Source organism: Emys orbicularis, chromosome 1 (genome assembly GCF_028017835.1).
Source record: "Emys orbicularis isolate rEmyOrb1 chromosome 1, rEmyOrb1.hap1, whole genome shotgun sequence".
Lineage (NCBI taxonomy): Eukaryota > Metazoa > Chordata > Testudines > Emydidae > Emys > Emys orbicularis.
In genome coordinates this window covers 98,226,824-98,368,865 of record NC_088683.1, presented here as the reverse complement: position 1 = coordinate 98,368,865, position 142,042 = coordinate 98,226,824, and the positions used below count along the sequence as shown (strand labels likewise).

At 47.0% G+C, this 142,042-nt stretch overlaps 6 protein-coding genes across 7 annotated transcripts in view; 3 read left to right on the top strand and 3 right to left on the bottom strand.

Moving 5' to 3' along the window:
• Positions 1–7,266: 7,266 nt before the first annotated feature.
• Positions 7,267–38,105, bottom strand: DMC1 (DNA meiotic recombinase 1). Its single transcript, XM_065418312.1, has 14 exons — positions 38,051–38,105; positions 37,771–37,861; positions 35,713–35,757; positions 34,246–34,392; positions 33,862–33,944; positions 31,971–32,023; positions 28,698–28,739; positions 26,889–26,961; positions 25,281–25,372; positions 18,085–18,158; positions 17,850–17,964; positions 16,918–16,978; positions 11,852–11,968; positions 7,267–7,336 (listed from the first exon to the last, which is right to left on the bottom strand). The coding sequence occupies exons 2-14, from the start codon at positions 37,825–37,827 to the stop codon at positions 7,267–7,269; spliced, it is 1,029 nt and encodes a 342-aa protein (XP_065274384.1). The 5' UTR covers positions 37,828–37,861; positions 38,051–38,105.
• Positions 38,106–43,905: 5,800 nt separating this feature from the next.
• On the bottom strand, positions 43,906–97,378 carry FAM227A (family with sequence similarity 227 member A). Its single transcript, XM_065405496.1, has 15 exons — positions 97,252–97,378; positions 94,883–94,968; positions 92,556–92,646; positions 88,640–88,743; positions 81,520–81,672; positions 81,115–81,216; positions 78,511–78,615; positions 76,570–76,693; positions 73,616–73,723; positions 72,674–72,753; positions 68,230–68,332; positions 67,721–67,845; positions 46,808–46,965; positions 44,591–44,743; positions 43,906–44,050 (listed from the first exon to the last, which is right to left on the bottom strand). The coding sequence occupies exons 1-15, from the start codon at positions 97,376–97,378 to the stop codon at positions 43,906–43,908; spliced, it is 1,764 nt and encodes a 587-aa protein (XP_065261568.1).
• A 3,314-nt stretch (positions 97,379–100,692) lies between these two features.
• On the top strand, positions 100,693–107,248 carry CBY1 (chibby 1, beta catenin antagonist). 2 transcript variants are annotated; one of them, XM_065417223.1, is made up of 5 exons: positions 100,693–100,800; positions 103,324–103,443; positions 104,068–104,173; positions 104,257–104,372; positions 106,189–107,248. In XM_065417223.1, exons 1-5 carry the CDS (start codon positions 100,693–100,695, stop codon positions 106,267–106,269), a joined length of 531 nt encoding a protein of 176 aa, XP_065273295.1. In that variant the 3' UTR covers positions 106,270–107,248. The 2 variants fall into 2 exon arrangements, with proteins under 2 accessions (XP_065273295.1, XP_065273300.1); XM_065417228.1 differs by having other exon boundaries at positions 100,772–100,805.
• An 880-nt stretch (positions 107,249–108,128) lies between these two features.
• Positions 108,129–112,155, top strand: TOMM22 (translocase of outer mitochondrial membrane 22). Its single transcript, XM_065412257.1, has 4 exons — positions 108,129–108,234; positions 108,394–108,512; positions 108,997–109,114; positions 111,429–112,155. The coding sequence occupies exons 1-4, from the start codon at positions 108,145–108,147 to the stop codon at positions 111,501–111,503; spliced, it is 402 nt and encodes a 133-aa protein (XP_065268329.1). The 5' UTR covers positions 108,129–108,144; the 3' UTR covers positions 111,504–112,155.
• An 806-nt stretch (positions 112,156–112,961) lies between these two features.
• Positions 112,962–121,517, bottom strand: JOSD1 (Josephin domain containing 1). Its single transcript, XM_065412245.1, has 4 exons — positions 121,259–121,517; positions 116,668–116,796; positions 116,353–116,547; positions 112,962–114,842 (listed from the first exon to the last, which is right to left on the bottom strand). The coding sequence occupies exons 1-4, from the start codon at positions 121,441–121,443 to the stop codon at positions 114,743–114,745; spliced, it is 609 nt and encodes a 202-aa protein (XP_065268317.1). The 5' UTR covers positions 121,444–121,517; the 3' UTR covers positions 112,962–114,742.
• A 13,387-nt stretch (positions 121,518–134,904) lies between these two features.
• Positions 134,905–142,042, top strand: part of GTPBP1 (GTP binding protein 1) — a 22,702-nt gene continuing 15,564 nt past the window's right edge. The window contains exons 1-5 of the mRNA XM_065401459.1: positions 134,905–135,102; positions 135,747–135,858; positions 137,856–138,036; positions 138,809–139,157; positions 140,304–140,427. Coding sequence (XP_065257531.1) covers positions 134,905–135,102; positions 135,747–135,858; positions 137,856–138,036; positions 138,809–139,157; positions 140,304–140,427 — 964 coding nt within the window. The remainder of the gene's footprint in view (positions 135,103–135,746; positions 135,859–137,855; positions 138,037–138,808; positions 139,158–140,303; positions 140,428–142,042) is intronic.

Genomic DNA, 142,042 nt, shown 5'->3' with positions numbered 1-142,042 from the left:
CGACCTGGGGAAATCCCCACCTCTGGAAGACGGAATAGATGATGTCCGGGCGAATTGACCACTCGTGCGTCTGGAAGGACCTGCTGAGACGGTCCGCCAGCGTATTCTGGACTCCAGGAAGGAACGATGCCGTGAGATGGATCGAGTGGGCGATGCAGAAGTCCCACAGGCAAATGGCTTCTTGGCATAGGAGCGATGAGTGGGCTCCACCTTGCTTGTTGATGTAAAACATGGCCGTGGTGTTGTCGGTGAGGACCAACACGCAATGGCCCTGTAGGAAATTGAGGAATGCCTGGCAGGCTAGGCGCACCGCCATCAGCTCTCGGACGTTGATGTGCAGGGCTAGTTCGGACGCGGACCACAGGCCCTGGGTATGGTGCTCCCCGAGGTGAGCGCCCCATCCTAGAGATGAAGCGTCCGTGACTAGGTGGAGGGAGGGTTGTGGGGCGTGAAAAGGCACTCCTGCACAGACCGCCGCGCGATCCAACCACCAGGTGAGGGAGGCCAAGACCGAGGACGGAACCGTGACCAGCATGTTCAGGTCGTCCCGGTGAGGACGGTACACCGATGACACCCAAGCCTGTAGTGGGCGAAGCCGTAGTCTGGCATGCCTGGTTACGTAGGTGCACGAGGCCATGTGACCCAACAGGGCAAGGCATGTTCTTATGATGGTAATCGGAAATGCCCGGAGTCCTTGAATGACGCTTGCGATGGTCTGAAATCGGCTGTCTGGCAGAATGGCTCGGGCACGTCTGGAGTCTAGGATTGCTCCAATGAACTTTAACTACTATACACAACTATCTACAGAAATGAGAACGAGAAGCTAGGGAGTGTGGAGACCAGCTATGCCGTGCTCCACAGTTCCAACGACCGTCAGGGGCGGTAAGAAGGAACTGAGGGGGCGCTGGGTCGGCTGGGGTATATATCCAGCGCCATGAGGGCGCCACTCCAGGGGGCTCCACAGCCGACCCACCGGGTGTTGCTAGGGTAAAAGTTTTCCGACGATCGTGCACGCAGCGCGCGCACACCTAACTGGAATGGATATGAGCAAGCACTCGAAGAAGAACCAGAGTTACTGTAAGTGACCGTTTCTTCTTCTTCAAGTTGATGCAGATGTGTATACATCTGCACAGTCACTTGATCATTACCTGTTAGTTCACTCTCTCTGGGGCACCTAGCATTGGCCACTGTCGGTAGACAGGATACTGGGCTGGATGGACCTTTGGTCTGACCCAGTATGACCAGTCTTATGTTCTTATGTATTCCACTTTGGTGACTTACAAGCTACCCCATTCAGAAGGGGAGGGGGGGCTCAAAGCCTACTGAAATAGAGATTGCAGGACCACCCTTCCGAGGCCTGCGTCCGCTCTGGAAGATGCGGTAATAGCATAATGGTCTGTAAATGTATGTATGGACCACATGGCCACCCTGCAAATGTCCAATATGGGAATGTCACTGAGGAATGCCATCGATATTGCTTGTGCTCTTGTCAATTGAGCTCATATCCACTGAGGAGGCATAGCCGAAGCTATCTCATATGCAGTCTTGATACAGGATATTATCCATCTAGAGATGGTATGTGCAGAGACCACTTGTCCCTTCATGCGATCTGCATAAGACATGAACAGACGAGGCAAAACATGAAACAGTTCAATCCTATCCAGATATAAGGCTAGATATTGCCTGACATCCAAAGTTTCGAGGTGCTGTTTCTCAGGGGATGAATGTGCTTAGGGAAAAACACAGTTAAATACACCACCTGGTTCAGATGAAATTGACAGACCACTCTGGATAAAAACTTTGTGTGTAGTTATAAAGTTATATACTTTGGAGGACTGTGTGTAAGGAGGCCCTGCCATGAGAGTCTGCAATTCAAACACCCTTCTTGCAGACATAATGGCTACCACGAACACTGTTTTCTGACACAAGAGGGGCAGTGGACATTACAGGGCACTAGGGGCTCGAATGGAGGGCCCATTAGGGCCAACGAAACCGTGTTTAGGTCCCATAAAAGTTCTTGGACCACAGAGTATAAATGGAGAAACCATTTTAGAAATCTCATTACCATAGCATTGGCAAAGACCGATTTCCCCCTACCCCCCCCCAAATAGGGGGATGATACTGCAGTCAGATGCACCCTCAGTGACCTGAGTGCAAGTCCAGATATATGAAGGTATCCTGAATTTAAGTCCGAGTTGGTTGGTTCCTACGGGCCAAGGACCACACTGAAAACCTTTTCCACTTCGCTAAGTAGGCCATCCTGGTAGAGGACTTCCTACTGTTGAGTAGGACTTGTTGGACAGCTGCTGAGCAATGCCCTTCTTCATTAAACTGTGCAGCAGCCACGCCATGAGGTGCAGGGAGTTGAGTGCGGCATGGCGAATGCGGTCGTGGTTCTGAGTAAGCAGGTTGAGATGGGGAGGAAATGGTATGGGAGGCTGAATCAATAGCACAAGAAGGTTGGAGAACCAGTACTGTCTCGGTCATGCCAGGGCTATGAAGATAAGTTTGGCCCAATCTGCTTTGAGCTTGAGGATGATCTATGTAACCTCATAACCTTGCAATTAGTATTAGTGTTAGTGGTTTAGTGTGTGTTAGTTCTAGTAGTTTCCCCCCCAGTGATGCCTTCAGTGGGGACGGGGTTCAAACATGGTCCTTCATGTGGGGGAGCGATTCCTAACAGCGATCCCTACACACACTCTCTGCTTTGGAGCTCAAACTCCAGCCACAGGTAGTAAGAAGGAACTGAGGAGAGTCAGGGCGACGCCACCTGATATAGCCAAGGGAGGGGCCACAGTCACTAGATGCAAGTACCACCCTTCTATGGGTACTGCTAGGGAAAAGTCTCTGGCTCCAGTGCACTGGGCACACACACCTAAGTGGAATACATATCTGCATCTACTTGAAGAAGAACTGCAGACACCAATTGTAAAGAGCACACTCAATGAGCTTAGAGATGAAAGGAAGGAGGTGTGACACTGTATGGAATATGGGAGACACTTTATGATATTATTGATACTAATATTATAATCTTACCAGATATACCATGTGTGACGGGTTGGATCACAGAAACCCCCTTGGGAGCTGCCACCCGCTGAGCTGAGAATACCACAGAGAACCCGCTTCTGCCAGAACAGGCACCCCTCCACTCCTGTCTTGCTACGTTAGCCACTCCAGTCAGCTTCAGCACAGATACAGAGGTTGGGCCACACCCAGCTGCAGTTCACTGAAACTGAGATGCACTCAGCTCAGGGGCTTCTTAGTTAACAGAGACTTTCCCAGAGCCCAGTGTTTAGTCTTTCTGGGCAATTTGCAACTTGTATAGTTCTAGCTTCTTCTGATCTTTAATCTTATTTATTTTGCTTCCTTTTCTGTCCCTACTTCCCTTACCCGAAATAAGCAAACAGAAAATAACAAACCAGTAACCACTTTGTCTGTTCTCCAGCCACCACACTTAAAACTCACTTAAAATCACTACCAGTATCTCAAAGCAATCTGTGCACAGATCCTGCCAACTACGCCACTGTGACAGGTTGGATCACAGAAACCCCCTTGAGAGCTGCCACCTGATGTGCCAAGACTACCTCTGTTCCTGCTTTCCCTGCCAGCTCAGGACTCCAGCACCCTGTCTTCAGCTGACTAAAGAGAGAGCCTCCCCACCCCCCAGGATACTTGGAAGAAACTGGAACAAAGGGGTGTGAGTGATTGCTGGACCCAGGCTAAAGGGAGATTAGTCTATAAAAGAGAGCATTCTGGAACTGCTGAGGATCTTATCTGTATTCAGTGTTTGATTAGACATAGATTTGCGCATTTTATTTTATTTTGCTTGGTGACTTACTTTGTTCTGTCTGTTACTACTTGGAACCACTTAAATCCTACTTTCTGTAATTAATAAAATCACTTTTTACTTAGTAATTAACTCAGAGTATGTATTAATACCTGGGGGAGCAAACAACTGTGCATATCTCTCTATCAGTGTTATAGAGGGCGAACAATTTATGAGTTTAACCTGCATAAGCTTTATACAGGATAAAACGGATTTATTTGGGTTTAGACCCCATTGGGAGTTGGGCATCTGAATGTTAAAGACAAGCACACTTCTGTGAGCTGTTTTCAGGTAAACCTGCAGCTTTGGGGCAAGTAATTCAGACCCTGGGTCTTTGTTGGAGCAGACGGGAGTGTCTGGCTCAGCAAGACAGGGTGCTGGAGTCCTGAGCTGTCAGGGAAATCAGGAACAGAGGTAGTCTTGGCACATCAAGTGGCAGCTCTCAAGGGGGTTTCTGTGATCCAATCCGTCACACCATGTAAGGTATCCGTGAAAATGTTATGATTTGCCAAGTATGATAATCTTTTGTATATGTTTGTATCATCTTTGTATTGTAAGTTATAAATATGTGTGGTATATTTGTATTTCAAACTTGTGCTGTGTATCTGGGTGACACCCCCAGACAGAAATGCATCAGCACTGCCTATCCTGTTCCATAGCCCATCAAGGGCAATCAGTGACAATGAATCCATTGAAGGAAGCCAGAGGCTTCACCTTATGAATCAGCAAGACTTGTGGGGCATGCCTGTGAACAGAGAACTCTAAGGCTTTTCCATGCCATGTGCTGTGAAGCTTGTGTTTGGGACAAAGGATGTACAAGCCACGTGGCAAAAGATATGAAAAGGCAGCTGCATCATTCTCCATTTTGTTTTCAATCCTGCTTCTTTCCTCTGGAGTAACTTCTCTACAAACTGAAGCTCTGAACAAAGGACAGAATGACCCATCCAAGCTTTGGATGTGTTCCAGAGGGACTTTCAAGCCAGCAAACTCACCAATACTGCTAAGAAATGGATATATGGATCTGGAGACATATGTGTATCTGATTGCTTTACCATTTAACAACTCTCTTCTTGTTCTTTCCTTTTCTTTTCTAACAAACCTTTAGTTTTAGATACTAAAAGATTGGCTGGCAGCGTGGTATTTTGGGTAAGATCCAAACTAATATTGACCTGGCAATGTGAACCCTGTGGGGTTCAAAAGAACATTTTGTATAGTGAGCAGAGTTTTTAAATAACTCCTCACCTTACTGGACCTATGTGCTAATTGGGAGCCAGAGAACTGGAATGCAGTAAAGGGGGCCGTGTGATTTCTTTTTTCAGCTTCTTGATAACCAGTATGGGGGATCAGGAGCACAATTTTTGACTGGTTGGTGGGTCTAACTTCAGTGTTAACCACCAGTTTTGGGAGAATCTGCTCTCTTTTTTGCAGCCTGCCCTGATCTTGGCATTTTCAGTGAGGGCTAGCCTAGGCACACTGGGTCACAGGAGGGAAGTGGGGCAGTAGTTGGAGAGGTAAGTTGGGTCAAGGGTGGGTTTGTTTAAGATGGAAGAGACTGAAGCGTGTTAGTATTGTGAGAGGAAAAAGCCAGAGGAGAGCAAGAAGTTAAGAGTAAGGGAGGAGATGAGTATGGGCATGAGGAAGATCAGAAAATGTGACTGGATGCAGTCACTAGGGCAACTGGAGAAGTTAGAGGAGGAAAGTGAACAAGAAACTTCTGCATCCCTCACAGGGAAGAAGCAGGAGAGAGTAGTAGGAGGGGAGGAAGGAAGAGAATGCAAGCCAAGGGGAGGGGGAAGGTCATATCATATTTTGTCTATTTCCTCTTAGAAGAATGTGTTGATGTGTGTTCTTTGTGGGCCATCCATGAGACTGTGAGAAAATATTATTTTCTCATGTACTGAAGCATCTTTCATTGCTTGTTTATGCACTATAAATGAATTGACTGTTTTGCATTTAAGTTTATACTTTAACAGATACATTTAATTAGGCTGATCACTAGAGTTTCATGTGGATATCAAGAGCTTATATTTTGCCAACCTTTGATCCAAACACAGGACCAAACCCTGTAATCTAGTGGCTCTCAAATTTTTTCCTGTTTTGGTCCACATTTTAAGAGAGAGATTGTCTAGAGTGGACTCTCTGCAGCTTTGTGCTCAAGGAGGTGTCCCATAGGCTCCATGAAGTCTTCTATCTTGTGTTTCATGAGATTTGTTATCACTAACTTGTCACCTGGTGCTGAGTCTCTTCTTTGTATTGTATTGAAAGGTGGTAAAAATATATACCTTCCTAATATTTTCTAAGAGAGCAATTGCTGTTATTGCCACAGGGATATTATGTGATTGTGAATGGGAAGAGAGGTGGTCCACAAGATAATCTTGCTTATTAAAATGTTCTTTACTCTGAAAAAGTTTGGAAACCACTGGCTTAGGGCAAGTGGAGAAGAAGGGAGCATACTGTGTTGCTTTTGTCTCATTGACCAATCTTAATAGCGTTGTCAGGCACCAGTTAGTCCCACCCCATCTGGCTCTCCTCAGTTGCAGGGAGGATCTCTGCAGCCTGGGATTCTCATAGATAACAGCTGAAGTAAGACGAAAAATTGAAGACTCTGCCCCTCCCCCAAGTGTTAAACATAGAGTGTTTCTTTATTTTTAAAAAATATTTGAAGTATTATAATGTTAGGCTATATCCCATTAGTTTACTCATGCAAATTTTCACAACAAAATCAGCGAGACTACTCACAGAACCAGGGTTTCACTCAAACCATGTGTTGGCTGTATTGCACACAAGCATAAAGAAGAGAGATGTTTTAATTTAGCATTTTTCATAGATATAAAAAATAGACAACAGCTTTAAATATTCCAAAACAGAAATACAGGCACTTTAAAAACAAATAAATAATCTAATCAAGATTTCTAAAAATCTTTTCAAGCAACTATCATTCCTCTACTGTCAATGAAACATTAGCAAGTTCACCTATTCTTATCTCTCTTTCACTGCACTTTTCCTCTGTCTACTAGTTACTCATTATTTTTTAAAAACTGTGTTTCAATGCTGTTCCATTCCATGCCATTATATTCTATTCCAAAGACATTCCTTTCCCAAGAAATTATAAAAAGTGCACATTAAGCCCATGTGACAAAACAGCTTTGCTTCTCCTGAACCACAAGGAAGGTATTCCTTGAATAAGTCACATTTCTGTGCTTTTTCAACTTCTGGCTGCTTGAAAGATCATTTTAAAAATAGCACTAAGATGAACCAGGAACTATTAAGATTATTGAAATATGATTCCTAAAAAGCTCTTCCCAGCATTCTTCTAATTCTAAACTTTCCAAACTGTGCATGAAAAACACTAAGTAACCAAGGAGTCAGACCTTGGATACCATGGCTTCATCTGAGGTGCATGGGCTGTTTTCAAATGGAGATTTGCATCAGTTTTCCATCTACTCTTTGGCATCCCCAATCCCTCCAGCAGTTATTGCAAACGTAGCTTCATTTTCAGGCATCTCAGGGCTGGGAAAAGAAAGAAGCAAGAAAATGGCTGTTCTCTGTGTAAAATGTAGTCATGATGCAGAATCCAAGATTTTATCAATTCAAACTAGGTAGAAGACCTCAAAACTCATATTCTTAGTTGTAAATTATAGAAATTGTCCATCAGGATTTATTACCAAAAAGTGTGAAATCCGCCCCTGTGCAGAGGATAAACAGCAAGTCCATTCACCACTTAATTTTCTTTTAAACATTTAAAAAATAAAGACCGGAGTGAATTGCACACACAAGTGCATATATTTTTGTTTAGATTTCCTGTTTGGAGTGGTTTCCAATTTTTTTTAAGTGATGTGGCAGACCCAAACAGTTTTGGCTCTGGAAGCTTTCCCTCCATTCCCTAGGTTTGCCACATCACCACCTTGAATCTTTACACAGCTCTGCCAATACAACTAAGGCCTGGTCTACACTACAAAGCTAGGTCAACGTAAGTCACCTTGCATCAACCTATTAGTGCTTGTGTTAACTTAAATTTATCTCCAGCTCACATAAGCTACTCGTTACGGCAATGCAGTAAAATCACCTCCCCAAATGGCACAGAGCCGTGGGTTGACCTACTGAGGTCAACACAGCGCTAATATAGACACTTCATGACCTATGTCAACCCTAACAGTCTAGAGCAGCTGTCCCGCAATGCCCCATTCCCTGCAACAGTGACTGCTTTAGTCACAACTGTAAGTTCCACTGTACAGGAAGAAGCAGCTCTGGAACCTGTATAGAAGTGGGGGGGCCACTGACACTGTGGCTCCGCCCCTGCTCCTCCTCTTCCCCTGAGATCCCGACCCCTGGCCAGCCAGATCCAGGCAGTGATAAGAGCTACCCAGCATGGGCGGCGCATGAACCACAGCTGGGGGAGGGTAGCCTACAGCCCCTGCCCTTTCCACCTGAGGCCCCACCCATTCCACCCCCGCCAGAGCCCAGAGCACCCCCCCACCGCCCGCAGCAACCAGCTCAGTCTTGCCCCGGGCTAGCCCCCCAGCCCCGGAGTGCCAGGAGGGCAGGCAGCGTGCAGCCGCAGTCCCCCCAACCCCGGAGCACAGGAGGGTGGGTGGCCCCAACCTCCCCAGATCCAGAGCGCGGGATGGCGCGGCCGCAGCCTTCCTAGCCCCAGCTGGAGCCCTGGGGGGCTGGAGCAGGACTGGAGCTGCGGCACGGCTGCATGCAGGGAGCAGAGCCTTGCCTGGCTGTTTAGGGAGGCACAGCCTTCGCCAGCCTATGCGACCCGCTGCCCAGAGAGCCCAGGATACTGTGGGAGCTCCAGACCCTCCACCTGCCCTGGGCAGGGAGCCAGGGTGCCTGAGAGCAGCCCCCAGATCATGTCCCCGACCCCAGGGCATGCTGCTTAGGGCAGGTGGAGGATCTGAGGCTGCCCACAGCAGCCTGGCTCCTTGGGTGACTCTTAGCACAGCCGGGTTCCAGCTTCCGGCCTGGCCAGGGCCTCAGGGGGAAGGGCTCCGTGGTGAGCGGGGGCTAAAGTTCACCTCAGCCCCCCCACTGGGAAGAGGCTGGCGCCACTGGCAGGGGCTGTGCTTTGCGGCAGGGGAGTTGATCAGCTTATAAGCTCCCCGCCGCAAAGCGCAGCCCCTGCTCTGCCTGCCTGAGGCTACTACACTCGTGTTAAAAGGTGAGCGGGTGTGGCCCCCTCTGGTCCCGGCACCACTGCCAGGGGGTCACAGAGACTGGAAACCAGCCCCCCTTTTAAAGCTCCCTGAGTATTTTTTTTTAAATACCATTTTCTGATTGCCCAGCTTGAACAGCAAATCTAGCAGCTCTCCCTTGTGTGCAACCGCCCAACCAACTACACCAGCTCCATGCACTAGACGTACTTCTGCCTGGAATAGACAGTAGGCACTGGATCTCCTGGGCCTGTGAGGAGAAGAGGCTGTGCAACATGGGCGGCGCATCCAATAGGCTGGGGAAGGCTGTGCCTCCCCAAACAGCCTTGCTTGGCCCCGCCCACACTCCTCCCCGAAGCCCCCTCCTGCTTGCTCTTTCCCCCTTGACCCCAGCCCAGGCAGGCTGCTCCTCTTCAGTGCTGCTGGGGCTAGGGCAGCTGGGACTTGGCTGCCTTATTTCTTCCTCCACAGTAGGCTGCTTTCCCATGCCACTCTGTGATGAGTTTGGCTGACACCATTGCAGTGAACAGGCTAGCAGCATATGGTCCTGGGTGGCTTTGGGACACCAGTAGCAGCTGTGTTCTCTATGTGCTTGTGACCCTCAGAAGTGAGAAATCACTACAGCCTGTGAAAAATAGTGCCAGTGTTCAGTACCATTACCCTATATTCGTACCCAACGAATAGGTACCGACATTTTATAGCTTTACACAACAGCAAATCCTTCCCTCTTTGTCTTTGGTGGACCTTACTTACCACAGGTGGGGCTGGAGAGCAGTGTTTTGCCCAGGCACTCCAAAGCTGAAGTGTCCATAAGCATTTCTTATTAAAAGTGTTTATCACAATAAGGGAAGGGAGTTTGGAAAATGTATCTTTCCCTGTCCCTTGTGACTGTAAATCCAATGGTACATTTGCCTGTTTTTATCGCAGCTTCTGGTGTGACAGCCTTGAGGGGTGCTCCCTCCACGCCCGGAGAATGCCTGACCCTGAGGAGGAGGAGGAAGAAGAGGACTAGGGAAGACACTTATGCAGGATCCTGCAAGCCAGTGTTGCAAGGGACTTGGAGGGCCAATATCACCAACACTATGGAGAGGACAGGGGAAAGGCCCAAGATTCCCCATAGAACAAGGAGCAGGAAATGCACCAGTACATAATGGGTCTTCTCAGGCAGCAAAGCGAAACACTGCCGACCCTAGTTGACATACAGGTTCAAAAATCCTGGATTCTCCACCCTTTGCAGGCTTGGAGAATTCCATGGTCACTGCTCCCTGGACCCTCGAACATATGACATGGCATCATGGGGCACGACATTAGCCTACCAGTTCACGCTGGGGGTCTGCAAGGAAAACCACAGCTTCACATACATTGACCTGTGAGAACCACGGCTGGTGTACATGTAGCCACAACAGACTACATTTGTTTACTCAAATGGACATAAATATTTACCTCCTTTCTCATTTTAAATTTTCACCCCATTAAGTTATGTAAAAAATGTGTATAACATTGCCTATGGTTTTATTTGCACATTGATTTTCTGCACTGTTTTTTCCCCACTCAGTAAGTTCTATTTTTGGAACTTTATTAGTTTACAACAAATATTGCAGAATTCATAACGGCAGTCAAAGCAAACAGTACTTGTTAAATGCACATTAAGCACCACAGAATTCATAGCTTCAGAAAAACACCCAAATTCAGGACCGCACAATTCTCCTGTATTTGAAGACCCTCTGGAAATACCGCAACAACTGGGGACATGAGGATTTCCTTTAGGACAGTTTGCTTAGGGATGTAGCCAAAGACAATTCAAGGTTGTTGGTGGCTGTAAATGGAGAAGCCGCAGATCGTGGAATGCTGCTTCTGGGCCTGAGAAATAAGCACTAACTGGATCCCATTGTAGTGCACGTTTGGGATAGTGAGCAGTGACTGCAGAACTTTTGGATGCAAAAGGGCACATTCCTGGATCTATGTGCCAAGCTTGCCCCACCCTCCAGCACAGGGACACCAGAATTGTGTGGTCTTGTATTTGCAATGTTCATGAGAATAGTGCAGAGCTCTGCAGGCGCTGTGCTTCTGTCAGAGATGACAGAGACTGAAAAGTCCCATGGGGGTCTGTAGGATTTCTAAAAAACAGCATGAAAATTATGAGATATGAATGGCATTATGGGATGGAGAAAGTTGCATGCTGGGAACTTGATCCTTAGCTCCCAGAGATCCCTGGGTGAGTCATTATTATCCACAAAACATTGCAAAAATATCCCAAAAGGAATTGCCCCAGATGGTGGCACAAGACACACAGCGATACCTACTGGTGGTGCACTGCACTTTACTTTGACACGAGCACTCCTGGTGAGTATGTTCAGCACAAGCAGCCAAGTATGCACACGCCTAACCAATATACAAACTTTGGTGACTGTTCACTGACAAAACTTGTGTCAAGCAAAATACATAGTGTAGACATGGCTTCAGTCCTGACCTGCCCCCTTCACAGGTGATCTGATTTAAATCCTGATCCACAGAACTCCTTATTGTTCCAGTCCTGGACCTCCTCTGGGCAGAGACTGCCAATTATACCTAATTGTTTAGTAGTTTTCTAATAGAGACAAATGTCTACTGGCAATTATGATGAGACCTCTCTAATTTCTTTTACTTGTGACTTAGGTAAAAGACAAATTCACAAGTAAAGAATTCCAACCTAGGTCTCCTACTTAATTTTCTTGTGCATTGTTTTCTCAAGATATCATTCAGAAGCAGGATTCATTTGGAACTCAGCAACCAGCTACGATGCTATCATGTTCCAGTAGTATGAGCTATGTCAGCCATTAACCATCCACCCAACATAGCTCCTGTCACACAAAAGAGAGGTGTTTACCTGTCATATATCTTGGCAATACGCAACTCCCCCCTTCCCTTCCGCAAACTAATTCTTGTGGTTGAAGCATGAGCAAGGATGTGGCCGCCAATGGGCTTCTTAGGGTCTGCCTGAAAACTAAATTAACAAAAAATAATTATTAAGTTTCTCTTGGTGAATTCCATAGGCTAACAATCATGATAAGTCGTCAGACAAGGCGTGATGATCTCAGATGAATGGATGTGTAACAAGAGGATGTAGCTAAGGGGTTGTCTATACTTAAAACAATGCAGTGGCGCAGCTTCCCCGCTGCAGTTGCTCCACTGTAGTGCTTCAGTGAAGACACTTCCTATGCCAACAGAGGAGGTTCTCCCGTTGGCATAGATACTCCAGCTCCGTGAGACAGGAGAATTCTCCCATCGATCTAGCACTGTCTACACCAAGGTTATGTCAATTTAACTGCATCGCTCAGGGATGTGAATTTTTCACAATCCTGGGGCAATGTAGTTATACCAACCTAATTTCCTAGTGTGGACCAGATCTAAGTTTTTACTACATGTATGCTCTTAGGTGTGGTTTTCAAAAGTGCTCAGTGTTGGCCGAACTCTGCTCACATGGACTCCAACAGGCGCAAAGTTAGGCCAACACTGAATGTTTTGAGAAATCCCACCCTTAACCTTTGCACCTAAACTGGTTCCACAACAATTTTGCTCAAAATTGTCAACATTTCTTGTGATATGTTTTCTAAGTTCAACCCATGGTGAAAGTGACCGTCATGACAGACAGGGCATGGACAATTTAAAGACTCAGAGAAACCCATGAGTGTAATTTGTGAATGATCTGTTGCCCCTTTTTGACCTGAGTGGCTAGTCAAAGTTCAGGGCCTGGGGTTGCCTCAGCTGGAAGTAGAAATTGGTGGCATCTGGTATTTTCTTTGATGCAATCTTGTTTATTTACAAGCAGTGGTGAGCTAGAGCCGGTTCGCACCGGTTCGCAGGAACCGGTTGTTAAATTTAGAAGCCCTTTTAGAACCGGTTGTCCCGGGGACAACTGGTTCTAAAAGGGCTTTTAAATTTAACAACTGGTAAAGCTCCAGCTCCCAGCCCCTGGCCCCAGCTCACCTCTGCTTCCTCGGCTCCTCCCCTGAACGCTCTGCCCCCCTTCTCCTCCCCCTCCCCTGCTTCCCGCGAATCAGATGTTCGCGCCGGAAGCCTGGGAGGGTTCAGAAACAAGTGGTGGCTTCGCAAGATAAGCTGGGGTGGGGGGGCACGAGGAGGGCTCCAGGGAGGCGCGGTGCAGCCCAGCCCAGTCCTGCTCCGGCCCGGGCCCGGCCGAGCGCCCCGGCTCCGGCCAAGAGACTTCGGCCCGGCCCCGGCCGAGTGGCTCCGGCCCAGTCCCGGCCGAGCACCCCGGCCCTGGCCGAGTGGCTTTGGCCCAGCCCCGGCCGAGTGCCCCGGCTCCGGCCGAGCGGCTTCGGCCCAGGCCCGGCCCAGCGCCCCCGGCCCGGCCTCCAGCGCGGTAAGGGGGCAGGGAGCAGGGAGGGGGTGTTGGAAGAGGGCAGGGGAGTTCGGGAGGGGGTGGATAGGGGTCGGGGCGGCCAGAGGGCAGGGAACAGGGGGATTGAATGGGGGCAAGGGTCCTGGGGGGGCAGTTAGGAAGGAGCAGGGGTTGGATGGGGCGGTGGGGGGAAGTCAGGGGCAGGGGTTCCAGGGGCAGTCAGGGGACAGAGAGAAGGGGTGGTTGGATGGGGCAGGGGTCCTGGGAGGCCATCAGGAATGTGAGGAGGGGTTGGATGGGGCGGCAGGGGGCAGTCAGGGGACAGGAAAGGGAGGTGGATGGGGCAGGGGTCCCGGGGGGGCGTCAAGGAAAGTGGGGGGTTGAATGGGGCAGGAGTCCTGGGGGGTGGAGGGGGGCCACGACCCCCTCCTGGGGTGAGGAGGAGGGAACCGGTTGTTAATTTTTGGCAGCTCATCACTGTTTACAAGTAACATACAAAATCCTGCTTCTTCAAATGCTGGACAAACAAAGAACAAATGGAGCACTTTCTTAGCTTACAGCCACAAGCCTCCTTAGCCAACACCAAACCTAAAAGCTCTCTCTCTAGCCAGGGCCGGTGCAAGGAAGTTTCGTGCCCTAGGCGAAATTTCCACCTTGCGCCCCCCCGCCAGCCCTGCGGCAGCCCTCCCCCCCCTACGGCAACTCCCCCCCCTGCCCTGAGGCACCCCCCCCCCTGCGGCAGCTCCCCCCCCCGGGGAGCCGTGCAGCAGCTCCCCACCCCAGCTCACTTCTGCTCTGCATCCTCCCCGAGCACGCCGCCCCTGCTCTAATTCTCCTCCCCTCCCAGGCTTGCGACGCTGAACAGCTGATTGGCGCTGCAAGCCTGGGAGGCGGGAGCAGTGGAGCGGTCGCTGCGCTGGGAGAGGGAGTCTGAGCCGCACGTGTCAGCGCGCCACCAGAAGCCCAGCCCAGGAATGCTGTAAAAAAAAAATTGGGGGCACCGCTTTTTGGCGCCCCCAAATCTTGGCACCCTAGGCAACCGCCTAGTTTGCCTTAATGGTAGCACCGGCACTGTCTCTAGCTTTTTCCAAGGTTCGTATAAAGTGCTTACAGGCTACTGCTCCAATTTCTTGCTTTTTGCCTCTGTCTCTCTCTCGGTTCTTCTTTGTTCTCAGTTGCTGAATGTTCTGCCTTCCCTCACATAGCTATCTGACTCAAATATTTACAAGACAATGGACAACCCTCAGATATCCACCCCCAAATACATCACCAAACTCTTACATTACATCCTCACCCAGAATAATTTTACACTTAACAACAAATTCTTTGTCCAAACCATGGTTACTAGGATGGCTCCCCAATATACCAACCTCTTCATAGGCCACGTTGAAGAAGAATTTCTGGACAAATGCACCACGAAACTAATGATATGCCTGACATACATTGATGATATTTTCATCCTCTGGACACACAATTTAAACTCCCTCACAGATTTCCACGACAACTTCAACAACCACCACCTGTCCATTAAACTCTCTCTGGAACACTCCCCCACTAGCATCAACTTGCTGGACCGCATGATCAGTTTCAACAATGGAACCCTACAGACAGCTATATACAAGAAAGCCATGGATCACCACACTTATCTTCATAGATCCTGTAACCACCCCAAACATACCAAGTAATCTGTTATCTACAGCCAGGCACTCAGATACCTCAGAATATGCTCTGAGGAGAAAGTCCGGGATATACACATTAACACACTCAAAACCACCTTCACCAAAACAAGGACACTCCACCAGAGAAGTAGATCGAATCATGGAACTGGCCACCCAAATACCCCAAGAAATCTGCTTCAATACATAAATAAAATCCCCTCCGACTGCACACTCCTAGTTGTCACCTACCATCCCACACTGGGAACCATACAGAGTATCATCAAACTACAACAACCATACTCGATGGGGACCCTATCCTGAAATAAATCTTTACTGGACCCCCTCTTCTGGCCTTCTAACAACACCTCCAACCTCTCCAAGCTCATCATCAGAAGCAAACTCCCCACAGACCAGGACACACCAACTCAAAGCAGCACCAGACCCTGCCAGAACAACAGATGCAAAACCTGCAGACATATATCCACTGCTATAATGACCCCCCACAACACACCTTTCAAGATCCATGGGTCCTACACATGCTTATCACAATTTATGGTGTATCTCATCCAGTGCACTAAATGCCCCAATAACAACTGTGTGTGTGAAACCAGACAATCACTACACTCTTGAATGAACTCACAGAGAAAAATGATAAAAGACAAAAATAGCCTATCGCCTGTGGGTGAACACTTTTCACAAAATGATCACTCTATGTCTGAACTATCAGTCTCCATCCTCAGAGGAAACCTGCACAACACCTTCAAAAGACGAGCCTGGGAGCTTCAATTCATAACTTTACTAGATGCTAAAAATCATGAATTGAATAGAGGCACTGGATTTATGGTATTTGTCTTTGTATTTAGTTGTGATACCCCAAGTACATTTCCCAGACCTGACAAAGAGCTCTTGTGTAAGCTCGAAAGTTTGTCTCTCTCACCAACAGAAGTTGGTCCAATAAAAGATATTACCTCACCCACCTTGTTTCCATCCCCCCTCCCCCCCCCCCCCCCCCCCCCACACACACACATACACTAAGCAATACTCAGTAAAACCCCTATGCTCACAATCAGTCTGCACTTCTGGGCATGTTCCACAGCCACCTTTTGTCTTAGGTGGGGAGCTTCTGATAACTAACCTAACAGTTATGTTAACTGAAGAGTGCATTCACACCCAAACTTAGGCTACATCTACACTACAGGGGGGGGTCGATTTAAGATACGCAAATTCAGCTACGCGAATAGCGTAGCTGAATTCGACGTATCGCAGCCGACTTACCCCGCTGTGAGGACGGCGGCAAAATCGACCTCCGCGGCTTCCCGTCGACGGCTCTTACTCCCACCTTCGCTGGTGGAGTAAGAGCGTCGATTCGGGGATCGATTGTCGCGTCCTGACGGGACGCGATAAATCGATCCCCGAGAGGTCGATTTCTACCCGCCGATTCAGGCGGGTAGTGTAGACCAGGCCTTAAAGTGTCTTGTGATCAATGCAGCCAGTACCTCTCAGGCCATGTTTACACTACCACTTATGTCAGTAAAATGTTATGTTGCTCAGAGGTGTGGAAAACACATCCCTGAGCGACATAAGTTTCACTGGCATAAGTGGTAGTGTGCACAGCGCCACGTCAGCGAAAGATCTTCTTAGTGAGGTGATTTTATTATGTTGACAGGAGAGCTCTCTCCCATCGGCATAGAGCGGCTACACAAGCAATCTTATAGCAGCGCAGCTGCATTGATACAACTGTGCTGCTGTAAGCTTGCTAGTGTAGACATGGCCTCAACAAATCACAGCCCGGTATTAAACCTGTTTAAAGATGTAGGGTGCATCTTCACACCTGTGCTTGCCCTTCCTGACAAAACTCCATTTCCCATATCTATTAAGTGTTTAATGCAAGAAGAGAAGTTTAAAAGAAAAAGAGAAGAGCAAGTGGCTTACGTCATAGTTGCTCCTGGATCAGCAGTCATCTGATTGGACACAAACACAGCCACATTATATTCTGCAATTAAGAACAATATAAAGACCTAAAGAATTCAAACTAGAATTCATGCATATTATCCCATGAGTGGCACAAGGGAGACAGTTTCTGACTGACGGGTCCAGCACCCATATCACAAACAACAGAACACTCCTGCCTATCTTTCTGATGGCCTGGACTAATTAGGGATGGAATTTTTAAAAGCGATCAGAGCTGGCTTAATTCTTCTTCCATTTGAACTCAGTGGGAGCAGAGTTAGACCAGCACTGAGCTCCTTTGGAAAACCCATCCTAGAAGCCTTTTCTTTTTAAAACGGTTAACTTTTTTAAATTTATTGTATGGAAAGAACCTCTGCCACTCCCTTCACCAGTTGTAGTGAAACATTCAAAAAATGGGGGGAAATGTAACTTCCTACTCAGCCAGTAATAAACCATCACAACATTCCAATATTGCTGGTAGACTGTGACAATGGGTAAGTCACTTTACCCCTTCTGCTTCTGTTTTTCCTTCCACCATTTGTCTTTCTTGTCTATTTAGACTGTAAATTCTTCAAGGCAGGAACTATCTCTTACTATGTTGAACAATGTCCCAATTCTCTGAACTGGGGCTTCTACATGCTACTGAAATATAAAGAAGAATAATTCTGAGACGCTTCAGAATGTTGAAGAATCTTGGAGGCCAATTGGTCAAACTGAAGTCACATGATTTCTAACTAAGTATCATATTTTTGTTAGTAGGTTGTGGTGGTTGTGTAAAGCAAGGAAAGATTCATTGGGTAATGTCTACCATTACATTCATTGGGGCTACCATGTGATAATGCGGGGCTACCAACAACTGCCTTTTCACAGTAGTTCCAATATATTTTTCACTTTTTCTGCAAGGTCCCCCCTACCTTCTGAGATTTTCTGGAGCCTTGATAGCATCTGAGCAAGTTTCTGTTGCCGTTCAGCCAGCTCCCCACGGCCACTGAAATCTACACGGAAGAGCGCCATTATGGAGTCAATGATCTGCATGGTAAAGATACAAAATAAATAAATGTAGTGAAAGAAAAGGAAGGAGGAAAAGAGAAAATTATCCTGAAAGCATTAAGCTGATGCAGAAGAGTAAAATGACCAAAAGGCTCATACCAATAGCTTGAAGATGCCAGCTTCCTCATGGAATTTGGCTGCTACATAGTCAAGCAACTCCATCTGATGTTCACCTGGTGGGAAGTACAGTTGGAGAATGAAATTAAGACCCAGAAGGAACCAAGGCATGAGGTAACACTAAGGCCAGGTTTACACTAGAAACTTTTGCAGATGTAGTAATGTCAGTTAGGGGTGTTGGGCTTTTTTTGGCAACATTTTTATGCCGGCAAAAACCCTAGTGTGGACACAGTTATACCAGCATTATTTCATTCACAGAACCAGTATCAGCTATACTGGCAAAAACATGTTTTGTCAGTGTAAGTGATGTCTGCACTAGGGCCAGGACTACATACAAACTTTTGCTGGCATAGCTGTGTCAGCCAGGAGTGTTACTTTGGCCAGTATAGCTTGTTTTGCTCAGGGGACCTGGAATAAGTTATCCCACCAAAAATTCAATTTTGCCAGTAAAAGCTGTGTCCACACTAGGAGCATCTTGCCATGACAGTATACCAGCATAGCGATACTGTCAAAGCGCTTCTAGTGTAGACCTGGCCTAACTCTTAAGGTGGAAGCAAAGGACAGTAAATAAGTGTTCATAAGCTATGCCCTATGTATCCCATGGCTCCAGAATTTTCTATAGAGCCCACCACATGCATGGAACTGTGCATCATATCAGTTTTCATTCTTGAAACATTAAGTTCTTAGTGTTTATGGTTAAAAAAAATACAAAACAATTTAAAAACGTAAATCTGTGCAGTTGAGAGGCGTGAATTGCATCATTCATATGAAATTAACTATGAAACCTAAGATGACAATTTAAATGTCAACATTGTTTAGTATTTCACTGCTAATAGTTTTAGTAGCAATTCCAACTAATGTGATTACCCCCCACAATCTACAACTGCCTCTCATGCCTCCGCAGGTTCCAAACGCTCCCTATCCAGCTACCAAAACCTTCAACTTCCCCAAGACAATTTCTACTATGCATCAGGACACGATTTTGCAGAACAGTGCAAATGGAGGGACAAAGTGACATGAATTGACTATGAAATTCATTAACACAAGGAATATTATACTAACTGCATTATTCATTTTCATATTTAACTCAATAAAAATTTCCATTTTAAAAATTTACCTGAAGCTGCCACAGAATTTTGAGTCTGTTGCACCGCAGTGCTGCAGGATATAGAGGCCTTGCCACATAGTGCATGGGATCATGCCTATAAGGTTCCATTCACAAAACGAGAGACTTTCTCAACGTTGTTTATACTGCCCACTTACATTCAAGCACTCACAATTAGTCTCCACCAATATACAGTTTCCATAGTGCTTCAAAGAAAGCAAATTCAGATACCATGGTGATACACAAATATTATAAGATATGGAGTTCACTAAGGCATTTCTACACAGAGGGTTTAAACCAGATTGATTTGGTGCACATTACTTAACACACAATATGCAAGCCACACTAATAGCACGCACACAGGATGGCTGGACCGTCTTTCAACTCTCATCATTGCATACACCTGGCGGCAGCTTGCTGCATACTAAGTGCATGGCATTCTCAGAGGGTACTTTGTTGAGCAGCGTGCATTCTGGGATTTTTCTCGCTGTGCACTGTAAGAGGCATGGGGGAAGCCAGGCAGGTTTAAATTTTAAAATAATTCCATCAGCAGGACAAGGAAGAAGAGGAAGACACCAAGCAACTGCTACTACAGCTGTTCCTGGAGCAGCTTCACAACATGCAGCATTGTTTCTGGGCTCGGAAAACCAGTGTCAATTGGTGGAAAAGGATTGTTTGGCAGACCTGAGAGAACCTGCAGTGGCAAGAGAATTTCAGGATGGGGAAGGCAACCTTTTTTGAAGTACGTGCTGAACTAGCCCTGGAGCTGCAACAGCAGTTTACCAACATGCAGCATCCCATATTCATGGAGAAGCAAGTCGCCACTGACACCTTGAAGCTGGTCACCCCCAAATGTTACCATCCATAGCCAACCAATTTGGTGTAGGGAGATCTACTGTTGGGGCCATTATCATGCAGGTATGTGATGCCCTGAATAAGGTACTGTTCCACCAGGTTATAAAGCTTGGTAATGCTCAAGAGATTATTGATGACTTTGCATATATGGGGTTCCCACACTGTATTGGGGCAACTGATGAGACCCATGTGCCTATTATTTGTGTATCCCCCCCACTCCAGGGCTCAGAATTTATAAATATAAAGAGATATTCCTTCATGGTGTTCCAAGGGCTGGTTGACCATGGAGGCAGGTTTACAAACATAAATGCAGTCTGGAAGGGTCCACAATGATAGGACCTTTTGGAATTCAGCTTTATTTACCTTCATGAATAAAGGACTGTTTGCCCCCAGGATCACTATGGACATGAACGGTGTGGAGACTACTCCAATTATCCTGTGAGACCTGGTTTATCCTCTGGTACCCTGGTTAATGAAGCTATTCACAGGCCACTTGTACAGAAGGAGGAAACTGTTTATCACATAGAGTCATAGACACATCAGTACATAGGCTCCAATTCCATGTGTGCTCCGGGGCTGGAGCACCCACAGAAAAAAATAGTGGGTGCTCAGCACCACTGACAGCACCGCCAATCAGCTGCTCCCCCTACCCCTCAGCGCCTCCCACCCACCGCGGATCAGCTGTTTAATGGCGTGCAGGAGCAAGAGTGCTCGGGGAGGGGGCGGAAAGAGGCGGGGTGGGGTGGGGGTTGGGGGAAGGGACAGAGTGGGGCCTGGGGCAGAGTGGGGGTCAAGCACCCCCTGGCCACTCATAAAGACAGTGCCTATGCCTCAGTAGTTGCAGAATGGCAGTGGAGTCTGCATTTGCCCATCTGAAAGGACAGTGGTATTGTTTGTGGAGTAGGTTGGAAGCTGCAGAAAGGTGATAGCTCCATGTTGTATTTGCACAATATCTGTGAGAGTAAGGGAGAAAGCCTTAATGATGGGTGGGAGGCTGAGGTGGAGAGACTTGCTCAGAAGTTTGAACAGCCAACAAGGAATCCAATAGAAAATGGAAACAGCCAGGGCAATACTGCCAGGGATGCCTACTGTTCTTACTTTGAGTCTGAGGCCTGAAAATGTACAGCTGTACATCCAGCTGTTAACCCGCGGACAGGGTTGGGTGAGATGAATAGTGGGCAATGCAGTCTTGTTTATGGGCAATGAAAGTGGACCACTGTGGCAATCCTTATTTTACCTTGTGTCTGTGACTCAATACTTTTGTAAAACCCTAGTATTTAAAATGTAGGGATTTTCTATTTAAAATGCATTGACAACTCTTTATGAATAGTTAACCATTTTTATTATTATACAATCTATTACATAGCAACCAGAAATAAACCTTTAATTAAAACAAAAATTAAACCAAAATTCAAAATTACACAGTACAGTGGAGGGCAGAACACAACACGGGCGGGGGGGGGGGGGGATTCAAGTCACAGGTGAGTATATGCCTCAATTCTGCATTTTCTTGTTCTTGGGCCATCTGGTGTTGAGAGGTTGGCAGGAGGAATCTGGGGGAGATTGGGATAGTAATCTTCTCTACATCCCCTTTAGGCTGTCCTGATTCTTTATGACTTGACACTGAGGTGGTGACTAAGGGTACGTCTATACCCAGCCGCTAGTTCGGCGGCTGGCAATCGAACTTCTGGGTTCGACTTATCGCGTCTTGTCTGGACGCGATAAGTCGAACCCGGAAGTGCTCGCCGTCAACTGCGGGACTCCTGCTCGGCGAGAGGAGTACCGCGGAGTCGACGGGGGAGCCTGCCTGCCACGTGTGGACCGAGGTAAGATCGAACTAAGGTACTTCGAACTTCAGCTACGTTATTCACGTAGCTGAAGTTGCGTACCTTAGTTCGATTTGGGGGGTTAGTGTAGACCAAGCCTAAGAGGCAGAGAATGGCCTTATTCAGAAAGGAAAAGGACAGACCCACCAGGTACACTGTGAAGTTATTCACCAAGGGGGTCTGCCCCAGAAGTGTTGCAGGAGTGGAAGGGCATTGCAAGCTATACTGGGGGAAATGACTGTGTAGCTATCCTTCATGTCTGGACTAAAACTGAGACACTTCTTAGTCTTAGATTCTGTTTTCTCTCTCCTGCAGACACGGTGAAAGTGCAGAGAAAAACAGATAGAGTTCTGCAATGATTGTGTGAAGCATTAATTATTGCCAGTCTTTCTCTATGTAAGCCTGTGAAAAGCCACTAAGAACTTTGCTGTCCCTAAGGCAAAGCTCGTTTCCTATAAAAATGTGTGCTACAGGACATTTATAAGTGAGTGGGAGCTGTAGTCTTGCCATGCAATGTCCACATCTACCTCATGTAAAGTGAGAATACTAACCAAACTTCTTTTTCTGCAACCAGTCTCTCAATAAACTGTTGAATTTCACACAATTGAATGTTTTCATTATTTGCATCCGCTGCATTAGGCAGTTTGGGTACAGGCTGAGGTTGCACCATACTGCCAGCAGACATGTTGAGCTGGTGAATAGAACTGGGGGGAGGGGGGGAAAGGGATTTCGCAAGGAAGGACAGATGCAGGGAAGTGAAAATAGGTTAATAGTCTTGTGTCCTCCATGGCGTGGGCTTCAAATTGGTTGATGGTTGGGATTTAGCATGAAACTGAGTCTGAATGTCCAGCTGGAGCAGCTGCCATTTTGAAGAAGTGTATGGGGGAGATCGGGGAGAACAGGCAGCTTCGGTTTAGGGAGGCAGGGGGCTGGATAAACATCTGTCAAAAATGACTGCGGCCATGGGGCACCTGGAACAGAAGCTAGCACAGCACTATAGCATAACAAAATAATAATAATAAAAATTTTTAGATATGAATACTTACATGCTCATGTTCCCTTGATTGGATCTACCTCCTCAGTACCATTTTGTATTTCTGGCTGGAAATTGGGCTCATTCCTGCATGGCAGGAATCAGCCTTGCTTTCTACCCAGCCATCGTCAGGGTCTTGAATCCCGAAAAGATCCTGGCTTTCTTGGGACAGTTCTTTACTGACCTCCTCGTGTTCATCCTCCAATGACTCTTGGTGCTTGTTCTAGGGGGAGGTGGAGCAGCAAACTTCTTGGTTTGTGCAGTGGTGTAATTGATCAAAATCCTGTCCAACTCCTCATAAAAAGGACAGGAGACTTTTCCATTGCTGGACCTTTTCCTAGCATCCTTAGTTTTAATGTACATTCTCCTGAGTTGTTTGCTCTTTATCCTGCACTATTAGCTGTGGCCCCTCATGGACATCTATTTAGCCATGTCTACAGAAAGATTTTTATTCTGGAGACTAGCCACAAGAGCTTCCTGCATTGATGTTTCTCCCCAGGGGGTGATGAGATAGGTCTCTGCATAGCTCCAAGAGGCTCCTCAAGGCATACTATAAGGCTTCTGGAGAAATATCACAACATGGCTGATATACTCAAATCCAGGAGTAAATGGGCAAATTCTGGCCCCAAGCCAATTTTTATATGGGGATGTGGATGTCTGATCAACTCAACAACAGAACAGTGGAGGGCTCTGTGATGCAGGAACCTCTTGGTGTCAACTGGTAGAGGGCACAGGGGGTGCATGGGGTTTTGCAGATCTCCCCGCTGTCAGATATATGCACAATACTACACCAAAGGGCAGCATGTGAAGTCGATACTAAGAGCCACCATAATCACTGGTCATCATCATTACAGCAAATTGTATGTATGGATAATATTTAAGAAATTATGTATCTATACTGAAAGTTACATTCTTAAGGTACTAGAGTTAAGGCCAGTCACCAAGATGTGACATGCTCAGATGTACTGCTTTGAGGCAAGAAGTAACAGTTGCTTATCTCGCGGTCTGGTCATATGTGTACTGTATATTGTCTGCATCACAATGGAGGTCTATTTGCATACTGAGCCAGGTGCCAATTGAAAGGGTGTGAAATCTACAAGAGACAAAATCTACAGGAAGAACCAAAACAGCAGGGGGTGTCCTGTACATGAATGAAGACAAAGGATGGAACTTGTATATCTTAGGAGGCAAAGGAACACAATGGGCCAACTAGGAGACAAGCATGTCTGTCTCATGAAAGGAAGCTCACAGCCAAGCCTGGCTGTAAAACGCTGCAAGGACTTTGGGTGAGCATTATGCTTAAGACATCAGAGTATCTAGTTAATTAAATCTAGGTTCTAGAATGCATATTAAGATTTCATTTTATATGTAACCATTTGCTTCCAGAACTCCTACATGCTATTACTTGAATCTCTATGCTTTGTTAAATAAATTTATACTTAAGAAAATAAGAACGGCCATACCGTTTTCACTATAAACATATCTTAGTGCTGTTTGTTAAGCAGAGAAATGATATGAGGTGGAATTGGTAAGCTGGGGTTTACTGATTTTTAGGAAGCAGGAGATCTGTGAATACTGCAAGTGTCCAGTGGACCAGGGACTGGACACTCCAGGGAGACACTCGGAAGAGTTGAGGGTTGGAGTTTGCCTATTGTTAACCAGTAGAGAGACAGCAGGGTCTACAAGGCCTAGAGGGGAGTGCTTGTGTTGCCCCTGGTTGGTGGAGTTGGGGAGCTGATTCCCTGCAGACACAGACAAGGTTTCCTATTGCTAAGGGCAGGTGGTAGTGAGATTCCTCACAACCCTGGGTATCCCCAGGAAGCATCACAGCCGCACAGGTAAACAGACAGGTCAGTAACAGTCGCCCACAAAGCAGTGTGGGATAGTAGCTGGAGGACTGCCAAAGTAGTGTGCAGCAGCATTGCGTGCAGACGAACAATAGACTGAACTAACTCAACTGCATCAAATTTAGTTCACTTTGAAAGAGGACTCCAGAGTCTGAGATAAACGCAGAGTTAATGTGCTATAATGAATTGCACTGTGTGTATGCAAGCATTCTGAAACTGGATTAACTCGATTTAGTCTGGTTTAAACCCCTGTGTAGACAAGCCCTTAGTATTTCTGGAATTTGCTAAATAGTTTACAGAATGCAACTAAGTAGGACCACTTATCCTGAGCAAATCTATGGTAGCAGAGGACCATAACAGAAAACTGAAGCAGGCTTGTGACTCCCCATGCCCAGAAAAATGTTAGTAATCCCCAGGAGAAGGTCTTAGCCAATAACTTGAGAACTGCTGAAACAGTAGTTTGGGGGGGGGGGGGGGGGAGGGTGTTGTGCCCATTCCGATGACGATCTTACTGGTATATGCTCGTGCATACAGCACATTGTCAAGCACTGCATCATGGTCTACATTGAAGCGATCAGCGATGTCACGAAGACGATCTGGACGGCTGGAATGTGTAAGATTTAAGGATTCTCTTTATATACATCATGCAAATTATGAAAATCCATAAAACTCAAATCAAAATCCAGAGCTCCCAGACAAGGCCTTGGCCTTTCTGTCGATATTGCCATCAAGAGGAGCAATTAGTCCTTATGGTGATGTGTTTTGTTTTGTTTTTGTGATACAAACTAAGGGCATGGCTACACTTGCAGATGTACAGCGCCGGGAGTTAAACCAGCCCTCGGAGACTGCAGCAGGGAAAACGCTGCAGTGTGTTCACACTGTCAGCTGCAAGCGCAGTGGCGTGGCCACATTAGCAGCTCTTGCAACACCACAGAGAGCAGTGCATTGTGGTACCTATCCCAGTGTGCAAGGGGCTGCCACATGCTTTTCAAATCTGGTGGAAGGGAGGGTGGGGTTGGAGTGTGATAGGGAGTCTGTTGTGTGTATGTGGGGGGAGACACTGTGTTTTGGGGGGCAAAGTGTGTCAGCATGCTGTCTGGTAAGTTCAGACAGCGGCAGAGGGAAGGGGGAAACCCCGAATTCAGCCCTCACCCCCGCCTCTCTCTCTCTCACACACATGCACAAACACCTGCCTCTGCAGCAGGAGCATTCCACAGTAATGGTTTGCCTTGTCCCAGAGCAGATAAGCATGCCGGCTGTCAGAAACGGAGCTTTGAAAGGGGATATCCGCATGCCTGCAGCCGAGTTCAAAACAATGAGAAGAGTGGCCACTTGACTTCAAGGGATTATGGGACGTTTCCGGAGGCCAATCACAGTGCAGTAATGCAACACGTCCTCCACACTGACATCCGGGTGTTTCAGCCGGGGCGCAGCAAGCTTTATGCTTCTTGTGGAGGTGGATTACCAGGAGCGCTCCAGCTGCAAAGTCCAGGCGCTCCACGTGCCTTGCCAGTGTGGACACCTCAGGAGTTAGGGCGCGCAGAGCTGATTTAATGCGCTCTAACTTGCAAGTGTAGCCAAGGCCTAACTAGACAGAAAGCAATCTCATTTTACATAGTCCATCAAAAAGCTGTGAGATAGTAACAAACAGTGGAATCACTTTTGAAGCAGTAAACTGGATATGAAAAGCTTCTATCACCAAGATATTAAAAAGATGAGCACATTAGAACTACACAAATAGAAATATAAAACAAGATCTGTATCTTAACCCCCCCCTCCTCTATTTGGGTTGGATTATAACAAATGACCTAGAGATAAAAAGCACCATGTCCAAACTCCAATACCTAAATCATTTTGGCTTCTTGCTTTAGTAATTTATACTGTAATAAGAATAAATTGTTGTGGACAACACTGACTTTGTTTTTCTTCATGATGCCATGGGCCAGATTTGAGAGACAGCTCCTTACTTTTATCCATGAATGGAGCCATTTAGAGCAGCTAAGATGCTTTCTGCAACAAAATGCACTCCATCAGAAGATTATGAGGATGCTGTACTCATTACAAGAGGCATCAACATCCCTTTCTATCATACCTGAAACTTGCTTAAGTAAAAAAGATACAAAGTGTTTTCAGTATCAATGAAGATAATTTTTCCTCCTGTGTAGCGATCTGCTCCTGGAAGCTGAGCTGTCACTAATGCATCATAAAGAGAGGATCAAAATGAGCAGAGGGGAAAAAGCCTCTTCCACCCCTCCAACTCTCTCTGCTACTACTTTTAACAAATGACAGATCCACCAGTTTGTACACAACACACAAATGATCCAGTACTAATAACCAGAGTTGCCTTTATAGCAAGGCTGACTTGCCTCCACAGCTAGCTTAAGAAGGAACCAGAGTAACTTTTCTCTGTGGGATGTCAGGTCAAACTTAATCAAACTTTATGTTACTGAGCACTAACACTTACTTTACATCTAAATTTGCATAATTTTTATTAAAAATAAATATTTAATTAAAACAACTAGTAATAATTAATGAAGAAAAACATCTTGGCCTTCTCGCTAAGATCAATGGTAATGATCTAATAGGGCCTTTCCATCTCTTCACTACTACACTTTTACCACACTTTATTTGGATATATATCTTTCTTGGTAGATGAATAGATGCCGACTGTTGTTTGAATTTATCAGCAATGAACAAATTCAGATGATCAGTTTTATCCTCATCCTATATGCAAAGAATTATTACTCTGCTGCCAAATGTGGCCCTCAGGCTGTAATTTGGACATCCTTGGACTACATGAAAACACCCCCATTTTTCAAGAAAGAGCCTCAATATCTGTCATAAAGGGAGATCAGACCGAGAAATTGTTGGTTCTTCATAATTTTTAGAAACTAAATTCCAATATTATTAACAACTACATTATTTATTATTATGTATTTGTATTGTGGTAGCATCAAGAGACCTGTTATGTTTTGCACTGTGCAAACATATCACAAAGAGATGGTCCTTGACCAAGATTTTACAATGTAAATTTAAGATAGGAGACAATAGGTGGATATGAGAGACAGACTCGGGAGAGCACAAGTTAACAGCAAAACAGTTAAAACAATATAATAAGCAGCAGTCTCAGCGGTTGCAGCACATCAGCTGCCTAACCATTTTGTAGGCATCGTGGCAAAGGTGGGTTTTAAGGAGAGATTAAAAGGAGGATAATGTAGTGGTCTCACCAATTATTACTGAGAGCTCTTTCCAAGCATAAGGGCAGGCATGAGAGAATGCATTATGGTGCTTATCCAAAAGTTGGACAAATGGGCAATCGCGGGTGGCACTGTTGGCAGAGTGAAGGTGAGAGTCTACATTTCTACAGAGTATAAAGATGAGAGCTAGGGCAGGGATAAGCCATGAAGAGTCTTATGCTCTTGTTCTTGATGCAGTGGAAAAGGGGGATCCAGTGCAGGGATGCAAAGAGGAGGAAAACTGGTCAAAGCAACACACTGTGAAGAATATTTTTGCCACAGCATTTTGAATGGATTCAAAGAGGATGTAAACACTATCAATAATGTTCTGAAATATAGAATAATGGCAAAGGAACAGAGGTAAACAAAGAAACTTACAATTCATATACATCTGAATTAACAGAAATAAGACTCACTGAAGGCTTTACTTCACAACATTTCTAGAGGTAACAGAACATGCCATATTTCCACTTCTCTAAGACAAGATATTTCCTTCCCATGTATCTAAGAAAGGAGCTCATCTTTAGGTATGTGTACCCAAGCTATATGCAGGCAGGTCTTAGCTCCTAAATGCTGTTTGCTAGGTTGGTAGAGTGTTTCTTTTAGAGATCAAAGACTGACATTGCGATAGAACTCCTTAATGAATGAGATTACAGAGGGATATAACTGATAATATTAAGACACTGTACCTACCACAAAGGGTGTGGGCAAGCTGGGTTTTGCCTGTTCGGAATTCTATTAAAAGAGAAAAAACAAGGGGAAAAGTTTTTGCAGTTTGTCAGATACGTGAGTTGTTTCAATAAGAATACACTCTCATTTATAAAACCTCAATCACCTGTATTGCTTTCTGTCTTTCAGTCCCCACTCATAAATCGTATGAAGAACAGTGCAAATTGTACTTCTGAACAGCAGGGCTTAGAAGTGCTGCACTGTGAGAGGTATCATGCTTGACAATGTTAAACAGAGCTAACTTCCACTTGTCCCGGGTAACTGCATCCAGGTGGAAGTTAAATGTATTGTTACCATTTTTTGACCTGAGTAGGTAGCCAAAGTTCAGGACTGCGTGGGTTGTTTCCACTAGGAGGCAAAGCAGAGGCCAGGAGTCAGGTGTTTCTTTGATGAAATCCTGTGTATTTTCAAAGGTTGTACAAAGTCCTGTATCCTTGAACACAGCAGGAACCAAACAATAAGAGACAGTGTCTTCATTCACAGTTCCAAGTCCCTTTTCCAGTTTTTTCTCAGGCCCATGTTCCCTGTACTTGTTCTGACTATGGGTATTTCTACATTGCAGTCAGAGGTATGAAGCTTCACAGGCTAGCCCCTGAAGTACATAGTCAAGGTCCCAGACCAGCTTGTACAGAATGTGCTGTTGCACTTCATTGTTATTTTTATTCAAGCTAGCTAGCTAGATCAAAGCTAGCTCATGTATGTCTACATTTGCTGTAGTCACACTTCTGATCGCAGGGCTGACATAACTTGTGTCATTGGCTTTTCTCTCCTGCTCTGCATCTGTTTCTGTGGATTCTCTCTCTCTGACACACACACACCTACTAAAACAAAGCCAGCAAAGCCCCTCCACCCACATAGGTCAAATTCCTGAGTGGCCTCACACATGCCTTTGTTTTTGGCAGATAAGTACCTGTATTTGATTAGAGGAGGCCCCTATTGTTTCAGCTACCTGCTTCCATAAAGGAACTTAATGTCTTCTTACAACTGTCTTAAATGAGCAATGGTTATACCCAACCCTCATAGTAATATCAACTCCAAGACACTGTTGGAAAAATGTTAGGTGTTGCTGAGGGTATTGGGTTAACTCCACTGACCAGGCTTAACTTTATTTTCAGTCAAATGGGTTCCAATATCAGAAGCCATGTGAGCAATTCCAGAACCCATTATAGCCATTGCTTTGCTCTCCAAAGCTGTTTGAGAATTGCACCATTGTAATTTACACCATATGATCACCATGGTGCAGTGTGTCTACACTAGGCATCTTGTTCTGGTTGTCCATGATATACATTGTCCACAAAGAACACTCACTGCAAGTATTGCGGGGCCTATGGATTGTTGCATCTATCCCACAGTCCCTGGCACAGCTCCCTGGAATAAGTGAATAATGTCCATAGAATTTTTTTTAAAAAGGAGAGAAAAACATGTTACATGTTTTATAAATTTGTATTTTATATTATCTTGTTGGTTGTTCACTGTTATTCTGAGGGCAGGGGTCTCAGGAAAGGTGCCTGGGATGAGCTGAAATCACCCAAATACTGCCTCATTTGCTTTTGACCAGTCCTGAAAGGAAGAGACGTGTGGGGGGCATTGTGGGTCCATGTAGAAGCATAAGTGCTGTTGTGCCATATGGAGCCATCTTGACAGGTGCCAAAGGCACTGCCATGAGCTGTCAAAGATATTAGTAAAGGGTATACTGGAGCATTCTGTGACTGTACTGAGAGACTAATTGCATTGGTGCAATGGCTACACCACACCAGTGCTTGCTGTTCCACTGGCATTGCACCAGTGAAAACTGACAACGCGGATGATAAATAGCCTTGCTCAGAGTTAATACAATAATACTAATAATCCAAATGGTGGTGTGATTGCCATTCCCACTTGTGTGTAGGGTCCAGCAAACCTAGCACACATCAAGACATCTTACTGGCAACAAGAATGATGAATGTGAAACTGTTTCTCAAAAAAACACAGATAAACACTGCAATAATTATTACAATCAACCTACAAAGAATTCCATTTACTACAGAGGTGTGTTGCACTCAAATGAAAATATTAGCATCGGTTTTCAATTAAAAAAACCAAACTTCTGTCAAAAATATTTTACTTACTATTTTTAACAAGTAATATCTAAGTTTGCTATAGCTAAAAGATTTACAAAAATATTTTTTCAGTTTGCTTACTTTCTACATTTGACAGCACTTTGTCTATAGTTATTTTCCCTATTTCCCTTATACATTCAGATAGTTACTTTCCACTATCAATTGTGTGGGTCTTCCACATAGCAGATGAGAACAGAAAATCAAATTTTAAAAATGTTATTTTAAATCCATAAAAATTGGTCAAGAGACTCAAGGGTGGGTGTAACACCTGAAACAAATTTTGTCTCATTTTTAATCTAGATTTCAAGTTGATGGTATTACTTTGAAGACCAGGAGATAATATTTTAAGACATGTCCAGAAAATCTTTCATCAAACTGTTCAAGCCTCAAGGACACTTTTTAAAAGGGGAAGTGTGCTGTATTTGATAAACTGTAGTTATTGCTGCTGAAGTCTTTTGATCTTGCTGATTGACTTTTGCTGTAATAATAGCTTACTATCTAAATCAGATATGAAGGGCATTGCATTATTTGCTTATATCTCATTGTTTGAATTCTGTACGGTGCTGCCAAAATTACATATGTCACATCTGTGGATCTGCATACTTTATATTGCTTTACACTGTGACTTTTGCCTGTAGTAGAGCTAATGAATGATAGAAGCTGGGTGCAAATATTTACACATCTCTTGAATTACAATAGTCTATTGTGGGCTGAACTTTAAGTTTTGATTCTTCGTGGAGAAGAGTATGTATCAGCAGGAAATCTCACATCAAGGTTTCATTACTGGGAAGAAATGGAGAAGCAAAATGGGGAAATGTTTCCTGAGCAACACTGTTCATAATGGTATACGATACTGAACCAGCATGCCCCCAAATGTGAGTGTTACCCAGCTCAACCCGCATCTGCAACAACTGAAGAGGAACAATGGCAAAAAACTGACAAAGATGGGATTATTTCTGCTTTCATCAACCCTGGAAAGGGACCATCCACTATAGCTGAGCCTGAACCTCCATCTTTTCAGATCCAGTGTGATGAGAATTTGATAGAAATAATGTAGTTTGCTTTAAAACCTAAACATCTGCTGCAGCTCTCTACTGATAATCCACTCAATAAAATCCATTTAATATGGTTCACTCACCTCCAAAGGCCTCTGTGATTGCCATGCTTTCAATCCCACCACCCAATAGTTTACTGGAGGGAGAGAAAGAGTTAAGCATATTGAAATGCCCACAGTCACAAGAGTAATGTCAAAAGGGGAATCTTTGCCACTGTAAGAAAATCTCTTCTCATCCAAAAGGCCCTGCACTTAACTCATGATGTGATAGGGTGCAGGGGCACCAAATGATCCCTGGTATACAGGGTGCTAATTCTGTCTCAGCTTCCCCTTCCCCTTCTACAGGTGCTTAGGAGAAAATGTACAAGAGTGGCCATTTCGGAGACAGAAGAGAGAAAATATTTTTGAGAAGATAAGGCTCCACCAACAAGTGGTCATGGGATTGATATAAACCCTAATCTATTAATTTACCACATTTTCTATTTATTTCCTGCTTATGGTTAGCCATTTTTACTTGCTTTTGCATGCACTACCCATCAAGAAAAAATTCCAGAATGTACCTTTAAGGCACAAGTCACTGTTAAGAACAGTGTGGAGCTGCATCAGCCCAGAAAGAACTCCTTTAGACCAGGGGTTCTCACAACGAATTTTTTTGGTGGCCTCAGTGTGCAGTCACCAACTCTTGCTGATGGCCACTCTGACAAACCTGTCTCTCTGTCCCTGCCTCCTGAGGCCCTGCAGCAAGAACCCGCCCCAGGAAAGGTGGGTCAGGAACTCACTAGTCACCTGCGGAGTCCCAGGCTCCCCGTGCCGTGTCCAGACGGGAGTGGGGGAGCTGCTCAGGGGAGCATCCCGGTGACCGAATGCCACAGCCACCTCCACCGACAAGAGCTGCCACTGCCTGGAACCTCCAAGAAGGCTCCGCAGTACAGGGCGCCGATCCCTGCTGGTGGCACCAACGCAAACACTAAGGCAGTGCATCTCGCTGCCCTTGGTAACAGCTATTCAGGAGCAACAGCTAGGCACTGCAGGAGGGGCCGCTTCTTTTCCCTCCGTCCCAATCTCTGCCCATGCTTTGGAGGTTGTCATGGCTGCAACAAAAATCGCTGGTGGCCACATTTGAGAAATGCTGTTTTAGACACAATGCTTCTTAAATCTCCCAGGCAGGCTGGGGAATGCACTTGTTACACTACCCCTTAGAAGGGTGTAAGGAGTGCTGCCTTGCACAGTCAGCTATTCTACTGTCTGGTATGAGACAGTGTGTAAAGACACCCACCTCCTCTTTGTCCCCTGTAGGATGGTTAACAAACTGGGGGTGCTTGAAGAAGCAGTCACGGCAGTTAAGACAGTATCCGGATTGTAATTGTGCCTGGCACCTCTGCAGAACACACAAAGGAGGGAAGCCTCCTTGTGCATGTGCATGCAAGAACCAAACAGTCTGCTCCTACATTTTGAGGAAGAGTCCTTTCTTATTCAGATGGGGGTTTTGCTGCTGAACCATTCCACCATATTGCACATATATTGTGTCCTTCTGGGAAAGCTGATGAACTCGGGGTATTTTGCATAAACCTCAAGCAAAATAAACAGGGTCAGCTAGTACTTTTATTATTTAAAATTAGATTTGAGGTGCATGTTATTGACATGAAACTATCGTGTGTGAGCTTGATTAGCATACAAAAAGGTTGAGTCTACTCAGGCAAATTTAGGTCCTACAATTCACTATCATTACAGTTCCACAGGTGGTAGCAACAGTGGAGACTGCAGCATAAGCAGGAATCAGGCTTTTTACCAGTGTCACCCAACCCTACTCTGAGCAGGGTTAAATGACTCACTTCCACTTGCTTTTTTGCAAGTGCACCCACTGTGTCCTAATTGAACATTTGTCTCTAATAGTTGTTTTGTGGCCAGTTGGAGAAAAATAATATGATTACTTTTTGGGCAAGGCTCAGGCGGGGTTAAGTAGAGATAAACTTACTCAAATTCCTGGCTCCCAGTGGTGATATGGAACACCATCTTCCTTTTCTCGCTGTACTCAAAGGCAGTCAAGAATCCTGGTTCCTAGGGGAACACCAAAGGAAATTATTCAGTTTGGCCTGATACTTAGGAAGAACTCCTCAGCCAAGATCCATTTCTCCTCATTGACCTCTCATCTGGCTGAACCTGTCAAGGGCCATCATACTTGTCAGTCTGGCTGCTATTGACTATAAAGTAGTATCTCTGACTTCAGACTAATAAGCACAATCACTTGTAAGCATGATTGTTCTAATGCTTGCAGTGGGAAATGCTGCAAAGTATCTTACCGGGGGTGGGGGTGGGAGGGTATTCTAAGTTGAAAATGCTAGGTATGTGATTTGCTTACAATTAGCTTGTTGGCTGCTTCTTTGATCTTGTCCACTTTGGCCTCTGAAAGCCCTTTCACATTGCACAATGCCCGCCTCGTTGTCATCTGGATCCCTTTGACGGTACAGATTCCCACGGACTTCAGCTTTTTAATATCAGCCACATTCTGTGAAGAAAGTTCACATTCTGTGATCACTAGCTCATGAAATGCTACAACTGGAAGGTAAAGAAAGTTTTTGTAGCCCATTATATTGTACGTTCACATGTATGTTTATTTTCACTATGAAAGAAATAGATTTAACTGCTTTGTTGTTTCTGAATGTTCTAAGTATGTCCAGGGAAGAATACACTTGCTCGTTGTCAAATGTTACAGATATTCCTGGGTGGGTGGAAATGTAATGGAACAGAGGCAATGCAGCAGGTTACTTAGACAAAATAGTAGCAGAAGGTTTAATGAACACTGCTTCAAACTGTCACCTCCAGACAAGTCCCTTCTTTGGGTAAAAACTATGAACTTGGATGTGTCCCCCATTTATGCACAGGAGCTGTGTGCAAATGACACTAGGGAGAATAAGGGATAACTTAATTGCTTCCACTGAGAAGCTTCTGTCTTCTCCTTGGGTTTATCTTGTACATATTATGATGACAAGGATGGGTGAAGAAAAGCCAGTCATGAAGAACAAAAGTCTTATACATAAAGGGGTATAATAAGTACTCACTTAATATAAATCATTGAGTTATTTTTTCCAGTTTGAGAGAAGTCTACTGGTGGAGTTTACTGAAGAATTTTTAACTAGTAAGAAAACTGCTCCCCAGCATTCTGAGAACAGCATAACAAAGCCACTCACAGTATAATGTAGGCGCTAGAGAAGATATTGGAGTCATTATAGATAGTTATTGGCTGGTGCAGAAACTAATCTATGGCTAGATTGTCAAAAAATGCTCACCATCCAACTGCTCTCACTTAGGTACTAAAATAAGTGGCCATATTTTCAAGAGCTGCTGGGTGGTAAACACTTTTCAAAATCTGGCCCTTAATATGTAAACTATCAGAGACAAAACTTGTCCAGCCCTCCCTGTATCTCTTAGGCCTGGTCTATACTCAAAAGTTAGGTTGACATAGCAAAATTCACACACCTGAGCATCATAGTTAAGCCGACCTAACTATGTAGATGCAGCTAGGTTGAAAGAAGAATTCTTCCATTGACGTAGCTACCACCACTCATGGAGATGGAATGGCTACATCAATGGAATAACCCCATCTTGTCACTGTAGGAAGCATCTACACGACAGGGGTACAGCAGCATAGCTGCAGCGTTGTAGCTGTGCTGCCATAGCGCCCATAGCGCAAACATGGCCTTACTTAGACGTTGTTATGGGGAGAAAGTTTGTTATGCACATCACTATGGAGAAGTGTTTTTTGGTAACATTCCTAAATAACATCCCATGCAAAACTGTCTAGATAATATCTATTACTTATACTTACAATTCCATGTTTCTGTAACAGGTCAATATCCTGAAACAAGGATTCCTAAAGGAGGCAGGGGGAAAGACAGAATCTTGGTCATTTTTTCCCCACCACCTGTATCTCCCTTTGTTACCTGTCTAATTTAACATGTGTCCATTTTAAATCCTTAGACCTGGATTGCTTTTCATAATAGTACATATCCTACTACCTACCAATATAGGCACAACAAAGCAAGAACCAAAAGGATTTCAGCATTTCCTGTTGTCCTCATACTGTGTAACCATCTGGAGAAACACAGCCACCAATCATGCTGTGAAACTCTACTAATGAAGTAATATTGTGATACTCTTCCTTCTAACCCTCTACTATAGTGTTTCTCAACCTTTTCAGATTGAAGATCCCTTATTCAAAGTCAATTTTTTGTGATCTCCTTACATTTACTCTAAGGCCTTGGCTACACTTGCAGATGTACAGCGCTGTGAGTTAAACCTGACTTCGTGCAGCTGAGTAGGGAAAGTGCTGCAGACTGTCCACACTGACAGCTGCCCAGCGCACTGTCGTGGCCACATTTGCAGCAATTGCAGCGCTATTGGGAGCGGCGCATTATGGGCAGCTATCCCACAGAGCACCTCTTCCCATTCTGGCGCCGTGGGTTGTGGGAAGAGGTGCTCACGGTGGCTCTCCCGATAAACCTGCGCAAGCGCATTGCACACATTCTGGATGAGACATTCGAGGAGATTACCGAGGCCGATTACCGCGATGTGATGAACCACATCAATGCACTATTCCGCATCTAGGCATGCATGCCTAACCCTCCTCTCCCAAAGAGCCCGCACCAAAAAAATTCCTTCCCCCCCAAAAAAATCGCTTACCGGGAACCTGCTCTTCTGTTTGTCCTCCACCAAGTACCGGCCGCTGCGACTGGCTACCTTCCTCCTGGCTCGAAAAGAGCTCCTGGCTGCATGGCTCCAGGGATTCCGGGGTGTCTCCATCCGGCCCACCACCCTCACTCCCGTTTTCCTCCTCCTTCCCCCCCCCCGGCTCTGAAGTGTCCATGGTGGTGCTCAGAGTGGAGGTGGGGTTAACCCCAAGTATCACATCCAGCTCTTTGTAGAATCGGCAGGTCGCGGGGGGAGCACCTGAGCGGCCGTTTGCGTCGCGGGCTTTGCGATAGGCACTCCGCAGCTCCTTCACTTTAATCCTGCACTGCAGGGCGTCCCGGTCATGGCCCCTTTCCATCATGTCCTTTGATACCTTCCCGAAGGTATCGTAATTCCTACGGCTGGAGCGCAGCTGGGACTGTACAGCTTCCTCCCCCCAAACACTGACGAGGTCCAGCAACTCGCCATTGCTCCATGCTGGGGCTTGCTTGGCGCGTGGAGGCATGGTCACCTGGAAAGATTCGCTGATAGCACTCCACGCCACGCCGGGCTGAGCAAACAGGAAGGGGATTTTTAAAATTCCCGGGGAATGTAAAGGGTGGGTCACATGGTTGGTTACCTGAGGCCAGGGCAGTAGAGTTTGAACTGATGACCAGAGTGGCTAGAACAGGCATTGTGGGATACTGCCGAATACTTCTGGAGGCCAGTCACAGCGCATTGGGCGGCCACACTGGCGCCGCAGCGCTGCAGCAGCAGCGCAATACTCGCTATTCCTCTCGGGGACGTGGAGTACATGCAGCGCTGCAACCACGGAGATACAGCGCTGCAAATGCCTTGCCAGTGTGGATGGGGAGTGAGTTACAGCGCTGGGGGCGGCTTTACAGCGCTGCAACTCGCAAGTGTAGCCAAGGCCTAAGAGTAAAACATGTACTGATAACAGTAAGCCTACACAATTTATTTGTGTGTGTGTGTTTCAAGAGGTTGACAAAGAACACTTGATCTTGAAGGATAAGAGTGTGCAGGGAGCAGGGGAGCAAGATTTTCTTTGCTTTAGATTGTAATCAAATTTACCACCCTGCAACCCTCTAATTTTCTTTCATGATCCTGCACCGAAGAAACACTGCTCTTCTACAAAAAATTCTGCGCGACGCCCTCGGACAGAACGTAGACATATTTTTTCACAATCCATAAATACCTCATCATCCTGGTATCCTAGTTCTTCTTGCACCACTTGATCCTCCATGGCTTTCATTGTGAAAGAGCAGGCAATAAGGCGTCAGTCAGTACTAAAAAAGGCAAACACACACACCATCAGGGTGGAAATACATAAAGTAATTATAAAATACTCTTAATAGGAGTTCAATGGCGTAGTGGCATCTCGATGCGCTATCACATAAGAATCCAAATTCAGATTCTAAGCTTGGTCCTTCACTGCATGTACCAGCAGGGGCTGGATGTGTTGCAGAGGTGCTTACCTCCCCAATAATGGAGAGAGAATCTTGTTTTTCTCTCAGAAGACCCACTCTGCCCAAATTGGCTTAGGCAAAGTTTCCCTTTCTGGAGGGAGGACTGATGTGACAAAGAGCCTTCCTGGCTAGAGGAAATGGAAATAAAGGAAGAAAAAATTGGTGTAATTTCAGAGGAGTTGTTTGGAAGTAAAAATAAAATGGAATGACTTATCTTACTTTCTAATGAAAAATATTCAAATAAGTTGTTTCTGAAACATCTCCATATGGCACCACAATGTATTTCTTTCCTCTAGACAAATGGATGGAATGGAATGGATGGAATCCCTGCCAGTTATGAAAATTTAGTCATCTGTATCCATTTTTCTTTAATATATTAATAACAAAAGGTAAAATATTTCCTGAAGTAACATTAACAAGCCCCCTGCCCCCAACTACTGGAGGGAAGGGATAGCTCAGTGGTTTGAGCATTGGCCTGCTAAACCCAGGGTTGTGAGTTCAATCCTTGAGGGGGCCACTTAGGGATCTGGGGCAAAATCAGTACTTAGTCCTGCTAGTGAAGGCAGGGGGCTGGACTCGATGACCTTTCAAGGTCCCTTCCAGTTCTAGGAGATGGGATATCTCCATTAATTTATTTTATTTTTTATTTTTATTTTAACAATTACTATAAAAGGTAAAGGGAATGTTACAATCCTCTCTTTGCACTTTTTAAAAATAAATCCTCCCTTCCCTGTCCTGAAATGCATATAATCATGCATTCCTTGCATTCAAAAGGGCAAGGGGACTGCTCCTCTTTGGGGAAATGGCAACTCAAAATTAGCAGCGTAGGCAAAGCCGCAGCTGTATCTTCCTATTGGTCAGCAAGGGATGTAGGGGGAACTTTAGGGTATGTCTTCACTACCTGCCCGATCAGCGGGTAGCGATCGATCTATCGGGGATCGATTTATTGCGTCTCATCTAGACGCGATAAATCGATCCCCAAACGCGCTCCCCGTCGACTCCAGAACTCCACCAGAGCGAGAGGCGGTAGCGGAGTCGACAGGGGAGCCGCGGCCATGGATCCTGCGCCGTGAGGACCCGAGGTAAATTTATCTAAGATACATCGACTTCAGCTACGCTATTCACGTAGCTGAAGTTGCGTATATTAGATCGACACCCCCCCCCAGTGTAGACCAGCCCTTACCGTACCCTATTAAGTAGTGTAGCAGTGTAGACACGCCCCTGTTCTCTGGGGAGCCTTCCAGTGCTCCTGCTGTGGTAATGTGGCTCTGCCCCACAGCCAACTTGGAGTTATACCCAAATCTTATCCAGACCAACTAAAAAAAATCAGGCACAAATGCACCCAGAGGATGAATTTATCTTGAAGTATGTTTTGTCTTCACCTGTGTGTGACATGCATTATTGTTTGTCTTGCGCAACGAGATAAGGAGGGTTCCAAGCACACGGGACATGGAACAGGGCGAGGAGATGGGAGATAAAGGGTTGAGACAGAACGTGGGGCTGCGTGTGGGGTTGGGGGAGCCTTGAGAAGGTAAAAGTATGAATCCTTCCATATTACTCCAACCCTAACCAGAGTTACTGCCCCGCTCTATTTAGTTCTACACCTCCCAAGATAGGTGTTAAAGAAATAAAGGGGCAAATCCTACTTGTCTTCTCACGGTAGGTTTACACATTACAGCAGCTGTGCCACTACAGTACTGAAATGTAGCAGCTTCCTACGCCAATGGAAGGGGTTTCTCCATTGCTGTACTTAATCCACCTCTGCCAGAGGCCGTAGCGGGGTCGATAGAAGAACAGCGGGGGTTAGGTCGACCTAACCACATCATGACTCTGGCTACACAGCGCCGAGCGCCCTAGCCAGGCCGAGCTAACGTTCAGTGAGCCCGGGACTCAGCCGAGCAGACGCCACAGCAGCGCTACTGGTCTGCGCGGGGCAAACAGGCGCTGGCCAGGCGCCGCGAGATAGGGCCGGAAGCGACGCCCACTGAACTGGCCTCTCTCAGCCCCGCAGCAGCAGGCGGGACTCATCCCCCGCTCACCCCAAGCGCAGCCCCCGCCGCCTCAGAGATCCCCCGCCCCGGCCGTTACTCGCTGTTCGTTGCAGGGACGAGCTCGAGTCGCCTCCCCTTTCCCGCCTCAAAACTCCCGCTAAAAGGGGCTGACACAGAACTGAGGAGGCGGCGGCGGTTACCCGAACGCGCGCGTAGCCACACTCGGAGCCGCCTTGCACAGGCGCACTGGTAGTTTTCCGACGCCCTCGATAGAAGAGGTTAGGACTCTACCACTGGGGAGAGGGGAAGGCCGGGAACCGGTAGAACATTATTCTGTATAAGGGCATACGTTAAAGTACATCCTCTCCCCAGGGCTCTACTCATTAATGGAACGATCCATATTCAGTGCCCCTGTGAGAGTTTCGAGATATGAACCCAGATGTCGGACCCCCCTTCCCCAGCCCGGAATGGTAGTGTCGGACTCGCGAACTGTCACGGGGGGGAGAGACTCTGAAGCTAGACTGTACCATGGAAAGGGAGAGGGGTGAGCGCGAGCAACGACATTCATTCTCTGCCTCACCGAGGCCCCGCCCGTGCGAAGCCGGGGGTGACGCTGCGCCCCCGAGCGGCGTCAGGAGGCGCTGGGAGCCCGGGCGGGGCTGGCGGCGGGGTTACAAATCCGTCCTGGGCTGAGGCTCTGCGCTGCAGCCGCTGGCAGCCCGGGGCGGGGGTGGCGCTTTAGGGGCCTTTGTAGCCTCCCAGCTCCGAGCTGCTCCAGGGGCTGAACTGGCAACGTGAGCAGCCCGAGGGCTCCGTTCAGTTCCGGCAGCCTGTCCGGGGCTGCCGATGGGCAGGGGAGGAGGCGCTACCCCAGAGCCCCCTGTCCCGTGGGGCCTGCGTGTACTACTGCTGCTGCCCGGTGCGGTGCCTGGGCCGGGTCACGTCTCCCCTGCAGGGGCACCCGCGTGTCACAGCCCCAGTCTGCCAAACAGCGGCGGGGGTGACACTTGTGACACAACCAACCCTGCTATGTCCTAGTCACTTCCCAAGAAGATGTGCTTTTGAGGAGCTGTGGTGGTGTAACCCTGTTGGTCCCAGGGTGTGTGAGAGACAAGGTGGGTGAGGTAATAGCTTGTATTGGATCATCTTCTGAGGGTAAAACATTCAGAGTCGCTCCTCTTGGGACCTTCAGCTCTGGTGGAGAATGAAAGCCCTTCTTCTCTTTCACCAACAGAAGTTGGTCCAGTAAAAGATATTATCTCACTCACCTTGTCCCTCTTTTAAGGAAACTCATTTCATCAGGGCAGAGGGCCACTTCTCCACCCTTTCCTCCTAACCAGCTGTTTTCCCAGATTCTCAAATGGGAATTATCTTGGTTGATATTGTCATACAGGAACTTTTGACAGGCCTCCTTGCTGCTCATTTGCTGGCAGAAGGCCCAGACATCTTGCATTGGCACATACATTTATATTTAAAATTGCATAAAGCCCTAATATTTATATGTAACATGCATAGTACATTTAAATTGCTTTTTGTCTTCAAAGCATTTTAATAAACATTATTTAATCTTCAGTACCCTTGTGAAGCAGGTAGGTATTATCTTCATTTTACAGATCAGCAAATAGAAGAAGAAGAAGAAAAGATAAAGCCAGCTTCTGGGTGCTTCAGTTTTTGGCTTCCAACTTGAGAAATCTTAGACCTATAGGCATAGTTTGACTTCTATATGGGGGGGGGGGGGCAACTCCAGTCAGGCCAATCAGGGAGCAAATTCCACAGTTGCCTGAGGCTTGCAGTTTGGGGGACAACACCCCCACCCCTGAAACCACACCCATGCTTAGACCTGGTTTTCAAAGGTGCTTTGCACATGCAGCTCCAAATAAGGGTCATAGTAGTTCCAAATTAGGCAGCCAAAAATTGACATGCAAAATTATAGACCACTTCTGACCATGTTGATGTAAGTAACTTGTATAAGGTCACAAAAGGCAGTGTCTGAGGTAGTCACATGTGTGATCCAGCAGCTCATCCTGCCTCTTCATACTGTCAAAGCAGTTATAAACATTGTACTCTTACCTGACTGGATAAATGAACAGAAATTACTTGTTCAAGTTTATAATTCCATAAAATATATCCCTACCACTACAGGTGTGATAAATGAAGGGGGGGGGGGGTTGCTCCCTTTTATGAACACCCAGCCAGCCAGTTAGTTACAAAATCCTTGTTAGTAGCTGTTCTCTACTTGCTTTACCTGTAAAGGGTTTAAAAAGCCCATAGGTAAAAGGAAGGGAATGGGCACGTGACCAAAAGAGCCAATGGGAGGGCTAGAACTTTTTTAAATTGGGAAAAAACTTTCCCTTTGTCTGTCTGTTGTTCTCCGGAGAGAGGGGACAGAGCTGAAACTATGCTGTAAAAAGCGTTAAGCCAGGTATGAAAAATCATCAGATCATACCTAGAAACTGCTTATTAAAAATCCCATATATGTAAGAAGATCAGGAAATGTCTAGGAAGATGCAATTAGGTTTATTTCTTTGTGGCTTGTGGACTCCTCTGTGCTATCCCCCAAATGCTTTTGTTTTGCTTGTAACCATTAACCTGGACCTCAAGAAAACCATTCTTGATGCTTAATTATTATATTATATTACAGTTCCAGATGAGTAGAAAGAGCACAAATCCCAATGACTTTCAAGGTACTTTTGAAAATACCACCATCAGTCCCTGAGGGTGTAGGAGTGCATGTAGGCATTTCTAATATTTGCCATGTGAGAAAATGAAACATGGAAAGGCAAATTGTGATCATCTTCCTCAGTGGGAGTGTGTGGGTGCTCAGCACTTTTGAAAATCAAGCCATGTATTTAGGTACCCGAATGTGGGTTTAGGAGCCTAAGGCTTTGGCTATACACAGAGCTTTTGTGGAATAAGCTATTCCCCATATGGACACTTCCAGAATAAAAGTGACTTTATTTTGAAATAACTATTTTGCTCACATAGCTCACTTTTATTCTGGAATAGTGTGTCCATGTGGGGGAATTACTGTATTTTGGAATAGCTAAATTATACCAGTAAAACTGGTATTTTTCTGTGTAGACAAGGCCTAGCTTTAGACTCCTATTTTAAAAAAACTTGGCCTGTTTTCCTGTTTATAGACAGGCTCTTCCAGGAGGCAGATGAGTGGACCAAGCTGGAAAGGCTACCACTCATCCCAAAGTGCTGCTAAAATGATAATGTTGATACACAGAACTTAAACTTTACATCTTCAAAGTGCTATACTATCCTTAACTAAGCTTCACACCACCCATGTGTGGTAGATAAAATATTCCTATTTTATACAGTGGAAAACTGAGACACAGGGCTGGATTCATTGCAGGTTTCACCAGCACAGAGAGCCTCCCGCAACTTTCCTCCTGTCTGGGAGGGTCTGCAGCTAGCCAGCGCAGTTCCACTACTACATATCGTTGGCAAGGGGATGCACTGAGTCTGAACTACACTGCCTTTCAGCTTGGGACCAAGCCAGTTCAGATAAAACACAGAACAACTCAAATCTTTGCCAAAGAACCAAACTATGAAACTATTTAAAAAAAATATTCAGGTGACTTTTCATTCTCATATATTACTTCCATTCTTGCAATGTTGTGAGATTTTTCCAGCCCAGTTTTACAGATCAATGAGTTTAGAAATCAGTCAAACTTTTAAACTCAGAGTACTTCTGTGAACTGAATCTTCACATTTTTTCAGGTTTGTCTGTTCCTAATTGGTGGAGAAAGCTTTGGGATAGGCTGACCAAAATATACCGTTAAGATGCATATGAAGATCTGAATGGACATTTATGTCAATTTATGTTGGGGGAATCATGAATTCTGGGTTGCTCAGGGTGCTGTTTTACTGTTTGGCTGTTTCTGGATGAAGACACTTCTGTGACAGACTTGAAGACTTGTCAGAACTGAAGAGTACATCCAGGCGAGGGGTCAACAATTGGTTCAGCTTCTTCATCTCTCTTTTCTCTGACAGCAATTGCTTCTCTTTTCTGTGGAGTGGGGAGGCCGGGGAGAGAGAGAAAGAAAAGCAATATAAACTGTTCAAAGGTATTTAAGTATTAAGGATAGAAAAGATTTCTTAAATCACCTAGAGCAATCAAAGAAAGTTTAGGAGTGGATTTCTTCACCACTTTGGAATTGACATTAGCTAACCCTTGTATCCCCAAATCCATAAACATTTAAAGCTCTGCATTCCACACACCCTCCAAACTCACTCTCTTAATCACCCTGTTACCCTCACCAAAATTCATGATCACCCTTCCAAAACAAACTATATTCTCAAACTCCTTTGGATGAGCATTAGCTCACAGATTCCACCTAAAGCAACATCAGAAAAACACTACATTGCATCTCTGTACCCCCCTGGAATAACTAGCTGCACAAAGCCATCCCCATATTTCCTCATGCCCCGAAATGCCTCTGGAATCAACGTTAGCTAACAGGTTTCGCCTGTGGCAGACAAGGAAATCATCAGTTGGGTTCAGATAATCACAGAATATGCTAGAATGAAACTACACTCATTTTTTTACCTGAGGAATTCTTGCTTCTCCTTCCACTGGTGCTGGTCAAAATCCTTCATTTCTCTGCAGTGTCTCTGGTGCACTGTTTTGAAGGCATTGTCCAGATGGCGAATATGATTAAAACCTTGTCGGATCACATCTGAATAGGTTGGGGTGGACTCCGTAGTTTGAAACGTAAAAGAAAAAAATATTGTCTGGTTTGTTTTTTCTTTGCTAAAGGACATATGAGAGGAACAATAGGGGATGCATAAGTTAGGACTGAGATGAATTGGTAGAGCTGTAGCAGGCAGGGGATGGGGGGCTCAGGACTGGAATAGCACAGGACATTTACGGTCAGGATTGGGGCGTACTGGCAGAGCTTTATGTCAGGGAAGTTAGGATTAGAATAGCAGGGGATCTTCATGGTTAGGATCAAAGGAGCAAGGGTGGTAAAGGCTGAGCCTCCTGTCACACCCCCAAAGCCCCCTCCCTCAGGGAGTCCCTTGGGAAGGCAGATCAGCATTGTATATTGCTAACGCTGTTGCTAGCATCACAAAGCATTTTGGGGAGGGTCAAAGGTGTGTGAGTGGGGAGTGGAAGTTTCCTTTGCAGGTACGAGAGGCCGAGGGGGGGAGAGAAAGAAGAAAGCAGAGAACGGGTTAATTCAACATTGCAGCTAGCAAGTTCAGTCCGAAGATAAGAAGCTAACTTCAGCCCAAGGCCAGCTGCTACCTGCCAAGACAGAAGGGGCGAAGTCCAACCACCCCGACCAGCCGTGAGAAGAGAAGAACTAAGCTGAGACACAGAGCTGCAGAGATAACAGCGAGAACAATGAGAGCAAATGAAATGGCAACAGCAAAGGCCAACAGAAGGGAAAACAGTCTCTGGAGCCGGGAAACCAGGGAGGCCACAGCAAGCCTGTTTGGACTGGTACAAAGAGCACCAGGAACAGAGGGCCCTGAACAAAAACCCCCACCCCAAGGAGCCCAGGACTTAAAAACCCTCCTGAGAGCTGAAGCAACTCGGAGAGCACAGCAGATCCTTGGACGGCCTGGGCCCAGGACAGCACTCCCGTCCACCTTCCCCCACACTCTTCTTCTGACGTTACACCCAGACTTGGCCAGTCTGGGTTGTGCGCGTGTGAGTATGAAGGTGGGTTAGGGCTTGGGGCATTAACGCTTTCTTTCTTCCCCTGAGTGACATGGGAGCATTCCCAGCACTCTCTGCTGTTATTTTATTGTTTTATCAATAAAGCTTTAAAATGTATACACTTGGTGTGCCTCGTCATCTCCTCCCCAAAAAGATCCTGTGGCCCCAGGCAGATTGGTAACGTAAATCTGTCACACTCCCTCCTGGCATTGCTCCCTTAATTTTTATGAGCACTCAAACTCCCAGTAGAAAAATATTTGCATTTTAACCCCAATCTAATTTTAGACAGCATTTTATCTCCCATTTTATTCAGGTGCTCCCTCCCACATTTGTTTTCTTAACCTTCCTATTCTGTTAGTGAGAGCCTGTCATTCTGACTCTGTTCAATGCAAAGCAATCCCCTTGAAGGTTACCACCAGTATGGTTATACATTGGCTCCACAGCAGCTGGCCAATGTATAAATGTGTTCTTATACTACCTCTTCCTCAATCTGATCTCTGGCAGTTTGAAGCCATAATCAACTTAAGGTCTGGTCCTGCAACTGAACAAAGTTCTGCAGCCACACCGACTAAACCAGCAATCCACCGACTGGGGAAGGAGAATAAGCAGACTCTGACCTTTCTCTGTTTTCCTCACTGAAGCGTATAAGAGGGCGTTATAAACATGATAAAGGGGCTACGGCTGGTTTATGAAGAGAGCTTAAAATAACTAAATATGTATAACTTGGCTAAGCAATGTCTAGGGGTATAGGAAAGGGATGTCAGTCTCATCTACAATAATATGAAGGGCACAAACACAAAGAGGGAGACAATTGTGTGAGATGGTCAGAAGATAGAGCTAGAAATAATTGGATGAAAATGGGTGGTGATTAATTCAGGCTGGCTTTCAGGAAACACAAAGTATGAGGTTTGTTAGCTTGTGGAATAGTTTCTCAATGGAAGGGGGGAAAGCCCTAAAGCTTGAGACATTTACTACTGAACCCAGAAAATCTTCAATAATATGCTGTAAGAAATAATCCTGCACTCTTGGGGAATGGATAGAATGTGACCTAACAAGATTTTTCCATCTCTAATTTCTCTGAGTTGATCATAAGGATATGGTATAGGCTTGCAGATCTCCCTCCTGTGAATCAAGATGTCTTGTCCAGACTGTGGTTCAACATTATAGCTCTGGAGGAAGTGCTGAATTAGTGGGCTGTGTCCATTGATGTTAAAGAGATGCCAAGTGAAGTCAGGGCCCTGACAAGCTGGGTGTGACTGGAGAGGGGAAGAAACAAAAGAAAAGAGGCTATTAATTATATCAAAACTAAGTCCAAAGAATAAAGCATGTAATGCCCCTAATGATTCATATTCTGAGTGAAAGATAATACATAACCATTGGAAATGCAGTGAAACCTGTCCACATAGGCACCATTGGGATTTCATTTTCGATGTAGCTTTAACCAGAAACTTCTATGCTCAAACTCTGTTCACTATTTTTTTTTAACATCATCTTAATAAAATTACAATAGGTGGCTGTGAAATAACCATTCTAGAATACGTAATTTTTTATGTACAATAACTGATGTCATTATAAAAACTGTACATTGGAGTGAAGAGACTTGATTTTAGTATTGCAAAGACCAAGCAGAGTTTTGTGTATTAATATATCCTGTGCACCAAATCAGCAAATAAACCATAACTCTACACAAAATAGGCCAGAGATACCACACAAATCCAAAGAGTCTGAGGGTGAGAGTTCGCTTGCTCTCCCTGCATCTTTAAGTATTCAGCTATAAAACTGTTCTGCTCTGAAACACCAGTAACCAAATCTGTCCTCAGACCCTGAAGCACAGACTGCTCACTTAAAGAATCAGCATGGAGACATTCCTGTCCCAACACCATTGTCTTCCCAACAAACTGGCCAAACACAGCCACTTGGTCATAGGGTCGTTCAAATTCCCTGACAATTTTCATTTTATCTGAGACCTTCTCTAAGCGATCCACACTGGATTTTTCAAAAGGAAAGTCAGTAGATCCATTCACAACAGAATATTTCTGGCTGTTAGGAACTGAAACTTCCTTGATCAAATCACTTCCACACCCTTCAGTTACAGCAAATTGCTTGCACAGATTACCATGAGGATTCCTTTCCCTAGGAGCTTCTCTAAGCAACAATTCACCCCTCACAGAAATTCTGCCCTTACCCTCTTACCTAGGGCTTGTTCTAAAGGAACATTTTCCTGAGCAACAACAGACTCTTTCTGGGTCTCACTTACATTCAGAATCATTTCTGGCCCATCAGGATAATTTTTACACAATCTCCTTTCAGGCAAGCTCATAGACTCACTAGACAAAAGGTAAGAGGTACTTTCTTTCCCTCTGCAACTTTCCTCACAGTCACTGGCAACCTGCAAGTTGTCAGGCTCAATAGGCTTAGGAATCATTTCCTCCTTGTTACAAGTTTCAACATTGTCAGTGGGCAACACAATCAAATCACCTTTATGCTTTCCTTGTGCCCCAGCTAGGGTATCACCCTGATCAGACAGAGTTGCTACACCCTTTCCCAGCAACACATTAGCAACAGGCAAAATACAAGCACCAGAATTGTCTGGTCTCTGGGATTTTGCTAGAACACTAACTGAATGCAACCTAGTTACAGTGCCATTCTCCCTAGCAGACACAAACTTAGGACCATTCCCTTTCTGGGCTTTAGCTGTATCCAGAACCAACTCTGGGACCACTGATAAATTGTCAAGTAGCATAAACTGAGAAGCACTTTCTGTCCAGAAGAGCTGGAGAAACATTCCCCTTTAACAAACACACAGCTTGGGATCTCATTTCCCTTGTCCCAGCACACAGGGCTGTTCACAGACAACTGCTTGGAGATTGGGGTAGCTTCCTCCATAGGCAAGTCAATACTCCTAACAGACAGAAGCACATTTCCTTCACTGTCACCATTCTCCACACAGACAACAGGTAAGGTAGAGGGACACTCATCTTCCATTAACCTTGCCTTCCCAAACTGCTGATTAGACAAAGCCATTAGCTTACAAGGCTGCCTAGGCTCTTCCAACATTTTCTTGTCCTCCTCTCCCTTGTCCCAGCATACAGGGCTGGTTACAGACAAATACTGAGAGAGTGGGGCAGCTTCCTTACCAGATAAACTGCTGTTCTCCACACTACACTGAGCTACTTCCAGCAAATCACAGTCACCTTTTTCAGGTTTACTCTTACAAGCTGTAATAGCCAACAATTCATCACCCATCAAAAATCTACCCTTTTCTTCTTCAGTTAGGGCTTTAACCTGACCATCCACTTTAATCTGCTCCTGAGAAACATTTTCCTGACCAATGAGTTCTTTTTATGCTTGATCGAATTTCAGATTTACTTCTGAGACATTAGACAGACATTCAGAAACATTCACAGACAAACTGCTTTTTTGCACAGACAAACAGCTATTTCCCACCAGGTTAGAGTCCCCCCTCCCCCTGGTCATAGCATAATGGGTTGAACACAGAAAACTGCTCAGAGTATTACAACATACCAACATTGTTATAAACTGGACTTTCAAGATGATAAAGTTTCTGCTGTTCTTCCATTGCTTTTTTGATTTGGAGCCTAAGTCTGGCAGTTTCTTGTTGCATTTGGCAAACCCTCTCCTGAGCAGCCAGCAGTTCCATACACCCCCTACGAGCCCTTTCCTCTCTTTCCGCAGCTTCCTTCTGTCTTTCAGAAGCTCCTTCTGTTGTTCAGCAGCTTCTTTTTCCAGCTGGGCCAAGGCTTGCTTCTCTCTCATTTGAATTTCTGCCAGTTTTTGATTACATTCAAATTGCAGGCTGTCTCTCAGGGCTTGCAGTTTCATTGCTTCTGCTGATGCTTTCTGGCTCATGGTCACTGATCTTTAACCCAACAAAACTCTCAATCCCAAAATTCAAATTTGGATAGCGTGGGGTTCTGATCTGAAGCTTAATTGACCTGGTTCTGTGGATCCTAGCATGACTCCACCACTGTAACAAAGCGGCCTCTGGCGGGACACTACTGAGAGTATCGATTCAGGACAAATTGCTTAGAGCAGGGCAGTCACACCAAGGCTGGGGTTCCTTTATTACTAAGGCACATCAAACCAGCCAAACAGAGAGGACTTCGGTTTCACCCCACTGGCTAACCAGAAGTCATACAAGCAATTCCCTCAGATACTCCAATTCCCTTGTATCACCACCAGCACCACTCCTTATGGGGATGAATGGTTATGAAAACCAACGCCCCAGTAAAAGAAAAAAGGTTCTCCCGATCCCAAAGGACCAAGCCCCAGACCCAGGTCAATATACCAGTTAGATCTTACCCACAAATCATGCTGTTGCCAATCCTTTAGAATCTAAAATCTAAAGGTTTATTCTTAAAAAGAAAGAAATATAGATGAAAGTTAAAATTGGTTGAAGGAATCAATTATATACAGTAATGGCAAAGTTCTTGGTTCAGGCTTGTAGCAGTGATGGAATAAATTGCTGACTTAAGTCAAGTCTCTGGAGTACATCCACAGCTTGGATGGGTCATTCAGTCCATTGTTCAGAGCTTCAGTTTGTAGCAAAGTTCCTCCAGAGGTAAGAAGCAGGATGAAGACAAAATGGAGGGATTTCCACGGCTTTTTATATCCTCTGCCACGTGGAAGGACACCCCTTTGTTCTTACTGTGGAAAATCACAGCAGCAAGATGGAGTTTGGAGTCACATGGGCAAGTCACATGTCCCTGCATGACTCAGTTCTTTACAGGTAGAGCAGCCATTGCTCACATGCTACCTTGAACATTCCCAGGAAGGCTCCTCATATGTGGATTAGAGTCTCCTAAGGTCCATTGTCAGTTAAGTGTTTCTTGATTGGGCACTTAATCTGAAGAATTCTTTCTCAAGAAGCTGACCAAATGCTTCTCTAATGGTATTTAGAATCAAACACATTGAGATACAAGTACATAGCCCATATTCATAACTTCACATACAAAAATGATACACACATACAGACAGCATAATCATAAGCAGCAAATTACAGCCTTTTCATAGACACCTTACTTGACCTTCTTTGTACAAGATTTGGTGCAACTATAGGACCTTGGTTGCAACAATGATCTATACGGTCACAGTTCATGTCAATAACGTCACAGGGGGTGGGGAAAATGAGGGAAGGGGGGTGAGGGAAAGAGACAGTGGGGAAGGAAGAGGGTGGAATAGGGCAGGGGGAGGTGAATGTGGGAGTGAGGGGAGGGGGATGGAGAAGAAAAGGGGATAGGGGAATCATGGGGGGGAAGCGGGAGCCCGGCATGCATTTTCCCCTTATCAGCAGCTGGGGCTCCCCCATTAAGCAGGCCCATCGAACCCTCACCCTGATAAGCCCTACCCTCCTACACCTGGACCCCTCGGATGAGCCCCCCACACCCAGGATCCCCACCCCATTGATCCCCAACCAGCTGCACCTGGATCCCCGCCCCATCAAGCCTCACTCACCCTGCACCCAGACCTCCCCACTGAGCCCCCACACCCAGATCCCCCCTGCTGAGCCCCAACCACCTTCAAATGGTCCCCTTGCAGAATCCCATTGCCCTACACCCAGAACCCCGCAACGAGCTCCTGTGCATCCAGATCTCCCACTGAGCCACCCACACCCAGATTGCCCCACACAGAAACCTCTCACCCCACACCTGGATCCCCCCACAATAAGCCCCTCCACACTTGGATCCTGCTGGGCTGAGCCTGCCCACCCATGCCTGGTGCACTTGGTGCAGAGGGGCAGGGCCCCAGGGTGTTTCTGGGGCAGGCCCAGCCCTTGCACTGTGGCAGGGTCAGATGCAGCCTCACTGCCGAGTCCCAATACTGGAGGAGGTGGTGGCTTCAGGGTGATCTCCCACCTCAGTGTAGTCAGTGGCCTGTACTCCCCTCTGCCATGCTGGAGCAACATTTATTTATTGACAAATAACATTTGCAGAATTTTAAAATATTGTGCACAGAATTTTATTTTTATTTTTGGCACAGAATTTTTAATTTGTTGATGCAGAATTCCCTCAGGAGTATAAGTTTTACTCAAAAAGGAAAGATAAAGTAATTCTGGGCTGCATTCTGGATGCTTGTGCTGCTGCACTTGCAAAAAGTGGACCTAAAGCCAGTGAAGCCAGCCCTGGGATGATCACGCTTGCAGAGAAAGACCATCTGGTGGCACAGAGCTTGCACAATGGCTCCTCTGCTGCTCACCCCTCCCTGCAGCCAGTGTATAGAGGGCAAGCTCCAATAATCCCTGGCTGCCATACCGTCTCCCTGGGCTCACGGGCAGCTAGCATAATTTATAACAGCCCTCAGGGGCCAGCTCAGTGCACAAGCAGGCCAGCACCAGGGAAGTGAAAAGATGAGTTAATTGCACCCATTCGTATTCACACACACAGCCCCCCAAGCTGCTCCGTGAACTCCTTGGCCATAGTCGAAGTTCGGGGCTCAATACATTTTAACTAGAGCTGTCAAGCGATTAAAAAAATTAATCACACTTAATCGCACTGTTAAACAATAATAGAATACCATTTATTTAAATATTTTGGGATGTTTTCTACATTTTCAAATATATTGCTTTCAATTACAACACAGAATACAAAATGTACAGTGCTCAGTTTATATTTATTTTTTATTACAAGTATTTGCACTGTAAAAAAACAAAAGAAATAGTATTTTTCAATTCACCTAATACAAGTACTGTAGTGCAATCTATCATGAAAGTTGAACTTACAAATGTAAAATTATGTAAAAAAAAAAAAACTGCATTCAAAAATAAAACAATGTAAAATTTTAGAGCCTGCAAGTCCACTCAGTCCTTCTTCTTGTTTAGCCAATCGCTCGGACAAACAACTTTGTTTACATTTGCAGGAGATAATGCTGCCTGCTTCTTGTTTACAATGTCACCTGAAAGTGAGAACATGAGTTTTCGTGGCACTGTTGTAGCCAGCGTCACAACATATTTACGTGCCAGATGTGCTAAAGATTCATATGTCCTTTCATGCTTCAACCACCATTCCACGGGGACATGCATCCATGCTGATGACGGGTTCTGCTCGATAACAATCCAAAGCAGTGTGAACAGACACATGTTCATTTTCATTATCTGAGTCAGATGCCACCAACAGAAGGTTGATTTTCTTTTTTGGTGGTTCGGGTTCTGCAGTTTCCACATGGGAGCATTGCTCTTTTAAGACTTCTGAAAGCATGCTCTACACCTCATCCTTCTCAGATTTTGGAAGGCACTTCAGATTCTTAAACCTTGGGTCGAGTGCTGTAACTATCTTTAGAAATCTCACATTGGTACCTTCTTTGCGTTTTGTGAAATCTGCAGTGAAAGTGTTCTTAAAATGAACAACATATGCTGGGTCATCATTCAAGACTGCTATAACATGAAATATATGGCAGAATGCAGGTAAAACAGAGCAGGGGACATACAATTCTCCCCCAAGGAGTTCAGTCACAAATTTAATTAACACATTTTTTTTAAACAAGCATCATCAGCATGTAAGAATGTCCTCTGGAATGGTGGCTGAAGCATGAAAGGGCATACCAATGTTTAGCATATCTGGCACCTAAATCCCTTGCAATGCCGGCTACAAAAGTGCCATGCAAATGCCTGTTCTCAATTTCTGGTGACATTGTAAATAAGAAGAGGGCAGCATTATCTCCGATAAATGTAAACAAACTCGTTTGAGCGATTGACTGAACAAGAAGTAGGGCTGAGTGGACTTGTAGGCTCTGAGGTTTTACATTATTTTGTTTTTGAGTGCAGTTATGTAACAAACAAAAAAAATCTACATTTGTAAGTTGCACTTTCAGGACAAAGAGATTGCACTACAGTACTTCTATGAGGTGAAAATACTATTTCTTTTGTTTATCATTTTTACATTGCAAATATTTGTAATCAAAAATAATATACACTTTGATTTCAATTAGAATACTATATTAAACTGTAGAAAAACATCCAAAATATTTAATAAATTTCAATTGGTATTCTATTGTTTAACAGTGTGATTAAAACTGCCATTAATTGCGATTAAGTTTTTAAATCGCAATTATTTTTTTATCGCGATTTTTTTTAGTTAATCGCGAGTTAACTGCAATTAATTAACAGCCCTAATTTTAACCTATGTGAATACATTTAAAAGTATATATTTATGACAGTGCACAAAACACCAGCTTTCTTCACTTTTGACAAAAATAATTGATCCTACTGAAGTGAGGAAGCTGATGCCATCACATTTTGTAATTTAGCAACATTAAAGCAAAAAAAATCACGTAAATTGTGTTTTGCACAGAAATCTCTATTGCAGGATATTGACAGTACTGGAGGTTTTAATCTTTGAGTAGGTAAACTGAGAGAGATATAGTATAGTTTTCTTCCTTTTTTATACCTTTTACTGAATTTTCATCTGTCTTCATAATCTATTGTTATGCTGCGGTGTTACTGACTGCCATCAAGCATGTCTTTGATCAATCACAGACCTGGTTAAAGTCCATGGGTGAACTAACTACCTGTCATTCAGGCTAAATGGAATGGGCAATTAACCAATAAGAATCACAGAATGGTAGGACTGGAAGGGACCTAAGGCATCACCTAAGGCAATAAACTGCATGGCAAGGCAGATCAGAAACTTTGGGCTGGTCCACACTAACCCCCCAGTTCGAACTAAGATATGCAACTTCAGCTACGTGAATAACGTAGCTGAAGTCGAAGTATCTTAGTTCGAACTACAAGGTACTTACCGCGGGTCCACACGCGGCAGGCAGGCTCCCCCGTCGACTCCGCGTACTCCTCTCGCGGAGCAGGAGTACCGGTGTCGACGGCAAGCACTTCCGGGATCGATTTATCGCGTCTAGACAAGACGCGATAAATCGATCCCAGAAGATCGATTGCTTACCACCGAACCTGGAGGTAAGTATAGACGTACCCAACAGTTTAGTGTTTCCCTTGGATTGATTGCAAAAGCAGGGACTAGTGGGTTGACTGGTTGCAGCTGTGTGTCTCTGTGAGCATGATAGGAAAAAGCAAGAGAAGCAGTGGTGATCATGACCTTGGGAGAAAGCGGAGATACAGAGCTTCTTCTGGGCACAGTGCTTGTTGGAAAGGCAGACCTGGATTTGTAAACAAGGAAACTGCCTCCTGTTTGTTTCTGCCTTCAGGGAAACAGACTTTGTGTACAATATTTGTAAATAAACAGGACTGCTGCATAGAAATACCTGACTTGCATCATCAATTTCTCCTTCCGAAGGTAACAACCTAGCAATGCCCTGAATATTGGCTAACTGCTCAGGCCAAAGGGATAACACTACTCTAACTTCTTCACAAGCAACCTCAAGCTTTCCTATAATCTACAGCAGGTATAATGTGACTAATTCAAGATGAGGCTGTGCAGTTTCACCATCATCATCTGGGAAAGCAGCGTTCAGTGTGTTGTCAACCAGAAAAATCATAGTTCATGAAATATTTTTATCTTCAGTGTATTCCAACTCTCAGAAGTCCAGTACTCCTACCATTGAATAGGCTGACTAATTACATCAAATAGGTTCATTTGTTTTGTAAGCAATATGTCACTTTCAGTGAAGTCCATTTTAGATATTAGAGCTGTCATTAAATGCAGCTTGTAGAAGATTTTAAACTTCTGGATTATCCCATATTTCACTGATTGCCGACATAAAGGGCAGTTTATTGGAATCCTTTTTTAAATTCACATTTGGAAGATGCCTATCAAACATTACTAGTGACACTGTTCATAAACAAGCACCTTTGGAGTTTTACTGTTAGAAGTATTAAACTAATCACTTCATATGGTAGATGTCATCCAAGCATTTTAATTGTGTCTCCAGGTAACTGGTGCATTTGGAATATTCAATGTTGTGTAGCACTGTCATCAGGGCTGGTCTACACTGGGGGGGGGGGGGGTCGATCCAAGATACGCAACTGAAGTCGAAGTATCTTGGATCGTACCTGGGGTCCAGACGGCGCGGGATCGACGGCAGCAGCTCCCCCGTCGACTGCGCTACCGCCGCTCGCTCTGGTGGAGTTCCGGAGTCGACGGTGAGCGCGTTCGGGGATCGATATATCGCGTCTTAACGAGACGCGATATATCGATCCCGGATAAATCGATTGCTACCCGCCGATACGGCGGGTAATGAAGACGTACCCTTAGTTAGCAGCACCTTTTCTTTCTAACCAGTCATGCTGTAATACCACCTACTATTCTGTTGGCCAGTTTTCTACCCTTGGCTTTGCCAGCTGCTTCTACTTGTGAGATTGTGTGCAAACCACTGAAAAACAATCTTATTTCATCTGCATTCCATATGGTATCAGGCTGATGGCCAGAAGAGATTGTGAGCAGTCTCTTTTCCAATTCATAAAAATCTCAGACATCAGCAGCCTCACCATACAGTTATTGCAAGCTTAAAATAACATTCTTTAGCTCTCAGACTCATGGCTAACTTTAAAATCATCCCTCTCTACCCATTGTGCCACCTCCAATGCCTTACTTTGCAGTAATAGCCCAGTTAATTCATTAATCTTGCAGTTTTAAACTACATATGCAGTGATTCACTGATATAACTCTTCTAGTTTTTTCTCTTTCTTTTTTAAAATATCTTGCTTAATCAAGGTGTTTTTGCCACTCACATTGAATAGTCTGCCTACTTATTAAAGTCTTCTGGATCTGTATAGGATAAACTCTTCTGCTGCCTTCCTGTTGCTTTTATTGTGTCTTTCAAATTCAAGGGCTAAGTCAGCCTCTCAGATGCAAGTGCACAGCTCCCATTGACTTCAATATGCTCTGGTACTTTTCATCTGATGCCTTTCTCTGCTCCTTTGTCTATGGTCTTTTCCATAACATGGTTTGGATGGCACCTGGCTACTTTAGGAGCCACATAGGCTGCAGCAGATGGATGGCGCAGGGTGTCTAAGGCCTTGTCTACACTACGAGAGTACTTCGATTTTAGTTAATTCGACTATGTGGAATCGATATTACTAAGTCGAACGTGTGTGTCCACACTAAGGACAGTAATTCGACTTTGTGAGACTTTGTGAGTCCACACTAACGGGGCAAGCGTCGACATTGGAAGCGGTGCACTGTGGGCAGCTATCCCACAGTTCCCGCAGTCCCCCCTGCCCTTTGGAATTCTGGGTCGAGCCCCAAATGCCTTCTGGGTAAAAAAATGTGTCGAGGGTGCTTTTGGGCGCCTGTCGTCATCCGTCCGTCACTCAAGCCCTCCCTCCCTCCCTCCCTCCCTGAAAGCGCCGGCGGGAAATAATTTCGCGCGCTTTTCTGATTACTGACAGCGCGGACGCCACAGCAGTGCGAGCATGGATCCCGCTGCGACCATCGCTGCAGTTGTGGCAGTTCTCAACGCCTCGCAGCTTCTCCTCCACCTGTACCAGAGGCAGCTGCAGATCAATCATGAGAGGAGGCTACGGCACTACCGTGACGGCATGAAGTCGGACACTAGCTCCGACCTCTCTGAGAACATGAGACCCAGCGCCCAGGACATCTCGCTGTCACTGGGTCTTGTTGATACTGTTGAACGGCGATTCTGGGCCCGTGAAACCAGCACGGAATGGTGGGACCGCATAGTGCTGCAGGTCTGGGATGAATCCCAGTGGCTGCGCAACTTTCGCATGCGGAAGGGGACTTTCCTCGAACTGTGTGAGTTGCTGTCCCCTGCCCTGAAGCGAAAGGACACCCGGATGCGGGCAGCCCTGACTGTCCAGAAGCGAGTGGCCATAGCCCTCTGGAAGCTCGCAACGCCAGACAGCTACCGGTCCGTCGCTAACCAGTTTGGCGTGGGCAAGTCTACCGTGGGGGTTGCTGTTATGCAAGTAGCCAGGGCAATCGTCAAGCTACTGCTATCTAAGGTAGTGACCCTGGGAAACGTGGAGCTCATCAGAGATGGCTTTGCCGAGATGGGATTCCCAAACTGCGGTGGGGCTATAGATGGGACTCACATCCCTATCCTGGGACCGGACCACCAGGCCAGCCAGTACATCAACCGGAAGGGCTACTTTTCCATGGTGCTGCAAGCACTGGTGGACCATCGGGGACGTTTTACCAATATCTACGTTGGATGGCCGGGCAAGGTTCATGACGCTAGGGTGTTCAGGAACTCTGGTCTGTGTAGACGGCTGCAGGAAGGTATTTACTTCCCGGACCACAAAGTAACTGTTGGGGATGTGGAGATGCCTACAGTCATCCTCGGGGACCCTGCATACCCGCTAATGCCCTGGCTCATGAAGCCCTACACTGGCGCACTGGACTCAGGGAAAGAACTATTCAACTACCGGCTCAGCAAGTGCAGAATGGTGGTGGAGTGTGCTTTTGGCCGTCTCAAGGGCAGATGGAGAAGCCTACTCACTCGCTGTGATCTCAGCGAGACCAATATCCCCATTGTGATAGCTGCTTGCTGTGTGCTCCACAATTTGTGTGAGAGCAAGGGGGAGACCTATATGTCGGGGTGGGAGGTTGAGGCAAATAGCCTGGCTTCTGATTACGTCCAGCCAGACAGCAGGGCGATTAGAAGATCACAGCGGGACGCACTGTGCATCAGGGAGGCTTTGAAAGCCAGGTTCCTGACTGAACAGGGTCTCCAGTGACTTTTTACTTTGTGGACACAGATGCTGAACCTGCCCCCGTTTCTTTACCCAGTTACTGTTGACTAACCTTCCAAGTTACATACCCCCTTCCCCACCTTCCCAACAAATAAAATCTGTTCTGTTCTGTTAATGAACAAGGTTCTCTTTTTTACTGTTTTCGCGGGAATGTTTTAAACCGGGGACGCAGACTGTGGCGGGGGGCGGGCTTACTGTTTTGATGCAAATGATGCTTCTAAAGTCCGGGAATGACAGGCTCCGCAGTGCTGCATTGGTTGTTTCAACGCAGCCTGCCAGCAGTCCTGGGCGGGACTGGATGTATGTGTCGGCCAAGTGACTTTCTGGCAGGGGGCGGAGGGTAACAGATCCCCTGCTGCGTGGCTCTGTGATCCAGGATAAGGACCGCGGCATAGGATCTCTAACTGCCCTCCCCCGACACAAAGTCACAGATCAATCCCCCTCGCACCCCAGAACAAGAAAACCGCCTCCCAGACTGACCAGGGTAACTGGTGACTGTGCTGTGTATGTGTCCTGATGCTGGACCTGCCCCCGCCTCTGTAGCCTGCTACAGGTGACTGTCCTGTCCAAGTAACAAACCCCTTCCCCCCCTTCAGACAGAATCCCCTCCAAAAGACACTCTCGGAAACAGTACTTAACAGAAACCGATGTTTTATTACGAACCGCACATGAAAAGGGGGGGGGGGAAGGAAACTTGCACATGGGCTAGTGTGAGATGGGTAGGAAAGGACTTTTCAAACTTTGGAACGAGAGCCTTCCATTGCTGCAGCAGTGTGCAGTGGCCGACTGACAGTTTTAACGGACCTTGCCGCCCCTCCTTCTTTGTACTTTTGGTGAGGGGGGTGTGGGACTTGGTGGCGGGGGAGGGCGGTTAGAGATAGACAGCAGCAGTGCTCTGTCCTCCTGCCTCCGGTCTTGCAGAACATCCACTAGGCGCCGGAGCGTCTCCGTTTGCTCCCTCATTAGTCCAAGCAGGGTTTGAGTAGCCTGCTGGTCCTCCTGGCGCCACCTCTCCTCCCGTTCCATGACTGCTCTGTGCATTTGTGACAAGTTCTCCCTCCACTGTGTCGTCTGGGCTGCCTGCTCTCGTGAGCACTCCATAAGTTCATAAAACATGTCTTCACGAGTTTTTCTCTTCCTTCTTCTAATCTGCGCTAGCCTCTGGGAGTGTGATGCCAGGCTGGGTTGGGAGACAGTCGCAGATGTGTCTGTGGGAATGGGAAAAAGGGAGTAAATTCCTGAGACAGATAAATGAAGTTGCTAACAAAGAGCATAGTCTTTCTCTGTGAACAACACCATGCACTGCACCTTTCACATGCGCACTCAGGACAAGGTCGAATTTTCGGCCCTCGCCTTATGTGTCTGGGGTCCTGCAGTTGCGATCAGAGAAGCGTTGCAGGACACCTCTACTTCTGCTGCGGGCAAACATGGTAAGCCGTAGACTTGTGGCAGCTTAAACATGTAATAGTAGCACTGGGCTCCTTTCGCACTGAATGCAAGGCCACTCTCTGCTGGCAGCAATCAGGGAAGCATGAGCTCTGCCCCTGTCCCACCACCTCGCGGCTGTCCCCGGGAAAGATCCCTGTATGCTGCCCCTCTGCCGCCTCCACCGCGTGGCTGTAAAGCAGTCCAAATACTAACATTCCCCTCCCTAATTTAAAGCAGGGCGTCATGTGTGACATAACCCTCATGAGGATCTCGGAGACCGAGAGGGGAAGGATGCTGCGTGAATGCATGCAGAGGCCTGGGCCATATGCCGCCATGCTGTGCCGCGCACTGATCCCCGACTACCTCATGGACTCATGGCGTGGGAACGTGTGCTACCACGGGGGACCAAACAAGATTGCCCTGCCGTTGAACCTCGTGCGCATGCTGGAGCGGTACCTCCAGGAGAGCTATGCGGAGCTATCCCAGGAGGACTGTCTGTCCATTCCCGGGCACATTGACCGCCTTTTCCTTTAAGTTGAGCATAACGGACTACAGAGTGGAGGGGCCGTGTTGTGGACTAATCATGAATATCCGGACAGTACTTGATTTTCTATACATAGTTAGTAGTAAAAAGTTTACTAAGCCAAATAAATCATGAACAACAAATTACTGAAATAGTTATTATTCCTGTTTTGTTATAAATAAAAGTTTCTATGTTTAACTGAGTGACTGAAAAGCCCATTCTTAACAATATAAATATTCCACTTATGTTAAAATGAAATGTTTAGATGTTTAAAGCACTCACTGCTTGATCCTTCCCCTGATTCGGTGTCCGGGGTAAGGGCTGTGGACGGTTGGTAGGGGATCTCGGTAAGGGTGATGAAGAGCTCCTGGCTGTCGTTGAAATCAGCGGTGCAAGCGCTGTCGACTGCCTCGTCCTCCTCATCTCCTTCCTCATCTTCCCCGTCACCTAACATTTCCGAGGAGGAACCGGTCGTGGACAATATCCCATCCTCGGAGTCCACGGTCACTGGTGGGGTAGTGGTGGCGGCCGCACCTAGGATGGAATGCAGTGCCTCGTAGAAACGTGATGTGTGGGGCTGGGATCCGGAGCGTCGGTTTGCCTCTTTGGTTTTTTGGTAGCCTTGTCTCAGCTCCTTGATTTTCACGCGGCACTGCGTTGCATCCCGGCTGTATCCTCTCTCTGCCATGGCTTTAGAGATCTTCTCATAGATCTTTGCATTCCTTCTTTTGGAGCGCAGCTCTGAAAGCACGGACTCATCGCCCCAGACAGCGATGAGATCCAACACCTCCCGATCAGTCCATGCTGGGGCCCTCTTTCTATTAGATTGCACGGCCAACTCTGCTGGAGAGCTCTGCATCGTTGCTAGTGCTGCTGAGCTCTCCACGCTGTCCAAACAGAAAATGAGATTCAAACTGGCCAGACAGGAAAAGGAATTCAAATTTTCCCGGGGCTTTTCCTGTGTGGCTGGTCAGAGCATCCGAGCTCGAAGTGCTGTCCAGAGCGTCAACAGAGTGGTGCACTGTGGGATAGCTCCCGGAGCTATTACCGTCGATTTCCATCCACACCTAGCCTAATTCGATATTGCCATTTCGAATTTAGCGCTACTCCTCTCGTTTTCGAGGATTACAGAAGTCGAATTTAAAAGAGCTCTATTTCGAACTAAGTAGCTTCCTGGTGTGGACGGGTGCAGGGTTAATTCGATGTAACGGCGCTAAATTCGATATAAGCTCCTAGTGTAGACCAGGCCTAAGAACACATTTCACATGTGGCCACTTTCCATAGGGAAACTTAATATCTGAGAGAGAAAGAATCTCAAATTTTAAGATCCACCAACAGAAGACACCATCGGATTAAAAGTATTATTAAATATTGTGGGCGCCACTGGGAGGTGGTTCTAATTGAACATTTCACTATATAAGTACATTCCCATCCCCAGCCATCACAGTGCTACTGCAGCAATGGCAAAGTGGATGTGAGAGGTTGCTGTGTTAGGAATGGAAGAACTGTGAATCCAACAATCTGTTAACAGACTGGGCGTGAGAAAGATTAAAAGCATCAAAGGGAAAGTGGTAAGGGAAGCTGGTTGTGGGAAAATGCACAACCACCGACTTCAGTATTATCTTGACCTAAAGAAAATGAAAATAAGCCCAGAGTGCTATAGTAGAGACGTTGTGCTCTCAAATAATTCAAATGTATTGTGAGTTTATTTAAGCTCTGTTTCAGAGTGGTAGCCGTGTTAAGTCTGTATCAGCAAAAACAACGAGGAGTCCTTGTGGCACCTTAGAGACTAACAAATTTATTTGGGCATAAGCTTTCATGGACTAGAACCCACTTCATCAGATGAATGAAGTGAAAAATACAGGAGCAGGTATAAATACATGAAAGGATGGGGATTACTTTACCAAGTGTGAGGTCAGTCTAATGAGATAAATCAATTAACACCAGGATACCAAGGGAGAAAAAATAACTTTTGAAGTGGTAAGAGAGTGGCCCATTACAGACAGCTGACAAGAAGGTGTGAGTAACAGTAGGGAAAAAATTAGTATTGGGGAAATTAATTTTAGGTTTTGTAATGACCCAACCACTCCCAGTCTTTATTCAGGCCTAATCTGATGGTATCCAGTTTGCAAATTAATTCCAGTTCTGCAGCCTCATGTTGGAGTCTGTTTTTGTTGTTGAAGAATTGCCACTTTTAGGTCTGTTATTGAGTGACCAGAGAGACTGAAGTGTTCTCCTACTTGTTTTTGAATGTTATGATTCCTGATGTCAGATTTGTGTCTATTTATTCTTTTGCGTAGAGACTGTCCAGTTTGGCCAATGTACACGGCAGAGGGGCATTGCTGGCACATGATGGCATATATGACATTGGTAGATGTGCAGGTGAACGAGCCCTGGATGGTGTGGCTGATGTGGTTAGGTCAGGGGTCTCAAACTCAGATGACCCCGAGGGCCACATGAGGACTAGTGCATTGGCCCGAGGGCCGCATCACTGAACCCCCCCCCCCCCGCTGCCTCTGGCCCTGCCCCCACTCCACCCCTTCCCATTAGGCCCCGCCCCTGCCCCACCTCTTCCCACCCCTTCCCTGCCCCATTCCAATCCCTTCCCTGAAGTCCCCACCCCAACGCTGCCCCCAGGGGGTGCAGAAAGGGTGCAGGGTGCAGTGGGGGCTGAGGGCAGGGAGTTGAGGTGCAGGAGGTGTGCAGGGTGCTCAGGGCAGGGAGTTGGTGTGTGGGGTACAAGAGGGGTGCAGCAGGGGGTCGGGGTGTAGGGTGCAGCAGGTGACTCAGGGCAGGGAGTGCAGGAGGGGTGCGGGATGCGGCAGGGGGCTCAGGGCAGGGAGTTAGGGGTGCAGGAGGGGTGTGGGATGTGGCAGGGGGCTCAGGGCAGGGAGTTGGGGTGTGGGATGTGGCGGGGGCTCAGGGCAGGGAGTTGGGGGTGCAGGATGTGGCAGGGGGCTCAGGGCAGGGAGTTGGGGGTGCAGGAGGGGTGCGGGATGTGGCAGGGGGCTCAGGGCAGGGAGTTGGGGGTGCAGGAGGGGTTCAGGGTGTGAGCTCCAGCCTGGTGCCGCTTACCTAGAGCGGCTCCGGGGTGGCAGCGGCGCTCACTGGGGCCAGGGCAGGCTCCCTGCCTGCCTTGGCCCCCGGCTCCGCGCTGCTCCGTTCCAGGAAGCAGCTGGAACCGTGTCCCTGCAGCCCCTGGGGGAGGGGGAGGGGCTCAGGCTTCCCTGCTTGTGCAGCTCTTGCTGCTCTTTTAGGTACCTCCCACGAAGCTCCCACTGGCTGCGGTTCCCTGTTTCCGGCCAATGGGAGCTGCGGGGGGCGGTGCCTGGAAGGATGCAATGCCGGAGCCCTCTGCCTCCTTCCCCCTCCCCCCGGCCCGAAGGGGCATGCTGCTGGCTGCTTCTGAGAGCAGCGTGGCGCTTGCAGCATCAGGAGGCAATCCCACGGGTAGGCAGAGGGGCAGGGGGATGCGGGGAGCGCGGGGAGCTTGGCGGGCCACACACAAGAGCCCCACGGGCCGTGTCTATGAGACCCCTGGGTTAGGTTCTATGATGGTGTCCCTTGAATAGATATGTGGACAGAGTTGGGACTGGGGTTTGTAGCAGGGTTTGGTTCCTGGGTTGGTGTTTTTGTTGTGTGGTGTGTAGTTGCTGGTGAGTATTTGCTTCAGGTTGGGGAGCTGTCTGTAGGCGAGGACTGGCCAGTCTCCCAAGGTCTGTGAGAGTGAGGGATCATCCATCAGGATAGGTTGTAGATCCTTGATGATGCACTGGAGAGGTTTTAGTTGTGGGCTGTAGGTGACGGTTAGTGGCATTCTGTTACTTTCTTTGTTGGGCCTGTCTTGTAGTAGGTGATTTCCCGGTACCCTTCTGGCTCCGTCAATCTGTTTCTTCACTTCATCAGGTAGGTATTGCAGTTTTAAGAATGCTTGATAGAGATTCTGTAGGTGTTTGTCTCTGTCTGAGGGATTGGAGCAAATTAAGTTGTATCTTAGAGCCTGGCTGTAGAAAATGGATCAAGTGATGTGGTCTGGATGAAAGCCGGAGGCATGTAGGTAAGTATAGCGGTCAGTAGGTTTCCGGTATAGGGTGGTGTTTATGTGACCATCGCTTATTAGCACTGTAGTGTCTAGGAAGTGGACCTCATGTGTGGACTGGTCCAGGCTGAGATTGATGGTAGGGTGGAAATCGTTGAAATCTTGGTGGAATTCCTCAAGGGCCTCTTTCCCATGGGTCCAGATGATGAAAATGTCATCAATGAAGCGCAAGTAGAGTAGGAGTGTAAGGGGACGAGAGCTGAGGAAGCATTGTTCTAAGTCAGCCATAAATGTTGGCATACTGAGGGGCTATGCAGGTACCCATAGCAGTTCCGCTGACTTGAAGGTATAAATTGTCCCCAAATCTGAAATAGTTGTGGGTGAGGACAAAGTCACAAAGTTCAGCCACCAGGTTTGCCTGATGGTATCGGGGATGCTATTCCTGATGGCTTGTAGTCCATCTTTGTGTGGAATGTTGGTGTAGAGGGCTTCTACATCCATAGTGGCTAGGATGGTGTTTTCTGGAAGATCACCAAAGGATTGTAGTTTCCTCAGGAAGTCAGTGGTGTCTCGAAGATAGCTGTGAGTGCTGGTAGCGTAGGGCCTGAGGAGAGAGTCTACATAGCCAGATAATCCTGCTATCAGGGTGCCAATGCCTGAGATGATGGGGTGTCCAGGATTCCCAGGTTTATGGATTTTGGGTAGCAGGTAGAATACCCCTGGTCGGGGCTCTAGGGGTGTGTCAGTGTAGATTTGTTCCTGTGCTTCTTTAGGAAGTTTCTTGAGCAGATGGTGTAGTTTCTTTTGGTAATCCTCAGTGGGGTCAGAGGGTAATGGCCTGTAGAATGTGGTGTCAGAGAGTTGTTTAGCAGCCTCTTGTTCATATTCCGACCTATTCATGATGACTACAGCACCTCCTTTGTCAGCCTTTTTTATTATGATGTCAGACTTGTTTCTGAGGCTATGGATGGCATTGTGTTCTGCAAGGCTGAGGTTATGGGGCAAGTGATGCTTTTCCACAATTTCAGCTCATGCACGTCGACGGAAGCACTCTATGCAGAAGTCCAGTCTGTGGTTTCGACCTTCAGGAGGAGTCCACGTGGAATCCTTCTTTTTGTAGTGTGGGTAGGAAGCTTCCTGTGTGTTATTGTGCTGTTCAGTGGTGTGTTGGAAATATTCCTTGAGTCGGAGACGTCAAAAGTAGGATTCTAGGTCACCGCAGAATTGTATCATGTTTGTGGGGGCGGTGGGGCAGAAGGAGAGACCCCGAGATAGGACAGACTCTTCTGTCAGGCTAAGAGTATAGCTGGATAGATTAACAATATTGTTAGGTGATCTATATTCTTAGGTTCTAGCCCACGAAAGCTTATGCCCAAATAAATTTGTTAGTCTCTAAGATACCACAAGGACTCCTCGTTATTTAAGCTCTGTAATAGTACATGCTCCCAGGGGAGGGAGTTGAAGGAGGGAACAAGGGCTTCCCATCATAGGCACCGACTCCGTGGATGCTCCGGGGCTGGAGTACCCACGGGGAAAAATTAGTGGGTGCTCTGCACTCACTGGCAGCCAAGCTCCCCTCCCCTCCTCACCTCCGCCTCCTCCCCTGAGCGCGCCCACGTCCCTGCTCTTCTGCTTATGTCCCAGCGCTTGCTGCCGCAAAACAGCTGTTTCGTGGCGTCACAAGCTCCGGGATGGAGGGGGAGGAGCAAGAACACAGGCGCGCTCAGGGGAGGAGGTGGGGAAGAGGAGGAGCCGGGGTGGGGATTTGGGGAAGGATTCGAATAGGGGCATGGAGGGGGCAGAGTTGGGGCGGAGACTTTGGGGAAGGGGTTGGAATGGGGGCGGGGCAGGGGTGGAGTCGGGGCGGGGCCGGGGGCAGAGGGGGGTTGAGCACCCACCGGTGCCAGCAGAACTCAGCACCTATGCTTCTCCATACAGTTTTCTGTGGCAGAAGATTGAGAACCTTAATGGGGGACTTCCACATACCCTCCCTCTACAGCCTGTGTATGTGCCCTGGGAAAGCAAGTATTTGTCTGTATTAGCTAGTGCAAATCCACCACCACAACCACAGAATCATAGAAATGTAGGGCTGGAAGTGACCTCAAGAAATCATCATGTCCAGCCCTCTGCACTGAGGCAGGACCAAGTAAACCTAGACCAATGCTGAAGGTGTTTGTCCAGCCTGTTCTTAAAAATCTCCAGTGATGGAGATTCTATAACCTCCCTTTGAAGCCTGTTCTAGAATTGAACTACCCTTATAGTTAGAAAGCTTTTCCTAATATCAAAACTAAATCTCCCTTGCTACAGATTAACCCCATTACTTCATGTTCTTCCTTCAGTGGACATTGATCAAATGATTGAAACAAATGATCACCTTCCTTTTTATAACAGCCCTTGACATATTTGAAGACTTATCAGGTCCCTCCTCATTCAGTCTCCTTTTCTCAAGACTAAACATGCCCAGTATTTGTTAACCTTTCCTCATAGGTCAGGTTTTCTAAACCTTTTATGATTTTTGTTGCTCTCCTCTGGACTCTGTCCAATTTGTCCACATCTTTCCTAAAGCATGGTGACCAGAAATGGACATAGTACTCCTGCTGAGGCCTCACCAATGCTGAGTAGAGTGAGCCAATTACCTCTTGTGTCTTATATACAACACTCCTGTTAATACACCCGGGAATGATATTAGCCTTTTTGCAACTGCATCATATTGTTGGCTCATATTCAATTTGTGATCCACTATAATCCCCAGATCCTTTTCAGCAGTACTACAGCCTAGCTGGTTAATCCCCATTTTATAGATGAGATTTTGATTTTTCCTTCCTACGTGTAGTACTTGTTTTTATTGAATTTCATCTTGTTGATTTCAGACCAGTTCTCCAATTTATCAAGGTCATTTTGAATTGTAATCCTGTCCTCCAAAATGCTTGCAACTTCACCCATCTTGGTGTCATCTGCAAATTTTATAAGCATACTCTTCACTCCATTATTGAAGTCATTAATGAAAATATTAAATAGTATCAGATCCAGGACTGATCCCTGTGGGACCCCACTAGATGCCTCCTCCCACTTTGACAGCAAACCATTGATAACTACCCTTGAGTAAAATCTTTCAACCAGTTGTGCTCCCACCTTACAGTAATTTCATCAAGATCGTATTTCCCTAGTTTGCTTATGAGACTGTCAAGTGGAACTGGGTCAAAAACCTTACTAAAAATCAAGCACTTGGGGTAGCTGGTGAGGATTCCTTTCTGGAGTTCTGAGGATATTTTGGTATCAACAGCATGAGACAGGCACCGGCAGATGTGTGCCGTACCAGAGGAGAGGAAAACCTCACTCAGTCTGTCACAACTTCTCCCATCCCCTCTCCACGCACAGCATTACCTCTCTATGAAGGGGGGCGATCTTTAGCCGCCTTGTTTCAAATGTGCGTTGGGGCTGCTTCCAAGCACTTTTCAGGTCATCCTTTTCAGGCTGCAGATCATGTGGCATGGTATGAGGATTGATGCCTGGTGCAAGAAAGAAACATCAGCTGTAAGATATCTCCTCACCATTCTGTTGCTATCATACTTCTCTTAAAACAATATAGTAGCGGAATAAAGACGTGACTGATTCAGTAGAAGTAGTAGGGGGCAGTGATACACACATGCACACCATAAATCCATCCCAAAAGAAGCAACTGCACTAATTCAACCACAAAAAGAAAGCTCATATACATACAAGCAGCTCTGATATATTCTGATCAGTAGAAATCAGTGGGGTGAACAAATTCACTCCTGCTTGTCATATAGGGAACACACACCTATTACATTGCAAGGGGATCATGAAACAGCAAGTCCTTAGAAAGTCTGAATAAATCAAAGAAGGTTTCATCTTTCTTCCAAATCCTTTACCTTTCAAGGACATAGATGCATGTACAACTTCCTTGGAGTCGAGGTCCACGCTTGTTTGATCAGGTTGGTACTTGTTAACAGTTTGGCCCAAAGACATGGATTTCTGGGACCAAGAAAGAAGGAAAGGAAGGAAAAAGTTTAATGGACTCATACATCATGTTGATAGGCTTAGTGCTTTAATCTTCTCTGTCCACCTGAAAAATGCCATTTGCCCCCCACTGATACATAACTGCCTTTGAGGAGAAATACTGTCTCTACTAGCAACGCTACATAGTAGAGTCATAAGAAAGGAAATAAAAAATAGCCTTTCAATTGAAACTACAGGAGAAATTTTAGGTTGGTAGAATGTAACTATGTGGGTTGGTAGATAGCTAAGACAGCTGCCGAATCCTCTGTGTAGTGAAAAGTGACTGATGGGAACACTTCCTAAAATGCCCCAGCCTTCTGAAGCCATCTGCCTCTGGCTGCAGAATGTCTGGAAATGGCTTCCTTCAAAGGCCATCAATTCAAGTTTGCTCAAGAGCAACAAACTAGCATTCTTTCCCAGCTTCCATCCTGCTGGCCTGGAGATCTACCTCATACATCTATAGGTGAATCAATTTTGTAACTTAGTGAATCTCCTCCAGAAATCCCTTCACCACATAGCTTCTCCATGAATCATGGCATCCCTTTGCCACCCTCCAGCAACAGAGCAGTATGGGTGAGGGAAATACTTTTCTCCAGAGGCAAGACCCTAGGCTGGGCTGTGACCAATAGGTCCTGCTTGGGCTAGACAAATTCAGACTGACAATAAGGCATAAATTTTTAACAGTGAGAGTAATTAACCACTGGAACAATTTACCATGGGTCATGGTGGATTCTCCATCACTGTAAAAGCAGTAAAGAGTCCTGTGGCACCTTATAGACTAACTGACGTATCGGAGCATGAGCTTTCGTGGGTGATGCATGGTCCGACGAAGTGGGTATTCACCCACGAAAGCTCATGCTCCAATACGTCTGTTAGTCTATAAGGTGCCACAGGACCAGGGCCGGCTCTAGGATTTTTGCCGCCCAAGGCAAAAACAATTTTGGCCGCCCCCCCCCCCCCCCCCGTTTTTTAATTACCCCCACCCCCGGCCCCGCCCCAACTCCGCCCCTTCCCCAAATCCCCAGCCCTGCCTCCTCCCCCCAAGCCTAGGAGGGAGAGCAGCGGCGCGCGAAACAACTGTTTCGCGCGCCGCGGCCGCTCGGGATCTCCCCCTCCCTCCCAGGTTTGAGAGCCTGGGAGGGAGGGGGAGACTCAGAGTGGCCACGGCGCGGGCGCCGCTTCTCCCCCTCCCTCCCAGGCTCTCAAGCCTGGGAGGGAGGGGGAGCAGCGGCGCGCGAGCGGCAGCGGAGGTGAGCCAGGGCGGCTGGGGCACATTTTTAGGGGCGGCATTCTGGCGCCGGCCATGCCGCCCCTAAAAATGTGCCGCCCCAAGCACCAGCTTGTTTTGCTGGTGCCTAGAGCCGGCCCTGCACAGGACTCTTAGTCTGGATCTGTAAAAGCAGCAAACATGGCTACCCCTCTGATACTCTCTATCACTGGCAATTTTTAAATCAAGGTTGGACCTTTTTCTAAAAGATCTGCTCTAGGAATTATTTTGGGGAAGTTCTTTGGCCTGTGTTATACAAGAGGTCAGACTAGATGATCACATTGGTCCCTTCTGGCCTTGGAATCTGTGGATCTGTGAATATGCAACAATGCACTTGGATAAAATGGATATTGTGATGTACACAAAGCTTCTTCCAGCTCACACATTGATCCAAAGAACAATAAAAGTGATCTGGGGACTGGAAGGACTGCTTTACTTATATTAAATGAACAAAATACAATAGGCTGTATTCAGCTTATTTTTCAAAGAATACCATTTACTAAGGAACAGGCAGACCTGAATACTGATCATCCATTCCCTCCTCCCTCCCTCTCCCCCCAACACACATCCTTTGCAATACAGTAAAGGTCAGCTGGAACCCAATTCACTCCCACTGTACATAAGCAAAATATGCTGCTCCGATCAGGTCACTCCCCACTTTGAATCTCTTCACAATCACTGGCTTCCGTATCAAGTTCAGTTTTCTCAACCTTTCATTCAAGGGTTCTGCAAAATTCAGCCCCTGCCCACATCTCACTTAATACCAGCCTCCCACTGCCTGTGCTCTTTCCATGCCACGCTTCTCAATACCTCTTTTGTACTTTTCCTCCCACTCTTATCTTCATCTTCTAGGAAATATCCGTACCCGAGAGATATAGTTAAACCGACGTAACCCCCAGTGTAGACAGTGCTAAGTCAACTTAAGAATTCTTCCGTCAACCTAGCTACCGCCTCTTGGGGAGGTGGATTAACTACAACGATGGGAGAACCCCTCCCACCAGCGTAAGTAGTGTCAATGCTGAAGCACTACTGCTGCTGTGCCACTATAGCATTTCAAGTGTAGACAAGACCTTATACACAGAACACCTTTCCTGCTTCTTGTGCATCAAATAACCACCTTTTCCTCCCTCCTAAAATACTGCTATTCTGCAAAGCTCATCCGTGTTAATATGGGCAGGAAATCAGTGTTAACCTTAGGCTGGAAATTTGAAGGTTTCGAACCCTCAGAGAACTGAGGATATGGAACAGCCTCCCGATAACAGGTGTGGGTGCAAAAAAATCTAACTAATTTTAAAATGGAGCTTGGCAAGTTTATGAATGGGATTATATAACAGGAGTGCCACAATAACAGGAGACTGGACTCGATGACCCAGGAGGTCTCTTCCAGTCCTATGTCCTATATTCCTTAATCTACCAAAGAAATAAATGTATTTATAAGCAACAAAAAAGACACCTAATCTGATATCTAATCTAAGATAACTATTTTATCTATGGTATTTCTAAGATACTTGTCACCTTTTATCTAAGTACAGACATTACTGCTTTTACATCAGTCCATCATCTGGTCACTTGGGCCAAGATTTTCAAAAATAGGAGCCTCACCTTAGACTCAAAAATAAGGAGCGAGATTTTCAAAATCGGAGCACCTAACAGTTCCTTCCTTAATTTTGAAAATCTTGATCCTTGTGTTTTATGAACTTGATCTTTCACTTTCTTTGCATGTGGAATTCTCATATGTTCTTCTAACTTAGAAGGTAAATTCTTTGACAGCCTTGTACAAAACAGAGGAAGACAGAGCATGCTGACATGCTCCATAAAATCCATAAATAATAAGTTACGGTTGCTAGCTGGTTAAACTTGGAACACAAGCAATGTGTTAGGTTACTAGTGAATGAACAAATAAATAGTGAGAAGTGATTGTACGTTAACTCATAAAATAATTCATGCTGCTTCATCTCCCTCTTCGTTTAACAAAAATTAAATCTGCAGACACTGTGATTTCGGTCTGTTTCTACTTTTGAGATGAGTACAACCAAATCACTTGGGTTAGTGCCTACCATTGTGGCTATTTAAAACATTTTAAAAACACTTTTAAGCACCAAGAAAAGTTACTTGCTGCAATGCAAAAACAATAGCTATCTTTTCATTTAACCAAACACTCAAAGCCACAGTTATAGATAGAGTGCTCACATTTCACTTGCGCTACATCTTTTCAAAATATGAGTTTCTAATCATGGTAAACTTTCACCTGTAATACAGCAGAACCTCAATTTTATGAACACTAGTCTTATGAACGATCAGTTATATGAACCATTTTTTCTGATAGGAAAAAAAATCATTTAAACAAAAGTGAAGTCAGTAAAGAATAAGTCAACATCCCTTCATGTTCCAATTCCTTCAATGCATTGGAAATCGCTTTGCAGTAGTTTGAAGGAGAAGAGGAAAGGAATGCAGTACATCATACTGCAACTTATTCACCGTACCTACTGTAATTTTGAGATGTTCAATTTTATGAACTCCTCAATCCCCAATTATTTTGTAAAATAGGAATTGTACTGTATTCAGATTTTGTGAATCTTAGTAATATTCAAGCACTTGGAACATGCCTGTCTGTCTCCCCTGCCTCTCTGACTTCTTTATTTCTTGGGAAGGCTCTTCCTTGGCTCAGGGAGTAAGACTATGGGCAACAATTATCAAGATCTAAGGTTAGCTAGTAAAGGAAACCCTCTGAGTGTAAATCCCAGGATAGCAGAGGAATTGTACAAGGTGTTTACAGAAAACATAATTCAGAGTAATGGGATGAAGATGAGCAAAGATTAAAAAAAATAGATGGATATTAGGAAACCTTTCCTAATGGTGAGGGGAAAGTCCCTTCTCCCAAGTCATTTAACGGCCAATTGGACAAAAGAACAGGGAACAAGTCTGCACTAGCTGGAGAAAGGGGAAAGATGAAAAGATGTGAAATGGATCATTTCAGTCTCAAATGTCTCCGTTTCTATGACATCCTCCCTTGCCTTGTTGCATGTCTTCATGAACAAGATGCTCTTTACCTTGTATGGTTGAATGGATGGCTGAGGAGTCTTTTCTGGGTTGTCAGAAGCCTTTGAGGAAGCAAAGGGGACAGAGGATTCTGGGGAAAAACAGTTACACATATTGCTCATCATTTTTAAATCTGTGACCAAGGACCAAGTCTGGCTAGAGAGAACACTCTATACAAAACTCTGTTTACTTGGGACTCAGTGCAGTCACTGAATGAGATCTTGGTTCTGTCCCTGTATTTACAGTCTATTTGTTAAGGTCCTTTGTGTTCCTTATAGAATGATGAATATTCTCCTTTATCCCTATTAAATGCACCACCCTTGTTGCAATCGCACATGTCATGACCTTGGATGGGATCCCCTTTGGGATCTGTCAAAACCACTTCTAAGCTAGCCAGAGTGGGTATTGATGAGTAACATAATGTGCTCCCTGCTTCCCTCCAGCACTTGCATCCCTTGCTGACCCAGAGAGGAACGAGAACCTAGGACAGGGAACGAAGCCAGGTCTCCCCCACAGCAGTGCAGAGTACTACTCCTATAGAACCAAGCCTGGTCCCTGCAGCTCTCCCGTTGCCTGATGAAACAGAGAATAAGAGACAAACAGAGAATTGAATGCAAATCTGCATGCTGGCAAAGAGCACTTATCCCAGCTTAGCTCAGGTCATCGCCAGTCATTCAAAAGTTCTTTAGCCAGGATGCTCTGGTTGCAAATGAGTATTTATCAGTTCTCTCTGACAAAAGGGCAGCTCACAAATACATCACTCAGATACAATATATCAACATGAAGCCAGGCCTCTGACTCATGCCATTTTTCTAGCTCCCCAGCACAGCTATTTGTTGATCCTGCAAAGACAAGGCATCTTGTATGGAACAGTGGATGCCTGGTTTGGACACCAAGCCCCTGTTCAGCTCAGCAGGCACATGGGCGGGAAGCTATTTTATCAGTGCTCTTACCTGTCCTCTGCTTTCCCTTTGTTGACAGCAAGTCTTCCCTCCTAAATCTCTCTGGTTCCAGATGGGAGTAGTCCCAGTTACTGTAGCTCCCTGGGACAGGCAGTGTCCCTAAGGGGAGGAGGGGGTAATGAGAAATAGTGAGAGAGACTGGAAATGAAGGAGAGAGAAATAGCAAAAGAAGAAGTGCAAAAAAGAGCTACAAAAGGATCTCACAAAACTGGGTGACTGGGCAACAAAATGGCAGATGAAATTTAATGTTGATAAATGCAAAGTAATGCACACTGGAAAACATAATCCTAACTATACATATACAATGATGGGGTCTAAATTAGTTGTTACCACTCAAGAAAGAGATCTTGGAGTCATTGTGGATAGTTCTCTGAAAACCCACTCAATGTGCAGCAGCAGTCAAAAAAGCGAACAGAATGTTGGGAATCATCAAGAAAGGGATAGATAATAAGACAGAAAATATCATATTGCCTCTATATAAGTCCATGATACGCCCACACCTTGAATACTGCGTGCAGATGTGGTCGCCCCATCTCAAAAAAGATATACTGGAATTGGAAAAGGTTCAGAAAAGGGCAACAAAAATGATTAGGGATATAGAAGGCTTCCGTATGAGGAGACATTAACAAGACTGGGACTTTTCAGCTTGGAACAGAGGCAACTAAGGGGGGATATGATAGAGATCTATAAAATCATGAGTGGTATAGAGAAAGTAAATAAGGAAGTGTTATTTACTCCTTCTCATAATACAAGAACAAGGGGCCACCAAATGAAATTAATAGGTAGCAGGTTTAAAACAAACACAAGAAAGTATTTTTTCACGCAACGCACTGTCAACCTCTGGAACTCCTTGCCAGAGGGTATTGTGAAGGCCAATACTATAATGAGGTTCAAAATGGAGCTAGATTCATGGAAGATAGCCATTGATGGACCTATTAGCCAGGATGGGCAGGAATGGTGTCCCTAGCCTTTGTTTGCCAGAAGCTGGGATTGGGTGACAGGGCATGGATCACTTGATGATAACCTGTCTGTTCATTCCCTTTGAGGCACCTGCCATTGGCCACTGTCAGAGGACAGGATACTGGGCTTGATGGACCTTTGGTCTGACCCAGTATGGCCGTTCTTATGTTTTTATGTTAAGTAATAACAGAAAGAGAAAATACAGTTTAGCACTTTTGTAGCACTTTTCATCTTCAGAGTTGCAACAAACATTAACTAAACCTCACAATGCCCCAGTAGCTGCTCTATCGTCCACAGTATACAGATGGAAATGCCAAGGGAGAAAGCTGGTAATTGGCCAAGACATCAGAGGAAATCTGCCCCAGGACTGGGTATAGAATTCAGGAGTTGCTTGCTCCCAATCCTATGTTCATACCATGATTAAGACTAATATTAAAATTATTTCACTTGAGAGGAGAACATAAGAGAGAATCAAAGTAACAGAAAGAGAGAGTGATAGTGAAGGTGAGAATGAGACAGAGAGCAGAATGAAGAGACACATAGAAGTGGGATAAATTGAGGAAGGAGGGGGTGGTAAGAGGAGAGTGAAAACCCAGTTTGCATGGAGTATTCATTGCTTCAGAGGCTGAAAATGTCCATTGGACTTGTATCTCCCGTCTATCAAAGAGGGATGAACTCCAGGAAGAAGACATCCCACCCAGAACACCCGACTCCCAGGAATTGATTTTATGTTTGCTGCAGTCCACCAAAGTGAGTAGGGTGATGGAGAAAGGAAAACCAGGAATTTCTCCCAGAGATCTGGAAATTGTGTACCAGGGTCCCATATTTAGAGCTGGGTGAAATTTTTTAGATTAACAATTTAGTCACCAAAAAATGAAGTTTTGGTCAACCAGAAACTATTCATGAATTTGACTCAGTTTTGACAGAGAAAAACTTTTTCCAGGCCAGCAACCAGGAGATATGGATTCAAATCCCTCCTCTGAATCAGGCAGAGAGAAGATATGAATCCACATCTCATACCTCTCAAGTAAGGGCTTTAATTACCAGGTTATAGAGTTTTTGTCACCAGGGCCACACAGATTTTTGGGGATTCAGGGCAAAATCCAAAACCACACCCTTCCAAAAATGTACCACTAAGGGGAAGCCCCAGTGGGAGAGAGGGGAGGTTTGAAGAGCGAGTTCACCCCACAGTGGCGGCTCCTGTCCCACAGGGCTGGGCCCACCTCCCCACTCTGGGCATGGTGACATGGCGCACAGGATCACAGTACCATTCTTCCTGACCACTTCTCCCTCATGATAGAGGGGCTGCCAGACCAAACCCGAGTGGCGCTGTGACCCCACACACCAGGCTACAACCCATCTCAGTTTAGGGGCCCTCAAATGGGGGCCTGGGCAAACTGTCGTCTCCCATACCCACCAGGCAGCCCTGGTCCTCATTCACTCTCTCTTTGGCCCAGTGAATATTTAAGTATTTCTAGAAAGTGAAACTGCTTCCACAGGAGAGACTGAGAGCAACCCAACTTAAACCAGCCTGGTGGTTACAATGCTCACCTGGGAGAGGGGAAAACTGAGTTCAAGTCCCTGCTCCAGAGTGGGGATTCAAACCTGGGTCTCCCATATCCCAGGCAAACACCCTAATCACTGGGCTAAAAGTTTCGGACATGGACATGCAGTTTGCTGGTCTGACAAAGACTTTTCAGATTTGCTGACACATTCTGAACATTTTCAGAACCGAACAGAGCATTTTTTCTAATTTTTTTGGTCTGCTCTCCAAATCAAAAAGTCAATGATTCACTCAGTTCTATCCTTATGTTCCTCTCTATTCTTTTTGCTCCCTAGTACCACAGGATGGAAGTGGGCTAGAGACATTTTTATTAAGGCCAGGGAAAGAAGGCAGTTTGAAAGGCTGGAAAGTATTCTCCTCCATTTGGCTGAATATGACCTGCACATATTGCCTTTTAAGCAGGAAGAAAAAGCCCTCTCACCTGCCATCCACTCTGACAGCACATTGCAGAGCTGGGACTTGAACTCATGTGTATTGAACCAGGATCTTGGAAAGCAGGAGCAGAAGCAAGTGTACAAGGTTTGGCTCAGCAATGAAGGGAAAACCTAAGGGTTAAGGAAAGAAAAATCAGAACTCCATCAATCTAGACAGGTTAGAGGAGAGACGTTGGACAGACTGTTCTTTCTTAGAGCTTAAAAGGGCTGTATTCCTTCCTCACATATACAGGGACTATCCAAAATTCCAATCCACACAGATTCAGTCATAAAGGAATAGCCTCAATTTTAATATAAACAATCATTTAGCTAGCATTGTAATTTTGTTTCTTGTGCCATTTCTCCTGCTTGTTTTTTTTACATTAGAAACATCAAGAATGTTAAGTCGGGTTTGTTGGAAGACTTCTTCGTGTACGTGGACCTCTCATACCTTAACTGAGGGGATGAGGGGGTTGCTGAATCCTAAACAAAGCCATCCTGTCTCCCAAATATTTGTTAAACACTGGCATTACACAGGTGTTCAGACACACAAACCAAAACCTAAGTTTCAAACAGTTTGAATAAAAATCTCTTCCCTTCATAATTGCTCAACTTTCAGTCCCTTGTGATGTCACTAGTTTTCCAGTCATATAGGGTCTTCTAGGAGGAGACATGAATTTCTAAATTTAAGAAACAAGCAGAAAAATGTTTGCACCGTTGGAAGCAAAAGAGGAGACAAACTTTTTTTTTTTTCCTTTGAAGGTCATGTTTACCAAAAGGAAGCAAGAGGCCACAGAATCAGATGGGCCTTCCGTGTGGAAATACAAGACCCCTGGGATGAGGATAAAAGACTGAAGTGAGAGGAAGAAAGAGCGGCAGACAACAAAGTCAAGGGAAAATGAAGAAAGGCAGCTGGGGCAGTAAATAAATAACTCAAGTAGAGAGGGCAGAAAGAATTGGATGGAGTGCATCTCAATGGAGGCAAAGGAGCAGGGTGGGGGAGAAGTAAACCTATCCCCTCAAAAACAAAAACCACCATGGCATTAACATGTCATTTGCTGCCATCACATACGTCACTCTGCTTGTGTGTTCTACCCCTTCCCCCATCCCGAGTCTGTCTTGTCTGTTTAGATTATAATTTCTTCAGGTCAGGTACCATCTATTAGTCTATGTTTGTACAGCAACTCACACAATGGGGCCACATTCTTGGTTGTCCCTTAGGCACTAATGTAATAAACATGATTAATAAATATAATAATAATAATTAATAATAAAGTGTGAGAAGAATGCTTCAAGCGTGGGGAGAATTGGAGAAAGAAAAGGCAATCACAGATGCTGAGTCAGATGGAGAATTAGTTTTCAATGAGACAAGGAGATGGAAGGAGTCCAAAATAAAAAGGTTGGGGATCAGGGTTAGTTTCTTGGAGGTGAACCAGAAATTACAGAAGAAACAGAAAGGAACAGGGAATTCAGAGGATGAGTAAGGATGAAGGAGAAGAGCCTGTGGGATGGGGATGAAGGCATGAGGATGAACAAGAGGAGGGTATGAAGAGTGGATCTTGATGGGGAGAGACAGAGCTGCTCCTCAGATTTCATCACCCCTACCCATGATTTTAGATTATTAAAAGATATTCACAAGACAAGAGCATGAACCATATTGGTCATCATGGAGCATTCCAAACTGTGGGGATATCAGACAAGATAGTCTGCTATTCAACAAGAGTTCAAATCCAATTGATCACGGCACATTCCAAGCCCTGGAAGAATTAATTAGTAAATGCCTGTACAGCATTCTAAAAATATAAAGTGCTATATATGGGGTAACTGTTGTTAGTGTCAGATTATCCCTGTGGCCAGAGATAAAGGGGCGGATAGTGGTGGGTATTCCCAGGTTATTTCACTGCTTAAGTGTAAACTCTATTGCTTTTTCTAAACCTTTTTACACTCACTTTAATAAGAGCATTCTGGTAGCGGAACTTGTGACAGTCAAACAGGAGGGCGGCATAATTCTTTGCAATGCGATCAAACAGCCGTCCCTGAATCTCTCTATTTGGCTACCAAGAAAGAAAGAAAGGAATGAATAATCAGAGAAGCATTCACCTACTCATCAAACCACAGCAACATGGAGATCCTCAAGCCTGTCCGAAGGTTTGTGTACGTGAGCAGAGTGGATTGATTTAAATCAAAGGGATTTAAATCACCAATTTTAATAATGATTTAAATCAGCAAACAGGAAACCTTGATTTAAAGAATCTATTTTAATCTTGTTATCTATTTGTACTCATTAGCTATTTTTCTAAATAAAGTTTGAGTCTCAGTGGGTGGTAACTATTAAAACATGTTGATTTGTAACTAAATAGCGCCTTTACACTAAATTTGGTACATCTGACCTCCTTTATAAAGCATTTTGAGATCTACTGATAAAAGCACTATATAAGAGCTGGGTATTATTTTTATTATTTTATTTTGCTAACCACGATGATACACTATATTTATGGACATTTATTTAAGCAATTATATAGCTTAACATACATTAAGTTTAAAATGGCGAATGATGCATTTCTTATTTACCACCTGATGATTAATTTTTTGCTCATGATTTGTGTCAAGGAACATCTGGATGAAAATTGGAATTCAATTAAAAATGCACAAAACATAATTTAATTTTTGTTATTAGTTAAATAAAACTACCTTAAATGTCCTGGATACATAGGGGGAAATATAAATTTATCAAAACATATTTTTCATTTAAAACTAGCTGATTTATTAAAGTATTATCTGTAGTTATGAATTTTGAACTGACTGTTTCTGGTCATCAACTTCCAATCAGTTTCTCAACTTTGAATGAGCTAATCATTGAACTGAACTTGTTGAATAACCTGAAATGAAGAAGAGGCCGTCAAATGTTGGTTTAGAACTTCAACTTTGGTTCCAGGTGCTTAGCCAGTTCAATGGTTGGACTTTCTTTAAAACTTCAGCAGCAAAGATGTACTGCTTGAATATTACTTTTTAAATTTAATTTAAATTATTTTAATAGATTACAATAAGTGTAGGTGTTAACATAGAGTGTAATAAAAGACAGTTACCTTTTCCATAACTGGTGTTCTTTAAGATGTGTTGCTCATGTCCATTCCATATTATGTGTGTGTGCTCGCCACATGCACAGGTGCTCGAAGTTTTTCCCTCAGCAGTATCTGTAGGGGACCGGCTCTGGTGCCCTCTGGAGCCTCCCCTACCCTCCCCACATGGCGCCGCCGGCTCCCCCCACCCTCAGTTCCTTCTTGCCGGAAACTCTGACAGTGGGGAAGGAGGGCAGGTTGTAGAATGGACATGGGCAACACACCTTTTCCGTAACTGGTGTTCTTCGAGATAACTGTCTTTTCTTCTTCGAGTGCTTGCTCATGTCCATTCCATATTAGGTGACTCCAAAGCAGTACCCCTGGAGGTCAGTAGGAGTTCACGGACGTGTAGACTGCAACACAGCTCTGCTGAACCCAGCGTCATCCCTGGCCTGCTGAGTGATGGCATAATGAGTGGTAAACATGTGAACAGAGTACCACGTTGCACCTCTACAGATGTCCTGGATAGGGATGTGTGCCTGGAAGGCTGCCGAAGATGCCTGAGCTCTGGCAATCGGCGGCGGCAGAATCCCCACCAGGTTGTAACAGGTTCTTATGCACTAGGTGATCCTATTTGAAATCCTCTGCGAGGACACCAGATGGCCCTTCATCCTATCCGCTGTAGCGATGAACAGCTGAGTTGATTTACGGAAAGGCTTGGTACGTTCTAAGTAAAAAGCCAAGGCCCTTCAGATGTCCAGCACGTGAAGATGCCTCTCTTCACTGGTCTTGTGCAGTTTGGGACAGAACACCGGGAGGAAGATGTCCTGATTCGTATGGAAAGTAGACAACACCTTCGGCAGGAAGCCTGGGTGGGGCCGCAGCTGAACCTTGTCTTTGTAGAAGACCGTGTATGGCGGTTCTGAGGTCAAGGCTTTCATTTCAGAGACTCGACTCGACGACGTCACCACCACCAAGAACGCAACCTTCCATGACAGGTGGGAAAGGGAGCAGGAACCCAGTGGCTCAAAGGGCAGGCCTGTGAGCCTAGAGAGGACCAAGTTAAGATCCCACTGTGGGACAGGAGTCCATACCTGCGGGAAGAGTCTCTCAAGCCCTCTCAAGAATCTGACCGTCATGTCATGGGAAAACACCATCTGTCCTTGGATCAGATCCAAGCCTTATACAGTGCTTGTCCCAGGCAAATTCCTCCCTGGCTATTTAAGGGATTTGTACAGACCCTAAATGCCACCACAGTGGGAGGGAGAATACCTCCTCTAGTCTGTATTGCATTGTAGGGGCTGGCTGGAGCAGGTATTCGCTCCCTACAAGGGACAGATGGAGCAGGAGTGGACCACACTGCACAATTTCGACCTTTTTTTTTCAATATTATTTTAAGACACTTATCAAACTTTCCTCTGGCAGAGACTCTATACTCAGTTGAACCGTGTGAAATACATCAATATCCAGCCCCTGTCCTAGTCTCTTCCTTACCTGATATAAGTGGAGAAAAAACCACCAGAAGCTGTCCAACAGGATAGCATGGGAGACTGGAGCTGTGAGAAACTTCTGCAGCATCTTTGAAGGAAAAGGAGTCTGACAAAGAAATGAAACTTTGCAACATCATGCAGCGCAGACAGATGAAGATACACTCACAAGGCAAATCACTCTCTGATCTTCACACACCCTCTCTCCTGTTCTCAACTCTACCACGAATCCATCCTTAAGAACCTCCAAATCTCTCATTCACAAAGCCTTACAAGCAGCACGCCATTTCTGAGAAACAAATGCGCACATTCTCACAGCACTCACACACACATTCACATACATGTGCATGGCATATCCACTCATATTGCACGCAAGCACACATTTGCTGCTCTTTGTAAGTATGCAGAGTACCTTCCCACTTGCTGACTTTCTCTGGGCACACACCACCTTCTCTATGACTTCAGCCAGCTCCGTCCCATTAGGCAGCGGTGTTGGCTCATGCTCGTTGTATCCTGGGTATTGATACAGTTCCACCAGCTTGTTCTTTTCTGATGTATTCTGAGGCTAGGGTGACAAAGAGGGAGGAAAGACACAATACAAAACACATATACTGATGACAAGTGCCTTCAAATCCCCCAGCCTGGTGCTTTATGTCTCAAGGGCAGGAACTAGCTATTTCAAGACTTCAATTATCTGGGTTGTGAGACTTCAATGGGGAGTTTGCGAGGTGGGGGTTGATCACCAGCCCATGCCCATTCCTTGTCCCCACTGAAATGGATTTGCTCAGGCACTTATAATTGGTCCAGATACCAGGAGTGCCCTATAAGGGTTTTCGAACCTGTCCCATTGGAGTCTATGGGAGTTTTGCCATTGACTTCAGACCCTAAGTGTTGTGCTGATTCTCATGGTGGCTACTCCGAAGTATCACACAAAAGATTTTGAGGTTTCACTCCTGGAGGACTGGTTGCAAATGGTTGAGTGTCAGATCATGGTTTGAGAGGCTGAAAATCACTGGTCTACCACAGCTGACACCCAGCAGAAGATGGAACTAGGGGAAAGGAATGAGAAGAGTATGCTGCAATCTTTATACTAGTTGCTGTTCTTTTCCCTGTGTGACTTCCCTTATCCTCTGCAAACTCCAGGGAGAAGGAAATCATGATTTCCATTTGTACAGAGCACACTACTCTTGGGTCTGTGAGTAGTCATCCATTGCTAGAAAAAGATCCAGAGTAAGATGCCAGAAACTGTTAGTGGCATGAATGTAGCAGCTACACAAGAAACTGAAAGGTTAAGATTATTTAGCTTGACGAGGAGAAGTTAGAGGGGACTTGATTGATGAGTCCAAAATGATGAGCGGCCTCAGCCTGATCTACACTCGAAAGCTAGGTTGATATAAGTTGCCTCCCATCAACCCATTTATGCATGAGTCCACACTCAAATTTGTCTCCTGCCAACATAAGTGTCCCATTACAGGTGACATAGTAACATCCCCTCCCTGAATGGCACTGAGCCATGGTCGACACAGTGAGAGTGTAGACACTGCACGAACCGTGCTGACCCTAACAGTCCTCCAGCAGGTCTCCCACAATGCTCGACAGCAACCACTCTGGTCACAATTGTGAACTCTGCTGCCTAGGGGTCACAGAGAATGGAAGTTACCAATCCCCCCTTTAAAACCTCTGTGTATTTTTGAAATGCCATTTCCTGATTGCCCAGCTTAGTGAGCTCACCTAGCAGCTCTCCCTTGTTGTGTACAGCTGCCAACTGACCATACTGGTCACACGCTCTAGACACACTCCTGCCTGGAGTAGCAGGAGACAGTGGATCTCCTGGGCCTCTGGGGAGAAGAGACTGTGCAGGCACAGCTATGGACCAGTCACATAAACATGGACATCTACAAAAAGATTGCACTGGGGATGCAGGCAAAAGGGTACAACAGGGATCAGCAGCAGTACCACATGAAAGCAAAGGAACTGCAGCAGACATTATGGAAGGCCAGGGAGGCCAACAGACGATCTGGTGCCAAGCCACAGACCTGCTGGTTTTACAACTAGCTGCATGCCATACTTGGTGGAGACCCCAACAGCATCCTTCAGATCACTATGGATTCCTTGGTGGAGCCTAAGAGAGAGACCCCTGCTGTGAACAGCCAGGAAGAGGAGGGACATGTGGTGAGCGGGTTCTGCTATGCTGCAAGCCAGGATCTTTTAGAGACTCCACTGCAGTCTAGACATTCCTGCCAGCTGAGCACAGATAAGCCAGATCCAGGGTAAAGAATCATAGAATCATAGAATATCAGGGTTGGAAGGGACCTCAGGAGGTCATCTAGTCCAACCCCCTGCTCAGAGCAGGACCAATCATCCCAGCCAGGGCTTTGTCAAGCCGGGCCTTAAAAACCTCTAAGGAAGGAGATTCCACCACCTCCCTAGGTAACGCATTCCAGTGCTTCACCACCCTCCTAGTGAAAATGTTTTTCCTAATATCCAACCTAAACCTCCCCCACTGCAACTTGAGACCATTACTCCTTGTTCTGTCATCAGGTACCACTGAGAACAGTCTAGATCCATCCTCTTTGGATCCCCCTTTCGGGTAATTGAAAGCAGCTATCAAATCCCCCCTCATTCTTCTCTTCTGCAGACTAAACAATCCCAGTTCCCTCAGCCTCTCCTCATAAGTCATGTGCTCCAGCCCCCTAATCATTTTTGTTGCCCTCCGCTGCTCCCTTAAAAAAAATAAATGTGAAGATGGTGCCAGGCTCAACCCCAGGTTAGCAGAACACAGGTTTCTGTTTTCGTTGTTTTACTCCTACCAGATGAAGAGGAGAAGAGGTAAAGGTACAACAAAACTTAGAGGTAGAGCTGGTATCTGCTTTTCTTTCCCCTGTCAGGCTGTGGGCGGGCTGTGTAGCAATTTGTTTATGTACATAAGGATGTTCCTTGTATCCTCCTGAGGGATCGTGATGAAATTTTCATGGAGATGGTCTGCAATCCTCTCCTGAAGGTTTCTAGAGGTGGCTGCTTGATTTCTTCCTCCACGGTAGGCACCATTGCAGTAAACAGGCTAGCAGCATATGGACTCAGGAGGCTTCAGGATCCCAGCAGCAGCTGTGCTCTCTGTGCCTTTGTTACCCTCAGGAGTGAGATATCAGCTAAAATCATCACCACCACCACCTGTGGCAAATAGCGCCAGTACTCAGTGCCATTGCCCTGTACTCGTATCCATGGAAATAGGGGCCGAAATTTTCCTGTTTTACACAACCAAACAATTCCCTCCTCCCTCACCCCCACTCCTGGTGGGCCATACTCACCTTGGCTGCAGCTGGAGAGTGGTGCTGTGCAGAGGTGACCCAAGACTGAAGTGTCAATAAGCATGTCTGATTTTAAAACTTTTATGGGCATAAAGAAGGGAGTTCTGAAACTAAACATTTTACTTTCTGTTGTGACTGTAAATATAATCTTTCATCTGTAGCTGCTGCCGTTACAGCCCTGAGAAGTGCTCCCTCCACACCCACGGGACACCAGTCCCTGATGAGGAGGAGGAAGAAGCAGACTACAGAGGACACGTTCAGGGAGATCCTGCAAACCAGTGCTGCATCAGACCATGAAAAGAAAGCCTGGAAAGTGAATATAGCAGACAGCTTGGAGAAGGAAAGAGTGGACAGGAGAAATGCCCAGGAGTCCTATCAGGGAAGGAAGAGGGAATCTTTCTTTGGAGCTATCAAGTTGGCCGATGTATGGCTTCATGAGTCGGGAGGAGCAAGGGGTACTCTGGGTCCACTAGAATCACAACTGGTATTTCAATATCGCCAATGGTCAATATCCACCAGTCAAGAAAGCATGTCACTGTGTGCAGCTTTCTGAACAGTCCTCTGTTCTTAAAGATGCAAGCCTCATGCCCACACTGATATGGGAGAAGTGTCTCCAGTGATCCACCAATGATTGCATAACCATAGATGTACTCGGTTGCAAGGTGGGCTGGTGCCAAATCAGTGATGTGCTGTATATGCCCCACTACAGTTTGGGAATCCTAGAGTTGCAAATACATCCACATGTTCCATAGAATCTCTATGGATAGTAATTTCATGCTCTAATAAGAATATAACATTAGGGATCTATTATCGACCACCTGACCAGGACAGTGATAGTGATGATAAAATGCTAAGGGAAATTAGAGAGGCTATCAAAATTAAGAACTCAGTAATAGTGGGGGATTTCAATTATCCCCATATTGACTAGGAATATGTCACCTCAGGATGAAATGCAGAGACAAAATTTCTTGATATTTTAAATGACTGCTTCTTGGAGCAGCTGGTACGGGAACCCACAAGGGGAGAGGCAACTCTCGATTTAGTCCTGAGTGGAGCACAGGAGCTAGTCCAAGAGGTAACTATAACAGGACCACTTGGAAATAGTGACCATAATATAATAACATTTAACATCCCTGTGGTGGGAAGAACACCTCAACAGCCCAACACTGTGACATTTAATTTCAGAAAGGGGAACTATGCAAAAATGAGGGGGTTAGTTAAACAGAAATGAAAAGGTACAGTGACTAAAGTGAAATCCCTGCAAGCTGCAGGGACACTTTTCAAAGACACCATAATAGAGGCCCAACTTAAATGTATACCCCAAATTAAAAAACACAGTAAAAGAACTAAAAAAGAGCCACCGTGGCTTAACAACCATGTAAAAGAAGCAGTGAGAGATAAAAAGGCATCTTTTAAAAAGTGGAAGTCAAATCCTAGTGAGGTAAATAGAAAGGAACGTAAACATTGCCTAATTAAGTGTAAAAATGTAATAAGAAAAGCCAAAGAGGAGTTTGAAGAACGGCTACCCAAAAACTCAAAAGGTAATAACAAAATGTTTTTTAAGTACATCAGAAGCAGGAAGCCTGCTAAACAACCAGTGGGGTCCCTGGACGATCAAGATACAAAAGGAGCGCTTAAAGATGATAAAGTCATTGTGGAGAAACTAAATGGATTCTTTGCTTCAGTCTTCACGGCTGAGGATGTTAGGAAGATTCCCAAACCTGAGCCGGCTTTGTAGGTGACAAATCGGAGGAATTTTCACAGATTGAGGTGTCACTAGAGGAGATTTTGGAATTAATTTATAAACTTAACAGTAACAAGTCACTGGGACCAGATGGCATTCACCCAAGAGTTCTGAAAGAGCCCCGGCACCTCTTTCATTACAAATTAAGCACTGGTGGTGCGTGACACACTAGGACACCTATTAACCATTAACTATGGTTTGTAACCTGTCCTTTAAATCAGCTTCTGTACCCAATGACTGGAAGATAGCTAATGTAACACCAATATTTTAAAAAGGCTCTAGAGGTGATCCCAGCAATTACAGACCGCTAAGTCTAACGTCAGTGCCGGGCAAATTAGTTGAAACAATAGTAAAGAATAAAATTGTCAGACACATAGAAGAACATAAATTGTTGGGCAAAAGTCAAGATGGTTTCTGTAAAGGGAAATCGTGTCTTACTAATCTATTAGAGTTCTTTGAAGGGGTCAACAAACATGTGGACAAGGGGGATCCAGTGGACATAGCGTACTTAGATTTCCAGAAAGCCTTTGACAAGGTCCCTCACCAAAGGCTCTTACATAAATTAAGTTGTCATGGGATAAGAGGGAAGGTCCTTTCATGGATTGAGAACTGGTTAAAAGACAGGGAACAAAGGGTAGGAATAAATGGTAAATTCTCAGAATGGAGAGGGGCAACTAGTGGTGTCCCCCAAGGGTCAGTCCTAGGACCAATCCTATTCAACTTATTCATAAATGATCTGGAGAAAGGAGTAAAAAGTGAGGTGGCAAAGTTTGCAGATGATACTAAACTGCTCAAGATAGTTAAGACGAAAGCAGACTGTGAAGAACTTCAAAAAGATCTCACAAAACTAAGTGATTGGGCAACAAAATGGCAAATGAAATTTAATGTGGATAAATGTAAAGTAATGTACATTGGAAGAAATAACCCCAACTATACATACAATATGATGGGGGCTAATTTAGCTACAACGAATCAGGAAAAAGATCTTGGAGTCATCATGGATAGTTCTCTGAAGACATCCACGCAGTGTGCAGCGGCAGTCAAAAAAGCAAACAGGATGACTGATTGAATGATTTCCCATTGACCAGGTGCAATCCGGAGCTGCAAGCTTCCATAGTGAGATCATCCCTCATTTCTGAACTGTAAGTGCAGGTCTCAGTTTTGTGTCCTGCGTGGGAGGGCTGAAGCAAGATCAGCACACAGATTTTGGAAGGTGGCTTTTACATCAGAAAGTTCTACAACCACTGCTCATCACCACAAATCTGCATTACGATGCAACCCCACCTGTCAGTGCTCATTTCTCAAGCCCAGAAGCAGCGCTTCACACTCTGCAGCTGATCCATGAATCCCAACAACCTTAAATTGGTTTTTGCTATGTCCCTTAGCAATCTGTCCTCAAATAAATTGTCATGTCCCCCATTGTTATACTTCCTACAGCTCTGCAACTACTGGAAGAGTCATTTGTTCTTTGTTTGCAATGTTCATGACAATAGTGCAGAGCTGTGTGGGCGCCATGCTTCTGTCAGAGATGGTGGACAAGTGCTGCGTGGATTTGTGGGGTTTTAAAAAAGGCGTGAAAATTATGGGATAGGGATGGCATTATGGGATGGAGAAAACTGCATGATGGGAACTTGACCCCCGCACAGTCTCAGAGTTCCCTGCGTAACTCATTTCTACCCGATAACACATTGCAAAAATCCCCCAAAACACATTGCACCAGAGGGTGGTGCACAATACTTAATTTGTGCCAAGGCTTGCCTTGTACCTCTAGGCTTGACAGTTCATAGCCCCGGCATCTCTAGGCTTGCCGCTTCAGTTATGAAAGTAAAAAAAATTGCTTGAGCCCCGGCACCTCTTTCATTACAAATTAAGCACTGGTGGTGCGTGACACACTAGGACACCTACCAATGGTGCACTGCACTTTGCAGTGAGATGAGCAAGCTTGATGAGTATACAAAGTGCCAAAGCAAGCAGACAAGTGTGCATGCTCACAAGTGAATATAGCAACTGCGGTGGCTTTATGCTAATATACTTTGCACTGACCAGTTTGTAGTGTAGACCTGGCCCTAGTGATAAGAAGGGGAAGGTCTGATCTGTTACCTGTTCCACAACAGAACACAAGCAAGACTTGTGAAATTGAAGGACAGTAAAATTTAGAATCAATAAAAGGAAATAATCCTTTACAGAGGATACAGTATAATCAATCTATGGAACTGGTACGAAATGAAGGAGGATACAGGAATGGATGGACCAGTGATATGATGCAATTTGTTAGACGGGGGGGATAATGGACTAGACAGACCAGTGATCTGACACAATAAGGCAGTTCCTACATTCCTATGCTCCCATCCCAAAAATAAAAACAAACATCAATTATTTCTCCCAGCAATCTAGAGAATTGGACTCTGTCTCTTTCCAAGAGATGTTGCATATGTGTAGGGGAGGGGAAGAATTCTGTCCCTTCTCATAGGTGATCTTACCTTCTTGTAGGTGAGCTTGGTCTGAGATAGTAGGTCAAAGTCTGACGCATGCATAGAGTGCTCATACTTCTGGGCAAAGTGGCATATCTCCTTCCTATCTCTGTCTGCAGCAAGAAGATAGAAGAATGAGACTACTGAGAGGCTGAAGAGCATGTCTGAGGACACAGCAACACAAGCCAGGAGAATTTCAGCTGAATCAGAAAGGTGAGGCAGCATGCTACTGTCTACCCTACTTCATTCCAGCGAATAAGAATGAGGATGAATAGGGAGAATGGACGTACCGTTCCCCGCTATCTCACTATTGAAGAATCAGTTAAGGTACTGGCTCAAGGAAGTAAAATGGCAAAATTATGATGACATCCAGGTTATATATCAAATAAGAAACACTATTATAGATCTAGGAACAGTTACCTTTCCAACAACATATGGGGGAAGACAACCCTGTAGTTAAGGTACAGAACTAGTAGCCAGCTTGGTTCTATCTCTGGCCCTGGCACATAAACCCTACATGACCTGGGACAAGTAATTTAACCTTTCCCTGCCTCAATTTCCCCAGCTTCAAAATGTTTTCTTATTTCTTTACTGATTCATAGATTCCAGGTCCAGAAGGAACCTTTGTGATCATCTAGTCTGGCTTTCTGTATAGCACAGGCCGTAGAAGTTCCCCAAAATCATTCCTAGAGCAGGAAAAATATCCAATCTAGATTTAAAAAATTGCCAGTGATGGAGAATCCACCATGACCCTTGGTAAATTGTTCCAATGGTTAATTACTCTCACCATTACAAATTTATGATTTACAGTCTGAATTTGTCTAGCTTCAACTTCCAGCCATTAGATCATATTACACTTTTCTCTGCTAGAGTGAAGAGCCCATTATCAAATATTTGTTCCCCGTGTAGACTGTACCAAATCACCCCTTAGCCTTCTCTTTGTTAAGATAAATAGATTGAGCTCCTTGAGTCTATCACTATAAGAGATGTTTTTTAATCCTTTAATCATTCTTGTGGCTCTTCTCTGAACCTTCTCCAATTTATCAACATTCTTCTTGAATTGTGGGCACCAGAACTGAACACAGTATTCCAGCAGTAGTAGCACCTGTGCCAATTACAGAGGTAAAATAACCTCTCTACTCCGACTCGAGATTCCCGTTTATGCATCCCAGGATCGCATTAGCTCTTTTGGCCACTGTGTCACACTGGAGCTCATGTTCAGCTGATTACCCACCATCACTCCCAAATCTTTTTCAATCAGTGTTCCCCCTATAAGTGTGGCCTGCATTCTTTGTTCCTAGATGTGTATATTTAACCATATTAACACCCATATTGTTTGCTTGCACTCAGTTTACCAAGTGATGCAGATCGCTCTGAATCAGTGACATGTCTTCTTCATTATTTAACACTCCCTCAAGTTTTGTGTCAGCTGCAAACTTTATCAGTGATGATTTTATGTTTTCTTCCAGGTCATTTATAAGAATTTTAAATAGCATAGAGCCAAGAACTGTCCCTGTGGGAATTCACTGGAAACACATCCATTCAATGACAATTCCCCATTTACAATTCCATTTTGAAATCTACCAGTTAGCCGGTTTTTAATTCATTTAGTGTGTGCCATGTTAGTTTTATATCGTTCTAGTTTTTTAATCAAAATATCACATGATACCAAGTCACTTCACAGTAGCGTTACACAGCTATATTCATTAATTTTTATGTGGTTCTCAATTACTGTAGGCATGAGTGCCTTACACATGCTAACTGAAAAATAAATATGCCAAAACATTTAGCTCTTAATAGTTTAGGGGGTGCTGATGCACAATCTGTGTTCCAGGTTACCGGGGGTTCCTTAAATCAAAACAATGAGATTTGCTAATGATGTATGTGATAATGAATATTATTTATCATATCTATACTGCAGGATTATTCTCACACCACTCATTTTGGTTCCAATGCTGCAAATATTTATGTACGTGAATAGCCCCATTGAACTCAATAGAACTATCTACATGCATAAAGTTCAGCGTGGGCAGGGCTGGCCTTAGGGAAAATGGCACCCCGGGCGAACTTGCATTTTGGTGCTTCTGGCCCCCATGGGCGTGGCACCCCCCGCATTTCCCCTTGCCCCCATGAACTCCCCAGGCTCCCCACCCTGCCTTCCCCCCATACCCTTGCACTGTGCCCCCTTCGTCCCAAATGCCTGCTCCCCCTCCTGCACCCATAATCCCTACACCCCTTCACTCCCAACCTCTGCCCCCCCTGCACCCCAACCCCTGCCCCCAACCCCTGTCCCCTCCTGTGCCCCCTAACCTGTGCACTGTGCCCCCATCACACCAACCCCTGCACTCCCTTCCTGTGCCCCAATCCCTGCACCCCTTCACTTCTACCCCCTGCACCTCCCTCCTGAGCCCCTAACCTCTACACTGTGCATGCCTCCTCACCCCAATCCCTGCCCTCCTCCTGCACCCCAACACCTGCCCCCTCCTGTGCCCCTAACCCCTGCACTGTGCCTGCTTCACCCCAACCCCTGCACCTCCCTCCTGAGCCCCTAACCCCTGCATCGTGTCCTTCATCCCTGCCCCTCCTGTGCCCCAAATCCCTGTGCATACCTCCTTCACCCCAACCCCTGCCCCCCCAACACCTGTCCCCTCCTGAGCCCCTAACCCTTGCATCCCCCTCCTGCACCCACGTTGGGAAACTGACCTGGATGCATAAAGCAGCTGGCATTGCTGCTTGCTCCCCCACTGGACTGCTGCTCTCCTCCTCACAGCCCCCTAGTGACCTGCATCCAGGTCACTTTCCCTGCGGGCTGTGTAAGGGGAGGGCAGGAGAGCAGCAGCTCCTGATGCCTCAGCACAGCCCAGGTGGGGAAGTGACCTAGATGCAGGGAGCCCTGGTGTATGTGTTGGGGAGACTGTGTGAAGGAGTGTGTGAAGGAAAGTGTGTGTGTGTTGAGGGGAGTGTGTGTTCCTGAGGGAGTGAGTGAGTGCGCTGTCTCTTTAAGAAAGCACTCAGGGTCAGGAGCCTGAACTAGGCTTGTTCAAACACAAGCAGCTGCCAGCAGCTCCAGACCCAGAGAGGCAGCAGCACACACAGATTCCCACTGTCCCGTCACCCCAGCTTAGTGGAAAATCAGGTACACGGGTAGGGGGACACCCCGCCATCAGCCCCTCCGCTCCACCCCCCGCAGAGCAGACAGTGGGTGGGACAGGAACAGCAGTGGCTGCACACGTGGAGCAGGGCGGAGGAGGGGCATCCCTGCTCCAGAGGAGTCACCTGGCTTGAGGGCTGGTCGTCCAACTGCCCGCTGCAGCTCAGGTTTCTCCCCCTCCCCTACGCTGCTGCTCACCTGCCTGCCCTGCTGCCTCCATCAGCCCAGCTGACCTCTCGGCAGCAGGTCAGGTGGGAATCCAAATCCTGCGCACGACGTCCCCTTGGGCAGGCCGCACTGGGCAAGGGCCGTACAGCCTACCCCAAAGGCCGGCCCTGAGCGTGGGCATAAGTATTCACAGATTCAGGGCCTAAACTCCCCAAACCCTGTCCCAATTATTCACTGGGCTCAAAACCTGTCATGGATTCTCTGCAAGAGGTATCTTTGTTTGTTTCAAAGTCCTGATCAGGAATCTAGAGCTGTCTCCAGGACATGAGGGCACGCACTATTTATACATTCAGAATTTCAAAAATTACATGGTAAAATTACTTTTTGCTAGGGCAAATACTCAAGGAGGGTGTGAGCTGCTGGAGATGCCGGTGGCATTTCAATCTGGAGCTTGCAGGAAATGTCCTAATGTGGGACTCCACTGGAAGGGGGATCATTAATACCCCAGTATTCATTGGCAGGAAATGTCCTGATCTGGAGCACCTTAAGCTGTACTCATCTCCCCAATAACAACCCCAAAGATATGTAATTAGAAAGCATGTGTGCCTCTGTCCCTGGATGTCTTGAAGTGCTTTTTCTCTCTTCTGAAGCTCTTCTGTCCAGAGTATCTCTTTAATGATTCCAAGTCCTCAATCACCTTCAACAATAACAAAAACAACAGCAATTGGTGTTAGGGATTAATTCCACACTAAGTTTCGGGGCTTGGGAACAAAAGGACCCCAGACTCCTAAAGCAGCTATTTGAGCTCAAATGTTTTCAGTTCTGAAATATAATTCTACAATCAATTAACTCTTTCTCCTGCTTCCTTTTTCTGTTATTATCTTTCCTGCCATTGCTCTTCCATTCTCTTTCCTCTCCCTACTACATACATACTGGGATGTATTAACAGGTGTGTTGTGAGCAAGACACGAGAAGTCATTCTTCCGCTCTACTCTGCTCTGGTTAGGCCTCAGCTGGAGTATTGTGTCCAGTTTTGGGCACCGCATTTCAAGAAAGATGTGGAGAAATTGGAAAGGGTCCAGAGAAGAGCAACAAGAATGATTAAAGGTCTTGAGAACATGACCTATGAAGGAAGGCTGAAAGAATTGGGTTTGTTTAGTTTGGAAAAGAGAAGACTGAGAGGGGACATGATAGCAGTTTTCAGGTATCTAAAAGGGTGTCATAAGGAGGAGGGAGAAAACTTGTTCACCTTAGCCTCTAAGGATAGAACAAGAAGCAATGGGCTTAAACTGCAGCAAGGGAGGTCTAGGTTGGACATTAGGAAAAAGATCCTAACTGTCAGGGTGATTAAACACTGGAATAAATTGCCTAGGGAGGTTGTGGAATCTCCATCTCTGGAGATATTTAAGAGTAGGTTAGATAAATGTCTATCAGGGATGGTCTAGACAGTATTTGGTCCTGCCATGCGGGCAGGGGACTGGACTCGATGACCTCTCGAGGTCCCTTCCAGTCCTAGAATCTATGAATCTATACCTACACACACAAAATCCAGTTAATTCACAAAATGCCCATTCAAAACTGCAAGATTCTGTTCTAATTTTGGGGGTGTCCTCCCTATAATTCCCCCCCCTTTAAAGGACTCAGTAATTTCCAGCACCTACTCTCCTCGGAAGCGTTAGGAGGCCACTATTTTGCAACATCTACCCTGCTGGAATGATGCATTGCCCAAATGTACCATTAGGAGACACTCCTAAATTACTCCTGGGGGAATTCTGTGCCAAAAAATTAAAAATTCTGCAACAAAAAAGTAAAGATTCTGTGAATAATATTTTCAGATTCTGCAAAATTCTGCATATTTTATTTTTCAAAATAACACAATATAATCCAATTTCAATTATTTTTGGTCATTCATTTCAAAATACCTGCCAGCAAGTATGTCTGTAACAATACAGACAACAAAAAAAGATTCAGAAAATGTTTTTTGGCAGATAGATTCCTTACTAGGCATATTAATACAGAACTCTGAGTAATAATTCATTTAAACTACAATACAGAACCATATTTCCTGCACTTCCCAGAAGCTGTGCAAAGGCTGGAGGAGTCAAGGGTAACAGAGGAGCTGAGTGGGAGGGAAATAATTGCTGGGAAGCAGCCTGCATGTGAACCTGGAAGGTTGTTGGGTATGGGTGGGAAAAATATAGAAGAGTTTTTTTGGGGGGACAGCAAGGGACTGTTAGGGAACTTCCCCCATGCAGATCCTGGCTGACCCCTAGCCTCTCTCAGTCAGGCACAAGTGTCCCTCCACCCCCACTCCGACACCCACTCCCCCATCCCCACATGGCCCTGTACCCCCTGCCCCTGTGTCTCTGTGCCCCCACTGAGCCACTCCCCTGTCCCTATGTGGCCCTGCACCCCCTCCCCATCACCACGTGGCCATGCACCTCCCTTCCCCTTGTGGCCCTGAGCCTCCACTCCCATTGAGCCCCTGTCCCAGTCTGTCCTCCCACACTAGCCCTTATGAGCCCCTGTCTGACCCCCCAGCAGCCCCACACTGTCTGTCTCCACATAGTCCCTGTCTCCTGAACTGGCCCTACAGACGCTGTGAAGAAGGCTCTGCAGGCTCTTTCTCTTCCCTAGCTGGCTGGGAGCAGCTGCTGTGTTCTATCACCACAGTTCCCTCTGGTGGGCAAAAGGCAGTACTGCAGAAGTTATTTTCTGCTGGAAGCTGCTGCTGTGTTCTATCGCCACAGCACCCGCCCGTGGGCAAAAGGCAGAACTGCAGCAACTTTTCTGCAGAAGCTTTTTTCTGTACAAAAAAATAAAAATATGCATGGCTCATTAATTATGTGTGTGCACAGTGGCGCAGAATTCCCCCAGGCGTACTAAGTCTATGCTTTTCCTTGCATACGCTGCAGCAAACTGTCTTTACTCACCAGGTCACCAGTGTGGAATTTTTCCAGCTCCAGTCGCAAATGTGCAATTTTCTGGTTCACTTTCTGCATACTGCCAATTGGGCACACTGAGAAGGTAGGTATGTTAAGGAACCTCTTTGGAGAATATTAATAGGTGTAACAAACCAGACAAAAAATCATGCTGCTACTCTTTTTCTGATACTTTCTCTCTTTGCTGCTATTTCTCTTCCGTATTTTCTCTCTCTTTGACTTGTTTTCCCCTGTCTCTGCAGCCCTGACTCATCTCACTAACTACACAATCCAAATCTTTTCAGAAAAGCCTCCAAACCTGTTGCAACTGGTATCCGTACAGTGGAGCTGCAGACTTTGGACTACCAACAAAATGTTTGGCAAATTGGGGAGCCCTTGAAAAATTAAAAGGGAAGGAATATATATTTTGATTTTGCCTCAAAGAGATGCTTCTCATAGGCTCTAGACACCCTGCCATCCATTAAAATACATTCCATACCAATAAATACAGTCTGTACCCCTTGTTCACCCTTTTTTACAAGACCATGATAAATGTTGTACTAAGTATGCCTTATGAGGTATCACTTCAAAAATTCAACGTGCTGAACATTATTGTCCTGGTAAAATATGTGTGGCAAAATTGTATGTAAAAAGTTACAAGATTCTACTGTATAATATTGCTGTAACATGATCCAAATTTAGAAAAGCAAGCACAAACCAGTTCATCAGAAAGAAAAGACAACCAACACCTTAGCCTGGTGTCAACAAAGTCAAGGGGACCATCACCTAGTTAAATGGCCATTCTTTGGCAGGAAGAAAGGTGTAAGCAAGAATTTTATATATTGACAATAGAACTGGGGGTTCCCATGTAAACAGACCGGCTATCACCTGAACCCCAGCTGGAGATAATCCTCAAAGAGAAGGGAGTGGTGTAAGAACAGAGAACACACACAAATTACCTCTCTGCTCTACTTCTCTGCTCATGGCAGCAACAATGCCTGAAGAGACACTGAACTGGGGGAGGCCTAAAAGCTTCCAGCCATTAAAGACTACAAAGAGCAGGTGATGAGAAAAACCTTTGCTTTGAATCTACTTAGCTTGGTAAGTTACATACTAGTTTGCATTTTATCTTTTTATTTTCTTTGTGACCAATTCTGACTTTTATGCCTCTTTACTTGTAATCACTTAAAATCTATCTTTCTGTAGTTAATAAACTTGTTTTATTGTTTTGTCTAAACCAATGTGTTTGGATTGAAGTGTTTGGGAACCTCCGCTTGAGATAACAAGGTTTGTGCATATCATTTTCCACTGATGAATTGACAGACTTTATATGAGGTTGCATCATCAAGTAGAGAGCTGGGCAGTATAAGCCACATTTCTGGGGGAAAGTCTGGGACTGGGAGTTTGCTGGTATCGCCCTGTATGGAATTCATGAGTGGCTGGTAATTCAGCTGGGAGTGATTTTGCATGCTAGATGCTGTATGTGAACTGGCCAGGAGTGATTGTTCTCCCAGCAAAGCAGTGTAAAGGCACCTCTGATTGGAGAATTGAGGGGACACAGCTGTTCAACAGTCTAGAGTGTACCCTGAGTGATGTCACAATAACCTTCACAGCACAATACATTAGCCAGTCATCAAGAAATATAACAGCAAAATCTCCCCAACCATTTACTGACAGTCAACAAGTTTGGGCTATTACAGACCAAGTGCTGATGAAACAAATCAAGTCTTACCTCTCCCTTCCCCTGCATCTGAGCAGTTCTTAACTGCTGAAATCTCAGCATCATGCCCTTATTAGAACAGCCCAAACCGTGGTGAGTTATGTTTAGTTGGCCAAGTGAAGCAACCCCTCACACTCAATTCAATGACATTTCTTTGTGTGTCTGTAACAGGATCATTGTTGAAAATCACATCTGATCAATTCCAGAATCTCAGGAAATCCTCTAGGTATCAATGGGCAGAACCCTATTGATTTTGGTGAAAGTCAGAAAGTTAGAAAAGCCTGATTTCCATTAAAATCCCTATTTAGTTACTGAGGATATAGGGTGAGATGGTGACCTCATCATTAGAGTTCAGTTAGGGTTAGTGGAGCCCTTAGCTGCCACCCTCTGCCACACCCACACACTGAACAGAACCCTATTGATGTTGATGAAAATCAGAAACCAACAAAACCAAAAAAACCCCAAACAAACTGATTTTAGAAACCCCAAAATCTTGATTTCCACTGTTTATCAAAATCAGAGTTCTGCCCATCGTGGGGGAGGGGGCAAGGGGCTTGGCTGGAGTGGAAGCACAAAGTGCCCATCTGGCCATACAGCTTGGCCTACATAAGCAACACAGTATGTGACTTTCTAGCATTGATTGTTCACTGGCAGAAGATACATGAAGGTTTCTCATTTAGGCTCTGCTGCATGTCCAACTTCTCAGTCTCCTTTGCTTGTTTCAGGGGCAATACCCCCATAAATTCTTGGAATGGGTTCATCGGTGAAATATTATTTAAGGCTGCCATGTTTCCAGTGCAAAATATAAATTAATTCCTAGCAAAGTGGGGACAAAAGATTTCCATTACAAAAATATTTTTATAAAACCTCTTCTTTTCTTCTTCCTCTCTCCCACTTCACTGCCTTCAAAACCAAATGCCCTTTGACAAACATTGCTGGATTTTGCTTTGAGTGGGTTCGTACTGAGATCCCTCTTGATAATTCTTCATTGCCACAGACAGTAAGGACACTGCACCTCACGTGGAAAGGTCAGGAGATTTGTGGGGCTCAGATGAGTGGGAGAAGGTCGTTGGAGGACGATTCTCCCCATAACAATGGAAACAAACAGCCAGGCTATGTTTTAAGGCATAAGTAAGGATTCAGCAAGCTCAGATGTTTCCAGATAACACTTGTTTTGTGACCTCTTGTTTTCTCCCTGATATATATGCTGTATTTATTTGTATTACTTTTATAATTTTAACTGTAATTTCCTTGGGGCAGGCACCTTGTTATATACTTTATTTGTACAGTGCCTTACACACCTATAACACTATAATAAATAATAATAAATGGGAAATGTGTGGAAGGTCAGAGAAACTTAGGCGTGAAGGAGGGCGATATTAAACTATCAGGGTTTGGTAGCATTTTTAGGGTATGATGTGAGATGTCTGGGCATTCCTCCAGCGAATGAGCAGCAAGCAGGCCTGTCAAAAGTTCCTGTATGAAAATATCAACCAAGATAATTCCCATTTGAGAATCTGGGAAAGCAGCTGGTTAGGAGGAAAGGGTGGAGAAGTGGCCCTCTGTCCTGATGAAATGAGTTTCCTTAAAAGAGGGACAAGGTGAGTGAGATAATATCTTTTACTGGACCAACTTGTACTGATGAAAGAGAAGAAGAGCTTTCGATCAACACCAGAGCTGAAGGTCTCAAGAGAAACGACCTGGAAAGCTTGTCTCCTCTTTCACTCTCAGAAGTTGATCCAATACAAGCTATTATAGGGTTACCATACTCAAAAAATAAAAAAAGAGGACACTCCACGGGGCCCTGGCCCCACCCCTTTCCCACCCCCGGCCCCGCCCCAACTCCGCCCCTTCCCCGCCCAACTCCGCCCCTTCCCCGCCCCTTCCCCAAAGTCCCCGCCCTAACTCCCCCTCCTCCCTCCCAGCCACGTGAGAAGGGCTGCCCGAGCGCTACCGGCTTCATGGTTTGCCGGGCAGCCCCCAGACCCTGCGCCCCCGGCCGGCACTTCCCCAGCGCAGCTGGAGCCCGGGAGGGGAAGCGCCCAGCCGGGGGCGCAGGGTCTGGAGGCTGCCCGGCAAACCGTGAAGCCAGTAGCGCTCGGGCTTCGGGCAGCCCCCATGCCTCCGGACCCTGCGCCCCCGGCCGGGCACTTCCCCTCCTGGGCTCCGGCGGCGCAGGGTCCGGAGGCATGGGGGCTGCCCAAAGCCCATAGCGCTCGGCTCTTAAACAGAGCCGAAGAGTCAGGGGAGGAGCAGAGCCGCTGCAGCCGGAGGCTCTGCTCCTCCCCTGACTCTTCGGCTCTGTTTAAGAGCCGAGCTGCCCGAGCGCTACCGGCTTCGGGCAGCCCCCGTGCCTCCGGACCCTGCACCGCCAGAGCAGAGCAGCTGGAGCCCGGGAGGGGAAGTGCCCGGCCGGCGGCTGGGGTCCGGAGGCAAGGGGGCTGCCCGAAGCCGGTAGCGCTCGGGCAGCTCGGCTCTTAAACAGAGCAGAAGAGTTAGGGAAGGAGCAGAGCAGCTGCGGGAGGGGAAGTGCCCGGACGGTATTTTCCCGGACATGTTCGGCTTTTTGGCAATTCCCCCCGGACGGGGGTTTCATTGCCGAAAAGCCGGACATGTCCGGGAAAAAACGGACGTATGGTAAGCCTAAGCTATTACCTCACCCACATTGTGTCTCACACACCCTGGGACCAACAGGGCTACACCACCACCACAGCTCCTCAAAAGCACGTCTTTTTGGGAAGTGACTAGGACAGGGGTAGGCAACCTATGGCACGCGTGCCAAAGGCGGCATGCGAGCTAATTTTCAGTGGGGACTCAAACTGCCCGGGTCCTGGCCACCAGTCCGGGGGGCTCTGCATTTTCATTTTATTTTAAATGAAGCTTCTTAAACATTTTAAAAACCGTATTTACTTTACATACAACAATAGTTTAGTTATATATTATAGACTTATAGAAAGAGACCTTCTAAAAACGTTAACATGTATTACTGGCACGCGAAACCTTAAATTAGAGTGAATAAATGAAGACTCGGCACACCACTTCTGAAAGGTTGCCGACCCCTGGACTAGGACATTGCAGGGTTGTTTGTTGTGTCTCAAGTGTCACCCCCTCCGCTGTTAGCCAGACTGGAGCTGGTACACGCAGGCCCCACGGGGCAGGGGGCTCTGGGGTAGCGCCTCCTCCCCTGCCCATCGGCAGCCCCAGACAGGCTGCCGGAACTGAACGGAGCCCTCGGGCTGCTCACGTTGCCAGTTCAGCCCCTGGAGCAGCTCGGAGCTGGGAGGCTACAAAGGCCCCTACAGCGCCACCCCCGCCCCGGGCTGCCAGCGGCTGCAGCGCAGAGCCTCAGCCCAGGAGGGATTTGTAACCCCGCCGCCAGCCCCGCCCGGGCTCCCAGCGCCTCCTGACGCCGCTCGGGGGCGCAGCGTCACCCCCGGCTTCGCACGGGCGGGGCTCACAGCGCGGAGAGCGGCTGAACCCCCGCTGGGGGGCGCCGGGCGCGGACACAGCCCGGGAGGGAGAGAGCCCCGCCCCCCGGCCGCGGCCGTCCAGGAGCCTGCCGGGGGGTGCTGCCCGCGCACGGCTCACCGGAGCGCTTGCGGGAGCCCCCAGGAGGCGCTAGGCGGGAGAAGTCTCCAGCGAGGGATCATTATATCTTGCCTCGCTAGGCGTCCCTCTATCACCATGGCAACCCTGCGGCGTAAACCATTCTCCTCCACACTCCGAAGGGAGGGACCGCTCCCACTGGGTGGAGGAGGAGGGAGACAAGGAACTCGAGGTGAGGTAGCGAGAGAATGCCGTTGGCTCGCACTCACCTCCCTCTTCCATGGTACTGTCTAGCTTCAGAGTCTCCCCACGCGTGACCATTCGCGAGTCCGACACTACCATTCCGGGCTGGGGAAGGGGGGGGGTCTGACATCTGATACCGGTTCATATCTCTGAACTCTCAGGGACGCTGAACACGGATCGTTCCATTCATGAGCAGATCCCTGGGGAGAGGATGTACTTTAACGTATGCCCTTATACAGAATAACGTTCTAGCGGTTCCCGGCCTTCCCCTCTCCCCAGTGGTAGAGTTCTAACCCTCTTCCATCGAGGTGGTATGGCCCGTTCCCCCGCCGCAAACAGCTGCGGACTGCGAAGGCGTCAGATACGCATGCGCAAGACGGCCGGCGGTGGGCTACAAGGCAGAGTGGAACGCTTGGTGCAGGTGAGGTGAGGATTATGAGCTTTCCCGCCGCGCGGGCACTAGAAGGGTAGGGGGACCTGGATGTCTCAGACTCGTTTTTGATTTAAAGAGACAATGTCCACAATTTCCACTGACACCCCAATATCCCCCTCCGACACACGCGCGTATCGCTGCGGTGACGGGCTCCCTGTAGCAGCCCCAGCCAGGCAGGTGGGTGACCAGATCCCAAGGGAGGGGCCGCGGGGAGCGCGCTGCACGGCTCCTGGGTGACCTCCGCCCTCTGCGGAGACACAGGGGCACATTGAGGCCTCCCGGGGGAGCGGCTGCCCGGCCGCAGGGGTTTCAAAGGGAGAAGTGAGTCAGGGCTGCGTCTTCACTGCTGAGTTAGCCCGGATCTGGGAACCTGGGCTAGCCAAGCCCATATGTGACCGTCCACCCTGCTGAGCCCTACTCAGCTGTTACCCCTGTAGCCACATCCACACTGGCACTGCAGTAGCCTGGGTTAGGCGCGAGGATTTCTGGGGGTGTATCCCAGGGGTTTTAGCACTGCAGTAAGCGGAGCTATTCAAGGAATTTTTTGGTAGCATGTTGTGGAAGAGCCCGTCTGTCCTTCCTGGGCCCCTGGGGGAAGTGTTCTCAAGCCTGCCAAGCCAGTAAACTAAAGCACTTCCAGCTTGGGACTCTGCAGGCCCCATGGAACATAGGATATAAACACTGAACCAGTGTACATAAACTGGTAGGTGAATTCTGGTGCAGGAGAAGAGAGTACATAGAAGAATAGATGTAGTTTGACTTCTATATTTGGGGGGGTGGGAGACACAGGGTCACATGCCCCCCAGAGGTGACATGGGGGGGATGGACACGCAGGGTCCCAGGCACCAGGGAAGCAGAAGCGGCGTGTGGGGGAGCATGCAGGGTCATGTGCCCCTCCCTCCCACCCCCAATTTTAGCCTTCCATTTAGCACAGAGGTTTTCAAACTGTGGCGTATCCCCCTAGGAGGAAGTGCCCCACAGTTTGAAAACTATCGCCTCCTGCCAGGAGCCAGCGGATCGGAAGCTGGAGGGAACTGCTTGGGGCCCTGGCTCTCCACACTGAGGGAGCCAGGGTACTGGCTGGAAGCCCAGCAGCCCTCCCTGCTCTGCTCCCCAAGCTGAGCTGCCTCTGCACGGCCAGGCGCTCCCCAGGCAGGGTGGGTGGCACAACTCCAAGCTGCGCTTTGACGCACTCTTGCCTCTGCCCTGCAGGAGCCTGGAGTGGCACTGACCAACAACACCCCCTAGAACTGGTCCCTGCCTGCGGAGCCCGGCTGCCACGAGATGCTCCCTGAAGTGCTCCTGGATCTGCTGCTGCTCCTGAGGAGCCAGGGCAGTGGCGAGCAAGCACCTCAAGGAGCTCCTTTGGGGGAGAGGCAAGAGCGCATCAAAGCGCAGCTTAGAGCGGTGCTGCCGGGAGTGCCCGGCGGTGCAGGGGCAGCCAGCTAGCGCCCTCCAGTGTGGAGAGCCAGGGGCCTGGGCAGGCTGGGTGGCTCCCATCAGCTTCCGATCTGCCAGCTCCTGGCAGGAGGTGATAGTTTTCAAACTGTGGGGCAGGGGGATGTGTCACATAGTTTGAAAACCTTTATGCTAAATGGAAGACAGAAATCTGGGTGGGGTGGGGGGAGAGGAGAGATGTGACGTGACTCCATGTCACCTCTGGTTTGTGGGGGCAATGCTCCCCTGCTCTCCCCAGTCTCTGCCCCTGCATAGAAGGTAAAGAAAATCCAATCCTGGGGAATTACGGGAAGGCACTGAAGGATTAGTAGTACCTAAATTATGTAACCTGGGTTACAGTTTGCATTCACACTGCAGAGTGGATGTGTCACAGCCTGAGTTAAAGCAGAACCCAAGCTTTAACCCCCAGTCAGGCAAGCAAATCTGGATTCAAAGCCACTCCAAAAGCAGGTCAAAGGTTTTATTGTGGTGACAGCATGGGGTTTAGAACTAAAACCCAGGTAAGAGGCTGGGTTAACCATGCAGTGATGACATCCCTTTAAAGGGACTACTTACGACAGGCAGATGAGGCTATTCCGGGGTGAATGCTTCATATAGAAGCTTTGTTCTTTTTAAAGTGGGACTGAACAAAGCTCTGAAAATGTACTTGGGGCTTCTGGTTTTAGAGTACAACTGATTAAAATCGATAAAATCCCCAGCTGATCAAATATTTGAGGAAACCAGTAGGTTTCTATAAAATAGTAACTGAAAATACTCTAAAATTACAATATGTACACTCAAGAAGACACTTTCTAGAGAGAGCTTAAAAGATTCTCGCTCACTGAGGGCTCATCCCTAGGTCTTAAGAAGAGTTAAACAGTGATTTTAAATATATCCTATCATTTTACTTTTTTAAAGGCCATAATTTGTCTAAGCATAAATACTGAAAATTGGAACCAACAAACTGGAAATCCTAAGTATTCCATAGGGAATCATCCTGCGGTGTGAGGTTGGATAGATAAGAAACGTCTGAGGTTTTTTTTTCTATGTTTTGTCCTTGTATCTGGAAAACAGGGCAAGGCAGCAGAGGTGAGCAGGCTTGGAGATTGGAAAGCCATGCCTCTCTTTGGGAACACATTCAGTCCAAAGAAAACTCCCCCTAGGAAATCAGCCTCTCTCTCCAACCTGCACTCGGTAAGTACTGGGTTCTAGGGATCTTCTATCAACCCTTTAATAACAAGGGGCAGGTGGTCTGCCTTAGAAATGTTACTGTGTCATGAGAGTTGTCACAATATTAGACACTTCCCCCCCACCCCTCCTCTCTTGTATTCCCATCTGTTTCTCCTTCCTCTTCTGGTCCAGAATCATGACTGCTTACTGATGGCTGGATAATGAGAGCAGGAGTGGAATGTTTAGTTAGTGGCATACTTCACTCCATCTTCATTCAGAAGCCGGATTCACTGCACCTGAAACTTCTGTGTGCTTTTAATACTGACCCCAGTGGGGCAGGGGCTTTCCTTACAGTTGTCACCAAAGATAAAGTAGGCCCCGGAGAATGAACTCCCCTCATATCCCTAAAGATAGCTCTTTTAGTTCAGGGGTGATGTATGTTGGAAGGAGACTCTGTATAGGTGTGTGTGAGACAGAAGCTTATACTGCAGAAGCATGTGCAATGTTAATAATAGGACATCAGATTCTATGGCCACTGGTACAGCACCTTTCACAAGAATGCCAGTCACTTTAGGAAAAGTGAAGGTGTGAGGGAAAGTATGGAGAGAAAAAATGAAAATTCTAGAAAACATTGAATTCTTTCTGCAGCTGGACAGATCGACCCGTGAAATTGAGCTGGGCCTGGACTATGGCACTCCCAACATGAACCTCACTGGACAGAGTCTGAAGTTTGAGAATGGCCAATGGATAGCAGGTGAGGAACTGCTCCTGTTGCTTTGGTCTGGGAGGGTTGTGGAGTTACCTGATGATTATAACTTTGGCCTGTCTCTCCTTTAGAGTCAGGGAGCAGCAGTGGGGATCGCAGGGAGACACAGCGCCTGCGCAAGCGGAACCAGCAGTTGGAGGAAGAAAACAATCTCCTGCGTCTGAAAGTGGATATCCTGCTGGACATGGTGAGGATGGGGAGATTCACCTCTCTGAAGTGACCAGAAATGCCCCCGAGACAGAGTGAAGAGCTCTGGGTCATCCCAAAAACACAGATCCTAATGCCAACCTTTGTCCCTGCTCCCATTCACACTGAGCCCTACCTCGCTGTTAGGCACACTTAACAACGGTAGTGATTGTGCAAGAGTGAAAACTGACTTCATCCACTTCCTCCCCAAGAGGAGGGAGGTGGTCAAGGTCCCTTCAGCAGAAGAGCTGGATTACAGTGAGTACCATATTTGAGAGGAGGGGCCAGAACATCTGGATGATATGGGAAGACTTCCCCCATACCTTGAGTGTTTTCCACTTTCTATTTGTACATTAGTATCTTCTCATCTCCCTTCTAGCATCTGCTTGTCACTGTTGGGCTTCCGCACAGTCAGTGAAATGAAGACCTTGACCATTCATGGTCACTTGAGATCTTAGGTTCCATAAGGCCTCCCTTTTTGCAAGAGTAATGAAAAAGATCGTTCATCTCCATATAGTCTTTTACCCCAAAGACCATTATAAACTGAAATACAGCCATACACAGGGATCACCGCTTCCATGAAAAAAATGCAGCCACTCCTGGAGTGAAACATGGTAACTATTTAACAAAGTAAGAATGTTAACCGCTATGTCAGGGGCGGCCAAATTTACTGAGCTTCCGAGTCATGTACGTCAATCTTCAGAAGTTCAAGAGCTGAGGTGCGCCTGCTGGGGACAGGGGCTTCTGCCCTGCGGCAGGGTCTCAGGACTTCAGCCCGGTCCTGCTGAAGCCCCAAGCCCTGGCAGGTGCACCCCATGGGGTTGAAGCCCCGAGACTCCCCCTTCCTGCTGGACAGAAGCCAGAGGCTATGCGCAGGAGGGGGGTACGTGGGGTCACATGCCCCCCCCCCCCCCCAGATCTTTGCTAGGATTTGCTGATCCCGCTCGGTCACATGGTGCCATTGGGCCCTCTCCCTGCACAGCAGCTGCTGGAGCTGGCAAGCTGGGAACTGCAGCCATGGGGAGAGGCAGTGACATACAGCTGGGAGTTTCAGGGAGAACCCCTAAGGTTAAGAGGGAGGCGTGCCTGGGAGGACGTGACTCAAGCTGTTGGGGGGGGGGGGTGAACCTTTAAATTGTGACCCCCCTGCTCTCAGGCACCAGTTGTCTATAGCAGAAGTCCCAGGCCGCACAGCTCCACCCCCCATCTGGTAGGTGGAGAATGGAGGTGTTGTGGGGGGCTTTGTGAGCTGCACTTTAACTCTAAAAGAGCTGCGATTTGGCCACCCCTGCGCTATGTCATCCTGACGAAATAGCAATTTGGGTAATTACATTCTCCTTCCCTAAATTCCTTCTGCAGTTTCAGTTGGAAAGATGTTTTTGTGGTTAAAGCACAGTCAGGAGATCTGTGCTCTCCATAGAGTTTCTGGGTGGCCTTGGGCAACTCAGTGAACCTTTGTGCCTCAGTTTCCCTCTCTGTAAAATGAGAATGATATTTCTCTACCTCACGCAAGGTCTTTGGACACAGTATGCTGTGAAATCCAAAGTATTAATTGGGGAAACTCTTTCTCACTTCTTCCTAAAGCTGTTGTATAGTGTGTTACAGACTCAGAACCTGCTGAGTTCCACCCCAAAGGTGCCTGTATATCTGTGGTGTAAGTCTGTAAAGTGCTTAGGGATCCTGCTGGGTTGAAGGGACTTTAGAGGTATAAGTTAGATAGTACTTTCCTTGTTCTGGTGTATGTCTTATAAAAACAATACTCCATGGGAATGTGAGGGATTATTCTTACTCTTATTCTTGCCTGCTTTTGGTTGCAGCTCTCTGAGACCACAGCTGAGTCCCATCTGATGGAGAAGGAGCTGGAGGACCTGAAGAGTCACAGCCGGAGGAGGAAGTGAACAACAGCAAGAAACGGGGTTAGGGGACAGGCAAGCAAGGGAATCTGGTTTGAATTCTCCATCACCCATGCAAGCAGGGCTCCTAAAGCTGAAGGGCTCCTAAAGCCTGGCTGGGGCAGCTTCATTGTCTTGGTAGCACTTGGTGATATTACAGTCCGCTGGACAGGTAGCCAAGTTCCAATGGCTTGAAATGTTAATGGGGCCTCCAATCAGAAGGATCTACTATACTACTCCATAGAGCTGCTGCAATGCTCTTGATAAGTCACTGTAGGACATGTTCTGTAGTGATGAACATCTGTTTCTCCCAGACCACTCCTCACTTCTTTTCCTCTATAGACCTGCCACTCAAGGCACAGAGCCGTTGATGGAAGCACATGTTGATAATCTGTTTTCTCAAGGAGTGCTGGGCAAGAGTCCTTTCTATACTGTGAGCAGAGGAGTATTTGTGAGTGGATGGTAGGGAAGATGTCTTTGTATATGTGCATGGCCTTAGTGTCTCTGGTTTGCAGATTCTGTATGGGTCTCCTTGCTAATATCTCACAAGCTTCAGATTGGCCCTTCCCCTGACTCCTGTTCTAAAAATCAAATAACATCCTAAACTAAAATAGTCTTTCCATTTTCAGATATTTATTATTATTATTTTTGTACAAACCATTAACTCTGCTTCCTGCTGTTGGCAGGTGGGTTTCTGGAATTGTTTGTTCTCCTGAGTGTTTCTTACGTTTGTATAAAATGAAAACAAATTAAAAAAATTCTATAAAATTAAAACAAATCACATTTGTGAATCAGTTACATTCTTGCGAAGGTCGGGATCAGGTTACAGGCACATGTGTATATACACACGCACGCACACACATATATAAAAACAGTAGCACCTATAAGCCCTAACTGAAAGCAGGCCCCAGTGCGCTAGATGCTGCATAGACATGTAGTGAGAAACAGTCCTTGCCCTGAAGAGCTTACAGTCTGATTACATAGGATAGACAAAGGGTAAGAGGGGAAACAGGTGGAGTGATTCATTCAAGGTCACACAGCAGGTCAGTGGCAGATCTGGGAATAGAAAGCCAGTCTCTTGAGTCCTACGTCAGTGCCCTATACACTAACCCAACATTGCCTCCATCTCAGAGAGATGTATTATGCCCTTCCTCCATGAGCCATGGCACAACTACTGGTCATTTCCTTCTGCAGCAAAGGAGATGAGCAAGTGGGGGAGGGCCGGGGTCTAATTTTCCCTCTGCATACCCACTTCGCAAGGTGTCAGGGCAAGAGCCTGTTACCTGCAGGTTTCAGAGTAGCAGCCGTGTTAGTCTGTATCCGCAAAAAGAACAGGAGTACTTGTGGCGCCTTAGAGACTAACAAATTTATTAGAGCATATGCATCCGAAGAAGTGGGTTGTGGCCCACGAAAGCTTATGCTCTAATAAATTTGTTAGTCTCTAAGGTGCCACAAGTACTCCTGTTCTTTTTACCTGCAGGGTTAAATTAGGGGCATGAGCCTTTGGAAGCAGAGGGGCCAGGAAGCAGTGGGCAATGGAGGAGGCCACCTAGGAGTTACTGACAGATGGAAGAGGTGGAGAGGAAAGGCAAGGCTAGGGGCTGTGCAGCGGGTGTGGGGCAGCAGCGATGGAGCATGGGAGAGAGCAGCTAGGCTGGGGCGCAGGCTAGGGCCCCTTGCCCTGATGGAGTTGCAGAACTGGGCAGGAGAGGCCGCTGGGGGGGAGGTTGACCACTAGAGGCCGCTCTCTCCCTCAGTTCAGCCCCTCCCGCGTGACTGTCGCTCGCCTCCCTTCCGGTGTCTCTCTGTCCGCTGCCGGGGCCTCGGTCTCGTCGGCTCTCTTCCGGTTCCGGTGTCTCCCCCTCTGTCCTGGTTGCAGCCATGGCCGCCGCGTCGCCCCTGTCCCCCGAGGAGCTGCTGCTGCCCAAGGGCGGCCCGGGCCAGGCGGAGGAGCTGGAGGACGACGACGAGGTACCAGGCCGCCAGGTGGCGGGGCAGGGAGCAGGGGGAGCGTAGCCGTCCGCGGGCTCCATGTGCGAGGCTGGGGTGACCCCGGGCGTGGGGGGCGCAGGGCAGGGGCCGTTCCCAGCGGCATCTCACGGGTCTGACTCCGAGCCTCTCCTTCCCCAGCTGGACGAGACCCTGAGCGAGCGGCTCTGGGGCCTGACCGAGATGTTCCCGGAGAGCGTCCGGACCGCGGCGGGAGCTACCTTCGATTTGTCCCTCTCTGTGGCCCAGAGACTGTACCGGTGAGAAGGCGGCGCCGGGGGCGTGGCTGGGTCTGGCTGTCCCGGGCGGGGGCGGGTTGTCGGGGCCGCGTGGCTTTTTTCAGGTCACCAATCAGATACCGCGCTGCCGGTGCTGCGTTCTCTGCCCCTGCCACCGGTTGTTGGGTTTGTGTGCGAGCGTCAGTGGGCAGCGCAGATTGTGCTGAAGGTGTGTGTAGTAACGCTACACATCCTGCTAAAGCATACAGCAGAGTATGGGAGCCGGGACTGGAATAGCAAAGGCGACTACAGATTAGGTTCAGGTGCTTTGGCAGAGCTATGTGGAGTGTGCAAGACTGGAATATCAAAAATTAGTCCAAATCAGGATTGAGGTACCCAGGCAGAGCTGTATGGGAGTTTCTCTTGGTCCTCCCTTTGTAGAGGCAGAAGGGGAACAGGGGTCTGTCCCATATAAAAGGAGAAGGGAAATCAAGATTTTTCTGTCATGATTATTTTTTCTCTCTAGATTCTCCAGGGCAGCTCTGTGGATTGGGAGTACCTCCTTCATGATCCTCGTTCTTCCTGTTGTATTTGAAACTGAGAAACTGCAGATGGAGCAACAGCAGCAGCTGCAGCAGAGACAGGTGAGCCTGAAACCTCAAGACCCTTTCTCCATTGCAGTCCATGAACACAGGCTAATACTCTTTGGTTGCCTTGCAACATAGAGATTAGCAGACGATGATGGGGTTTTGGGGGCTTCATAAACCTTGTCTTGCTTGAGTCACCAGGATTCCCCCCCTTCTTTTTCTAATACCAGCAGTTTCAAACTCATTTAGCAGAGAGGAGAGGGCTTGATTTCATGTTCAATTATGGTCTGTGGGCCAGGGCATAAATTCAGGATGGCATATTATCCTCAATCCACAGCACAAATCCCACTGATGTCAGTGGGAGGTTCACACAGAGATCAAAGGGGCAATACAGCCTTTATGTAGTAACTAAAGTTTTTATTCATTTTTTTATTCCTAGCAACTCTCTCCCCTCAAGGCTGCACTCGCACCCACTACCCCATTCCATCTACTAGAGTTATCAGTTTATGCTGACGTTGGCATGTCATCACTGGATATTTACAGTGGCTACTTCAATCAGATTAAAAGGGGGAAGGGGAATTCATCACTCTGACTCATTGTTCCAAGCTCTCTGCAGATTCAGGCAGCTGACATATTTAGTTCTTATGTGGAAGGTGCTCTTTGCAGCAGTGAGGGCTAAAAGCTGACTTGGGCTGGGGGCAATGTTCCCTCTCATTTTTTACATCTATGTGCGGAATGAATTTTGTTATGTGCACCAATATAGAGGTGATGTATGGCGGGGGTGGGTCCGAGGAGTTCGGAGTGTGGGAGGAGGCTTAGGGGTGGGGGTGGAGGGGCAAAGGGCTCTGGCTGGAGATGTGGGCTCTGGAGTGGAGCCAGGGATGAGGGGTTTGGGGTGCAGGCTGCCCTGGGGCTGTGGTGGGGAGAGAGGACTCCCCCAGCCCTCTCTCGCCACAGCAGCCCGGGGCTGGGCAAGAGAGCCTTTCCCCGCTGCATGCCTGCGTAGACCTTGATAGCCTGCTGCATAGTCGCACAGCTTAGAGGGAATTTAGGCTGGGGTGTGGGGGAAGAGCTCTTAAATCAGGGTGGGCAAACTTTGGCCCTTCAGGGTAATCCACTGGCGGGCCACGAGACTGTTTACATTGACCGTCCACAGGCCCCGCCGCTCCCAGTGGCTGCGGTTCGCCGTTCCCAGACAATGGGAGATACGGGAAGCGGCATGGGGCCACAGGGACGTACTGGCCACCGCTTCCCACAGCTCCCATTGGCTGGGAACTGTGAGCAGCCGTGTCTGCGGACCGTCAATGTAAACACTGTTTCGTGGTCCGCCAGCGGATTACCTTGATGAGCTGCGTGCGGCCCGTAGGTTGCCCACCACTGGTTTAGATTCTGCACAACCTGAGTATATCATGCAGCCATCAAATACATCATAGGCCTGATACAGCTCATGGGCCACATGTTTGATACCCTTGACTAAGAGTACTAGGGTGAGATGTCTTCTTTTCCCTTTGCTATCTGAATAAGTCTACAGCAGTTAAGTTAGCTGTCATAGCAGAGGGGGAATGGTATTGCAAAGTGACAGGAGTATTGCACTCTCAGCCCTGCAGAGTGAGTTAAAAACATAAGAACGGCCATACTGGGCCAGACCAATGGTCCATCTAGCCCAGTATCCTGTCTTCTGACAGTGGCCAATGCCAAATGCTTTGGAGGGAATAAACAGAACAAGGCAATTGAGTGATCCATTCCCCGTTGTCCTAATTATACTTTTGTCCTCCACAACAGCCCCTGGCAACAATTTCCACAGATTGACTGTGTGTTGTGTGAAGTACTTCCTTTTGTTTTAAACCTGCTGCCTATTAATTGCATTGGGTGACCACTGATTTTGGGGTTATGCAAAGTGGTAAATAACACTTTCTTACTCATTTTCTCCTCACCGTTCATGATTTTATAGACCTCTATTGTATCTCCCCTTAGTTGTCTCTTTTCCGAGCTGAACAGTCCCAATCTTTTTAATCTCTCCACATAACATTGTTAGCTTTTTTTGTCTGCTGCTGCACCCATTGAGTGCATGTTTTCAGAGAACTATCCATGACTCCAAGATCTTTCTTGAATGGTAACAGCTAATTTAGTCCCCATCATTTTGTATGTATAGTTGAGATTGTTTTCCAATATGCATTACTTTGCATTTATCAACACTGAATTTCATCTACTATTTTGTTGCCCAGTCACAAATGTGGAGCCCTTATTATTGGAGGTGCTAAACCTCCTCTTTACTGGAACTCTGGGGGCAGGGAGAGAGGGGTGCTATGCTGTTTTCAATCTTTATAGTTAATCTGAATAGTTTTTTTTAACCCAGTATCATCTCTTGCAGATTCTCTTAGGACCCACTACAGGGCTGTCTGGCAGTATGCCAGGGGCCCTGCCTCCACTTTCTGGAAAGATCTAACTTCCAAAAGCTGCTTCAGATCCATATCACATGGAGAGACCTCAACATTGATTCATTTGAACTGTTGGTTTGTCAGGGTGGGCATTTCCCCCCCTCTTTTTTTTTTTTTTTTTTAAACTTTGGGACACTGACCTATCCATAATGGGGCAAAATCCCCTCTCCTGGACCTTTTTTTTGATGGGCTTCTCCCTGTAGCTTCCCCTCCAGAGGTCACAAGTTTTTCCTTTTATCCAATCAGTCCATGCAGTGGCAGTTACAGAGACTTTAAAATGAAAAGCTCCTGCTGTGGACTCCTTACCTTAGGCCACAAGTTAGGTTCTGGCCAGTTTGTTCAGTAAATTCTGCAATCAAAAGAAAATCCTGTATTTCTCCTGGCTCAATCAAGGCCAGAAGAGGCCACCGATAGAAAGGAAGGCGTGTATTTACCAAGAGGCAGAGTGGATCACAAAGGGTAGTAAGTTTCATCTGAGCCCTGTGGGGAAAACTTGTTTTCAAATATTTTCCTTGCAATTTCTTTTGTTGGAGGAGGAAAGGGGAGCACATTTGGTTAAAGACTGTGCTGATTCTGTTTGCATCATAAAACAACTACATTTTGGAAATCAGCTGCATACTTTTTTGTATTAAGTATTAAATAAATTCAACCCAAACATGGTGTGTTTAGTAGACATCCCTTGTCCCCCCAGGTACTAATGGAAAATTAGAGTAGATGTTGCAGCTTTGCACCCAGATGGGTGGTTCTCCTCTAGTTTTATGTACACAGTGTTAGCTGTGATAAGGTGGAACTATCTCATCTCCCACCCCAAGACAGCTTAGATAGGTAAGAAATTTTGGATAACTTAGCAATGTCTCAGGAGTGGTATCCTAGGGTTACCTATAGTCAACTAGATGGTTCTGGATCAGAGTTCAGAAGCAGTTTGATGAAGGTAGTTTCTCCCAAGAAGGCCACAACTTCATAACAAAGAACAATTTATTTTTTCCTTTACATACCATGTTACAGAACAATTCAGCTGAACACACAGAAGTGACAGGACACTTTATATGGAGATTTTTCCATTTTTAATATTTGGTTAAACAAAATACATCTCTGTAAACAAACCCAAGACAAGGCTATAACAAAACCAAACAAGCAAGAAAACAAACATGGGCTTCCCCACTCCTAAGCAGTGGGATTAGTCTTTCCTCTCCCTCTGTCACCACAGCACTATTCCCCAGGGATGTGATCATACAGTTTCCCTTTTCCTGAGCAGCTGGATCACACCCTTTCCCTGGGGGTTAAGCAGTGACATTAGATACAAATATAGGGAGGCAGCCCTACAATGTTTTTAAAACATCTTTGCATATTGTGCACTGATCCATTGGCTTGCGGCTTCCATGCAAACAGGGTCTCTCCAAAGTGCGATTTTAATCAGCATAGAAAATTCTTTTGCTGTTGATTTTTTTCCCTTCCCTTTTAGAAAATGGCTTCAAGTCATAAGCAGAATTCCTGCTTGTGATGTGTTTAAAAATTCTGCCAGCTGGTTTTGGTCACTGGAATGTGGTGGTAAGAAGGAAGTAGGGCTCTTGTAGAAATAGAAACATTGGGTTTGGACTGTAGAACGTGCAGAAGAGCCACTGCCAATGTGTTGTCAGGAGGCTGCAGCATGGTGCCTGTAGGATGTCCAGGGTTGACCACACTACCACTCTTGTCCTGTTGCCACATGGCCTCTGTTTTCTGTTGCAAAGGGAAGGCTTTGGTGGTTTGTAAGTTTAGCTTCAGACACTGGCTTACCCAGGGTGGTTTCCATCACTGTTCTACACTTGCTGTTATAACTGGGAGGACAGCATGTGCATTAGGAAATGAGACAAACAGTCGTAACATATCTTGACCAGGAAGAGTCAATAGTAGTGTGAAATTCATCCCAAACTCACCCTTTCCTCTTTCTGCTGCGGAAGGAATGATTAAACTACACCCAACACCTGGTGGCATAGGAAAAAACACTGAGTGAAAGAATCCTACTGGAGTCTCCCTGTCTCTTAGTCACTTTTCTCTGCAGGAGGGAACAGAGGGTGAGGTGATTCAGCAGTCAAGGGAATATCTGTCAGCCAAAACCAAAGTACTTGGTTCAGCTACCATGCTAGACAATCTGCCTTTACCATCAGAAAGACTCTCTCATGAACCCTGTATGCATCTCTCCCGGTAACTGCTGATGACAACAGGAGGCAGAGAAATCTAGAATTGCAATGCCTCTCTTTGATTTTGCTTTGCGTAACTCCTAGTTTATTTGTAGAAGAGTTTCTCCACCCTCTTTCTTCCTCTCTCATGGCCATGGCTAGTCTTCCACAGAGGAGGAAAATAAGAGGAAATGACTCCCTCCTTCCTCTTAAACACCTTCAGTTTTATTCCCTTCTCTGCAATCAACTCCTGAACTAACAAGTGCACATACAGGAACAATTAAGATGTTATATACCGCACCAATGAAAACCCCCTACAAGCCTCCGGTGGCCTCTCTCACTCCAGATGTGATGCTTTTGAACCAGCCTAAACTTGTTACCACTTCTACTCCCTAATCAGCCTGCCCTGCACTATCCAAAGAAGCATCTAAGCCATCTGCATAACAAAAATCCCTAAAAACATTAGAGAAGAATCCCCCAACCTACCCCAAGAGTTTCTTTAAAGATAGGTTGTCCCTAACCCTTGGCACAAAACCCTCACTAAACAGGAGATTCTACAGAGCACCATACCATTGCTAGTGTTCGACAGTTTCCTGAGAGTCCCCCATGATTTGCAAATGTATCCAGCATAGTTTGCTTTGGGGGTAGAGACTGTTTCAGAGAGGAGGCAGCATGCTTGACACCTTCCATCCAAAGAAGTTTTGTTAAGTCTGGAGGGAGTAGTGTCCAACCACAATTAGTCTTTAAGATATTGGGGTATGGGGAAGAATCAGCAGAGTGTTCCAAACACCTTATCCCCAAAGCCTATTTTAAAGAGCACTATGCAACGTAATCGGTTTAAAAGCATAGAGCTCACACTCCTCTCCTCCTCATTAAAAAGTGACTGGCTTCCTTCCTCATCCATTCCGGCCCCCACAATACCCTATGCCACTGTCCTATTGCACCATCAATACAGAAAGAAAAGAGACCAATGAAAGGAAGTTCCAGAGGAAAAGAGCTAGGGCACCCATTATCCAGGTCAAAGGACATCAGGGGGTTGTGGGGGGAGGGACTGGAGCTGTAGTGAGAAAGGACAGGGCAAATCCGGGTCACATGTCAGCTCTCCAGCTCTGATGTGCTTCCACCTCCTCTGGCACCACCAGCAGAAGTTCACAGTTCTTTCCTCTCAGCTGGTGTTTCAAAAATTTCCTGTGGAAATGGGAAGAAGGGCAAAAGTGAGGTGAAACAACAAAATCCAGAATCAGTAGTATTGGCTCTGCAAAGCCCTTTAGGAGTAAAGACTTATTAAATAAGCAGATGTGACAAGATACGTAGGAAGATAATAGGTGAAGAGGTCATTTTTTACCATCACTTTTCTTACAACTACATATTAAAATTCTAACTAGATCCATACACCACCTGGCAGGTTATTTCAGAACTACATGGGCATAGTTAACTTCATTATTAGAGTTTATACAAAAAAATCTTGCCTGTTCTCCAGGGACACACGCACCTATTCTTGTGAATTGGCAAGATGTAGCGCGACTGAAACAAACAAACTGACTTCTTTAAGTTTCAGAGATCAGCAATCTCATCAATTTCAAAGCACTTCCCCCCCCCCAAGGTGGGGTGACTGGGAGGAAACAGAAGGATGACATGGTAAACCTAGTGACACAGAATGATTACTGGCAGCCTATGAACTGGGATCTAATGCATTTTTTCAGCCTCTCTGACTCAGTGATTTATCCAATAGCAAAGATAGGACAAATAATATGAAAATAAAAATTTTAAATTTCCCTTATATATTTTGCCAAAAAAGTTCCCAAAATGTTATACACAGGAATCATTCACTTAATGCTGAAATGCAACAGTTTTGAGACTGAAACATTAACCATTCCAAACCAGCAGTATTAAGCAGCAATCATAGGAGTGAATTAATTCTCTACTGAAAGTTACACACATGGAATTTTAGGTTGTCAGGATGTCATTCAATTCACTAATTCTTGATTGGCACGACCAGCTCTACAGACATTGCTAGAGCACAGTTCCCCGAACTGGAATCAATTTATCTGGGGCTTCAAGGCTAATCATTATGGTTTTCGGCATGTGAGGAGCAAATGCCACAAATCTTCATTGACCATGAACGGTAAGAACCACAATTTTACACTCTAATGTGAAAGACATGGAAAATTTAGCACAAGCACAGAAGTGCCACCTGGATCTCAGAAAGAACAGGAAAATGGGCAGAGGCTCATTAGCCATTGTAGAAATGGTTTAAGGAAAAAAGCTGCATTTTTCAAATTAAATCCTCTCTCTGTTGGACACACACAATAACTGACTATCAGTGGAACCCTATCAAGTGCTCCCCATCTAAAGAAACATGATAGAGCATGGTGGGTCGGTCCGTTACAGGTGTCACCACAAATTAACCATCTGGGTTAATCTACAATCATCATGGTGACAAAACCAGCAGCCTTAGGAAGGAAGCCCAGGCTCTCCTGAACTTTAAAGTCTCCTATTAGCTAAATTGTTTTCTTAGCTTCACAGAAATGAGACACATGGGGTAAGATCCAGGAGGGGCATATGAATTTCATTCCCATTCTTCAGTCTTTGCTATCAGAATTCATGAACTATATTGTACCAGATACTAGGTGTTAAAGGCAGATGCTTAATTTGTAATAGGGCTAGGAGTAGGGGATTTTGATGGAAGGAGACTCACCTGAGCTCACTTTCACCTCCAATCCACTCTGGCATCTTGAGTTTGGAGTCGAGATTGTAGTAGGTGCCTCCCACCTCCCGGACGCAGATCCAGTGCTGTCGTTTAAGGGGGAGCTTCAGGGGACCCCAGCAGAGGCTGGAGGGCAGATTCATGATGAAGCCCATCACATTAGAGAGGGCAATGACATTAACATCCCTGGGCAAGCAGAGAGAGCAGAGATGGTATTCAGTTATTTCTCCTACTTCCTCGGTTATAAACCCTAGCACAAGGCAGCTATCTCCCAAACTATAGCAATTAAAAGCTAGTTCTCAGTACCTGCGCTTGTCCCACCAAACTGCTTCATAGCCTTTGGTCTGAAGCGCTGCCATGATGACATTCACATCGTAGTTCCCGTTTCCCAGCATGCTCTTCTTGTGTGGTGTCACCATGGTGTTGGGAGACAGTCTGTGAACACAAAATGAAAGAATACTGTTGCAGGAGTTCATTGTATCCATCTCCCAGGCTCACACATCCATATTCTAGTTAGAAGTGGCACTGGTTGTTGTACCTGTATCCCATGCAGTTTTAATACAAAGTTCAGTGAAAGGTGAGGATTCAATGGGAAGGTTGTGCAATCCAATTTATTATATATCCTCACAGTTCAAAATCCCAATCGGACAACTGGCAGAGCCTGGCATCTTCAACCCGAACAAGTCTATTCTCTCTTACCCAGCAGGCAGAGAAATTGACAAGGTATTGGTTCAGCCCTGACTAAAAAGGAAAAGGGTAATGTCATTTAGATGGGAAGCCTCCAAAGAGTACTGGTATTGACTGGGTCTGACCCTACTAAACTCATAAGAAAGGATGAGCTCACAGCACCCCAGAGTGGTTTGGCTGCTGGTATGTTTTCATGTTTGCCAAGGAAGAAGTACTCATGTATATAAAATCCATCACTGTAGCATCTGGGAACCTATTAAAACAAGCAGTACCACCACTAGATGGACCAACTGTCAATGCTATTACAATAATAGCTCAACAGCTAAGCTTGCTGGTGAGTAAATCTCTCTTCGCTGCCATTTAAACATTCACTCAGAAGCTTGCCTAGACATTATTATTTGTTTGTATTATGATAGAACCGCAACAGCAGCCACAATCAGGATCAGGGTTCCATCATGTTGTGTACTGTGCAAACATATAGGAAGACAGTCTCCCCACCAAAGAGCTTACAATCTCAATAGACAAGGCACAGGGCAAAGGGGGAAGGCATATATCATACAAGCAGGCCAGTTAGAGTGATGGTTGGCAAATATCCAGTTAATTACATTTTGTTATTGTTCTGTATTTTTTTTTTTAAATATGATTTGCAGTGAGGAGAAGGCAGGAAGGAATTAGGGAAGGGATGGAGGCAGCGAAAGGGAGAGGGGAGGAGTAACTGAGGAGGGCCAATAGCTGAGAAGTGCAGCTAACTGCAGAGGATCCATAAGGAAAAGGGGTGGGAGGGAGTTGGAGTAAGATAGTCAAATCAGCAGAGGTCAGATTGAAGAAATTAGTTTGATGACAACACTAGCATCCAAAGGTTGCTGCTTCCAGTGCTTCTGTGCCTGGCTCCAGCTGGAAAAGTCACCCACATATTAGCTCCATCCCTAGGAGCTCCTGCTCTTCCTCCCACATGGCTGGGGGAGCAGAGATGCCTGCTTGGTTCTTACACTGTGCCCTGACGGCTGTCAAACTTTGGTGTACAGCCAGATGGAACAACCTGTGCAGACTAAGACTGTCCACTAAAAATACCCTGATGCTAGAGCATTCCACCATAAAGCCCTTGACACCAGGAAGGGAGAGGCAGCTTTTCACATGACCTGGGACCTGGTCATCAGGGCCTAAGTGGGCAGCATTTTGCACTAACATAAGCTTCTAGGTAGTCTTCAGAGGCAGCCACAGTAGATTATGTTGGCGTAATCCAACCCAAAAGTGATGGGCCTATAAAAGGGAGGAAAGGCTACTAATACCACTGGTGTGTTTCTGAGCAAGGGTCAAATTACTGCTTCTTTCAACACGGTCAGCATATTACTGTGCCAAAAAGAGAGGCAGCAACACTCACAAGTAATTATGGTCCCAAAATTTCAACTGGCTTTTACTGGTCACATAAAAGCTGCATATCACACATAGTTGGCCACAACTCTTCCAGGATATCCACTTCCAACACTTAACTGTACTTCTTCAAGAATATTGACTCTGCATATTTACACTCATATGACATGCAGGCTGGTGCTGCTAAGCATCATGATAATAGAAATAATAGCACGTAGAAGCCCCAATCACAGACCAGAACCCCACTGTGCTAGGCGCTGTACAAACAAAACAAAACACACACAAAAAAAGAGAGCGAGACCCTGCCCCAGAGAGCTTACATTCTATAAACAGTGCCCACATTTATAAGAGAGCTGTAAGGCTACAACAACTTTTGTTCTTTCCAGAGGAGTAGAATTCAGAGAAGAAAAGGAAAGTTGTATAAATATGTGGAGGTAACACACAAACTGTTACTGGTGAGTAAAATTTCCTCTTTGAGAACTGCCTCTATGTATTCCTACTAGTGTGTGCACCTAGCACGTGGTGTAGAACCCACAGAAAGAGAGATCAGCTGAGTTTAATTACACAAGGAATGCAGAGCTGCACTCCCAAAACAGAGTATGCGATCTAGATTCCAAGCTGTACAAATACAGCTATGTACGTATACATGTAGAATTCCAGGAAGCCGTCTCACAGATTTATAAAACGGAATTGTTATGGAAGTATGTCACTGATGTGCAATAGCTTTAATGGAGTAAGCCCCAAGACCGTAAGGTACTGTCATCCTGGCTAATCAGGTCTCAGAACACAAACTAGTCCTCTTTGACAGATGTGTGTATATGCAAATAAAAGACTCTTGACATCTAGGGTATGCAATCTAACTTCTTGCGAATAGGAATAAGGTCTGAAGAAGAATACCAGGACATGAGTGGTCTAATCCAGATGGAAGCCTGGTCCCAAATTTTGCTATATATTTGGGATGAATATGTAGGACGCATTTTGTCTCTATGGAATACAATGAAGGGGGGTTCAACTATTAAAGCCTGCAATTCAATAACTTTTCTTGTAGATGTGATTATAGTTACAAAGGCTGTCTTTGGTGACTGGTAAGGACTCAAAGGGCAAGTCATTAGTTTTGTCACCACCAGGTTAAGATCCCATGTTCAGTAAGTTCACTGTTCGGTGCAGATACATTCACCAAACCTCTAGGGAATCTAATGACACAGTGAGATGATTGAAGACAGTAGAACTGTCAACTGAAGCACAGTATGCTGAAGATGGCATGTAGTTCTTCAACCTCTCCTTGCCTTCAATTAAGTTCAGCAAGTAATCCAAGATAGATACAATGGAGGCAAAGCATGGAGACAGGTTCTTTTCCACTGCCCATATGCAAAACCTCTTCCACTTCTGAGAAAGATCTTTCAACACAGAAGCCCAGTCCAATAGAAATGCATCCGTGATTAAGTTCTGTTCCTGTGCTGGAACAAAACCACCAGCACTTTTCATTGCTGACTACTGATGGACAGCTCCACTTCTTGATCAGTATGTTAATTATGGTCCATTTTGAAGACTACTCATGATAGTATTGTAGTCTGATTTAAGATTGGAAAAGAAAATGTGTTACAGTCAATCAAAGAAAGATATACGGGTGAGCCGGATACCATTCTCATGGGACCGCCTGCTGCTTCTCAGAAGAGTAGCTATGGGGAAAAACACTTCCCTGCTCATTGATACAGAACACTGCTATTGTGTTGTCAGCATAGGGGGGCTACACAAACCTTGATCAATAGCAGAAAGGACTTTAGGTCACGTCCCCTGACATGAAGTTCCAGAACATTTATTTACGTGGAGCTTGGCTTCTCACATATTCCAGACTATCAGATTCTGGTAATGGACCTCTAGCCCAAATTAGATTAATCTGAAATGACTACTATGGATAGAGATGGAGAATCAAAGGGGATTCCCTTTAGTATATTGATGGAGTTAAGTGACTTTCAAAGTAGTATTCACAAGCGCTCCCATGAAAATGTAGGAAAAGCATAAAATACTTCGAATTTTATCATAAAATCAAGACTATTGACTGGATTATTTCTTTTCATATTTAAACAAAAAACTCCATATTTAAAAAAGTTATCCAAAACTGCTGCAGGATTTGCACCACAGTGTCACACATCACAGGGACCTAGCTGCAGAATTTAGATCCAGCTTGCCAGAGTATACAGGACCTTGCCTGTGTGAAAATATAGAGGCAATAATATTTCATTCATAAATGAACACCAAGAATCACTCATTTGATCACAGAACAGCACAGGAAGTAGACATAGGCTCTAACTTGCAGCTGTTTAGAAGTTTTTGGACAGAACTACATCAAATTTTTTTCATTCTGACCCATTTTTCAGTCCTCTCCTACCCTCCCCACTCTCAGGCCAACCACTTGACCACAAGGCAAACGAAGTATTTTGATGGGAATAATTTACCTTTTAAAAAAAACAGGAAGGGAGAAATTTGGGAAATACTATGAAAGAGCATTGGGGAGGGAGAGAATTATGGCTGGCCTATTACATAAGGGCATCTGCAACTGAGTCCTTGCACCCCAAAGTGGCAGCCTGAACAGTATGAGGGACAAGAAATGGTGTGTGGGGGGGGGGGGGGGGGGAGGAGGATAAGGGTTTTTCCATCATTAATACAGGAGATTTGTGCGACAGAATAGAGAAGATGCCATATCCAGCCTTCAGCAGTGTCAGATTCTGAACAACCTCCCTCTCCCCCTTGCCACTCACACAAAGGGTATTTCAGATACTCATCCCAGAAATAAAGTGCAAAAAGGGAACTAACAATGCCAGTGCAGGGTACTCCCTACCTCTGGAAAATCTCTTGCAGTGTTTCCCGGGTGAAGGCGTTGCTGTCCTGGAAGACATTATTGAGGGCATGGAGAGCACACAGCTCCCTACGCTGTTTCTCATGGTAAATACGCAGTGGTGCCAGCTGTGGTGGCTCAGGAGACTCCGATTTGGTTTTGTCACCTTTCCATGGCACGCAACTCATTTTTTCATAGGGTAGTTGTGGGAAGATAGTGAGAAACAGAGGAGTCTGAAGTTTCTCCACCCCTCCGCAATCAAAACAAGAGCCCACTGATCCCTTCTTTTATAGGCAAATCCTGCTTCCAGCTGGCAAACCCTCTTGTGCTTCAGTTTGTTTAGTAATTGCTTGCAAAAATCAGGTAGGAATCTGTAACATTTTTTCCCTCCCTCCCTCCTCCCCCACCCCATAAAAAGTTGCTGTTGGGGTATTTCCTTCCCTCTGTCTCCTCCCCAAAAATATCAAAATAAGATTTAAATCCGATTAGCATCAGGATACCAGCTGGAATTTATCACATCGCTCCTTTTCTTCCATCTCCTTTGGTCTGTAGCGCCGCTAAAAAGGATCCAGGGCAGGCTGGGAAGAAATGCCCACCCCCAGGAAGCCAAACTAGGTAGGATGAGGCCAGTCTCAGAGGCCGTTTGCAGGAGCCTCGGGGGCGTCTCAGCAGCCTTTCTCCATCCCTTTGGGAGTGGCTGTGTCCTGAAAAGCAGATGCCAAGGGCTGGGGAGGGAAGCGGCCTCTCGCAAGGCGTGAGGGCGGGAGCTCCTCGCCAAGTCCTGCCACGCTCCTAAGCAGGGAAGAGAAGCCTCGGTTAGCCCGTCAGAAAAAGCAGTGGCACAAAGCGCATCGGGCCAGGGCAGGTTCCCGTGGGGCTCCCGGCGGGCGGGGGGAGGGGGGAGCCCGCTCGAGGCATTTCTACCCCGATCCCCCCGGAGAGCAGCGGGAGCGGGCAGCCCCCACCCTCTGGTGCCGAGTGCCAGGGCGCCCCCCACCAGCGCGGCCCTGAGGCACCGTGTGGCCGGGGAGCGCTCGCCCCGCGCGGGGGGCAGCAGCGGGGCAGGGCCCGTTCCCCCCGGGGGGGGGCGCTCCCCACATGAGGGCGAAGCCCGAGGAGAGCCGGGGCACGGCGGGACCGGGCGGCTCCCCAGGGCGGGGGCTGGTCCCGCCCGGCGGGGCGATGGAGCGGCCGCGGTGTCCCCCTCCCGGGGAGCCCCCTACTCACCACCTGCCAGCCCCGACCTCCCCGGATCAACAGCCACCCCCAGGTGTCCCCGCGCACGCGCGCGGCCAACCCGCCCCGCGTAAGGCGCGTGCTCTGGCCCTGCCCCGCACACGCTTACGCAGCCTGAACGCTCAGGGCGCCGTTCCATGCGAGTGATGACGTCACTGCAATCTGCTCGCTTCATGTCCGGCAGCTGTGCCGAGTGCTGACCTGACTCCCCGCGGCCAGGGAGCACTAGCCTGCGCGGTGCCCTGCCAGTTCATAGAGCCTGCAGCCTGGCCATGGGTTAATCACCCACTGCATCAGCCTGTGTTGCTTGGTGCCCTGCTAGTGTATCGACCCTGCAGGCCACAGTGTATGGACTGTACAGGTCGCCGTGGATTACGTACCCCTTGTATTGGCCTGTTACTCTGCACGGTGCCTTGCCACTGCACAGAGTTTGAGCTGCAGCCAGGGCAGGAGCTGGACTCTCAGCACCACCATTTAACAGCTCCTGTAGCCATGCATGGTGTTTTGGGTTTGCACAGAGACTACAGCCTATGGATAGCTCAGAGACCCCCTTGCTCTAGCTCCCACAGTCTTCACACTGTTCTGGGATTGCATCCATTGGAAGCCCAAAGCAGGAATATTTTGTGAGGCCCCCCCATACACAATGCCTTAATAAAAAGTGAATAGGGGACCCCATTTTGCTGTTTGTGGCCTAAGCAATTGCTTAGTCTAATTATGCCTAGTGCCAGCTCTGGGTTGCATAGATACTAGAATCATAGAATATTAGGGTTGGAAGAGACCTCAGGAGGTCATCTAGTCCAATCCCCTGCTCAAAGCAGGACCAATACCAACTAAATCATATTGCAGCTTTCTAATGCTGACCCTTTTTGTTTCCTCCTTTTGCACACTCCCCCTTTCATATGTGATGTAACTAACATGCAATAACAGTAATACTTTCTACTGTGGTGATGAACCCTGAAGAAGAGTGTGAGTAATTTGTTGTTGCTGGGTTGCAGTTTTCTTTATTTTTAAATTAAACCAATGTCTGGAATGTTGCAAGCACAGTTCTGGCAGGGAGCTCATATCTGGATGACATGCTTAACCCTTTGGATACCTCTGGATTTACAGTGGGAACATCTTAAACTGGCAAATACACAATCTGCATATATGGCTCAGCCCTAACCTGGAGTTACTTCTCTGGGGTGTGACAGAAGTTCAGTTTCCATAGGGATATACCAGATCAGATCCAGTGATTTATCTAGTTCGATATCCTGTTAATGATATTACAATCTGGGAGCATTATAATTCTGTTGGCAAGTTAATGATAGAAGGTAAGGTGGTGTCATTTGATTCGTAAAAATCTACAAAAACATTATTTCAATGGTGTCACCCTCTGCAGCATAACAAAGGGGACTTAATCCCTACCTTCACCACACATTCTCAGCTCCAGGCCCTCTAAGTGGAGGAAATGTTGATAGTATAATGTTGTTGGAACTGGGTTGAGTTGGGTATCATTTGAAAGCCCTTTCTCCCATGAACACAATAGTACCAAACGTGACAAACCCATGTATTTATACCTGCTCCTGTATTTTCCACTTCATGCATCTGATTAAGTGGGTTCTAGCCCACGAAAGCTTATGCCCAAATAAAATACATGCAGCCCTCACATAATTAAACTGTGACCATCAACTGACAGTACTGTGTTATTAGTTAATGCTCAGAATATGATAGCTGATTGATTTTTTTTAATGTTGCAGATTACTGTGCATGGAAGGAGTGCTTCAACTTGATTTGCCATCATCAGCAAAAAAAGAAAGGTTCTATGGTATTGATTATCAGCTCTGTTTATTACACCAAAAGAGTTGTAATGAGGCACTAGTTATGATGTCCGCATGCAGCCAGAAGTTACTGGAATCAATCCACAAATGTATGCACAAAGTTACATAACGTATATTACATAACATAATGATAATCCCAAAGTAATTTATTACAAAATCTGTGTTTTTTCTTTGGTCTTGATCATTTTTAGGCATCAATGGAGAGACAAAGATTACTGACTAGTAGCTGAATCTTTGGAGAATACTAGTGCAGAGGACCTGGGGCCATGGTGAGGACCATGGGGCCAGGTGAGGAAGCACAGAATATGTGGGGGATGGACAGAGTGGGGCACATGGGGCTGCTGGAGGGTCATATAGTCTTGTGTTCAGAAAGGCTTGTGAGAGGGAAAGATTGGGGCAGGGGCACAGGAGCTACTGAGGTAACAGCCAGGGGCTGAATGGGAGTAGGGGTGCAGGGACACAGGGGAACCAGGAGGTGCAAGGACACATGGGGACAGAAGGGAGGAAGGTGTCTGAGTGGGGGTGCAGGAGGGTAGGAGTGGCTGAGTGGGAATGCAGGGACACATGGGGACAGGGGAAGAGGGGTGGCTGAGTGGGGGTGCAGGGACACATGAGGGAGTGGGGTGCATGGACATATGGAGACGGGAGGCATGCAGGGACACATGGGGACAGGGGAAGAGGGGTGGCTGAGTGGGGGTGCAGGGACACATGAGGGAGTGGGGTGCATGGACATATGGAGACGGGAGGCATGCAGGGACACATGGGGACAGGGGCAGATGTGCCTGATTGAATGAGAGAGGCTAGGGGTCAGCCCGGGTCTGTGTGGGGCAGGCTCCCCAACTCCCTAACAATCCCTCCCCCTGCCCCCCAAAAAACTTGTTCCATATTTCTCCCACCCACACCCAACAACCCTTCAGGTTCACTCCCAGGCTCCTTCCCAGCAATTACTTCCCTCTCCCTGAGCTCCTTTGTTACCCCTGACTTCCCCAAGCCTTTGCACTGCTTCTGAGGGGTGTGGGAAATACGTTTCTGTATTGTAGTTTAAATGCATTATTATTCAAAGTTCTGTATTAATATGCCTAGTAAGGAATCTCTTTCTCAAGAAACATTTCCTGAATCTTTTTTGTTGTCTGTATTGTTACAGCCATACTTGTTGACAGGTATTTTGAAATAAATTACCAAAAGAATTGAAACTGGCATGATTATATTGTATTATTTAGACAAATAAAATATTGTGTGCAGAATTTTTAATTGTTTGGTGCAGAATTCCCCCAGGAGTAAATAAAGTATTCATAAGCAGCTGATCAATATGCTTACAAATAGGCCAGACCTATGGGGAACCATCTCATCCTAGCATGCTCCAGCCTGATCAGGTAGGGTCTGACAAAGAACCCTCAAAATCACAACTCTTTTATATAGGGTGACCATAGAGAAAGTGTGAAAAATTGGGACAAGGGGTGGAGGGTAATAGGCACCTATATAAGAAAAAGTCCCGAATATCGGGACTGTCCCTATAAAATCGGAACATCTGGTCACCCTACTTTTATACCCTTTAACTAACAAATGATGTCAGAGCCAATTACCACTTTAGCTAACAAATCAATTCAAGACAGTTCTCCCCTTTATTTCCAATTTTAATGTAGATAACATTTACAATCTCTTTTCTCCCCAAGGTCTTTTCTCCTTATCTCTTCCCCTCCTGCCTGCTGACCAACAGCTTTTTTGTCACACCTCAGTTCCCATAGGTTTTACTTTTAAGCTAATACTGATATGTGTGGTGAGAATGTCCATGTTGATTCCTTTCACAGGCACCGGCTTCCTCCGGGCCCTGTGGATGCTTAACCCCCCACTCTGCCCCAGGCCCTGCACCCATCCGACCCCAACCCGCCACCCCCACCCCATCTCTTCCTACCCCTGCTCCACCCCAGGCCATATTCCCACCCCACCCCTTCTCCTAAGCCTCCACCCCTGCCCCACCTCTTCCCGCCCAGTTCTGCCCCCTCCCCCAAGCGTGCCTCATAGATTCATAGATTCTAGGACTGGAAGGGACCTCGAGAGGTCATCGAGTCCAGTCCCCTGCCCGCATGGCAGGACCAAATACTGTCTAGACCATCCCTGATAGACATTTATCTAACCTACTCTTAAATATCTCCAGAGATGGAGATTCCACAACCTCCCTAGGCAATTTATTCCAGTGTTTAACCACCCTGACAGTTAGGAACTTTTTCCTAATGTCCAACCTAGACCTCCCTTGCTGCAGTTTAAGCCCATTGCTTCTTGTTCTATCCTTAGAGGCTAAGGTGAACAAGTTTTCTCCCTCCTCCTTATGACACCCTTTTAGATACCTGAAAACTGCTATCATGTCCCCTCTCAGTCTTCTCTTTTCCAAACTAAACAAACCCAATTCTTTCAGCCTTCCTTCATAGGTCATGTTCTCAAGATCTTTAATCATTCTTGTTGCTCTTCTCTGGACCCTCTCCAATTTCTCCACATCTTTATTGAAATGTGGTGCCCACAACTGGACACAATACTCGTCCCGCAAGCGCACCTCCCCGCTCCTCTCCTCCCCCCCCCCGCCCCCCGCACCTCCTGCATGCAACAGAACAGCTGATTGCAGTGGGCAGGAGACGGTGGGAGGGAGGTGGAGGACTTATTTGGCCAGGCTGCCGGCGGACGGGAGGCACTGGGGGGGCGGGAGTTGGCTGCCGGTGGGTGCTAAGCTCCCACTAATCTTTTTCCATGGGTTGCTCCCAGACAGGGTATAGAGCCTTTCACCCCCTAGGTCACTGATTCAATTACAATCCCAAACTAGACATGATTTCAAAATGTTACCATACAATGGCTGCTCAGTATCCTAATATGCAGTGTTAGGGATTTCAATACAATTACTAGTGAAACAGGACTGAAAACCAATACCACATTTAGCAATAATGTATTCCCCATGTTGGCAGTCTCAGCTCAGTCTCAGACTAAATGAGCTACTGAAAATAAATCTCTTTTTACACAATCATAGAATCATAGGACTGTTATCTCAGTAGCTCCTGTGCCCCTGCCCCAATCTGTCCCTCTCACAAGCCTTTCTGAACACAAGACTATATGACCCTCCAGCAGCCCCATGTGCCCCACTCTGTCCATCCCCCACATATTTAGCTTGTGTCACGCTGCCTCTGGGTTTGGTGATGGATCACCCGTCAATTGCAGACGTGACTTTCAGCCTCGGACCTGGCTTTGATCTTCCTTCTATTGTACCTTTGTTCTTTTCTTTTTAGGGTGGACTCTTCTTACTTTGTTAGGGATCTTGTCTGCATCTTCAGCGGTTGGTGTTTGAACTCTATTTCATCAGGACAAGCTGGTGTTGGAGGTTGATTCCATCTTCCATACATACCTCATTCACACATCTAAACTAAACTAATAAGATTACAGCAGGGTTTTGCAAAAATGAAGGTTGCAGCAAGCTTACAAAATGGAGTAAGCGTTTGTAAAATGGAGTTTGAATTTACAATATGGCAAACAGTGAACGGAAGTAGACAAGTGTAGTGAATGGCAAACAGTGAACAGAAGTTACAATACTGAAACAGCGCAAGTCTCAGTGATTTAAGCAGGAATTGGATTGACAGTGAAACTTACAAGGGCAACTGGCTGAACAGCTATGGCTCTTAACAAGCATCTTAATTGTCAATTAGCCAGTTATTGGGGTAATCGTTTTTATGAATGAATGTTGTTTCATTCATAAAACTTTACTTATGAAGTTACATTAATAAAGTGAACAATTAAAAACAATTGCATTCATCAGTTCTACACTATGTTAGACGTCCAATCACTACTAACCTTTTTGGTGAAAACTGAAACAAAAAAGTCATTTAGCACTTCTGCTATTTCCACATTTTCTGTTATTGTCCCCCCTCCTCCCCCATTGAGTAATGGGCCTACCCTGTCCTTGGTCTTCCTCTTACTTCTAACGTATTTGTAGAATGTTTTCTTGAAGTCGGGAGGATGTCTGTTTCAAAGAATGAGATAAGGGAAGGTTTCTAAAAGGAGGGCCTCTGACTGATAGGGGTGACTACAGATGGTTTTCTCTCGACAAAAAGAATCTGTCTTAAAAGGAACCATAGGCGCCGACTCCGTGGGTGCTCCAGCCCTGGACCACCCATGGAAAAAAATTAGTGGGTGCTTAGGACCCACCGGCAGCTAAGCTCCTCCTCTCCCACCAGCGCCTCCTGGCAGCCCCACTGATAAACTCCTCCCCCTCTTTCCCAGCGCCACCCGCCCGCCCCCCATGGATCAGCTGTTCTGTGGTGTGCAGGAGGCGCTGGAAGGGAGGAGGAGGAGCGGGGATGAGGCATGTGTGACGAACTGGGACTGTTCTTATTGTGATCTGTAAGTGCTGACAGGGGAGTGTGGCTAGGATGGTCTGCGTTGGGGGATGGGGGAATGACTGAAGGGAAATACCTGAGCCTGTAACATGAGAACCCAGGAGGGGGCTGGGGCGAGGTGACACCTTGGCCCGGGAAACTGAACAAAGGCGGTGGGAGGGGTCGCTGAACAGAGGCTGGGAAGCTGGCTGGTGAGGTGGCTGGAGGCAGACGGGGCTCTGACCTCCCAGGGGGCTAGGATGCCCGGGGACCCCAAGATGGACCTAACTGAGGGGGTCCTGTTGTCTGTGCCTGCAAGACCTGTCTTGGACTGTATTCCCGTCGTCTAAATAAACCTTCTGCTTTACTGGCTGGCTGAGAGTCATGGTGAATCGCAGGAAGCCGGGGGTGCAGGGCCCTGAGTCCCCCCCTACTCCGTGACAACTGGTGGCAGCGGCGGGATCTACTGCACCCCGTGGACGGCGCTTCCTGCAGTAAGTGACTGGGGAGAAGTAAAACGAAGGGGGATTGACGGGGACCAGGCGTGCTGAGGAGTCAGAGAGAGACGGTTATCACCCCTGGGAGTGTGTGACCAGCGAGAAGGACTGTTGCAGTAACAGGGTCCCCCGGGGGATCGCAGCGAGTGGTCCCAGGGGCAGAGGAGTCTGCAGCTCGACCCTGGCAGAGAGGTGGTGACCTCGAGAAGGGCTGGCACACTAGGGGTCTCCCTGGAGACTGTGGGGAGCGGTGAGCACACAGGCCTGTGAGTGGCCAGCAGGAAGATGTATGCCAAGCGGCTTAAGAGCGACCTGGTGGAGCTGTGCAAGCAGAGGGGGGTGCGCATTGGGAAGCTCACCAAAGAACAGCTCATTGCCCAGCTGGAGAAGGGAGATCGCGCGAATGAACTGATCCCTGTCTCTGAGGGAAGCAGCCTGGCAGATGCAGCGCAGGCCCCAGTGTCTGTCCCATCTGGGAGTGGTCAGCCGGCTGCTGAGGGCTTCCCGAGACCCCTCCTTCCTATGCCTAGGGGAAGGGTGGGGAGGAGCCCAACAAATACCGAGGGCGCAGGGACCCCCCCAGCCAGCAGGGGATCCTCCCGGCAACGCTCGCCGGCCAGCAGGGGATCCTCCCGGCCACGCGCAGCATCCGTGGAGCGGAATGGGCTGGAATGGGAGAAAGAGCTAAAACTGAGAGAGCTGGAGGATCGTGAACACCAGAGACAGCATGAACGGGAGGAGAAAGAGAAACTGAGGCAGCATGAACGGGAGGAGAATGAGAGACAAAGGCAGCATGAAGAGAGAGAGAGGCTGAGGCATCATGAACTGGAACTGGCGAGGCTGAAGGGCCGCGAGCCCCCGGCTGCGGTGAGTGAGGGGGGACCCAGGACTGCACGAAGCTTTGATAAGTGCATCCTGGCCCCACGTAAGGAGGGGGAGGACATGGATGACTTCCTGGATGCCTTTGAGACGGCCTGCGAGCTGCACCAGGTTCATCCTGCAGACAAACTCCGGGCTCTCACCCCCTTACTGGACCCCAAAGCCTTGGCCTTGTACCGCCAACTGGAAGAGGCGGAAAAAGGGGACTATGAACTATTCAAAAAGGCCCTGCTACGTGAGTTTGGGCTGACTTCTGAGATGTACCGGGAAAGGTTCCGGAGTCAGGATAAAACCCCGGAGATCTCATATCTGCAACTAGCCGTCCGCATGGAAGGATACGCCAGCAAGTGGGCTGCTGGGGCCCAGACAAAGGAGGACCTGGTTAAACTGCTGGTACTGGAGCAACTGTATGAGCGGTGCCCATCCGACCTGAGGCTGTGGTTGAGGGACAAAAAACCAGAGAACCCGCGACATGCAGGCCGGCTGGCCGATGAGTTTGTGAAGAGCCGGTCAGGGGCTGGCAGGGAGGAGTCCCAAAGGAACAGTCCCACCACAACGCAGAGCGAGAGTCACCATGGGCCATCCCAGCGGGAAAATACGGAGAAACCCCACCAAAGGGGAAGATCCAGCGTCAGGTCCATCCAACCCACTCGAGGGGACCCCTGGGACATGGTCTGCTATCACTGTGACCAAAGAGGTCACATACGGGCCCAGTGCCCCAGGCTCAGGGACAGACTGAGCAGACCAAACCCACAGAGGGTTGGCTGGGTAGAGACCCAGCCGGGCGAGAGGCAGCACTCCCAGGGAAGGGGGGCTGGCAGAGTACCACCTGCTAAGGAGGGAGGAGAGCTCCAGGCCTGCTCCTCTGCGGGGCGGGATGCTCCAGACTCAGGGTTTTTGGTTTATACGGTGGGTGCAGGGCGGTCCCTCCGGAAGGAGTACCTCGTTCCCCTGGAGGTGGATGGGAGGAAGGTCGATGGATACTGGGATACGGGCGCAGAGGTGACGCTGGTCCGGCCCGAGGTGGTGGCCGCAGATCAGGTGGTGCCCAACACCTACCTGACCCTGACGGGGGTGGGCGGGACACCAGTCAAAGTGCCCGTGGCGAGGGTACACCTGAAGTGGGGGGCCAAGGAGGGCCCCAAGGATGTGGGGGTACACCCGTATTTGCCCACTGAGGTGTTGATGGGGGGGGACCTGGAGGACTGGTCAAGCAACCCACCAAGTGCACTGGTTGTGACCCGCAGTCAGAGCCGGCGAGGGGCACTGCGCCCTGGCCTTGGGGAGGGTGCCTTGCCCGAGGCGCAGGACCCTAACCTGGTGGGGAGGGAACGCCCAGGGACACGGCTCAGGGAGGCTGCGGCTTCAGACCCAGCCGGCAAGAGAGAGCAGGTGGCCATCCCTGTCCCAGCTGCTGAGTTCCAGGCCGAGGTGCAGAAAGATCCCTCCTTACGGAAGATAAGGGACCTGGCCGACCTCGGTGCGGTACAGACCATGGGGAGAGGTGGCCGGAAAAGGTTCCTGTGGGAGAAGGGGTTCCTGTACCGAGAATGGGCTCCCCCAGGGAAAATGGAGTCAGGGGGGTTCAGGAGGCAGCTGGTGGTACCCCAGAAGTATCGCCGCCAGCTGCTGCACCGGGCCCATGACATTCCCCTCTCAGGGCACCAGGGAACCTGGCGTACCCAGCAGAGGCTGCTACGGAGCTTTTACTGGCCTGGGGTCTTTGTTACTGTCTGGCAGTACTGCCGATCCTGTGACCCCTGTCAGAGGGGGAGGAAGGCCCGGGACAAGGGGAAAACGGCTTTAGGACCCTTGCCCAGCATAGAGGAGCCTTTCCAGAGGGTGGCCAAGGTTAGAAGGGGGGCTCTGAACCAAGAGAGCCCGAAGCACAGACCTCCAGACTGGAGCGCTGGGAGACGACCACAGCCCAGTTGGAACCCCAGGGGTATTGGGGTGGGAAAAGGGCACAGGCCGCATAACCCTTCCCACATGCAAACTGCAAATGCCCTCGAGTACCCCCGACCTAAGGGGGGGCGTGAAACTGGAGGGGCCTGGGGTAATTCTCACCAAGGAATGGGAGGGATGCTGGGGCATCCATGGGAACGGGGGTAGGTTCGAACTTCCCCGGGTCACTGGCTGAAGTGACCCCGCTCAGTTCGGTCTCGAAGGGGGGAGATGTGACGAACTGGGACTGTTCTTATTGTGATCTGTAAGTGCTGACAGGGGAGTGTGGCTAGGATGGTCTGCGTTGGGGGATGGGGGAATGACTGAAGGGAAATACCTGAGCCTGTAACATGAGAACCCAGGAGGGGGCTGGGGCGAGGTGACACCTTTGCCCGGGAAACTGAACAAAGGCGGTGGGAGAGGTCGCTGAACAGAGGCTGGGAAGCTGGCTGGTGAGGTGGCTGGAGGCAGACGGGGCTCTGACCTCCCAGGGGGCTAGGATGCCCGGGGACCCCAAGATGGACCTAACTGAGGGGGTCCTGTTGTCTGTGCCTGCAAGACCTGTCTTGGACTGTATTCCCGTCGTCTAAATAAACCTTCTGCTTTACTGGCTGGCTGAGAGTCATGGTGAATCGCAGGAAGCCGGGGGTGCAGGGCCCTGAGTCCCCCCCTACTCCGTGACAGCATGCTCTGGGAAGGGGGCGGAACTGGGCAGGAAGAGGTGGTGTGGGGTGGGGCTTGGGAGAAGAGATGAGGTGGGGGCTGGGCCTGGGGCAGAGAGGGTGCGGGAAGAGGTGGGGTAGGGGCAGAGCCTGGGGCGGAGCCTGGGGTTGGGGTTTGAGCACCCCTGGGGTCTGGAGGAAGCCGGTACCTGTGACAGCTGGAAAAATTGATGCCCTGGTCGTGAAAGCTGCTGAATACCTAGAAACCCAATGGAAGTCAACAGGAATTATGGGTACTCAGAAACTGACCATAAAGTTGAATTAACCAAGGTCACAGATGAACTTCTCGTTAGAGCCCAGATTGAAACACAGGAATCCCTTGTTCTCAATCCCATGAGTAATCATCTAGACTACATAGGGTTTCCAATTGTCTAATTGCACAAAACCAAACACCCTTGCCCTGCCCCTTCCCTGAGGCCCCGCACCTCCCCACCCCTTCTCACTCTATCCCCCTTCCCTCGGTGGCTCGCTCTCCTCCACCCTCACTCACTTTAACGGGGCTGAGGTGCGGACTCTAGGCTGGGGGGTGGGGCCAAGGGGTTCAGAATGTGGAAGGGAGCTCCAGGCTGAGCCTGGGGCAGGAGGTTGGTGTGCAGGAGGGGGTGCAGGCTCTGGGAGGGAGTTTGGGTGCAGGAGGGGTCTCAGGCTGGAGCAGGGGTTGGGGTGCAGGAGAAGGTGAGGAGTGTGGGTTCTGGGAGGGAGTTTGGGTGCAGGAGGGGGATCAGGGTGGGGGTAGGGGTGCGGGAGGGAGTGTGGGCTCCAACTGGGCAGTGCTTACCTCAGACGGCTCCCAGAAGTGACCGACTTGTCCCTGCGGCTCCTAGGCTCAGGGGCGGCCAGGTGGCTCTGCGCACTGCCCCCGCTTGCAGGCACTGCCCCCACAGCTCCCACTGGCTGCGGTTTCCGACTAACGGGACCTGCGGAGCCAGCACTCAGGGCGGGAACAGTGCGCGGAGCCTCTGATTGCCCCTGCACTTAGGTGCCACAGTGACATGGCTGCTTTGGGGAGCCACACGGAGCCAGGGCAGGTAGGGAGCCTGTCTTTGCCCTGCTGTGCCGCCAACTGGACTTTTGGCCTATTAAAATCTCCTGGATTGCTTTCAATAGCAAACGGGAGATTGAGTCTGATTCTGGGAGACTCCCGGCCAATGCAGGAGGGTTGGCAACCCTAAGACTACACCATCTCTTATAACACTGAGCTGTTTTCTTTGTGGGTAGAAGCTGCATTGGCTGCTCAGTGGAGCAGCTGGTAGGGACGGAGTTTGCAGTGGTAACATGGGAGGTACTGTTGTCCATTGCAAAAACAGAAGTTGATCTGGGAACGTCACCCTCCTCAAAATTGAGGGATTTACGGCCATCAGCTTTCATAGAGGTCACAGGCTAGTCAGAGGGGGCAATGTGAAGTTTATCAACACTGGCTTTACGCTAATGAAAAAGTCTGGGACAGAGATTAGTCTTGACCTTTCTGGGTCCCCAAAATCATGGAGGTGGCAGTGGAGAAGCAGCTTAGTCAAGCTCTGACAGAGTCATTGCATCAGAATAAGTGGTTCCAGCAGATTTATTTCAGCCCCATGTCATCAGCATCTGCCAAAGGACGAAGTCAGCTCATCCCACACGGGAAATCCCCACAGACAGCAGGCCCAGAGTGTGTGTCTTCTCATTTGATTGGTTCCTCCATATGTCTGTCAGAAAAGCCTACTCTCTTATTGGTTAGCTAGGAAATGTAAATGACTGGTTTTACTTTTTTGGGGAAACCTTTGACCCAACTCTCTGTCCCATGATAGGCGGAGATTCAGGGCCCACCCCTCTTTCTAAATCTCTTGTTTGATTGGCGCAGAGTGTTTCTCGTCAGGCCTTTCTCTTCTTCAATTGGTCACAAGGCAGTTAACACGTAGAGCGCGCTCTGTGTTTGTGAGGATATAAGGAGTCGACCTGGCAACCCTCCTTCTACCTTCCGGTCTGCAGCGGGAAGCGTTGACTTGGGGGCGTGGCTTATGAATAGCTATGAGCACGGCTGTAGTTGTTATGGTTATGCGCAATTATTCATAACGCTGCCTGGTGATTGGCTGGGATGTCTGATTAATTATTAACAAGCCACTTGGCGGGCTTTCGCGGGAGTACTACGCATAGGCCAGGCAGAAGGAGCCGGGGGGTGGGGCTATGCTGATGAGGCGGGTGCAGGAGGCCGGGGCAGCAGGGAAAATGGCGGCGGAGCGGAGCCGCTCGCCCATTGAGGGCTTCCCGGTACCGGCCTGTATGTTCGCGCCGGAGCCCAGCTCCCCCGGCGGGGCGGCCCAGGCGACAGCCTCCGCTCGACCCCACCGCGCCGCCTTCGGCTCGGACTGCAGCGAGGACGGGGAGGTGCTCAACGGGGAGCCCGAGCTCGACCTCACCAGCAAGGTAGGCCCGGGCGAGGGAGGCGTTTGACTGCTGGGGAACTGGGGCCGCTTCTCTCCGCGGCCGGGGTGGGGGCGTGTCCCTGGCGGGGGAGCGGGAGGCCGGTGGGGGTGTCCGGTGAGGGTAGTTGCCGGTGCCCTCGAGAGCGGGGAGCTGGGCCGGTCCCGCCCCTCCGAGGCGGTGAGGATGGGAGGCAGCCGCCGCTGGGGGAGGCAGCCGGCCGGGCAGGAAGATCCGCGCGACAGGTGTCCCGGACCTCACTGGTCCGAGCGCCCGGCACGGCTCCGGGATGTGGCTCTGCGGGGGTTGTGAGCTGGCAACTTGTTTTTTTTTTTTATTTACCGCACATTGCTGCCCTTCCCCCTAAACTGGCGCCTGCTGGCATCTTTCACGGGGCAGCCCCAGGTGCTGGTCCCCCTACTCCGTAATGTTTAAAAGCAGCTCAACGTTCATAACAGGTGAGTACGTCTGTGCAGTGTGGGGAGGAGACCTATGGTGTAACTGACGAACGTGTCAAAAATGACTGAAAGGGGCCTTTGAAAGAGCCCCCTTCCCACATAGAGCACATTGGCTGTACTTTATCTAGCGCTGTTTAGGAAATTGTCCCAGGCAGTGTGTTTAACCTGGGTGTCTAATCTTCCGTCTAGTTGGTGATGGTGAGTCCGACATCGGAACAGTATGACAGTCTGCTCCAGCAGATGTGGGAGAGAATGGATGAGGGATGTGGGGAGACCATCTATGTAATTGGACAAGGATCAGGTGAGTATAGCTTCCTTTTGAAGCAAGAGCAAACACTAACTTTACAAGAAAGTGTTAGTTATCTAATTTGATGCTTCAGAGGAAAGTAGAATTCCCTCCACCCCATTCCCCAATATAATACCACATGCAGGGCATGCCCTGCTGGTGAGTGTGCCTGGAAACATAATTGGGTTACCCTGTTATTATTTTATCTGGCATAACTATAAATATTATTGATAACCACTCTTATTGCCAAACACATTTTAAGGCGTCTGAGCACAGTACTGGGTGATGGGAGTTCTGGAGTTATAATCTCAGTCTTGATACTTCCTTCATGTTCTGAAGTGTCTGCTTTACCTCTGTCATTGCTTTTTTCCCATTTGTAAATTGGGAATACTTCCCTACTTCACAGGGGTGTGTTAGAAGCACTTTATATTTAACTATCAACTTTAACCAAAATAGCTGCTTCTGACTCCCCTTAGTAGCATGTGCTGAAGGCTGTCTATAGTACATAAAGCAGTTCCCTTTTTGTTGTTTCTAAATGTAATACCTTTAATGTCACATGTCCTAGGTGTGGCAGCAGCCACCTGCCTTTGCATATTTGTGGTTTTCACACCTGATCCTTTAACATGGCTTTCATTTGTTCGCCCCTTGTTCATTTGTTCGTTCTCTTTTGCAAATCACATTTTTGAATGTTGTCGTGCTAATGAAAAATACTGAATTTGACACCCCTAGAGCATGACATTCTTTCATAGAAAGCACAATTAGCTCATGGATGTCACTAAGGCCAAGAGCATGGTGGGTTTCAAAATAGTTGGATATGTACATGGATATTCTTAATATCCAGAGTCAAAAGTTTTTATTATTATTTTTTAAATATTTACTAAGTTTTGGAAGGGGTATATTTCAGTCCCGAAGTCAACCCTCAAGCTATGGAACAATTAGCAGGAAACCTTGCAAGGGGGCAGGTTATCCCATAACTGCTTACTGCAGATTTTCTTGCACCTCCTCTGAAGCATCTGGAAGTAGCCACTGTCTCTCAGGACAATGGACTAGATAGACCACTAGTCTGATTAATTTCAATTGCTATGCCTGCAGTACAGGGAGAACATTGACAGTGTTCAGTCAAGCTTCCCATGTACATCAGTCCTATCTATTTTCTGTATCCCTGATGCAGGGAATAACCATGCCAAGGAAGGGAAGTTCAGTTGGTCAATTCAGTCCTTGTGCTTTCTGCTGAGACTGCCCATAAGGATAATTTGTGATTTGTTTAGAGATAGGCGCTTGCTTGCTAAGATCTGGGTTAAGACTCCCCAAGAGGGAAATATGCATTTTTGTATACAAACCTGGGGTTGTATTGGAACCAGTAACCTAGAGGAGAAAGACTTCATATCACAGCCACAATCCCCCAAACCCATGTAGACTCCTTTGAATTTCTTTAGTTTTAATAATTTAAAGAAAAACTAGACTTGAGATCTAGTCAGTTTTACAAAACATGTTAATAGTTCTTTTCAAAAGCTATCGTCTCCACTGCATCCCCTTGGTAACTTTTTTTTTTTTTAAACACTTTCTCTCCCCTGTTGCAGTGTGAAAGACAAATAGAGTATCTGGCTGTAGATGGGGAAACTGACTAAATACCCAGAGTGCTGTTAAATGCACAAAGTAAGCAAACTGAGAAATATGAATTTTTATGCTAATCCTTCAGCGATTTTAGGTGTTGCTTGTAACTCTAGTAGGTAAAGCACTTTCAGATAGTAGGATTTATTTATTGTTTTGTTTTTTTGCTGTTGTTGATAGTGACCCTTTAATTCCGTTGAGTCTTAAAATTAAGCCTAAAGTTTTCTTCAGGAATAGGCCGTTCTTCCTGTGTTTCCATAGGCTGACTGGTGTCTTTCCCATGTGTGTAATCAGTGCTATAGGCAGTTCATGTGAAGAGAGAATAAAATTAACATTTACTCCAGGCTGTTGGGAAGTGTTGCTAATCTTTTATTCCCTTCCCCCTCACAACCTCTCATTAGATGGGACTGAATATGGTCTGAGTGAGGCAGATATGGAAGCATCCTATGCCACAGTGAAGAGCATGGCAGAGCAGCTCGAGGCAGATGTGATACTTCTGCGGGAGCACCAGGAGGCAGGGGGCAAGGTGCGCGACTACCTTGTTCGGAAACGTGTGGGTGACAACGACTTCCTGGAGGTCAGGTGAGGAGGCAGGGTTAGGCAGCAACACAGCCACATATCTTTGATCTGAGCAAGTGGTGGTTTGAATTTGGGTGTTGTATGAACCCAGAAAAGGCAGCTGTCTGAACACTCCTTGCTAATTACATCTTTTTCCTCCTCTTTTTATACAAGCTGTCTGCAGTGATCTTTACTTTGCACTCCTGTTCTTGGCTCAAAAGTTTCAGTGTCTGAGTGACAGCCTCTGTTTTGGGCTCTCTCTGAGCTGGGAGCACTTCAGGGATTCTCTGCTGATCCATCAAGGAGTTATTTGGGGACTCATTCACCCTGTGATTGCAGGGGATTCTGGGGCCCTTGCAAGGAGTGGACTCTTTAAAATAAGTCAGATACTGGAATATGGAATCTTTTGCTTATCAGTCACCTCTTCAGTTCCAGCCTAATGCTTAAGTGATCTCTTGATGGGTGTCTGATGCCTTGTATAAAAATGACTTGGGAGTCTCAGTACAGTTCCAGGTGGATTGGGTTTTCGCATCGCTCATGCTGCCACAATGGCCATCCTCATCAGCATCAATAAAGATGTTAATATTAATACATGAATTTCCTAAAAGTGTCCCTCTAAGTTGGATTATGTTGCTTGTACTGTACAAACTCTTAAGAACAGATTTTCGGGTTCTGGTGCTGTCACCGGCACCCATCGCTAGCTTCTATTAACATGAAAAACTTTTCTAAGGGAAGACCAAGCTGACATTCAAAACTCTTTTCCAGGTGTTTGATTACTTTATTCTCTCCCTGGTAGGGTAGCAGTGGTGGGCAATGTGGATGCAGGAAAGAGCACATTGCTGGGTGTCCTGACGCATGGTGAGCTGGACAATGGCCGGGGCTTTGCACGGCAAAAGCTCTTCCGCCACAAGCATGAGATCGAGTCGGGTCGTACCAGCAGTGTGGGCAATGACATCTTGGGCTTTGACAGTGAGGGCAATGTGGTGAACAAGCCTGACAGCCATGGTGGCAGCCTGGAGTGGACCAAAATCTGTGAGAAATCCACCAAGGTCATCACTTTCATTGACTTGGCTGGGCATGAGAAGTACCTGAAGACCACAGTCTTTGGCATGACTGGTCACCTACCAGATTTCTGCATGCTTATGGTAAGTGGCAGTCAAGCAGTGCAATATGCCACTGTTCAAAGCTGTAAAATACGAGTACAGAGGAGAAGTGGATGACTTTATTTGGGGCGGGAACTCTTTTTGTTCTGTGTTTTGTACAGCACCTAGCACAGTGGATACCTGGTCCATGATGGGGTGAGGTGGGGGTGTCCTAGGTACTGTGGTAATATAACTAATAGCTTCAGTAGACAGAATATAATTCCCAATATGATGGCATGGCCAGAACTCCATGGCTGTGTCCCTGCTCTTGAGACATGTCATGGGATCTTCAATAGCCATAAGTAGTGAGGGTATCTCTTTTTTTCTTTGTCATCTGAAAGATTTCTGAACTTGGAAATACAGTGCTGTAAGCACTAGTTATGAGTTGACTTCTTTTCCTCACTGCTGTCTCTCCTCCTACTGATGTGTTTAAAATTCTTGTGTGTTGAGGGGATGGAATCCGGAATTGCTTCCCCTTCCCTCCTGCCTCCCACCCCCACCAGTTCTACAATCTGATCATAGTCTACAGCAGGGGTTAAATAAATAAATAAATTAATTAATGGAGATAGGATATCTCCTAGAACTGGAAAGGACCTTGAAAGGTCGAGTCCAGCCCCGCCTTCACTAGCAGGACCAAGTACTGATTTTGCCCCAGATCCCTAAGTGGCCCCCTCAAGGATTGAACTCACAACCCTGGGTTTAGCAGGCCAATGCTCAAACCACTGAGCTATCCCTCCCCCCCTTCTCAAACTTCATTGCACCGTGACCCCCTTCTGACAACAAAAATTACTATACGACTCCAGGAGCGGGGACCGACGCCTGAGCCTGCCCGAGCCCTGCCACCCTGTGTGGGGGGACCAAAGCCCAAGCTCCACCACCTGAGGTAGGTGGGGGCAAAGCTGAAGCTCAAGGGCTTCAGCCCCAGGCAGGGGGCCTGTAACCTGAGCCCCGCGGCCCAGGGCTGAAGCCCTTGGGCTTTGGCCCCAGTCCCCAGCAAGCGTAAGCCAGCCCTGGAGACCCCCGTTAAAACAGTCATGATCCACTTTGGGGTCCTGACCCACAGTTTGAGAACCGCTGGTCTACTGCATACTTTGGCCAAGCTATCCTATGTGATCCAGCTACCTGCAGTTGTATGACTTTTTGATGCAGGTTGGCAGCAATGCTGGGATTGTTGGGATGACCAAGGAGCACCTGGGCCTAGCGCTGGCACTCAATGTTCCAGTCTTTGTCGTGGTGACAAAAATCGACATGTGTCCTGCCAACATCCTGCAAGGTAAATGTGGATCTTTGCCAGCAACTGCTCCTCTGTCCTCAGAACACTCAGTATCCACTGGCTTGCCAGTGTCCCCTCAGCTGGGATGGTGAATCAGGGCTGACAGAAGTCACCTCATACTTAATATGGCTTAGGCTGTAGCTCAAATACATTCTAGAAATTGTCTTTTTTCCCAAGACAGTCCCCTCACTTGTGTTACAGCTGTCACCTCCACTGTTTGGATTGCTTAGTTGTGCAGCAATACAGTGTTTGCTGTGGGGTTTTGCCTAATTAGGCTGGTGGTGTCAGGGTTAACTAAACCTTTGGCCCTTCTCCTGGTCTTCCTCGATGGCACCCACTTAGATGATGGCCAGGATCCTGAACACTTTTCTTGGGCAGAGATTTCTCCCCCCCACCCACCCCTGACTGGGGATTTATGCTTGCTTTCACTTTGTACCTTACTGGGATTTCCACAGCAGATCTGACTGGGGTCCAGCACCTGTGGTTAACTTTTCTCCAGGGGCTACAACCGTGTACTCCAGTTACCAACCAGACTTCATAAAGCAAAATACATTTATTCTCAGGGTAAAATCATTAGAGGAAACCATATTAACACTTTCAAACAGGGCCGTCCCTACCCATATGCAAAGTACGCAGCTGCATAGGGCACCAGGAAATTTGGTGCCCCAAATTTCCTGGTGCCTTGCGCAGCTGCATGCTGCTCTAGCCCCTGCCCAGTCTTTCCCATGGCCCAAGCCCTGCCTCCGCTCCCGAGGACTGCAGCGGGGCCAGGCCTTCCTTCATGGGCAGCGGGAAGTGCAGTGACCCGGCCCGCCGTGCCACCAGTGAGTGCTGGGGGGGGGGCAGTTCCCCCCTGCCCCCCTCACAGAGGCCTGGGGCCAGCTCCCGCCCCCTCCCCCACACGGGCGGGGGGCTGCATAGGGCCCCAGAATAGCTAGGGAGAGCCCTACTTTTTAAAGCTTGGTAGAGGTCACTCGTCACACTTACGGGGTTCTACATAGTAAACCAAAGCCCTTCCATAAGGGTTAGGGGATCCCTTGGATACAGGGTCTGGTCCACTTGCTGAATCAAAAGAAGGCCCTATGTCAGTTTAAACTCAGCCTTTTTGTGCCAAAAGCCCTTTCTTTGATCCTTGGAAAACCCAGTTGGGGGGGTGGGTGTGTGCACGCGCCTCATCAGGGAGGAGTTGTATGATTCACCTTAATCACCCACACTTTTTTTTTTTTTTAAAGTTCCTGGAGAGCTGTGGTAACCCTTGCTCTTCGAGTTGTATGCAATCCCTTGTGCACAGTGATATGTAAATCATTAATAAACTTAATATAGAGAGATTGCAACTGCAGGCAGTCACATAGGCCCTCTGGGGAGAGGCAGCCAAGTGCTTTAGGCTGGAGTTGGGGATTTTTCTCTCTTGGTATCTAAATTTGAAGGGGGGGGGGAAGGCCTGCAGTTGGGGTGTGGGGGATGGATATTAATTTGAAAGCTCTTGCTCTGCTTCCTGCTTGAAGGTCAAAAGTGACCTGCTTAGGCACTTCCAGTGGTGTGCATCAAAACAGAGGGATGTGGGCTGCCTCTTTTCCTGAATTCTGCTCCTACTTTGATTTTGTTCCTCGCCCAT

Bases quoted from the DNA above. Each gene is read 5' to 3' on its own strand.
- DMC1 (XM_065418312.1), bottom strand. From the start codon at position 37,827: ATGAAAGCCATGGAGGATCAAGTGGTGCAAGAAGAACTAGGATACCAG. The intron at 28,740-31,970 runs GTGAGTGAACCA...CTCTTTTAATAG, and splicing joins AATCACAGAGGCCTTTGGAG to AATTCCGAACAGGCAAAACC. The intron at 16,979-17,849 runs GTAGGGGGGACC...TCTTAATTGCAG, and splicing joins GCTCCAGAAAATCTCAGAAG to AATATAATGTGGCTGTGTTT.
- FAM227A (XM_065405496.1), bottom strand. From the start codon at position 97,378: ATGGCAGCCTTAAATAATATTTCACCGATGAACCCATTCCAAGAATTT. The intron at 67,846-68,229 runs GTAAAGGATTTG...TTCTTGCACCAG, and splicing joins TGCATCTATGTCCTTGAAAG to GCATCAATCCTCATACCATG. The intron at 44,051-44,590 runs GTAAAAAAATGA...CCCACTCCACAG, and splicing joins GAGAAGCAAGAATTCCTCAG to AAAAGAGAAGCAATTGCTGT.
- CBY1 (XM_065417223.1), top strand. From the start codon at position 100,693: ATGGCCCGTTCCCCCGCCGCAAACAGCTGCGGACTGCGAAGGCGTCAG. The intron at 104,174-104,256 runs GTGAGGAACTGC...TCTCTCCTTTAG, and splicing joins GAATGGCCAATGGATAGCAG to AGTCAGGGAGCAGCAGTGGG. The intron at 104,373-106,188 runs GTGAGGATGGGG...TTTTGGTTGCAG, and splicing joins TGGATATCCTGCTGGACATG to CTCTCTGAGACCACAGCTGA.
- TOMM22 (XM_065412257.1), top strand. From the start codon at position 108,145: ATGGCCGCCGCGTCGCCCCTGTCCCCCGAGGAGCTGCTGCTGCCCAAG. The intron at 108,235-108,393 runs GTACCAGGCCGC...CTCCTTCCCCAG, and splicing joins AGCTGGAGGACGACGACGAG to CTGGACGAGACCCTGAGCGA. The intron at 108,513-108,996 runs GTGAGAAGGCGG...TTTTCTCTCTAG, and splicing joins GTGGCCCAGAGACTGTACCG to ATTCTCCAGGGCAGCTCTGT.
- JOSD1 (XM_065412245.1), bottom strand. From the start codon at position 121,443: ATGAGTTGCGTGCCATGGAAAGGTGACAAAACCAAATCGGAGTCTCCT. The intron at 116,797-121,258 runs GTAGGGAGTACC...TTGTGTTCACAG, and splicing joins CTGCAAGAGATTTTCCAGAG to ACTGTCTCCCAACACCATGG. The intron at 114,843-116,352 runs GTGAGTCTCCTT...CCATTTCCACAG, and splicing joins GGAGGTGAAAGTGAGCTCAG to GAAATTTTTGAAACACCAGC.